Source organism: Elephantulus edwardii, unplaced genomic scaffold (assembly GCF_000299155.1).
Source record: "Elephantulus edwardii isolate Elephantulus edwardi_28Jun2011 unplaced genomic scaffold, EleEdw1.0 scaffold00113, whole genome shotgun sequence".
Taxonomy (NCBI): domain Eukaryota; kingdom Metazoa; phylum Chordata; class Mammalia; order Macroscelidea; family Macroscelididae; genus Elephantulus; species Elephantulus edwardii.
The window spans coordinates 9,451,222-9,582,247 of NW_006399863.1; the positions used below are offsets into that span (position 1 = coordinate 9,451,222).

Below are 131,026 nucleotides of genomic sequence, written 5' to 3' on the forward strand. Positions count from 1 at the left end.
AAGAATAAAGTAAATAAAAATATTTTTTTTAAATTACAGGGAGCTCTAGCAATGAATGAATGGAAATCCAAAGTCTCTGTAAGTTTTTATTAAAATCAATAATAATTTTTTAAAAAAGGCAACAAACATGATAGAGACTATTGACTTAAAAAAAATTATAGTGTCAAGACACTGCACTGCAATCCCAGAGGTACGCGGTTCAATTCCACCAGATGCTCTGCTGGAGAAGGAGGGGGCAATCTCCTCCTGTACCAGTCAGATCTGATTTGATGGTACATGTAAAAATAATACAATAAAAATAAAAATTTAAAAAAATTATAGGGAGCTCTGGTGGCCTAGTGGCAGGAAGCTGCACTCCAATCCCAGAGGTGTAGGATTCAAAGACAATCTCCTCCTGTACCAGTCAGATCCAATTTGATGGTACACACACAGAAATAATACAAAAATTTTAAAAAACTCTAATGCACATCCATGTTTATCACAGCTTTGTTCATAATAGCAAAGAGTTGGAAAAAAACCAAGTACCCATCAACAAAGGGATAGAGAAGCTGTGGTATATTCACACAATGGAATACTATGCTGCATTGAAAACCAAGGAACTCATGAAATATTACACAAAATGGGTGACCCTGGAGGACATTATGCTGAGTGAAATATCTCAGTTGCAAAAAGACAAATACTGCATAGTGCCACTGTTGTAAAACAGGACTGACATTGGGGTTGCGAGGAGACTGAGAAAGATGGGATAAATTATGTGCACTGCATTGAAATAGATGAGGGAGAGAACTGTTTAAAAGAGATATATGGTTAGGTATTATTGTCATGACAGGAGTCCAGAAGGAAGGCTGCATAGTGGAATGGACCTGGGGGGAGGGATTGTATAACAACGAAAGAATTTTTCTTTTATTTTTCAAAGAGAAGAGCAAACTGGGGGGCGGGGAGGGGGTGGATTGGGCAGGGAGAAAAGTGCAACAAAGAATGAATGGAAATCCAAAGTCTCTGTAAACTTGTATTAAAATTAATTTTTTTAAAAATCCAGTGGTTGGTTATATGCTCTGCTCTTCTATGAACTTGGAGTAATGACGATAGTTCTAGAAAGGCTTCAGGTTGCCCACAGTGGACAGTGTTTGGTGGAGCTCCCAGTTTAAGACAGGTTTGGAAGCAGGAGTGGCATCCACTTCCTAACCCACATGCCTCTGAAAACTCTATGAACTTGGAGAAATGACGATAATTATAGAAAGGCTTCAGGCTTTTGTTCATAGGGTCGCTATGAGTCATGCTCAACTTGATGGCAATAAACAACAACAACAACTAACCAAAAAGTCAACAGTTGGAAGCTGCCAGCACCTAAATGGAGAGAGCCAAGGCAGTCTGCCTCTCTAAACATTTATAGACTTCTCAAACTATTGGTCTTTCCCTGTTCAAAGCAAAAGAGTGAAGAAAATCAGAGATGAATGGAAAAAATTAGACCTTAATATCTCAACTTCTGAAGCCAGAAGCAGATGGCATTTGGCTACCACTATGAGAGGGATCAAAACAGAAAATCATGGATAGTATGGGAAATAAATGAGGAACAAAACTCAGAATCCCGAAAGTGGCCAGGGTAACTGTTCTGATGGGGACGGAAGGAATACTCATGGCGGTAGTCATTAAACATCCCTTCAGCCTGGAGCCAAACTCACCCGAGGAGTCAACTTTGACCCAATCCACTCAGTGCATGTTATCTAGTTGGCTTCAACTCACTGCAGCTAGAGGAGATTGTTCATCATTCTCCCTAGGAGTTGCTGGTAGAAATGAATGACTGGAGGGACGCAGCCCTTTGGCTATCAGCAAGACTCACCACGTACTGTACCATCAGAGGTCCCCTGCCAAACCACAGACAAGCTTATAAGGTGAACAGAGTGCTCTGTTCACAGGAACTGTGCTGTCAATCCAAAGACAAGTAGTTCAAAACCACCAGACCCTGGAAGGTTAATTATGAGTAAGTCAGGCCAACAACAACAAACATAAAGTGAACAATAAAATAAGAGAAGAAATAACTTCTTAGAATAATCACCCATAGAAGATCAAAAGGGCATAATTGCCTAGGTTAAAGTTCAGAAGGCAGGAAGGGGCCAAAAGGATTAAAAGAAACAAGAAGCACATGGAGGAAGTGGGAAGAGTGTTGTTGTTGTTATGTGCCATCGAGTTGTTTGCGACTCATAGCAACCCTATGTAAAACAGCCCTAAACAGTGCTCTATCCTGTGCCAATCTCATTGCCCCTGACAAACCCATCCCGAGTACCCCAGTCACTGAATCAATCCACCTCATAGAGGGTCTTCCCCTCCTGCGCTGTCCCTCCACTCTACCCAGCATGATGTCCCTCTCATTGTTATTATACTCAATGTAATAAACCAAAAAGGATATGAATGGTTCAAATGGAAACCAATCTGCTCTGTGAACCTCCACTCAAATCATAATAATTTTTTTAAAACAACAACAACAAAAAACGGAGGTACCGGGACAAAGGATATGTTGTGTATTTGAAAAACTCTTCTTAAATAAAATTTTTATTTTATGCTGGTTTAAAAAAAAACAACAACAACAAAAACCCCAACCCATTCACTTCCTTTATCAGTCCCTGGCCATTCTGTTCGCAGCTGTAGCTGGAAAGAGGGCCAGCTGGCACCTATAGAAAGTGGTAGCTGTGAAAAAGATGAAAAAGTCCCTGGAGTTGATCAACTCTAGGTTCCAACTTGTTATGAAAAGTGGGAAATACCTGCTGAGTGACAAGCTGACTCTGAAAATGATCAGGCAAGGAAAAGCCAAGTTGGTCATCCTCGCCAACAACTGCCCAACCTTGAAGAAATCTGAAATTGAGTACTATGCCGTGTTGGCCAAAAGTGGTGTCTGTCGCTACAGTGGCAATGATGTTGAACTGGGCACAGCATGCGGAAAATACTACAGAGTGTGCACATTGGCTATCATTGATCCAAGTGATTCTGATATCATTAGAAGCGTGCCAGAACAGACTGGAGAAAAAGAAATCACGTAATAATTTTCTTCAATAAAATTGGCCAGAGTTTGTTTTGAAATACAAAAAAAAAAAATTAAAAAAAAAATCTGTTTTTGAAAGCTTGTGAGGTAGTTCTACTCTATCTTATAAGGTTATGTCGGAACTAACTCCAAAGCAAAAGACTGAGTTTGGTTTTATAATAATAAATATGGTGAGGGTTCTGATGACTTATTAAGCCCTAATAGACTGGTGAATAGTCACTGTTTTCACCATGATAAAATAAGCTAAGTACAAGTTTCACTCAAACTCCAGAGATTATACTCTTCATCTCCTCGTTGTAGAAGCCGCAGATGTCTCCAAGGGGCTGCCATCCTTAAAATAAAAAGAGGAAAGCCGTCATAAGTGGGAGACAAATATTAGTCAGTCTAAGCAAAAATCAAACAAAAGTGTCCGACTGGACAAGACAAAAGGCTGAGCCTCTCCAAACGGTCCTGGATAAATCTGAGTCATCACCCGGATATGGAGCTATCTCCTCCCAATACATATACCTTTTTGCTTGTTGCTCCTACTTCCTTGGTGGCTTTGCCAATGGGACACTTGAATATGCTCCTCCTGCCCTCATGAAGTAGGAGTTCATGTATTCAAGTGTCTACCAGCTGGACAATGACTAGGGATGATAGAAAGAAAATGGATGCCTTTGAGCTGTGGTGCTGAAGAATTGAATATGCGATGGATTGCCAGGAGAACAAACAGGTTTATCCTAGAGAGGGTGAAACCAGGCTGCTCCTTGGAGGCAAGGATTCTGAGACTTCATCTGACATACCTTAGGCATGTTGCAAGGAGGGACCAGTCCTTGGAGGACATCATGCTTGGAAAGATGGAGGGACAGCGCAAGAGAGGAAGACCCTCGATGAGATGGATTGAGTCAGTGACTGGGGTAATAACAGTAAGTGTGCCAGAGAGAAGGTTGGCACAAGATAGAGCAGGTCTCAGGGCCATTGTACATAGGGTGGCTATGAGTCGCAAGCGCCTCAAGGGCACATAACAATACAACAACCAGTCCCTTGTCCACCAAATTCTCTGTACTGACTGACTGGCAGCCAAGCACAGTCCCAGCCTACTACCTCGATGCTTGTCCTAGATCTAGCACACTAGAGTTATGCACCAATAAGGTGCTGCGGAGTATCTAATGCACGCCTGCCATTAAACATGGCCAGGCCACCCTGCGACGCATCTCAAGGATACAAAGTCAGCCCTAGCTAACCAGCGACCAAGGTCACTGCCCAGTAATGGTGAGGGCTCAGAAAACAGATCTGAGGACAAACGGTTGGAGAGAAGTTCAGAGAAGAAAGAGAGTCATTTTGGAGGGAAATCGGACCACAGTGAGACAACAGGACGGAGCAGAGGGCGTGCGCCAAGGAGTGAGGAGTTGAACAAGTCGCCTTGGCGGTTCCCTGCGATCAGAACCCCGCGGCGGGCGCCGGGGCTCCCAGCCCCCTGCCCGGCCGCGCTAGGTCCAGCCCTGCTCGAATTAGAAGGGGTCACTTGCAAAGCGGCAAGGAGGCGGGGGTAGGGAGGTGGGAAGGGAATTGTTCAGGGGACCTCAGCCACCCTGCTAGTCCTGGAGCCTCCCTCAGCGGGACCCTGGCATCCGGGCTCGCATTGGAAGGGGTCTTTGTTAGCAAGGCGAATAAATCCGTGAAGGCTCAGGGCTGCGGATAGTCGGAGGCGGGGAGTGGGCCCTCCATAGAAAGACCCGGGGCTGGGGGGCGGGGAGGAGCAGAGGAACTGGGTCAAGAGGACTCGGAGCTCGGGAAAGGACGAGAACCGCCTGCACTCCGGCCCACTCCTCTCCACGTCTCGCCGTCCAGGGCCCCGCGGGGGCGGCCGCTCTCAGGCTCTCCGACGTCCCCCGCTGGGGATCCGAGAAGGGGCCGCCATCGGCGCCCTGCATCAGAAGGGGGCGCGCAGCCCGCCGCCGCCGCGCCACGGGCTGGGGGAGGGGGCTGGAAGCCCGCCCCGCCCCGTCCCGGGACCTCCCGCCCCCCAAGTCGAGTAGCGCACCCATTGGCAGACTGGCGTCCTCGCGCCGCGCCTATTGGTCGGCCGCTGTGAGCAGCACGCGGCCACGGTGGCGGCCACTTAGTCGGAGGGCGGCGGACTGGCCGACGGGCCGAGGGCAGCGGGGGCCGCGCGCAGCGGGCATGGTGGGCGCGGGGCTGCGGGCGGCCGCCCGGCGCTGGCTGCTGTGCGGAGGCCACGACGTGCCGCGGGCCGCCTCGTCCTCGTCCTGCCCGGGCTGCGGACCCCCGGGTCCTGGGGTCCCCTGCCCGGGCGGTCCGCGCCCCGCGCTCGCCCCCGCGCCCGCCGGCGGCGCCGACCCCAGCGCGCACCTCTGGGCGCGTTACCAGGACAGGCGAAGACTAGTGCACGGTGAGTGAGCGCGCCGGACGAGCGCGGAGAGGGGCCCTGCGCGGAGGAAGACGTGGGTGGCAGAGGGGGCGCCGGGGCTTCCGAACCGTCTGGGCTCTGTTCTTCGAAAGAAGCACCCGCGTAGGGCTACCCCTGGGGCCGGCGCCTTTTTGGGGAGCAAGTCTGGTCCCTGGTCCTGTAGCTTTCTGAGGGTCCTGAGTCTCCATACATGTCTACGCTCCAAGGCGGGCAAAAGCTCGGGGCTCCCGGAGCGTCCGTCTGAGTGCAGGGCCCTCGCCTAACTCCCTAAAACCCCCGGTCTTGCCGAGCTAGAGGCCATGGCTGCAACTCCCCCAACCCCTTGTTCTCCGCTGGACTTTGGTGCGGGCAGCAGCATTGTGGACACAGCCTACGGTGGGCGCTGACCGTAGCGGCCTCCTGGGGGCGGCTCGACCTAAGCAGGCTTGAGCCGGTAATGTCGGAACAATCTCAGCCCCGAGAACAGTCAACACCAAGGTGCCCTCGCCCCGGGAATCCAGAAGGGTGGCGGCAGCCTTGGCCAAAGCACTGGATCCCAGTGCTCTCGTGCAAAGTGGATCAATGAGGACAGAAGCTGTATCTCGACAAGATAGGCTGGGGGTGCCCTGGAGGGACGTGAGAACAGCACACATTCGTCCACTCCCTGGGCCCAGCATCCACGGCTGACAGATGCTGTGTGCGTGATGACCCGTCCCTGACCAGCTAGCTGGTTGGCCCTCAGAAAGACCCGCTCTCTGGGTCCCTCGTGAAAACACAATGCTGATCTCAGGGGTTTCCGGAGCAGCCCGGGGGCTTGCATTGTCTGATAAGACAAAGTGGCCCTGCCTAGGCTGTCTGCAGGCCCTGAGCCCTAGATCTGTCAGGCCAGGCCTGGGAGAAAGCTTCACTGCAACCCTGGGGAGACTTGTGGCACTTTTAAAGCCCTTGAGCCTTGAGGGCCTTTCCCTTCCCCCACAAGGAGGGTTGATTGTCTCAGCAGAGGGAACGGGACTGCGGGGCAGAAGCCTGCCTTACAGGTGTGGGGGAAGGGCCGTGGAGCATCTACTGCCATTGTCCTCCAGGACCCAGCCAGAGTGGCTCTGGGTAGAAACACCCCCCTCCCCAAGCTCTTCTTAGAGCCATCCTGAGGACCAGGGTGGACCAGCCTCATGGCCCCTGGCTCCAATCCTAGCATGAGGGTGGGGGCAAAGAATATGCACCCAAGAGTTTTCTGGGGCAGCCCCCAGAGGTGATACAGCTTTTACTGTCTGACTAGTCAAAGTGTTCCTCACCCCAACAACTTTGCCAGGGAACCTCTGAGTCCTGAAGGAGTGCTACTAGCACCACCTGTACTTGCACCTCTTTGCCCCCCCCCTCATTCCAGTCAGTGTGGGCACATTGGAAGGCTAGACAGAGCAGTGGGGAGGGGGGGTAAGGAAGTTCTGTTCCCTGCTGCTGGAAAGTTTGGGACCAGTGACTCTACTTCCCTGAGCCCCTAGTTTGCTCCTCTGGACAATGAAAAAGTGTGTATAACTGCCTACCTCACAGGAGCGCAGTGAAGATACTGACCGACCAGGATGAGTCTGTAAAGTTTATGCAAGACAAGTGCCAGGGATCCGCTGCTGGGAGGGTGGCGCTCACAACTGAGTCTCATAACTACCCCGGGGAAGAGCTGGGCCTGGAACCCAGTGGTACAAGCCAAGTGCCAGGGACTGAGGAGACCAGCGCAGGGCAGAGGCCACCTTGTTCCTGTACACCCACATCCCTGTGGAAAGGAGTGAGCCCTGGGACTGTGGTTTCTCAGTTTTGGGATCAAGTCAGGAAGCCAGATGGGCTGCTTTCCCCTCTCACCTCATTTGTGGGAGGTCTGTCTGCAGAACCATCCACAAAGACAGAAGCAAAGGCCTCAGCATGGCCAGGACTCTGTAGCATCGAGGGGCTGCACTGCCAGGAAGGCCTCTTCTACCCTGGAGGGCTTCTGCAGGGGAAAGTTGGTAGCCAGGAACTCAGGCCTGCGGGAAGGGTAATGTTCACGGTCCTGGTGACACCAGTGAGGATCTCGGGTCCAGGTCCCCAGAAGGCTGAAGTTGACCACTTCACGCTTGTCCATGTAAGTAGTGAGCCCTCCATAGCCACACACTTGCAGAACATTTGCTCTGCTAGGCTTGTGCTGGCCTGGGGCTGCCAAAGAAACCAGCCACACCTGTTCCCTGGTCCCCACCCAACACTTGGCTAGAAAAGAAAGCAGGGAGTGGGGGCCCTGTGCTCCAAAGGGGTGACTGCTCCCCAGCAGGGGAGCCCATTAGCGAGGCGTCTGCCTCTGAGCACAGGCACACTGTGTGGCTGGCGCTTCTGCTCAAGTCTGACTGGCAGACACAGGAATCCCGCCGTTACCCAGGCTTCTGTTTAGGTCTCAGCATGCTGGGCTCACCACAGGCTAGAAGTCTCGGGAACAGGACCTTGCGAAGCAGTGCCTTGTGCACCTAGTAGGGAGTGCTAGTGGCTTAGTGGTAAGGAGTTGCACTACCAGCCCAAAGGTACACAGTTTGAATCCATCCACTGCTCCAAGGTAGAAGATGAGTAACCTCTTCCTGTGTGATTTATAGCCTTGAAAAAACCCACTGGCAGGTTAGTTAGCTATGAGTCAGTTCCGACTCAACGGAAGATAACGTGCACCTAGGATTGCCTGCTCCCATAACCTGTTATTTGAGTGATGGCAGGAATATAAGGGGCAGGAGGACACAGGCTCAGGAAGCACGTCACCTATCCATCCCACACGTACACTGTTCGGCAGAGTGCCTCACAGAACACCTTCCATGGCCTGTGAAAAATCCCACCTGACCTCCCTTCACAAGTGGGAGGAGGACGGTCAGCAGCCGCCAAGGCTGTGTCCTCTAGGGTGAGAATCAAACATACCTCAAGCCTCCAATCTTGACCAGGTCTCCCTCCCAAGAAGCTCTGCTCTTCACTGCTGGTTTCTGTGAGTCATCTCAGTAGCCACACGACTCACAGGTAATCCTCAGACTTAAGGGGGGCTATATGAGAAGCAGCAGGTTCCTCTTCAGGAACAATCCAGGACACTGTTCTTGGATCAGCTTCTCAGCCGTGCCTGTGGACAAGCCTTTCCCAGGCCTTCGGTTCTTTGGGTTGACCTGCCCTCTACCCTGTTCAGGTAGAAGAAACTAAACTCCACCAGGAGATGCCCATAGGCACCCCACTCTGTCCTAAGCCTCGGGTACTGACCCACAGGTGCTCAGCTTTCTTGCTCCATGGGCCGGGAAGCCCACCTGCCAGTCTTGCTAGTTCTGTTCTCTCTGCTGCCACCTCTCAAGTAAGGTTCCCAATGGAGGATTTGGGTCCAAATGATAGGCTCCCCCCTGTCTCTTATTCATTGTAGTAAGTTCTTCCAGCCACACCTCTGGGTTAGCTCGTTGTTAGCCTATTGGGATGTCAAAGCTGACCAATCCCTTCGTTAGGGTTCTATTGTACTTATTTAGAGAGGAGCTCTGGTGGTCTAGTGGTAAGAAGCTGTGTTGCAATCCCAAAGACATGCAGTTTGGATCCAACAGCCATTCTGGAGAAAGATCTCCCGTGCAATTAACAGCCTTGGAAAATCCCACTGACCGGTTGCCCCAACTCAACAGCAAACAACAACGTACCTTATTTATATGGCCCCACCACCATAAAGGTGTCACAAACCTTATTTGCATTGTTAGCAAGCTGTCAGGTCTCCTTGGTGGACCATAAACTCCTTGCTTCCATAGTCCCTCCTGGTCATCTGATGGGAGTCCCAATGACTGACTTCTTATTGTGTGTCATCAAGTTGGACAGTGGCAGTTAATCTTACAAGAGGAAATTGTCCAGCTGTTTCCCTCAAAGCAGCTGGTGGATTCGAACTGCTGTCTTCAGGATTGCAGGGAAACTTCTTGCCATTAAGCTTACCAGAGCTCCATATGAGAGACTAGCAGGGTCATATTAAGTAATTTACTGCATCACATAGGCCTCTTGCTAAGTTTGTAGTTCCGTTGGAATACTGAGATTCAGAAAGTGAGGTGATTTTCTTCAGGTCTTAGTCTTGGGGGCCAGGCCTTGTCTGATCTCTCAAAGCCTATACCTGTTCCATCATGTAGCCCCTCTCCCCATCCGCTTATCCAGCTGGAGATTCATGGCCCTCAGAGCCAATGCAGGCCCTCAGGACTACGCAGCTTTTTGGGGTGACCACGTCTTCATAACAGAAGTTTAGGTAACGGCCCCAGAACCTGACCTCACATGTCCCGCTTGTTGTAATTAGCAATGTTCTCAGACCAGAGCCAGTAAATGTCATTAGGAGAGCTGGCGGGCAGCTAAAATCCGATTTAGAGGGGCCTCAATGCCCAGGCGGTGGCAGCTGTTCAGAGCTGGCAGCCCTGTGAGTTGCAGAAGTTACCAAGGAGCCCCATCTACGATCCTCAGCCCTGACTGCAGTCTGGCCTAGAGTAGGCAAGAGACCTCTCAGCTGGGGTTCTCAGTCCTCACACATGCCATCCCTCACATGGGCATCCAGCGGGGCTGGGAGAAGAGCATGGGATCTTTCTCCCACATGGAAGGAAGGAGGAGACATAATGGTACTCGGGAACAGGATATGAACAGGGGGGCAAGGATGCACATTGTAGACTGTTCTGGGACTGGACAATGAGGAACTGCGTGGCTGCCCCCTTGAAATGTGCTGCCAGCATCCCAGAGTAGCCATGGATGAGCCAGTTCTGTATCTGCCGGGGCTCTATGATGAGAACCTGGGAGCCCCATGGCCTTGGTGCTCCTGATGGACTGCAGACAGTAATCTAACCCAGGTGGTTTGTGGGAAGCCCATGGATGGAGCGCTAGCCTGCCTGACCCACATAACCTGAGCAATGACCTCCATGAGTCTCAGTTTAACCTGCATCATGAGATTAGGGTATCCAACTGAGGGGTGTTTTGTGGCCATCTGGAATGTGTTCAGTGACCATTGCTGCTGCAGCTGTTGGCATCTTCGTTTCCTTTCTCTAGACCTCCTGCCCCCTGAAGTCTGCAGTCTCCTGAACCCAGCGGCCATCTACGCCAACAATGAGATCAGCTTGCGGGATGTTGAGGTCTATGGCTTTGACTACGACTACACTCTGGCACAGTATGCAGATTCACTGCACCCTGAAATCTTCAGTGCAGCCCAGGACATCCTGATTGAACACTACAAGGTAAGGCCAGCCAGGCCAGACCCGGTAATTGCACACCCAAGGCTCAGCTCTCCTGGCCTGGTGGATGGCTGGATCAGTCCTTTGAGGTGACCACCCAGTCAGCTGCTCAGAATCACCTGCTCAGGCCCCTCTTGCCTCCTCCCAACAGTACCCAGAGGGGATTCGCAAGTATGACTACAACCCCAGCTTTGCCATCCGCGGTCTCCACTATGACATCCAGAAGGTGAGTGGTTGGACCGCTGACTCCCTCAGGCTCCTGCTCACCTCTCTGGCCTCAAAGCCATATCTTCATCTTAGTGTATACGTGTTCCCCTTGATGCTGTCCAGTTGGGGCCTCAAGTGTAGTGCCTGCTGGAGGCTGGTCCAGAGCCACCAGCCGTACTGCCCCTTACCACCCACCCTGTTCCACTGGTTCCCAGAGCCTCCTGATGAAGATTGATGCCTACCATTATGTGCAGCTGGGGACGGCCTACAGGTCAGAGTCACCTGCTCCCTGCCCCTGTCCTGTCCTGCCCTCACTCACTCCCCCAGCCGTGTGCTCAAGACCCCTTTGGGCTGATGGTGTCTGCATCCACCCAGGGGCCTCCAGCCTGTGCCAGATGAGGAAGTGATCGACCTGTATGGGGGCACTCAGCACATCCCCCTGTACCACATGAGCGGCTTCTATGGCAAGGTACGTGCTCCTCGGCTGCTGTCCCACGCAGCCTGGGTCTGTTCACCCCGCAGGCACTCGACTCCCAGCCCCAGGGGACTAGCCCTAACCCTCAAGCAGTGAGTGCCCTTCTGCGGGTGACCCAAGGTAGATTCCACGCCTCTGGTTGCCAGGACTGGGCGTGGCAGGGCTGAAAGGTGCTGAGATGGTGGCCCCTCCCCAGGGTCCCTCGATCAAGCAGTTCATGGACATCTTCTCCCTGCCGGAGATGGCTCTGCTGTCCTGCGTGGTGGACCACTTCCTGGGCCATGGTCTGGAATTCGACCAGGCACATCTCTACAAGGATGTGACGGTGAGGCTGCCGGGCCTGTCCCCAAGAATGGCCGGGAGGGGAGACTCAGGCCCTGGGCCAAGTTGCACCCTCAGTGTCCTCTGCTACCCCCAGGATGCTATTCGAGATGTGCATGTGAAGGGCCTCATGTACCAGTGGATCGAGCGGGACATGGGTAACAGTGAACGGTTGGCCCTACCTTCAGTCTGCCTGGGCTGGTGTGGGAGGCTCGGCCCTCACAGGCGCTCATCTCTCTCTCGTTAGAGAAATACATCTTGAAAGGGGACGAGACATTTGCTGTCCTCAGCCGCCTAGTAGCCAATGGAAAGCAGCTGTTCCTCATCACCAACAGCCCTTTCAGCTTCGTGTGAGTGCAACCCCTTTGTGGGAGGGCACAGGGCAGGCTGGACAGGGTGAGTAGGCTGAAGAGCCACCCTCAGACCACCTGCCACCTACCCCCTTCCGTACAGGGACAAGGGGATGAGGCACATGGTGGGCCCTGACTGGCGCCAGCTGTTTGATGTGGTCATCGTCCAGGCAGACAAGCCCAGCTTTTTCACCGACCGGCGCAAGTATGACCTGACCGTGGGCCTGCCTGACGGTGGGTGTGGGGAGGGGTAATGGAAGCCCACCGCTATTGAGGCACAAGGGTGCCGACCCTGCAGCCCTGCCAAGGCTGGAAACCAAGCCTTCACCACCACTCCCAACTAGGCCTTTCCGAAAACTCGATGAAAAGGGCTCGCTCCAGTGGGATCGCATCACCCGCCTGGAGAAGGGCAAGATCTATCGGCAGGTGAGAGCCTGGGGCTCGAGTGGTGCACAGAGCCCCCAAGGTCCAGGCTACAGAGCAGAGAACCTCAGAGGAGGCTGCACAGCCTTCTTGAATCAGCATCGCACATCTGTCCCTCAGCCATCCGTACAGGCCTGGCCCCACTAGGGAATGGCTGTTAGGACAGAAGGCTGGGCAGTGGTCAAGAGTATAGTCTCTGGGTCAGGCTGCTGAGGGCTGACTCCCCTAGCAGCAGAGAGAGCTGCCCTAGTCTCGTGCCCTCTCTATTCCCTGCTCTTCTATCTGCAAGAGAAGCATACTACCTTCTACCCTATAGCACCTAACAACAACAAGAACTCTGGTGGCCTAGTGGGTAGGAAGTTGCGCTGCCACCCTTAAGGCAGGCAGTTCAAATCCACCAGCTTTTCTGATAGAGGAAAATAGGCAGTCACCCACTGGAGGGTCATCTGTGAGTCGGTTCTGACTCCACAGCAGTGAACTACAACACGAGTTGCCGTGTGAAGCCCAGCAGTCACTCCATTCCCAGTTAAGGTACAGAGCTGTCAGCACAGGCTGCCCGGGGCTCCTGAGTGGCTCCCAGGAGTGCTCTGGGGGGACACTTGCTTTTCTGGCTCTCTGGTGCTAAGTGAGGAATTGAGTAACTGTGAGCAGATGTGATTAAGGCAGTTGGCCGTGAATGGAATGTGGAAATCCTGGCTGAGCTGGTCTTTTGGGGGGTGGGGGCTCCAGAGGCCTAGGGCAGGGAGGTGATGGAAAACCAGCAGTCAGAGAACGTTGGCCAGAGAAGCCAACCACTGGAGCAGCTTTGGGGTACCCAGTGAGGAAGCCGGGCGTGGGTGCTCCATCCACCTGGCTGCTGCTGCCCAGAAGAGCCCTCGGCAGTGCGCTCTGAGTAAAGGCCCTCTGCTTGGCTCTGAGAGTGACACTCCCCCTTGTCTTGGCTCTGGCTGAAGAGAATCCCGACCCTCTGTAGGGAAATGGCCTTTTTTCTGTCTTGGCCCCTCTTAGGATTGCCTTGTCCCTGGTGTTCGGAAGTTTCATTGTGTCCTCTCCTGCTCTGTGTGCCCTCTTGCTCACTGTCTCTGGAACCCCTGCTTGGCACACGCCTGCCCCTTAGTATCCTTTCTCCTGGTTCAGGGCAATGTCCTGGCATTTCTTCCACCTCACTGTTTTCCTTCTCAACAAGCTCACCTGCTCCTCAGCCTCTCCTGAGTTTATTTGAGCAGTTAGGTTTTTCCATCATCACCTGCTTATCACCTGCTCCCTCACCCATGGTTTTCCTTTGAGGCTTTTGGATGCTGGTCGTTGGATGAAGTTTTGCTGGGGCTGGGTTCTCCTACACTGGAGTTTGGACACCTCCTGCTCTGGACCCTCATTTTTCTGCTCCCCTGCGAACTGCCTGCCCTTCCTGTGCTTGAGCCCGTTGTGGGTGCTTACATTTTTCCTGTGGCTTTGAGGCAGGGAGAAAGGAGTCATGATGTGGTGGGAATGTGTCTGCTAACCAAAAGGTCGGTGGTTTGAACCCAGCAGCCACACTCCCTTAAAGATTTACAGCTGCATCAACCTGTGGAGGTTTGCTAGAGTCAGACTTGACCTGATACCAGGGTTAGGGTTTGGGTTTGGTGGCAGAAGGGACTCCTAGATGGCTTCACAGTAAAGTCAGCTATTTACCACTTACCAGCTCCCTCAGGATGGGGCTGGGGACTTGGGAACGACTCAGATCTAAGGGTCTCCTCCACTGCCAGGTTTCCCATCAAGTGTGCACTTGGCCTTAGCCTGAGTGGGTGTGAATCCATGGGGAGGGGAACCCTCTGGGATGGGGACTGTACCAGCCCTCCACAAACCTCCTGGGACAGTCAGAGCCCCCCTCCCCCTTCCCTGAGGGTGCGGGAAGCGTTAAGGCCCGGAGCACAGAGAAGGTCAACAGAGTCATGGGAAAGGGCAGTCCGGCATCCGGCTAGAGGGGCCTCCCCGTCTCTTGGGGTTTGGGGACAAGGCCTGGTCCCGGCAACCCCACGTGAGTCCTCCTCATCAGTGACCCCACCGTCTCTCCCCAGGGGAACCTGTTTGACTTCCTGCGCCTGACAGAATGGCGGGGCCCCCGCGTACTCTACTTTGGAGACCACCTCTACAGTGATCTGGCAGTGAGTGGAGCAGGGCCAGGCTGCCGGGGCGGGGAACACAGTGGGGAGCCCTCCCAGCGGGTGCTGAGCCCGTCCTCCCCACCTCCCAGGACCTCATGCTGCGGCACGGCTGGCGCACAGGCGCCATCATCCCCGAGCTGGAGCGGGAGATCCGCATCATCAACACGGAGCAGTACATGCACTCACTGACTTGGCAGCAGGCGCTCACGGGGCTGCTCGAGCGCATGCAGGTGTGGGAAGGGGCGGGCGGCCACCGCACCTGGGGACACGGGAGCCGCAGGTGCTCACAGGCATCTGAGCGAGCACCTGCCTTTCCCCCTCAGACCTACCAGGATGCAGAGTCGAGGCAGGTGCTGGCAGCCTGGATGAAGGAGCGGCAGGAGCTGAGGTGAGCAGGCCGGGTCGGTGGTGCTGGCCTGTGCCCTCCCACACTGGCCCCTGCAGCTCCCCAAGCCCCCTCTCCGTCTCCAGGTGCATCACCAAGGCGCTGTTCAACCCTCAGTTTGGAAGCATCTTCCGCACCTTCCACAACCCCACCTACTTCTCCCGGCGCCTCGTGCGCTTCTCCGACCTCTACATGGCCTCGCTCAGCTGCCTGCTCAACTACCGTGTGGACTTCACCTTCTACCCACGCCGCACGCCGCTGCAGCATGAGGCCCCACTCTGGATGGACCAGCTCTGCACTGGCTGCATGAAGACACCCTTCCTGGGCGACATGGCTCACATCCGCTGAGGGCAGCTTTATTGTCCCAGACAAGCTCCCAGCCCTCTTGCCCTGCCCGCTCTGGGCATCTGTCCAGACAAGCAATAAAGGCCGTCCGTCTCCTTCCTTCATGTGCCTCTGTTTTCGCCCCCACCGTGTCACTTGACTGCCAGGATCCTCTTGGTGTCTGAGAAGTCGTCCTCCAGCAGCGAATCCTGGGAAGCAAAGGCCAGTTGTGGCTGGGCAGAGACCAGGCCCTGGGTTCACATCCACGTCTCTCATGTCCCCCAGCATACTCACGTCAAAGGGCTCACAGAAGTCTTCAGGGCTACCGAAGACAGGGTTGGGGACAGAGACCAGGGTCGGGCTGGTTCCCTCCTGCCACAGGGAGAAGTCGTCATCAGCATCAGCTTCTGCCTGGAAATGGTGAGGTGAATGGTGAGGGGCCTCAACATCTGAGGACTCAGCCCTCCTCCCCAGCTCAGCCCTACCTGGAAGGTGGATAAGCGAAAGCCCTTGGTCTTGCCCCGGGCACGGAGGTAGAGGGTTCCAGCTGCCAGGCCGAGGAGTGTTCCCACAGCCACCACGGCCCCCACGCCTGCTGCCACAGGTGGGGCCTCACGTGCCAACACTGCCCCCTGCAAACAGCAGAAGGGGATGAAGGACCTGGCCAGAGTTGTCCTCGGAAGAGCTCAGTCTTGCCAACCCATGCCAACTCACAGGCTGTGGAGGTGCCAGGAGGGGGCTAGCCAGAGTGTGGATGATGCCATTCAAGGCTTCGATGTCCCACTGGATGACACTGCCAACCACTACTGCCCCTGGTACCTACAAGAAGACCAGAGTCAGCCAGCAGGGAGGGAAGGGCCAAGGCCAGCAGGGAAGGGCCAGTAGTGACTTAACCACAGGGGTGCGGGAACTGTTGCCAGAGTCACTGATGAAGAGGCTGAGGCCCGAGTGGGCCTGGAGTAAGGTCCCCTGGCTGGCATTGGCACTCAGGAAGGTGGCGTTGGAGGCGTGCAGCTCCAGGTCAGCCCCATTCAGCGTCTGTGGGCACAGCAAGGCGTGTTGGTCTGGGCCAGGTAGAGTAGACAGAGTTTGGCCTCCCACTCTACCCTCACCCTCTGCTACCATGTTGTCCACAAAGCCTTCGTTGACAGGGACAAAGAGTGTCTTGTAGGTGAGCTCGTCATCCAGGAAATCCAGGAACTCAAGACCTTGCTGGCTGGCATTGGCATAGTCCAGCAGCATCTGGGAGGGTGCGAAGGCAGGGATGAGGGCAGGCCCTCTCCTGAGGAGTCAGCTAACCCGTGGCTCTCCTCCCAAAGCCCAAGGCTAGGCCCCTGTGCACCCTGTAGAAGGTAGAGAAGTTCGCCGTAGCAGCCAAGACATCAAGCAACTTCCCATTGCACATACTGGTCCCGTCGCCCACAAAACCATTGTGACATTGGCATATCACATCTGCAGGGAAGGTGGAGGGGTTGTCAGTAGACTGACGGAAGACAGCAGGTCAGGGACTGGGCAGTGGGATAATGCACCTTCAATTCGGTAACAGTAGGCGTCCCAATGCTTTGAAAGGTTCTGACTGAGGCCCAGGCTGACTACGCCCACCCGGTTGCCGCCGCAGTCTTCCTTGGGAAAAACGACGGGGTAGCCTGTTGAGCCGTTGGCCAGCCAGCCCACAAGACACAGGTGGAAGCCCAGCTGCAAGGGTTGGAGGGAATACTGAGATGCAGGGCCTGACTCCAAGACCCCCCCCCCCAGGTCCAGCTCCAGACTCCAGGCCCCCACACACCTGCTGGGCAGCAGACAACTGAGAGACAGACGCTAAGACAGCTCCCTGGGCCTTGCACGCTGCCTCAGCCTCTGAGAAATTCAGGCCGTAAGGGCCACTGGAGGCCTGGAGATGGAAGACCCCAGCCCGTTTCTCTGCAGAGAGGAGAAGACCTGGTCATCTGGTGGTCACAGGAAAAGCAAGGGAACAGGCAACGGGAGGGGGCACACACCCTGAAAGTGCAGGTCAGTGCACGTGGCATCTATGTGACAGGGTCGGGGCTGGTCCAGGCAGCGGTCCACAGGCAACTCAAACTCCTCCACACACAGCAGCCCATCACCCGCATAGCCAGCGTGGCACTCGCAGCGCCGTGTGTTCTGTGGGTGAGGAGGGTAGATGGGTGCCCATCAGGAGCACCAGGGCCCCCACCTCCCCCTGGCCGCTGGGTTCCCTGCCTGCTCACCGGGCCGATGTTCAGGCAGTCAGCATGTTCGCTGCAGCCCCCACGGTGGCCATCTTCACAGGGGTTGCGAGGCCGGCAGATCCAGCCGTCACCCTCATAGTCAGGCCAGCAGGTGCAAGTGACCACTGTGCCCACCTGACTGCAGTTGGCATGCTCACTGCAGCCCCCGTGCCCATCCTGGCATAGGTCCACCACTGGGGGCAGGGAGGCAGTGGTTTGACCAGGTGATTGGAGGAGAATGGGGCGGGGTGGAGGACTCCCCCTTGCAGATCCCCAGCCACTGCTCACCTGTGCACACGTGCCCATCTCCTTCATAGCCAAGGCTGCACTCACAGGTGTTGTTCACCCGGCACACAGCCTGAGGGGCGCAGGGTGGGATGCACACAGGCTGCAGCTCTGTCCCCAGATACCCAAAGCCAGACAGTAAGGTCAGTCATTACCCTCCTGGCCTCTCTATGCCCCCCCCCAGCCTCAGTGCCCTTAGCCCAAAGTAAACTATGCCCTGGTGTGGGTTAAGTGTGCACAGCGGGAATGGTGGGCACAGGCGAAAGGCCACTCACTCAGCTGCACCTCACAGCGTGGTCCCATCCAGCCTTCATCACAGAAGCAGGCGCCAGATCCCCCGAGGCCTTCATCGCAATGGCCATGGGAGGTGCAGCGGCAGGCTGGGGAGAGGTATGAGGGAAGATGAACAATGAACTACCGGGGCAGGGAATCTGAGCCCAAGTGGGGCAGGACAGGACGGGGTGACCCACCTTGACAGTTGGGTCCAAAAGACCCTGGGGCACAGAGTTCACAAGCTGTCCCAGTAAAGCCTGAATGGCAATTGCACTGGCCACTGCCGTTCACGCCGTCCAAGCACGTGCCATGACCCCCGCAGGGGTTGTTGAGGCCTCCAGGACATGCTAGGGGATGGAGTAGGGCATCAGGGAGGGACCAGGGGCTCTTTCTTATCAAGATGTCCCTCCCATGCTCTCCCAGCCCAGACATAACATCCAATCTCCACACAGCAGTAGCCAAAGTTCATCCAGAAACAGCAACCACTAAAGTCCCCATCCCTTGCTCCTTTGCCCTTGAGAGCATTCATAGCCCCCACTTCATAAAACCAGCACACCCCACCAGGCTCTGCACCACATGCACACCCACCCTGCCTTTCCCAGCTCCTCCTCCCCTTCAAATCACCTGCCCTAGACCTTAACCACAAAACTTCTTTGGGTCAGTGCTCAGAGCTGTGCTTTCGCTATCCGGAGGTAGTGAGAGGATCCACCAGCAGTAATCACTCACCTCGACACTCACTGCCATAGTGGCCAGGGCAGCAGGTGGGCTTCCACTCAGTGGTGATGCACTTTTGCTTGCAGCCCTTATGCTGTTCCATGTAATAGTGTAACATGATACTACTCCGCCAAAATATTGGTATAAATGGCCTGTCGGCACTGACTCCCCAGCATTCCTCAGGTTTGTCCTGGACCAAAAAGAGGTAGGCTGCTGACAGGCAGTTTGGAGGTACCAGCTCCTGCCTGACCCTCTCCAGTCCCTTGTCCCCTCACCTTCTTCTTCCAGCCCGGAGGACAAGAGAGGTCCCTCCAACAGGGGGTGCAATCCTGGAAAGGAAAGAGGCCCACCCAAAAAGATCAGATAGACAAGACAGGTGGACTGGGTTCCTTACCCATCCACCTGCCACCTAGGGCCTCCCTTACCATCTTATATTCCTTGAATTCAAAGTGGTCACAGCGGGCACCAAGGCCTGGTGGCTCCAGTAGCTGGTCAATGCCATAGGCCAAGCCACCCTCAAAGGGTAGGTGCCTCTGCACAATGCGGGCATCACCGTCACCCACCATGAGCTCGCCCTGCAGGGGAGGATGTGGAGTACATGGGAATACAGATACACCAATGGCATCGTGAACAGAAGCCCTGTCCCCAGACTCACCGGTCGGGTGCGGCTGCAGGAGAAGGAGATAAGGTTCCCATGCATGGTGCGAAGTGCACGCAGGTTCGGCAGGTCTGCTGCCAAGGCCTGAGCAGATGAAGCCACAGTTTAAGCTGGGTAGCCAGGAGGGGCTGCAGGCAATGGGGACTAGTCTAGGGTGTACTCACCTCAACATTGTGGATCACATGGGCCCTCAGAATGGCTGCCAGCCTGTCTCGATGATACTCATGGTACAGCCAGGCCTGGCGCTCTTGGGGCAAAGCTCGCAGGGCGGAGTCTGTGGGCCACAGCATTGTAAAGGGCCCATGGTCCACATGTCGAAGCAAAGACAGGAGGCCAACGTCCTAGTGTGATGAGGCAGAGCATACAGTCACACCTCAGTCAGAGACAGTGAACAGAGGAAGGGGACTGGGCAGTACAAACCAGAAAGAGGTGCCAGGAAGGGGTCCCCACCAGTTACACTGAGCTATGGCCATCCCGGGCAGACACAGACACAAATATGGGCTAGCATACACCTTGATGGTGCATACCTGTCAGGCAAATGGGCACACATAAATACATAAGGTGCTCACATGGCAAAGCTCATGCACACAGATGTGGGCTATGCACAGATGCCGTTATGCAGATGGTGGTGTTTGCACACAGATGGTATACACACTGATGTGTACACACTGACAGACAGTGCCCACACGCTTAAATGTGCTCATATGCGCAATGACATCCACAGGGACAGTACCTTCACAAGACGGCTGAAGATCTTGTAACCGAAGCTCTCAGCAGCATCGATGACGTTTTTCTGAGGAAAGCAAGGAGAATAAGCAAGGAGAAGTCACTCCACCCACCTCCCAGCCTTCAGCTGGGACCCAAGTCACACCTTCAAGATTGGGGCAGCGGTAGGCTCCGCGTGCAGCACATCAGGAGGCAGCAGAACACGGTCAATGAAGTGGAGGATGCCATTCATCGCCTCGTGGTCGCTGCTCACAATGCGTGCGTAGTCATTGATGTATATATCGCCCTGGGGTGGAGGCACAGGTGTGTGTGGGAGAGAAGTTGTGGGAAGGCTCTGGTGTGAGGCGGGGCCTAAGTCTTGAGAGCGGTGGGATTGGAGCACAGCCAGCCAATCAGAGCTTGATATTGAGAAAGGGCGCGGCGCTGAGCTGTGGGCGTGGCCGTGTGGGGCGGGACTCATTCGCTCTGAGCCACTTAGCAGCTGCAGGTCCTACGCTCAGGGGGGCAGGGGCAAAGCCAGGGGCAGGGCCAAGATCCTGGGAGTGGACGAGATGGGACTCATTTTAGTAAAGGACCTGGGGGAGGTGGAAAGTAGGGAAAGAGGGTACACGCCTGCTCGGGGTGGGGCTTGAGAGGACTGAGACCTGTGTAGTGGGCGGATGCTATGGGAGGGTGGATCCCAGGTGGGTGAGTCTCACCTCCCTTTCACTGAAGCGCAGTGAGTGCCCAGAGAGCGTCGTGATGTACTCAGCTTCCAGAAGCTCGGGGCTCCGCAGTTTCCCACAGCCCACCACGTGGTATCGGAAGACGAGGCGGCGGTGTGCGCCAATCCGGGCCTGTTCGTCCTGGAGTGGGAAGAGGAAGACAGCTCCTCAGGTAGGGCAGCTCCTGCCCGGCACCTCTGCACACGCAATGCCCACCACCAAGGTGCCCACCACCGAGGAGCCTTCCAATGGAATGCCCAACATTCATTCCCACCCTCATCCACGTAGGTGTTACCAATGTCAGATTGGTCGTCAGATCTGAGCGCGGCACGAAGATAGTGAAAGGCCCATCACCCCAAAGTTCTTTGGACTCCTGGATGAACCAAAATCAAACCCAACCCACTCTGTTGGGACAGATTCCCACACGCAGTGACCCTGCAGGACAGAGTTGCACTGCCCTTCAGGATTCCTAATGTTGGACTCTCTATAGAGTCCCACTACCGCATCTTTCTCCCAGTAGGTGGATGCTTGGAACTGCCAACCTAGCAGTCCAGTGCTTAACCTCTGTGCCACCAGGATTCCTCACTCCTGGAAAGCGGAGAAGGAAATCGCTCAGGTGGAAGGGGTGCTTGCCTAGGACCATCTTGACCCCCCAAGAAACACCTGGACTGTGAAAGGCTGACCCAGTTGACCCCCTGACCCCGAAAGGTGCAGGCTGCACAAGCTTGGGCTGGACAGAGGGTAGTGAGATGGTCTGGACACTCACCAGGAGGTTGTGTCTGAAGAATGAGGCATGCTTGTCCCGGATGAGCTCCTGGGGGGGAGGGAGGAGGACCAACTCAGATTTTGGGTGGTCCCTAAACAGGGCCTGGTGCCTGTTCCATCACCTTCAGCCCAAGGTCTGCTCGCCGAGACAGATAAGGAGAGGAAAGCCAGGAAGGGAGAGGGGAGTCTGAGCTGGGATCAAGATTCCATTCACAGGTCACAGCTGGGGTCTGGCCCAGGTAGATTCAGAGATCAGGTTTATAGGGTCTGGCTAAAGATCTTGACCAAGATCATTGGTCAGGCTCATGGGGCAGAGACAAGGCCAGTGAGAAGTCAGACTCAGGCTTCATTACCATGCCAACTCGACCACGGCAGGTGATTCCGTCCCCCACAGCGTAGGCTGAGTTGCAGGTGCATGTCCTCTGGCCATCCCCTGTGCTTTTGCACACTGCATGGATACTGCAGCCTCCGTTGTTCTGAGGCAGACAGAAGAGGAAACATCAGTGGCTCTCAGGACCACCAGTCCTGGGGAAGAGACAAGCAAGTGTTTATGCAACGTCTCCTCCAGCCCCATTTCTTATAAATCCGCCAGACTTGAACTTGGAGGAGGGTGCTCCCATTGTTCAGAATCCTTTAGGACTGCTTTCTCCCATGGTGCTTCCCCTCCCATGAAAGGAGGCGCGACTGGGGGCCTAACCTTTGAACAGGGATTCAGAGGCTCACAGGTCCTGATACCATCCCCGCTGTAACCCTCACGGCAGCTGCAGGAGACCTGTCCCACAAACTCTGATCAGTAGGGTTACTGGGAGCCAGGGGCTTGCCAGTACCCAAAAAGAAAAGGCACCTCCCTTCCCAGGCCTGCTATGAAGGGAACCCCACCTATGGGGACTGCCACCAACTCCAGCTCTGCCCCACTGACCTGTTTGGGACCTGTAGGGATGCACTCAGCGTGAACGTGGCAGCCGCCATGGTGGATGAGACAGCTGTTAACCTCTGGGGGAAGAGACAGTGGGGTGAGGAGTGGCCCTAGGTGGCTCCTTCATTCATCTGCCTATCTGAACCTCCAACTGCTCACCTTCTACTCTCTCAGTGCCCTCAGTCCTTATCCTCTTGTGTGTCCAGAGCCCTTCCTAGTGATTTGGATGACTGAAGCCAGACCCCTAGCCCCACACATGCCAGCTTGGGGGGTTGTAGCCTCACCTTGGCACAGTTCCCCATCACCCGTGTAGCCTTCCTGGCAGGTGCATGTCCGCTGTCCAGGTGCCACCTTGGTGCAGTTGGCATGGGGAGAACACCCCCCATGGTCATGGGCACAGGGGTCCACTTCTGGAGACAGATGGATCAGAGAACCATGAGGGGCAAGAAGCATGGGAGAAAGGAACAGAGCAAAGGAGAACAGGAGCAGAGCTAGGACAGGAGCAAAGCCCGGGATTTAGAGGCGGTAATGGCAAGGTGTGGGAACAGCCCCCCAGGAGTTCACCGAGGGCTCATGGCGTCTATGACTGAACCTGAACAGTGGGTGCCGTTGCCTGAATATCCTGCAGCACAGACGCAGACAGAAGCTCCAGCTGAGTCCTGAACACAGCTAGGAGGGATGGTAAGGGCTCAATCTATGCCCGCCCATCCCTCACCCCTCCCACCCCCACCTCACCCCATCGGTCCATCTGGGCTCATGTACTTGGCATTGGAGTCACACATCTTTGGACACTGAGGGATGGTGATTTCTGAAGGTTAGGAAGATAGGTCCAGGCATTAGGACCCAGAAACAGCCTCCCCAGGGATCACTCTTACCACCACCACCCCACCCCCAGACCCACTCACTCTGGTCACAGCGGCGACCCTGCCAGCCCACATTACAGACACAGCTTCCGTCTCCGTGCAGCCCCTCCTGACACAGCCCATTGGCACAGTCACACACTGGGAGAGGGGCAAGAAGGGTCAGCAGTTATCAACCCAGTGTGCCCATCCTGCCCTTGCCAGGAAGCCCTTTTCCTACCCCCTCATGTTGCTGCCTCCTGGGCCTCACCTCCGGTACAGTTGGGCCCGTAGCGACCCAGTTCACACATCTCGCAGGCTGTCCCGTGGAAGCCCTCCTGACAGCGACACTCTCCACTGCCCAGTAATCTGTCCTGACACTGACCATGGCCCGAGCACACGCCACCCAGGCCCCCAGGACACGGCTCACACAGTGTGCCAAAGAAGCCAGGGCAGCAGTCAGGCACCTGTGGGAAACAGGAAAACTCGTGTCAGGTGGAAGAAGGCTTGAGGAGGGGAATGGCCACTTTGGGGCCGTGGAATAGAGAACAAAATGAGTTGGGAAGCCCAGACTCAAGGTCATGCAGAACTGGAAGGGCCTTCCATGACCCTCCCCGCAGCAGGGGTGAGGAAAGTGAAGCTCATGGTGGGGTAAGGCCAAGCCCAGGCCTCACAGCGGAGGGGAAAGCTAAGCCGGACCCAGTAGCCACTCCTCACGCCTGGTTGATGGCACTTTCTTTGGGCTAAGCTCCTTCTCCTACCCCCTAGCTGCTAGGGGTAGACACAAGGACAAGCACTTGCCCTCTGCTTCAAACCCCTGTCCTCTCCCCTGCCTCTGACACTGGCCTTGCTGACCTCACTCCAAGCTCAACTTTTCCTCTGCCCTTAGAATGAGCCTTCTCCCCTCGGCCCTGATTCCCACACCCTGTAGTGTGCCCAAAGGTTTGCTAGGCTGGGGTTGCTGCTGGGCAGACCTCAATCTTCTTGGCACACGTGTAAGAACAGCCTCGGGAGAAGGATAAGCCAGATCTGTAGACACAGCTCTTCTGGGGGGTGTCCTGGGGGTGGGGATAGGCAGGAGGAGGTCAGTCAGTGGTTTGGGTACAGGCAGGACAGGGCAGAGGGTGATGGACGGACTATAAACATTAGAGTGATGGGGCCCCCTAGAGAAGGATGACAGAGGATCAAGGAAAGTCCAAGAAAGGCCATTCAGGGGAGGGGTCTAGTGGCTAGGGGGTCACAGTGACTTGAGCCACAAGTCTAAGCAAGGCCTCCTCAGAGCAGATCCAGGTCCAGGCCTCTCCAAGAAGTATCTAGCCACCCAAAGGGAGCTCTGGTGACCTAGTGGCAAGACGCTGCACTTCAATCCCAGAGGTACGCGGTTCAAATCCACCAGATGCTCTGCTGGAGAAGGAGGGGGCAATCTCCTCCTGTACCAGTCAGATCTGATTTGACGGTACACGTAAAAGAATACAATAAATAATAAAATAAAAAAAAGGAAGTATCTAGCCACCCAAATCATTCCCAAGTGCAGGCACGGATGGAGACCTGGGGTTTGGACATCTGAGGAGTAAGAGAATCTGTGCCAAATCTAGTCTCACCTGCAGCTGGTAGCCCTTCAAGCAGCGAACCTTCCGGGTGCAATTGGTGCATTTTTCCTGGACACAGGAGGGCACAGTGTCAGGTGGTCAGGGAATCAGGCTCTCAAGCCCCCTTTCCCCTAACAAGCACCCTGCCTGCTCCAGCCAGGCCAGCAGCAGCTCCTGGCTCTAACTCCCAGTAGCCTTCCGCAGGGCTCACCCGCAGGGCCTCGGCATGACTGTGCAGGCAGCGGCTGGAGCCCACCGTCAGGACACCGGACAGACCGAACAAGGAGCGGCTGGGGTCTTCTAGCAGGGGGCCTTCCAGAGGCAGGTGATTCACCTCAGGCTTGGGGGGGTGACGCAGGAGGCTGAGTGCTCCCCACATCCAATGTCATCCCCCCATCCCCCACAGTCTGAGGCCAGGGGAGAGTCCTAAGGATGGGAGGACTGTCAGGGTGGGCAGATGGGACTCCGGGGTGGGAGATGGAAGGGATCTCTAGGATGGGGTCTCCTGGTAACCCCCAAACCTGGCCGCTGTGGTTGTAGAAGACCAGCCAGTGGGCGGGGCCCAGGAGAGAGTTGCGATGTCCCCCTCTCTTCAGATTCTCCGTGGAGAGTGCCTCTCCCAGGATCACGTGGTGTCGCACTGTGTCTGCGTCCTGGCAGGGGGAAGAGTTGGCTCAAGGGACTCTGTGACCACCCCTTCCTCCACTGCCCAAGGATGGAGGCCCAGCCTCCACCTATATCATCCTCCCCGCTGGCTGCCCATGACCTCACCAGGCTGCTGTTGTTGCCATGGGCCTCCAGTGATCGATTTGTGGGCACGAAGATGGTGTAGGCTGGGGCAGCCTCAATCTGGGACACTAGCCCATGGCGCTGAGAATAAAAGATGGGAGTCGGGGTCGGATACGGTTGACCCTGGGAGCCAGCCAGCTCTCTCCACAGCTGGGAGAGAGTGCCTCTGACTAGATGCCCCCAGCTGGCCTCCTGTACCTGCAGCAGCTCCCGGAAGAGACTGAAGGCTGGCACAGAGTCTAGTTGCTTTAGTAACCCCGGCTCCTGCGAGGCATTCCCCAGAGGAGGCAGCAAGACCTGGGGCAGAGCATGGCAGCTGGTCAGTGGGCTGCTGTGCTTGGCTGTCCAGTTGTCTCCTGTGCCCACGCCCTCCCATACCTGGCTGATGATGTGTAGGACACCATTGGTGGCAAGGAGGTCAGCCACGTCCACGCTTGCGTTCTGCACCCAGACCCTCTGGAAAACAGCAGATAGAGTTTAGACAGAAGTGGGTCGCTTAAGTGCAGGCACAATACCCACAGAGAGGCTGTGAGCACATGGACATCACCCAGCCTGCCCAGGACGCAGATTCGGGGCCCACCAGTTGGAAAGTCAGACCCTCAGCAGGGCCATCCGTGAGAGGATGGTATGCAAAGACAGATCCCTGCCAAGGCAGTCATCTTGGCCTCAAGACACTGTCCATCCCTGAGCTCACTCCCCTGAGCGAGACCTTGGGCAGGGGAGGGGAAGGGTGCCAGGACTGACCCCAGAGCTATAGGTCATTTCCTGCCTGGATTTCTTCTTCTGTCCAGAGTTCACCACGTACCCCACTAATGTTGCGAATCTCCCAGCGTGTGGTGGGGTTCAGGGTTGCCACCTCCTGCCCACCCAGCTGGACCAGCTCCTCCTCAGAGTGGGCTCCTTGGAGAAAATGGGCCCTGTTGGAGCAGTTTAGGGGATTAGGGAACCAGTGAGGGCAACCTACAGGATTAGAAATAGGACTGGGGGCTTCTCTAGAGAGACCCTTTCTGCTGAGGAGGAGCCAGTCCTTCTACCCCTCCGGGAGAACCCCCCTCCCCCTGACTGGTCTACCTTGCCAGCTGAGGCAGCATCCTCGGCTGGAGCCAGAAAGCCCGGTCCTTGGGGCTCAAGCTACGGATGGCAGACTCAGAGGGCACCAGGGCTGTGACGCCGCTGTCGGCAGGAAGGGTGACCCCCGAACTCTGGGGACAGAAGGTGTGATGAAGGCAGACATCAACATCACCTATCACAGCCTCCAGCCCTGCCCCCACCTCCAGTTCTTGGAGATACCTGTGGCACCGAGCATCCAGCAAGGCCACCCCCCCCACACTCTGCCCTCCTTTACCTTGATCCACTGGAAGAAGAGGGAGAAGTGGGCATTTGCCTCCAGCTCCTAAGAGAAAGGACAGAGCTGAGGTCTCAAGCTGAGAGGCAGCTCCAAGACTTGTGTCCTGCCCTGGGTCCTAGGTCCTTTGCTTCCTGAGGTGAGGAGAGGAGGCCTTCCCAAACATGGAGAACAGAAACGAGTCTGAAAGCCACTTACCTGCAAGATGTCTCCATAGCAGCTGAGGCCATCACCCCCATAGCCAGAGGGGCAGGTGCAGACCCGCTGGCCGCCCCCAGTAGCCCGGCAGGTGGCCTAGGGTGGGGCGAGGGCAAAGAGACATGGTCTGTGGTTCCCCACAGGCCAACCTTGCCCATCCACCTGTCCACCTGTCTCCCATTTCCCTGCTGTCTGCCTGTCCAGCCACCTATCCCCCACCATGGTTTGAATTTTTCAGTATCGTTGGGGGTCAACTACCCAGAGTAGGCTGTGTCTTGCAGGACTTGTAGCCAAAGGAATGGATTGTGAAGGCTTTGTCTTATGGGCACGGACATGGCATGGCCAGCTTTGGGCTTTAGAAAGATCCTCATTCTGACAGAACACACCCAGAGAGAACGGCAGCCTAGACCCACCCTGATTCGCCGCCAGAGCTGACTCACCAGGTTGTGGCAGCCTCCGTTGCCCACTCGGCAGGGGTCGATGGGGCTGCACAGGTAGCCATCCCCAGCAAAGCCCAGCTTGCAGGTGCACCGGCTCTGGACAGGTGGAGCAGCAAAGGATCTCATCTCATCTGGGAGCCTGGGGCTTCCCTGCTGCGCCCCAAGGCTCTCCTAGCCCTGTCCTTCGCAGCCTACTCAGACCCTAGAGCAGCTTCTCCCAGTCCCAACCTTGCAAAGCCATTTCCAGGAGGGGAGACAGGCCCTAAGAGGAGGCTGCCTTTCGAGATCAGTGAGTAAGTGGTGATTCCCACAAGGAGGCATCTGTGAGATTCAAGGTCCCTCTACTCAGGCCAGCAGGGCATGGCTGGCTTCCCTGCCCACACTGTCCAGGTCAGCAACTTATGGGGAGTGGGGAGCTGTCTGCCTAGGTCAGATCCTGGGCTGGCAGCTCTCGTCTCACCTTTCCCCTCTCCGTGGTGGCTGCTCTGATTCCTCCTACTTTGCCAGAGTGCCCCTGGGCATGTCCACACTGCCAGGCGAGTGACCTGGGGACCCCCCATCCCCAGCTCTCAGTTGCCCTGTTGGCAGGTTGGGCTGAGTCTAACCCTGTCCACTGGTCTCCTCATGTTCTGAATGAGGCTCACTACTCCAGTAAAGATTGACAGGTTCAGAAGCCCTTTGGGCCTGTTCTTGTCCATCCAATAAGGGTCTCTGGGAGTCAAAATCAACTCAGTGATAATGGATTTGGTTTGCATGTAATGGACTTCAGAGGCTCCAGTCCTCTTCTTTTGAGTCCTCACTGCTAAGATCTCCTAAGAGGTTTGGGGGACAAGACACCCATGGACCCCTGTGCAGCCCAGGGGCACCCAGAGGCTGGTCTTAAACCCAATCTGTTTATTAAATATTTTTAATACCTAGCAACCCGCTTTTCTCATACACTCTAGGCATGTTGCTAGGAAAGGCTATTCCTTGAAGAGGAGCATCATGCTTGGAAAGGTGAGGGGATGGTGAAGGAGAGGAAGCCCCTCAGCCAGCTGGATTGACATGGTGACTGCAGCAATGGACTCAAGTGTGTCAGAGACTGTGAGGACAGCACAGGATAGGACAGGGCTCACATCTGGTCGCTATGAGTTGAACTTAACTTGACAGCACATAACAATAACAACATCAACCTGCAGGTTCATTCACCAGGCCTGACACATTCCACATGGAAGGCTCCAGATTCTAAGAACCTGTGATGAAATTCTGAGACTGTAAAAGGCCAGAGATGAATTTCCTCGAGTCTAGACATCATGGTTTTAGAGTTATTATGAGTCAGTATCAATTTGATGGCAGAGATGTGGGGTGTTTTTTAGGTTATGGGTGTCATAACACCCTCCTCATGGGCAGAGGCTTGAGCAGGGACCAGCATGTACAGATGCCTGTTGAAACGTGGAGAGCAGTAGAGTGAATGAATGGATGAATCTCAGACTGTGACTGACTCATCTGTTTAGAACTGGATTCTCCATTGTGTCTGAGGCTCAAGATTCTGAGCTTGAGGTCTTAGAGCGGGTAGAGTCTTGACAGGGTAGGGAGAGGATCCTCAGGACTCGAATTCCCAGATGTGTTATCTCACCTGCCCAGGGCCCACGTAACTGCAGAGGGCGTCGGCGTGACATCCGCCTCGAGTGTCCAGCTCACACTCATCAATGGCCACACAGACCCGGCCATCCCCACTCCAGCCTTTGTGGCACGTGCAGTTGTGGGTACCTGAGGCACCAGGGACACACTCGGCCTGGGGGCACCATGAATATATCACTCAGGTACTCTGGGTCACTGGCAGAGGTCAGGCAATCCCACCTCCCAATCCCGCCTCCCCCTAACTGTGGGTCTAGGATGGTCTAGGGACTTCAGGGAGGGGGCAACAAGACTGACGTTTTCTGAGCAGCCACCGCGGTCTGGGCGGGAGCAAGGGTTGCTGGGGGTGCAGGTGAAGCCATCGCCCTCAAAGCCATCTTTGCAGACACACCTGGGATGGGGGAAGGCAGGAACTTCAGTGACATTCTAGGTGAGGGTAGAGAGACCGATGGGAGCAAGCTCAAGTATGGCGGCAGGGGAAGAGCAAAGGCGGCCCTCACCTGGTGCTGTCCCCCTTGCTGACGCAGCGGGCGTTCTGGTGGCAGTTCTGGGCCAGGCCTGTGGGCCCACAGTCCCCTGTGGACTCATTGCAGAAGCGGCCGTTGAAGCCAGGGGCACACGTGCCACGCTGACACACACCCCCACTGCCTGGACGGTTGTCGCATAGACCATGGACACAGCCGCAGTCTGCAGGCAGGAGATAAGCAGAGAATTTGAGGCAGGACAGAGCTGTTTGCGGAGGGCTGGGAATGGGGCACGTAATATAAACATGCTTTTCAGGCCACAAAAATGAAAGGTTATCCCAGGCAGGCAGAGGAAATGTGAGGGAGATTTCTCATCCACCCATTTCCAGCTGTCTTGCCCTCACATTCACACCAGGAAAATCTTCTGTGTGTCTGACCTAAAGCTTGCATGCTTTAGATTAAATCATAATCTTTTCTGCCATGTGTGAAGAAAATATCTATTTTGATTCCTAACTCTTCTTCAATCCCCTCAGCCTTCATGCTCCCTGCTGGGCCCTGTTCTCCTCCTCAGGAGCTCCTGCCTCTTTTCAAGTGGATTCCCTTTCTTGCTGGAGGACAGCATGGACCCAGACCACACACCTTCCTGGCACCGCTCTCCATGTTTCTTTGGGTTGGAGCAGATGTGGCAGGCAATGCCCTTGTAGTCTGGGAAGCAGAGGCAGGCTCCGTTGCCCTGGATCCCATCACTGCACTGCAGGGTGGCAGGAGGGAGAGTCAGGAAGGGAAAAGGTCCTCTCCAAGTCCTCCTTTCATAGGCTCCCTCTGAGCTGCTGCGCTCCCCAAGACCTCAGCCTGGAAGGGACTTTCATCATCACTGATGCTGCCAAAGAACCAGCCTTCTAAAAGGCACTTGGCCCCAGAGACTGTATGTGTGATTTCCTCTCAACCTAGAAACATCTAACTCAGGTGACCTTCCATAGGTAGGTGCTCGAGTGGCCCTGATATCACAAAGGAGTGGAAACAGAAGGCAAAATAAAGCTACTGACAAACAGCCTCAGTGAGAATAAATTTTAAAAAGTTTAATTCTTTATTTCCAACAGGAATGTCAGACATCCCTTGGCCTAGCTTCTATTGCCTAGATGTGGGACACTGAGTCTGGAAAGGGGCAGGTTTGGCGCTGACGCTTGGTTAGTCCTTGCCAGCTCAGGAAGGAGTCTCCATCCCCCTACGCCGCCCGTCGCCCCCAGGGGTCACCGCTCTCACGTTGCCTTTGCCGTAGCAGGGATTGGAGAAGCCGCCTGGACACTGTGCACAGTCAGGCCCAAAAAATCCTTTGCAACAGCCGGGCTTCTATAAGAGACAGCATTCCGAGGAGTAGTCACAACCTCCCTCCTTGCATGGGCTGCTTCCGCTCCCTCCTAGTTAGGGAAGGGGGCCAGGGAGGTCCCTCCATGCCCTGTGTTGGCCTGGGATTGGGTGACCCACGCCCAGAGCTCACCATGATGGTCTGGTTGCAGTGGCGAGCACAACCCTTCCTCAGGACATTGAGCCCAGCGGGGTCGTAAGTGTAGACACACTCTTTGGGGAAGATGTCCTAGGGGTGGACCATGCAGGTATTCAGTCCCTGTGGGTGCTGGACCCCCTCCTTCATCAGACAGCCTCTGTTTAGGGCCCTTTGGGTCCAGTACTGTCACCCCCAGAAGTGCTTAGAAGTACGGGCCCCACCACGTTTCTCTCCCAGCCTACTGTTCCCTCTCCCCCGTGGCAGAAACCTAACTGGGCAGTCAGTTGGGGTCCAAGGAGTCTTGAGGGATGGATCAAGGGTGCTTACCAGCTCTATGCTGTTGTCAGGGCACTTGCTAGTGTTCAGAGCATGGCAGTCCACACAGGAACCCTGGGTGGGAAGAAAAGGAGAGGTGTTTGTTAAATAAAAACTTGTCCAGCAAAGCCTGAGACAGTGACATGGAGTTGAGAGCTGGGGGATGAGAAGGAGCCAGGCCTGGGCAGGTTGAAGAGGGATGGCATTCTAGCAGAGAGTCAGGACACGTAGAGTGTCTGAGGCTGAGGCAGATGGCGTTAGGACCAGGGTCAGGGGTGACTCAGGTATATCACAGAATATGCATAGGCCTTGACAGACTCTGAAGGGCAAAGGTGTGGAAGTGAAAGTCATTTCAATGGTGAACCAGCAGGACTGATGATGGCTAGGTGTGTGTGGGGCCTGGGACCGGCCTGTGGGTCTGCGGGCAGGCCCAGAGCGAGCCACTGTGAACCCAGTGGCTGGATTGAGGGGACGTGGCTCACCGCCACTATCTTGTGCTGCTCCTCGCTGCAGTGCTTGGGCAGGATGGGTAGGATGGTCGGAGGCAGCAGGATGCCCTCCAGCAAATGGATCACGCCGTTGGCAGCCTGCACGTCCACTTGTCGCAGTGGGATCCCATGAGGTTCTAGCAGAATGCGCCCCTGCAGCAGAGAGAATGCTGGGACACCTGCCCAGACGCCCCAGCTGGCCCAGCTCCCGTCACTGCCCTGGGCTCCATCTAGGTCCCAGCGTCTCAGGTGGCGGTCAAGGCCCTGCCTATCATGCCTGTCTGCTTCCCCTCTCTCCTCTGCAGATGCCTCCTGCTCTGGCCAGCTCTGTGTCAGCTCCATGCCTTCGCTGTGCAGTTCCCACCACCACATCGAGCATGCGCCTCCTCCTCCTGGGAAGCTCTCTACCCCACTGGGCACCAGGAGAGGATATAACCTATGTCTGCCTCCCACATGGTCTAGCACAGCATCCTGCCCACACCGCATATGGAGCACAAAGACAGGGCAAAAAAGACCAGAGGCCTGGCCATCCATCCATCCATTCATTCCACACGTTCACCGAGCCTCACCTCCTCGGAGATGTTCACGGTCAGGACCTGGTTTGCCATTGTGAGGACCCGACCCTTGGAGATGAGCTTGTCAGAAGTCAGCTGAGGTTGGGGAGAGGGTGGTACTATGCTGAAGACCTTGGAGTCAGGGTCAGTCCTGCGCAGGTGACTTACAGATCCCCTGCTTGGTTCTGGGGTTCCTCTCTGAGTTATAATTGTCTCAGGAGAAGGGAGAGGAGACAGGCAGGAGAAGGGTTCCCTGGGAAGACAAGCCCCAAACAGCCCAAGTACGGGTAGCAGCCCATGGCCTCTGGTTTAAGAGCACTCACCTGGCCGTGGTTGTAGATGTGGTACCTCACCAGCTCCTGCAGTTTGGACACACCCTGGTAGGGGAGAGAAAGTTTGCTCCTGGAGACCGGAGCAGGGGGAGGGTGGAGACCTTGGTCACCCCACCAGTTCCCACAGCTCCTCCGCCCCACTTGGCTTACTGATGTAAAGAGGTAGATGAGGCGACCATCTCGCAAGCTGTCCACAGCCTCGTTGCTTGGGACGAAGACTGTGAAAGGCCCAGGTCCGTCCAGAATGGAGGGCAGCCCACAGTTCTGTGGAGATCTGGGGATGGCTCAGGGGCTTCCAAGGCCAGCTCCCACCTCTGAGTCCCACCTGGGCCCTGGGGTCTTCAGCCCATAGGGAGCTCCCACCAGGAGGAGGTGGGAAGACACCAGCAGTGGGTCCCCCCCTCCTGCAGAAGCTCGGCATTAAAGTGAAGCCCAGGCTGATGGACACGATGCCCTGGCTCGTCAGCCAAGGTGGGTGAGGACATCACCCCCTGCTTACCTCCAGGATGGTCTCAAAGCGACTGAAGGCTTCAGTGGAGGCGAGGATCCGGCCGATCGTTCTCTGCAGGAAGGGGAAAGGGTTCCTCTGCAGTCCTGCCCAGAGCTGCCCCTCTCTGGATCCTAAAGGTATCCGAGGCCACCCACGGGGGCACCAGCTCACCTCGGGGTCCCCAGGAAAGCCTGTGGGGGGGTCCAACCGCAGGGTGCTGACCAGATGGAAAATGCCATTGGCTGCTGCATAGTTGGTTCTGATGAAGTTGAGCTTTTTCTGGGGCTGGTCATCATACACGTAGACGTGTTTGCGCTGTGGCAGGAGAAGGCTGGCTCAGATCACACAGGCTTCCTTCTGCCCCTGTACCTTTGTTGGGGCTGTCTTGTCTGTGAGGCCTGGACCCCCGGGCTAAGGTCCTCTCCCTTACTGTGAACTGGTTGAAGGAGACAGTGATGAGCTGCCCAGCCAGGGTCCACCACGTCTGTTTCTGTATCTGTGTCTGTGCCTGTGTCTGTGTCTGTGTCAGTGAGAACTTCTCCTCCAGTATGTGTTGCCCTGCGATGATGTGCTGTCTGCACAATTGCTGGGCAAAGGACGTCTGCAGGGCCGGGGGAAATCGGTGAGCCCAGGGCAGGCTTCTCCCTGCTGCCCCTACCCAAGCAATGAAGGGGACAGAATTCCCCTAACATGGTCTGGGGCCTTGCTTAGGATCCTCCTGGAGGGGAGGCAAGGGCAGTGACACCTGGAGGGTGGGGAGAGCTCACGTTCATGTCCTTCAAGGAGCTGATGACTGAAGGCACGAGGACAGTGAATGGGCCAGATGTAGTGAGTAGCTCCTTGCAGCCCTGACCTGGGGGCAGGGAGAGGGTGGGTCAGAGTGAACCCGAGGGACAGCCTGGGAAGAGCCTCATTCTAGGTGTGGGGCAGGTAGGGTGGAGGCCCAGCATCTCGAGGAGGAGAAGAAGGATTATGACCTGAGTTGGGGGCAGGTCAATTAGCCCCCAACTCTTGATTGTGAAGCCTTGAGCAGAACCAGGGATCCCCAGTATGCTCCTTCTCTCCCCACCATGTGAGGACCGGGTCAGGGTAGCCAGCGGGGCTCACTCAGCATGTTGAGGGCGGCTTTCAGACGCAGTAGCACCAGGCCCGGCTGGCTGGCCTTCTGTATCTCGTGGAGCAGGTGGCTGTAGCAGGAATACTCGTTTCCCACCTCACCCTCTTTGCATATGCAGCTGGGGGCACAGAGAGAGCTGTCAGGCAGGCCCTCCACCAGGCCAAGACCCTGTACCCTGCCCTCCACCAGCCCTTCTCGCTTTGCCTCCCTAGGCCCCGAGGCCCCTGTGTGCACCTGGTCTTCCCTTCGGGGGTCACCCGGCAGGTGGCTGACCGGGCACAGGTGTGAGGGGAGCAGACAGCGAAACAACCAGCGGAGGCATTGAAGTTCCTGCTAGTCAGTCCAGGCTTACACGAACAGAAGGCCTGGGCCGCCAAGCATGGGAAGGTGACATTGTATCCGTGAGAAAAGCTGGTGTCATGCCCACGGAGCCCTGCCGGACCCACGCATCCATGGTCCAAGAATAGGGTTCTCTCCTCATTTTACAAATAGAGGAAATGAAGGGACTGTAACATGCCAGGGCCCCCGAATCCAGATTGGGGAGGGAACTGGGGGTGGGGCGGCCATGTGTGAGTGGACTGTGAGTGGTCAATCTGGTGGGAGGTGGGCAGGGATTCTTGAGAGGGACTTAGGGTGTCCATCCAGCTCCAGCTCACCTTGCCTGGCTGATGGGACATGCACAACGTGGTGTTTCTGGGGCAGCCCCCGTGGTTGACAGAGCACGGGTCATGAGGCAAACACACCTTCCCGTTGCCATTGTAACCCTCCTGGCAGTGACACTGGGCCTTCCCCGTAGGGCTCACTGAGCACTGGGCTTTCGGGGAGCAGGGTGATGATTGTGGCTGGCAGGGATCAGGGGCTGTCAAGACACAGAGCATATGTCCAGTGAGCTGGACACCAGGGCCCTGCCTCCTGCTCAGCTCTTAGCATAGAGGCCGAGAGCAGGGTGAGTGGATGGTGGATGAAGACAGGCCCTCTACCCTCCCTTGGGGACAGAGCGTGCTCCGCACTTGCTGAGTTAACAGCACTTCTTCCCAGTATCTGTCCACCAAAAGCTAGGTGTCTGGTGCCCAGGAGGTCCGAGGCTCACCTAGGCATTGATTGCCCTCCTTGGTGTAGCCGGGCAGACACTGGCAGGAGGGGACCTTCTCAGAGCACTGTGAGTTCTTGGGGCACTGCAGAAGCTGGCAGGCCGGCACCGCTGGGCAGAGAGAACAGGACACTGAATGGTCAGACCCCAGGCTGGGGAGGATCCCTGGGGTAGGTTGTGGCCTCTGCAGCATTCTGGTTCAGCCTTGACTGCTGTGTGTTTTTGGATAAGGCTTTGCCTTCTCTGAGCCTCTGGACAGTGGAGACCTTGGGTGACAACCTCAATGACCACTTCTGCATCTTTTCTTAGAAGGAAATCAGGCCTTGGGCAGAGTTCCTGCTGGGGCTCACACCCACCCCTGACGCAGTCTCCCTCCTTGTCCTGACCACTGAGGCACCCAGGCCGCCCCCGCAGCCTGGCTCACCTTGGTCACAGAGAGGCCCGGTGTAGCCAGCAAAGCACAGGCAGCTCCCGGTCCCACGAGGCCCGTTGTTGCATACGCCATGCACGCAGCCGCACACTGCAGGGGACATACAGGAACAGCAGGATCTCAGCCTTGGCCAGGACTACCCCAAGAGGCTGTGGGAGCCCGAGGGGGCACGTGGTCCAACTTGGGGGTCAGAGAGGGCTTGCTGCTGGAGAGCTCCTGACAGAGCTCCGTGTGTGCTCCTGAAGGGGCCAGTGAGGGGCTGAGAGGGAAGCTGAAAGGACAGGTAGGCTGGACCAGAGGGGCTGGCTCCCCAGATGCCCACCCTGCCCTTCTGTTCTCCCTCACTCACCAGATTGGCAGTCAGGCCCAAACCGGCCAGGATCCCGACACTCCTGACAGTCTGAGCCACTGAAGTTTTCCTAGCAAGGGGTTGTCCCGAGTCAGCTCAGCCCACCACCACTCAAAACCTGCCCCCCAGCTCCGCTCTCACCTCACACACGCAGGTCCCATTCCTGCTCAGGCCGTCCAGGCAGGTCCCATGGCCATTGCATGGGGTCTCAGCTCCCCCGGGACACTCTGTGGAGTCCCAGAACTCAGCTGTACCCTCAGAACCCCAGATTCACTTCGGATACCCCAGTTCTGGCTGGCCCTAAACTCAGGGCAGGCAGAGCCAGTGGCCAAGCCTTGGAGCTCTCAGTAAATACTCATGAAATGAACACGTGGAAGGACATACAGGCAGCGCCTGCAGATGGTGTGGGAGGAGACTCTGGGGCTGGGGCAACTCCACCCCCTCGTCCCTGTACCGTAGCACTTCGGTCCCCAGTAGCCAGGGCAGCAGGCCTCTTGTACTTCTTCCTTCCAGCATTCCTGTCTGCAGCCTTTTATGGACAGCATGGCTTCCCCCAGGTGCACCTCGTAGCTGGGGTGGTAGTGGACAGCAGGCCATGAAGGGCTCCCGCTGAAGTCCCCACCCCAGCTCCCTGCCTGGGTCCCACTGTCTTATCCCACTTTCCTTCTCTTTTCAGTCCCAGAGGGCTGCACATAGTAGGCCCGGCACATATTAGGTACTCAAGAAACACTGTCTGGCCCTCTGTCCTCCAACGCCTCCCTCCCACCTATCCCTGTCCCACTACAGGGCCCAGGCATTGTCCTAGACAAGGGCAGAAGCCCCCAAGCCTGTTAGGACTCTCCCTGTCCCCTGTCACCACTCAGAATGCTCCTGGAAGCGGATGAGGGCAGGTCTAGGAGTCTGTACCTGCAGTCCCGGGAAATCTTCTCAGGAAACTCCCGGTTCCAGCCTAGGGGACACATCCGCCTCCCGGTGGTGGTGCATGGGATGCACGCTGTGTGGGTGAAAAACTTGGTCTTCGTGTCACAGCGTTTGGAGCGCACCTGGTGGGTGGGGGTACCGGGAGTCCGTGTGAGGGGCCTGGCCCTGTCGCTGTCCTGCTGAGTCCTGTCACCCCTCCCTGGGCCCAAGTTTTCCACCCATTCAATGGGGATGATGCAGTGAGAATGCAGACAGCCTGAGGGACTGGAGGATCCTGCCTGTCATGAGCTGTTACCACTCCAGCTACGTCCCTTTGCTCATAGCCAGGGGCTTTTCTTTGTCCACAGATGTCATCTTGCTCACACTTCTAGACATGCCCCACAGTCCAAGTCTATCTCTTCCAATATGAAGGAAATTCAGCCAGGTGTTTGTTTTTGTTTTTTGGGTTTTTTTTTTGGGGTTTTTTTTTTTACACCTCTGCCCATTTCAGGTGCGGAAGCTGAGACCCAGGGCGCTTGGCCCTGCCTAACTCACCCAGTGATCAGAATTAGGGGCCTGAACTCTAGTGTTGGCCTAGTGTTGGTCTTGCCTTCATGTATAACAAGTAACTGATGTGGCTAACATTGTCCACAAGGAGACTAACTCACCCAGCTTTGATTCACAGACACACAGATAGAGGCCTACACCCATCCAGGCACCATCTCTCACAGGCACGGGGGCTGGGGGAACACGCATGCACAGGAGCGCCTGTAGGACCCCCGTGGAGACAAACTGGCTCCAGGTCTGGGCTGCTACCCTTGCACACAGACCAGGAGGAGCCAGCTGCCCAGGGAACCTCCCAGGGCAGGTGACAGCTGAGTTGGGAAGCAGTAGAGTAAAGGCCCAGAAAGGAGCTGCAGTCTCTATCATGCAGAGAGGCCAGGGGGCGAGGCACGGGCAAGTGAGTCAGAGGTGGGGGCAGTTCGAGAGGCCTTTTGGGTTTGAAGTGGGCCCTGCTGTGCGAAGAATAGAGTAAAGGTCTCCCTCGTCACTCTCATTGCTGTTGAGTTGGAACCGACTCTCAGCTGACCCTGCAGTGGGTTTCTGAGGCTGTAAATTGTGTGGGAGGAGATTGTCCCGCTTTCTCCCATGGAACACCTGGTGGATTTGAACCATTAGAGAAGTGAAGACTTTGGGTTAACAGTGCAGCTTAACTATGCCCCCAGAGCTCCCCTAGAATGAAGGTGGGACAGTGAAAGAGGTGAGGCAGGCGAGAACTGGGGATGTCCAGGGCCCAGGTATGGATAGAGAAGTGGTATCAATAGGACTTGGAAGCAATGGCATGAGTGGGCAGAGGGGTCAGCCCCTCGTTCCTGCTGATGGAAGGGAGGCCCTGTGGGTGTGATGGGAGGTGTGTGAAAGCCACCGTGACATGGCTCTACACGCTAGCAGGGTCCCCTTTACAGCAACAAAGTTCCAGCAAACTACAGTTGGCCCTTGAACAGTCAGGCCCACTTGTTGCTGCGTACCACTGAGTTGGGATGGACTCATGGCTGACCCTCCGGCAGGTTTTCAGAAGCAGTTACTTGCACAGGAGGAGATTGCCCATCTTTGTCCCATGAAGCAGCTGGCGGATTTGAACCACGTACCTTTGGGTAGACAGAGCAATTTCTCACCACTAGGCCACCAGAGTTCTCAACACAGGCCCACTTGCATGCAGATTCTGCCCACACCCCCAACCCGTTGCTATTACCGGGAACTCAAGTGTTGAGAGTATCTGCTTAAGACGCTCATGCCCCATTGAGCAATTCCTACCAGAGACACTGCTCACGTTGAGGTGACGGCATGGGACGGTGATCTAAGTGGACGCATCACTAGAACTCACAGCAACATTGTCACCACAATAGAAACAGGAAGAAAAGTCCCCCTGTAAGTGGGTTCCAGCAGCTCAAATATGTGTTGCTCAAGGGAGGTCTGGTGACTGAGTGGTAAGGAATTGCGCCACTGTCAACCCAAAGACACACAGTTTGAATGCACCAGCTGCCCCGCGGAAGAAAAATGGGCGATTTACCACTTCTGAAAACCCATTGTAGGCACAGCTATGTGTGGGTTCTGACTCGATGGTATGTAACAGCATAATAAAGGTCAGCTGCCTAGCATGTGTCCTTAAAGGCCTGCACCTAAAGCCATGGTGTAGTAAGAGAATGGGCATAGTGAAGGGGCACTTTGAGGGGGGCAGATTTAAGGGGGTTAGGGAAGAGCTTAGAGTGGGTGAGGTGGACTCATCTTGAAAAATGCTCAACACTCTGTGACCCAAAGGCCAGGAAATCACTTTCTTAGAAAAAATTTCAGACATTAAGCTTCTCAAAGGACAGCAAAGGAGAAATGCAGGCCAGACCCTTTCTTCTGGGGGGTGTGAGTCACAGCACATCCCCATTTCCACCCCCCACAGATGCTGTGATTTAGACTCTTCCATTCCTGCCTCTGCGGTCAGCAAACAGGGAAGTCGCCCAGAGCAGCTTTGCTGGGAGCCACCAGGCCACGGGCAGGGCTCTGAGGTCACCACTAACCACGGCTTCGGCTGGTTGGAAGAAGTGATAGGCTCAGCATGGCGGTGGAGGAAGTTGGGGCTCTGGGTCCCTGCGGTGGACACCCACTTAGGGGATGTCATTGTTTGTCAGGGTTTGTCTGGGAGTGTGAAATGGAGATGGACAGATAAGCCTGTAGTCAACATATGCCACTCTTGGCACCCTACCCCAGCCGCGCACTTTCCTTAGCAGCCGTGCCTCATTGTTAATGACCAGACTGAGCCACGATGCGCGCTCGCCCACCCCTCGCCCAGCTCCCAGAAGTGATGCTGTATCATCTGCTTCCCGCAAAGATGCTCCTGGGGAAGTCGAAGAGTGAAGTATGAAGCCTGGTCAGGGTGGGTCACCAATAAGCAAAATAAACACGAATTACTTGTGCTTCACATAGAAATCTGTTTGTAGTGAACAATTGCACAGAGGGTTGGTGGTGGAAGGAATATTCCTAAACAAGCTTTAGTGTTCCAAGGCTTTCTCAGAGAAGAAAGACCCTCAGCTACTCCCCACCCAGCAGAGTGGAGGGGCTGGGTCTGGGCTTCACCAGCACACATCTGGCACAAGACAGGTGCTTCATACAAGGATGCTGAGTAAACGAGTCCTAAGACCGCCTCTTCCAGGAAGCCTTCCTTGCCTCTCCTGCCTGAATCTACATGTTTCCCAGTCTCGCTCTTGCACCTTTCTGGCTGTGTGTCACAGGGGATACCCAAGCACCTTCATTTCCACAGGGGATACTCTTGAGCCTTTATTTCCCCATATTTGTAGTGGGCCTCATGCTATAAAAGGTGCCAACAGGGCTGAGTGACTGTCATGATGGGAGAAGTGAGGCCAGCATTGCTGCATTCTTGTTCACAAGGACAGTGTCCCTCTCCACCTTGTCCCATGTGTGTTCCTGTGTGTGCGCGCGTACACACACACCCCCACACACACCCAGCCCTGGCTGGCTCAGCCACAGCCCCCAGAGTGGAGGTTAGTGAGTGTCAAAGTCTCTGGTCACCAAGAAGTGAAAACCCCATCGGAGGCCCCTCACTGACCCTGTTCCCATTGTCTCAGAATAAGAGAAATGGTGAGCCCTTTGCGTTTTCCTTGCACTGCGCATACGGAGAAACTGGAGCCTGGAGAGGGCTGGCACCTTAGGTTCTTGCACCATCACTAATGTCTTCTTAGGCCCACATCTGCCTGTCCTCAAATCTGACCTGGTGAATGTCGCTCTCCCCACATAGGACACAGGGAAATAGTGACAGGAGGTCTGGGTTCCTGTCCTGGGACTGCCTGGTACTGGGAGCCTTAGGCATGCCCTTCTCCTTTGACCTCAGTCATCCTGTGCATATCCTGGGGACAGTAGCAGCTGCCCCGGGACCCTGATGATTATCTTGGCTCCTAGGGCCTTTCTGGGGGACTCTCTCTGTAAACTCAGGCGGAAGGCTCTTCCAGAGGCTCCAAGGGATGATGTCCTTACTAGTGGTCCTTGGTAAGCTGCATATAGGCTACCCGGAGGTGGCTGGCCCACAGGACCTGACAGTGACCAGACATGCCACAGCTGGACCCCAAAGGGAGCAGGGGAGAGGCAGGCAGAGTCTGGGGCACTGCTCTAGAGTTGAGGTGATCTGTGTCCACCATCCTTCGGGCTTGGCTGCTCCCAGGGCCTTGAGTTGAGTACGTTTAGGAGAAAGGGTGTTATCTATTTTCCCAAAGCATCTGGGGGTGAGTTCTCATGCCCCTCTAGGGCACTCTTGGGGTACACTCTCGCTTGTGCACACACTCCCAGCAGACGTATACCTGGTCTCTGGGGCGGGGGGTGTCTCTCAGTTTGTGATACCTGAGGGCTGGGTGTGTGATCTTATCTCTAGTCCCTGGATGAGGACCCCACAGAGGCCTGGGCCTCTCTGAGCAAGGGAGGATAGGTGCGCCTGGTTCTGATCCCGCTTCCCCTCAGGCTAGAGAGCCCTGGGATGGAGGAGCACTTCACATAGCTGGTTGGTCCAGCAGTGTTAGAAGAGGTAATCTGATACCCCTTGTTACCTCGCCTTGTCACACTGACACTCACTGACACTCCAGCCTGATATGCTTAGAGACCATCCAACAGGCACTAGGCAGGCACCCTGTATGTCCCCAGATCTGTGCCTGATCCATGTATGGTCCCTCCCACCACCAGCCAGAAGGGCCTGGATCCCACCGCCGGCTGCAACTTGACTCACTCACCTTTGGCTCGCTCATGAAGCTGGTGGAGCCTGCCAGACAGAAGGTTAAAAGGCAGAGCGGGAGGAGGCCTCCAGGCCCAGCCATGGCCGCTGGCGGCTGGCAAGGCACTGTCCCAGACAGTCGGGTGGCCCAGTGGGGAATGAGCTCTGGGAGGCAGGCACAGGGCGGGCAGTCCCCTTAAAAGCATCCCGGAAGCCCGAGGCTCACCCCCACAGGAACCCACCAGGATTTCCTCCTTCATATCAGCAACCTACAGGCGGAAGGGAAGGCGCTGCCCCTGACCCCTGCGTGGACCGCCCCGACTCTCCTCCTGGCTGCGCAGCCCCCGGCCCGCTGTTTGCCCACATGCCTGGGATTTCTCTGAGGTTCCAAAGCAAAAGTAAATCTAAACAGTTCCTCATTCCATCTCTGTGCCAAGCCCCACATTTCATTCAGAGGTTCTGTGGGGATCACCACTTGGGGGTTGGGGCAGCCCCCCAAGTTAGCTTGTCTGTGCCTATCTTCTCATGTCTTGCGGCTGCTTAGGGCATTTCAGGGCTCTGCCAGGTGTGCCGCTAAGCCCACGCTCTGGCGCATCCTCTTGCCTGCCCCGTGCTCGGATGGTCTCCTGCTCTCCAGACCCCCGTGTGCACTGTCATCCTCTCGCTGCACACAGCCTCGGCGGTGGTCTCTCAGCCGCCAAGCCTCTCCCTTCCCCATTTGTCTGTTGAGACCTGGAAGCTGCCCCCTGCATGGGCTTCTCTGGCCTTCCTTCCTCGCACTGTTCCAGCCTCTTCGCTCCTAACCTCCACATGTCCTGTGAGGTTGTCTCAGGCCGAAGGCCACCACTCCCCTGGCTCACTTGTGTTGGTCTGGCTGGAGCTCATGATAGAGGCTCAACATGGATTTGAGCAACAAGTCAAAAAAAGTAACTTTGTTGTTGTTGTTCCCTGTTACTGGTGAGAGACTGAGGTAGAGGTGCCAGGTAACTTGTCTAAGGTCATTCGGTGTCAAGTTTGTGGGGCCAGGTCCCTGATTGTCACTATGTCCACTCACAGATGGTCTTACTGCAGTAGGGGTCTCTGAGGTGGCCCTTCCTCTCTGAAGACCCTCCTCTTTCCCCTTTAAAATCTGACTCCCACCTCTCGTTTGTCTTCAGGGCTTTCCCTGTACTCCCTGCAACCCTAAAGTCTAGGCAAGACATGTCAGGCCGTTAATCAAAAGGTTGGCGGTTTAAATCCACCCACTGCTCCACAGAGGAAAGGTGAACCATTTGCTCCTGTGAAGACTTCGAGTATTAGAAACCTGACAGAGGGCTACCTAGTTAGCTGTGGGTTTTGGTCTGTCAGGGACCTCTCCAGAGTACTGAAGAGCAACAATGTCAGTCTGGAGACTAAGGTGCACCTTATCTAGGCTGGGTCTTACTACATGCTATGATCAGAGAGCTGGACAATGACTAAGAAGACAAGAAAAATGAATGTCTGAGTTGTAGCCCTGGAGAAGAGAGTATTGAACTGACTGCTAGAAGAACAAACAGATTTTGCCTAGAGAGGGTGAAACCAGGTTGCTCCTTGGAGACAAGGATTCTGAAACTCCATCTGACATACTTTGGGCATGTTGCAGAGGGACCAGTTCTTAGAGAGGGATGTCATGCATGGAAGGGTGGAGGGACAGTGCAAGAGAGGAAGACCTTGGATGAGATGGATTGACTCAGTGACTAGGGTAAATGGGGGTACTTGTGTCAGAGACAATGAGATTGGTTCAGGATAGAGCAGCGTTCAAAGTTGTATGCAGGGTCGCTGAGTCAGTCAGAAGCAACTCAATGGCATAGAACAATGACAAACACAGTAAGAAGCTGTACTACAATCCCAAAGGCACACAGTTTGAGTTTACCAGCTGCTCCAATGGGCAGTTTCCTCTCTTGCAATTTACTGCCTCTAAAAACCCACTGGAGGATCAGTTATGGGTCAGGCACCAGCTTCAGGTGGTCTTGGGCCAGGGTGATATGGTCAGTAGGTCCCATTGGAAGGGTCACCTCTGTGCAGGCTGGGCAGTGGGCTGTGCCTTGAGGACTTACTTTACTTTCATGTACCTCTCATTTGGCTTACATGTTATGGGTAGCCAGCACGGTCCAGGAAGGGGTGCCCCCCCCATCTTTCACCCTTGGCTTCAGTGTCACCTACAGTCACCCAACAGCTTTCTCTGGCCCAGCGAGGCCACTTTCATCATCTTCCACCCCACATCCCCACCTTCATTCTTTCCCCACAACCACCTTGCCCTCTTGTGCATCCAGGGCAGCTCTCTCCTTCACAACTATGAACGCAAAGACTCAAACTGTGTCAAACTCTGCTTTATTGGTATAGAGAAAATAGGCAACAGGAATCACGCCGGGAGCTGGCAGCTCTAGGTCCCCTGACCCCTTCGCTTTCAGCCCCAAAGCCTGGGGGTTCCCAGCCCCCTGTGGGGCCCTTCCACCCATCTGGACCAGGGAGGTTTCCACTCTGGCAGAGAGTGCAGGTGGGAGCTTCTCATGTGCATTTTGCTACCAGCTTCATGATTAGCAGCAAAGTGCCAACAATGACAATAGCAACAAAGGACTAGATGCGACACTTCAGAAAGGATATGTAAAAGAGAAACAGATCCACGGAGCCACTTGTTTAACACGGTCCCACGACAAAAGACACAGCACTGGTGTGCCCAGCCATGCCACGCTGCGGCTGGCAGCACGCCTGGGGAAGGCTGAAGGGCACTGGCGGCCCGACCCCAGGACTGGAAAGAATGAACTGAACCCAGGTGGTTCACCACTCTGCACACACAGTCAAATAAATGGACCAAAGGAGAGAAGAAAACACTTCTAAAAAGAACAGAGAAAGCCTGTTTCCCTGCCCCAGCAGGGGGTAAGGGCTGTGCGCCCAGCTAGCCAGTGAGCTCAACAGGCAGCTCCCGGCCGCACAGCGTCTCCCACTGGCGAGCCAACAGAGAGATGAGCTTCTCTCGGCTCTCGGCACTGGGGACGAACACCTGCCACTGGACCTCACGGCCTTGACCTGCCTCGGCCAGGCCCCCTGGCACCTCTGAGAAGTGGTCCAGGGTGACGTTGCCCATGAGGTCGTGGCCCTGCACATCATCGAAGACGAGGGTGAGGGCCTGCGGGTAGGTCTGGTAGCCCATGAGCACGCGGTCCAGGTCCCGGACACGGCGGCCGTCGTCTAACCGGTACCGGTCCCTCTGTGGCGGCTCTTTGGCAAACTCTGGCAGCGGGTAGTTGACGTAGTCCTCGTCCAGGAGGAAGATCTCGGCGCTGGTGAGCAGGAGCGTCTTGGGGCGCAGCGTGCCCTTGCTGCGCCCCGGGGGCGGAGGGCCCACCTGGAAGGCCTGCACGTACAGCAGGATGCTGAGTGCTGGCGCCTGCTCCTCTGTAGCCACCGTCTGGGCCACGATAAATGTCAGGTCTCCGATCTCCTCCTCGCTGGGGTAGGTGAACTTGATGCGGCTTGAGTGGATCAGCTCGTAGTTCTCCATCTTGCCTGCAGACAGAGAGGCCACTAGGGGTTATGGAGTTGTGACCGGCTTGCGGTGGAGCTGGGAGCATCATGACCCTATGTCATCCAGATCCCAGCATGAGCTTCTATCTGATCAGAACAGACCCTGGAGATGTGTGCACTGAAGTGAGTGGTGTTTGTTGGGATGGCGACCTGGCCATGGAAAAACCCCACAGAAAACTCTGACCAGTCAAGTGATAAAAATGACAAGAGAAAAAGCAAGAGGGAGACAGAAATAGAGCAGGTCCTGGGGTACAGGGTTTCTCTGGAGCCTGACATTGTCCAGGGTACCTGTGCTCTTGTTCCCAAACTCAGAGTAGAAGTCCTTGTCGACAGGCTCAGGGGAGGGTGTGCGCTCCAGCGAGGACAGCACGGCCATGAGGTGCTGGAGGAAGCAGTGTGTCAGGTAGCTGTCCCTTGTCAAACACGTGATCACCTGCGCGGGGGAAGAGCCTGTGCGAGAGAGGACGCTGGTCATGGGTCTGGACCTCTGACCCTCCAACCCTGTCTCTATCCCACCTGCCAAGAGCCACTCTGAGTCTCCAGCAAGTCTCAGCCTGGGTTCAAACTGATAAGACCAGGGCCAAGAGGGCTCACGTGGGCAGCAAGGCTGGGGCCTGGGGAGACGGCCACTCTCCAGCCGGAAGGGCTGTGACATTTTTCTGGAAGGGGATATGGCATTAGGGAAAGAGCTTAGCTTTCTCTCTGCAGGAAGTGTGAGTCAGAAACATCCTGCCCCGGGAACCCAGGCCCTCTCTCCTGCCTGCCTGCCTGCCTGGCACCTCACGGCTTGTCTGGGCGTGAAGCTGCCGTGTGACCTGCCTCCTTCTCCCAACTTGGGGCGAGTTCTGCACTCTCAGCAGTTCCACAGGCGGCTTCCTCCTGGCTCGGCTACTGGGCTTATGAGCAGAGAGAGAAGTCTGCCCCTGATGGTGGGCTCCTACGTGGAAGGCAGAGCCTGCTAGTGACCCCTGCCTTCACCTCAAATGGGCTGGCCACAGGGGGTCACTCACCTGTCAGCCGGAAATACTGGTCAAATAGCCCAACGTTGACGGACTGCAAGTCACTGAATTTTAAGACAAAGCACTGGGAGATGTGGAAAGGACTGTTGTTATAGTCGGTGTTTTTCTGATGCCAGAAATCTGTGATGGAGAGAAATGGGTTGAGTTGGGTGGGACCCAGGACAAGTGAGTTCAAGAGTCCCGGGCATTTGGCACTGTCCACAAGAGCAACTATCCTCTTGGCAGGCCTGGCCTGTTGAATGTACCCTGACAACAAGCCACCACTGCCTCCTGGCACCATGAGATCTGGGGTCTGAGCTGCATCCAGCTCAGTGAGTCCTGCACAGGCCAAAAGCCAAAGCTCCCAGTGAGGCCCCAGGGGCAGCGGCCGTCCAGTCCCTTGTCATCCTGGCTGGTTCCCAGGCACTAGTGCTGTCATACCCTGTTCCCTCGCAGGTGGGGGGCCTGTGCTCCCAGTGCACACCGCCCCTCCCTGACACTCCTGGTGCACACACACCCTGCAGAGGCTCGGAGAAGTAGCGGCGCAGGCCATCGTGCAGGACAAAATAAACGGCCTTGGTGGACAGCAGCACGCATGCGGTCACCTCCAGTCCCGGCGTCTGGTAGAACACCACGGACGACCACATGAGGTGCCTCAGCTCCTCGTTTTCCACCTGCAGAGAGAGGGTGGGTCAGGGGCTGTAGAAAGCAGAGAGGTGAAGGACATGCCCCTGACGTTCAGACCACACCTGGAAAGCAGCTCTGGACAGCTCATCCCCTGCCCAGCACCACCGTCAGCTCAGAGGGCTGGGTATGCATTGGGCCAAAGGGGGATGTGAGAGACGGGGGCAGCTGGATAAGGGTGGGCAGCCCAGTAACTTCTCTACCCAGAGCCTTGAACACCAAGTCATCAAGTGACTGTTCCATGTCAGGGAAGCCAAAGTACCTGAGGCTACCTGAAGACAAACCCTGCCCCAGCCCAGCGGCAGCCAGAACCAGAACCCACCCTCCCTCTACACTAGTGCAGGTCAGCATTACGTGCCCCAGCCCGGCTACCTCAGCGATGCTGCTGTGGAAGAAGTCGATGATGGTACTGCCCTGCAGGCTGGCGATGTGCCGCAGTGATGGGCAGGCGGGCAGGTGGGAGGGGATCTGGTTCTCCTCTGACGTGGACTGGATCAGCTGGTCACTTGGGTACTGGGCAGGGGCCTCCGCTGGTGCCGGGGTCTCTGCTGCGGCTTCGGCCTCCACGTGGTCTTGCACTGGGGCTTCTGCCTCCACAGGATCCTGTACTGGGGCTTCTGCCTTCATGGGAGTTGGTGCTGGACCCTCTGCTTGGGTGCCTGCTGGGGTCTTCTCCTGGCCTGGTGTCTTGGCATCCTCTGGAGCCTGTGCCTGAGCCTCCACTGGAGCTGCCTCTGGGTCCAGGGCCAGGGTTTCTGGTGGAGCTGGCGCTGGGGCTCCTGCTGGAACCGGTGCGGGGGCCTCTGCTGCCACTGCAGCTGGAGCTGGCACTGGTGCAGGAGTTTCTACTGGAACTGGGGCTTCTGCTGGACCTGGAGCCGGCACTTCCCCGGGAGCTTGTGCTGGGGCCTCTGCTGGAGCTGAGACCTCTGCTGAGGCCCCTTGGGGACACTGGTCACTGCTGTACCAACCAATCCCCCAAGAAACATCACATTAATATAAGGACTCCCAACAGACAATCACAATATGTGCACACTCTAATGTGAGGGTAGCCTGGTCACCAAGTTTCCTGAAGGAGGATAGAACCTCGAGGGGAAGCACTCCCACCTCTGGGCTGGGGGACAAGCCACTGGGGTAGGGTGGGCTTAGTCTGGCACCAAGGGCCAAGCCTGCTGGACACATGTGGTGGTCAGATTTTAGCCAAAAGAATGAACATCCATTCTGAGAAGGTGCTGTTCCCCAGTTGCCAATTTTTTTTTAACCACTGAGAAATTGTTCCTTAGTTACCATTTGGAATCTCTCTTGGTGGCCCAGGCCCCCATCCCACCCAGTCACCACAGCACATGACCACAGTGGATTCTTTTTTCGTGCACAAGATCAAACTGGTACGTATAACTCTGGAAGGCAGCTGGGGCTGAGGAAGCCCAAGCCTCACTAACCAGCCTATATATTCCATGTGGAGTCTTTCCTATGTTGTCTTCTTAATTGCACCCAGTCATATCTAGACCCGAGCTTGCACTTAATCCCCCACTGAAGGCTTAGCACAGGGGACATTCACATGGGGCATAAATTGCTCTGGTGCACCCAGGGCACTTGGGGTTCTCCATGGAGCTGGTCCTGAGAGACTAGGAGGGAGCACCAGACGGGAGTTTAGGTCACAGGGAAGACGAGGGCGGTGGTGGGCAGGACAGCCAGGGAAGGAGGATGGTGTCTGCTTCTCAGGGGCTGGAACTGACAGAGATTGCTTCCTGGGGGGTGGATGACAGCGGTGATGAACTCCTGACCCATGGCATCCCGTGTGTGTCAGAGCTGAACAGTGTCCCACAGTGTTAACAGAAGCAGATCAACAAGCCTTATTTCCAGGGATTCCCCCTGGAAGGCTTGGCCTGCCAACTTTTCACTTAGCAGCCAAGCTCCTTATTAACTGTGAGCACCACTCAGAGACTCCCAGAGTCCTTGCAAATCTGAAGCCCAGGAGGCAACAAAAGCAGGTGGAGAAGGCACCTGTGAGGGTCTAAGGTTTTAAGCCCCAGGGCCCTGAAGGAATTTGGTGAAGAAGGTTCTGAGAGACGAAGGAGGACAGGCTGCCAGGGCCACCAACGGCCCTTTCTCATATGTACCACAGAAGAAAAGACCTTACCACCTGCAGCTAGTAGGGTTCCTTTGATGATATCTAAGACAGGAACCCTCAGTAGTCCAGCTCTTCCCAGCAGGAATTCACAAACATGGTAGGGCTGGGGCACTGGGTCTCAGGGTTGGGTGGTGATCAGAGCAGCCTGCCAGCCCACTGCCACGGAACAGAGCCCTGGGCAGACCAGATGGACTGAGGGCTTCAAATGAGGGCTCTAGTGGTAGGAGCCTAGTGCCTAGCTATGTACAACTCTGCATGGCAGGGCATTGGGCCTCTTCTAGAACCCTGAGAGAAATAATAGTCCAGGGCCCAGTACAGAGTCAAGAGCACTCAGGAGCTATGAAGACATGGACAGAATGGCCTTGGGAGAGGAAGGTCAATCACGGGCCTTGCACCATCTGCAGATGCCCAGAGACCCTCTGTCTGTACGTGGTCTAAGAGTCTCACTCGCACACATGCTCCCCTCAAGCCCCTGTTCCCGAGAGCCCGTGCGTGGTCTCACCTGGCCCTGGCCTCGGCAGGCTGGCCGCCCCCGACAGAGCTGCAGGACCTGCTCATGGTGGCCGGGTTCTTGGCGATGACCACGGTCTTCAGGTCTTGCAGGGAGGCCCGCAGCTGGTTGTACACGCGCAGGAAGTGGAACTTCTCATGCGGCAGCACGAAGATGGCGGTCACGAACCGGTAGCCCACAAGCAGCTCGAGCACGTGGCCGTCGGCGAAGGCGCCCCGGGGCTGGGTGCAGCTGCGCGTGGGGTCCAGCAGCACGGTGGAGAGCGGCACGCGGCTGAGCTTGAAGCTGTTGCGGTTGCGGCAGTTGTGGGTGCCGCGGTTGGGCATGGGGTTGAAGTCGGCCTTGATGACGTTGAGGTGCTGCGGGGTGAGCAGCAGCCAGTAGGGGATGGCCGCCGACTTGACGGCCTCGGAGGGCGCGCAGCACGAGCGGCGCACGGCCGAGCAGAGCGTGCAGCTGGCCCACTCGATGTTGCCCGAGTAGTCGCCGGCGGCCGTCTGCACCATGCGCTTGTCGCTGTACACCAGGTAGACCGGGAAGCAGCCCTGGCTGCGCTCCTGGGCGCCGCCGTCCACCTTGTAGAAGGTGAGCAGCTGCCGCAGGAACTCCTGCAGGCTGGTGTGGCTGCCGTAGAGCACGGGGCTGCACAGCATGGCCATGTGCTGCGGCGCGAAGCAGGAGCGCAGGTCGGCGTGGAACTCGTGCAGGTTGGCGGCGTCCGAGATGATGAAGAGCGTGTTCTCGCTGTGCCGCACCTTCAGCACCAGGCACAGCTCAGGCATGAGGAAGCCGAACTCGGTGAGGTCGCCATGCGGGAAGCAGAAGACGAAGCGCAGCGAGGAGAGGATGTGCTGGCTGCTGCCGCGCGACTCCTGGTGCGGGATCTCGAAGACGGCGATGCCGAAGTCGGTGAGCACCAGGCAGGCCGCGAACTGGCGGATGCTGCCCTGCACGTGGATCAGGAAGCACCAGAGCACCTTGAGGATGCGGATGTGCTCCAGCAGGAAGTCCTCGTCGGCGCCCAGCGCCCACTCCAGGGCCAGCCGCTCCTCGTCATCATCGTCGTCTTCCTCCTCGTCCTCCTCGCCCCGGCCGCCCTCCTCCTCCACGTCGGGGGGCCCCATCTCGAAGTAGCGGTTCTCGGCGCCCTCCTCCTCCTCATCCTCCTCGCCCTGCTGGCCCTGGCCCTCCTCACGCTGGTTGGCAGCCTCGATCCAGGCGGGCAGCTGCCGCTCAATGGCCTGGCGGATGAGCGTGCTCAGGCGCTGGATGAAGTCCTGGTTGGTGGCCGTGTAGCCGATGCAGGTGAAGGGCAGGAAGATGATCTGGCCAGACCCAGGAACCACCTGGACCTCAGGCTCTGCGTGCTCTGGGCTGTGGAGAGAGAGAGAGGCCAGGTCAGTGACGTGTGAGTGGGGCGCCCTGGCCTCCCACAGTTAGAGCTGCCGCAGGATCCTGGTTCCAAGAAAGCCCACAGGTCCCCAGGCCTAAAGAGCTGACTGAGCGCCCTGGCAGGGAGTTTATGTGCCAATAGCCACAGTCACAGTCCACACTCCTAAAGCAGCAGTCTGGTCATCTATACTCCTCTTTCCCTGAAGACATCAGTCCCACAGAAGCTTCACAAAGGCCTCTCATCCCCTCGGGAGGGCTGGCCACAAGCCCACAACTACAGGACATACATGTCCCTTTCAATGGCCTGCGAGGGGCTGGGCTGGGGTCAGGTCTTAGGACCTTTGCATTAACACTCACACTCTTCTCACCACAGTGGCCTCTATGATGGAGCCCTGGTGGCCTAGCAGTAAGGAGTTGTGTTGCAAACCCAAAGGCATGTGTTTCAAATCCACCAACTGCTCCGTGGGAAAAAGGGAACTATCTCCCATGTGAAACCCACTGGAAGGTTAACTATGGGTTGGTTTTGACTTGATGGCACATAACAACAACAATAACAACATGACCTCTGTAAGGCCGGAGAGAGAGAGTGACATATCAGGCTTTGTGGACACTCCCACCCACATCATTTTATTACTGTTTTTTATGGTCCCTCAAAAAAGGTAAACATGAGCTCATGGCCTACACAAAACAGGCTGTGGACCCAAAGGGCCTTGACCTGCCAACTGTTGATGAGGGCATCCTGGGAGCTGAAAATGGGAAACAGACCAGGTCCCATTCCACATGTATTTATTCAAAAGGGCAAATTAATTCTGGAGGGCTTCTCAACAGATTTTATCAAGAATAACTTGCCCACAGGTAGATCTAGGCAGAGGGCAGCAAACAAGCCAGCTATCCAGGTCTAGAACGTGTCCCCACGCTTGCTCTTACCTTATCCCACCTACAGCTCCTGGCACATCCCTTAAATCATCGAAAGAGGCCTGAAAAGAAGGGAAGGGAGTTAGCTCTCCATCTGCTGTAGCCACTCCCCATGCATCTGACCCCAAGCCAGGTACCCTGTGCTCCCTCACTGCCCAGGCTCCAGGAGGCACCCCATTGTTTCCATATTGTGCCCACACTTTATTCTAGGGTGGATCTGAGCCCAGAGAGGCAAGCAGATGGTCCAATTACCCTGCAACTATGCAGCAGGACTAGACCACACATCCATGTCCAAGTGACCCCAGTCCTGGCTCCCAGACCCCAGACCAGAGCCCATACCACCCAGAGGATCCACGTGGACAGTCTATGCACTGTCTTGGCCCTTAGTGGTCAGAAGAGGATGCAATGAACTGTTGTGGCAGTACCTGGCAGGCCATCACAACTGTCACTGAGAAGCAGGGACATTTAGGACAGTCTTGGCCTTAGGTCCACCTCTGCCTCTCACTAGCTGAATGACCTTGGGATGTTGAAAAGGCAGAGTGCCCATGGGTAGTGGGCACAGAGTGAAGGCTCTGCAAACTTGGTCAGTGTGGCATGGCCTGCAAAGGGCAGTGAGGGCTCTGCAAATGGCTAGGGCAGGATGGCCATGCCCGAGGCTTTTGACGGAGGGAGGCCCAGACACCAGGCATGTGCTCCTTGCACATCCCACAGTCAAGTGAACCTCTCACACCCTACTTCCTCCTTTTTTCCAAGTATAAAGGAAGGGGTCTGGAAACCTCATCAGCAACCACAGAGGAGGTGCCAGTCACGCTGTCCTTGACCACTGGGGTGACATATAGGAACGGGGAGCCCTGCTCTAGGGGTGAGGCAGTATGGAGAAAATTCTTCTTGACAGGTTTGGAGTTCGTCCTCCCACCCCACCCCGAGTCCTGCTGGGCTGCTGTCCCCAGGAGATCCCAACTTACATGAGCTCAAGGACCACCTGGCTTACCAATCAGGGCCCAAAGAGAGAAAATTCCTGTTCCCATGGACCTCCTGGGGGAGTGGTGCTGAGCAGAGACCCTTAAATAATGGGCTTGTCATTCCAACTAAAAACACCTCAGAGTAACAGTAATGTGCGTGAGAGCCAGGGGCATGAAACACTGGGAGTAGTGCTCCCAGACTGCCTCAGATGGAATTCAGCCTGGCACAGAACGCTCAGCCCAGAACAGGAGGACAGCATTACCTGTCCTGTGGGGATGGATTCCAGGGAGTCGGAGCAGTCCCGGGTGATGGGCCGGTCGTCAGGAGTCAGACTGTCAGTGGATGAGAGGCTGCTGGCCAGGGCCTCCTCCTGCACGAACATGATTCCTGGAAAGACCAGGATGGGAGGGGGGCAGGCGGGGCAGGGAGAGCAGCCATTCAAGCACCAGGGCTGGGCCGAGGTGACCAGCACGGCCAGGGTTAGGCAGACCTGGACCCAGCCACATGGATTATAGAAGGGGCTGTTAACGTGTGAATGTACAAACACCTCAGAGAAGGAGCAAACACATCCTTAAACTTGGGGGAAGGAGAGATTCCGAGAACAAATGCAAAGGAGAAAACAGAGCAGTGTGCCTCCAAGGAACTTGGAAAAATGAAAAAGAAAACTGAAGCAGAATCAAAAGAAAATGAAATGAGGAAGAAAAGCGCTAATAACAACTGATAAAAACAAAAACAAAAAAGGGGGGGACTATCTTTAATCTCTCGAAGGTTCTTAGAGAGTACAAAAACAGTTTGGTGAGGGTTGGAACCCCTACTAGGACGCAGTGCGAAGGACATAAACAGACATTTCCACAAAGGCAGAAAGGCCAACAGACAAAGCAGAGGGGGAGGAAACATCCACCTGCATCCTAAGTTATAAAATAAATGAGAGTTAGAGCAAGAGGCTCAGCTGCCATTACCCTGGTAAAGGTGACACTCACAGGACCCCAGACCTGGCTTGATGGGGCAGAGTACGCTGGCCAGCTCACCTGCCCGCTGGGAGAGCAGTTTGGCGATATGTCCATCAAGAGCCTTTAACGTGTTCACGCCTAATGAAATACCACCCCAACTGACATTTGCACAGAGCTTCACAGATGTGCAAGGACAAGGGTCCCTCACCTGGGGCGGCTGGACCTTCCTGTGGCCTCAGTTTCCTCTGCGCTGGTGAGCATACCTGTGTGCAGCACCTCTAAGGCCTACTTCCCAGAGAACACACCCGCTGAGCCTCCCCCCCAGACAGCCGCGCTGACCCAGGCACCGGGACACACAGTGCCAACAGCACCTCTGGGACATCAAGGCCGTTCGGACGTTTTCTAAACTGGTTGAGGGTAAAGCCTTTTCCAGAGCGTTCTTAACCTCCGCGAGTTGGGGGTATACTGGGCACGGACCCCCAACTGGCTGAGGGCTTCATTCCATAGCTAGGCTTTAACCACCAGCCACCAAAGCCCAATGGAGTGACCAGAGCCCCAGGGGTCCCTTGTTCAGTTCTGTTCAGCTGTTGCCCTGAACAAGATGGCCCGTCACATAAGCATATGGACGACATCCAGACACCCACAGAGAGAAGCAGCAGGGCTGTACAGAGGGAGGAGACCAACAAGCACACAGCCATGCATGGAGCAAAGCAATGGCACCCGCCAGCAAGCCATGGCACCTACCACACCTTCCCTGGGCTCGAGCCTACACTGTTCTCTGGACCATCTTCTATTCCCACCCATCCTTCAAGTCTCTTCAGACACCTACCCCAGGAAGCCCTCTCTGCTTTAGACACACCATCTCTCCTACAAATGACCCCTATCATTTGGCCCTGCTCTCCTTTAGGGATACGACCTCATCTCCCCACAAGCTCCTAGTTCCTCTGCACACCATCCTGGTCATCTTCAAACGCTCCCCTCACCCCCTCATAAGGAAAAGGGAAGCACTACTTCTGGTCTAGAGCCATGCGAATTGCCTCCCAAGCATTCACTCACACACACACACACACACCCCTCTCATTATTTACCACATTTCATCAAATCTAAGATGCGGGGATGTGGCGCCATCTTGGTCTTAGCAGAGCTGTCCAGAAGGTTTTCATACGACTCCGTCAGGAATATCGGCTGCTTGACAGTGACTATGAGATGCCACTGACTGAAAGATGTATCACAATTTCAGAGAAGTCACAAGGCAGAAAGGTGCATCTTAGAGTCGATGAAGTAGGGTGTATCCACCTTACAACTTCAGAAAGGCTCTGAGTTGACTGAGGTTACATGGTCTGGAGTTGGATGCTGGGCTTCGAATCCTTGAAGCTCAGTTATCTACTCCCGGTCACCTCTCTACACAGCTTCCTCTTAGCTATGGACCCAACTGAGAATCAACCCTGGCATTTCATACATCAGTCCCTACAGCCACAACCTGCCAGTATTCTGAGACGCGGACCAGAGGCCTGGCAGCCACGGGACAGTGCCTTCTTCAGGCAGGCCCCTGACTGCTCAGTTTAGTCACAAGCATGTTCACGTCCCACAGAACCGGGCTGGAAGCAACAACAGGCATCTGTTAGCAAAGCTGCTCCTACATGAGAGAAATCCCTTCCCGTTCTGGCAATGATCCATGAACACAGAGCAGAACCGAAAATCTGGGGGTACCGCCACATCAGTAAAGAAAAGAATAACAGCATTTTCTTGACATTAACCACCCTCTCACCCTCCAAGCCGTTTGGAGATGAGGAAACGTGGATAGGGACAGTCTGTCAACTTCCTTCCTGGACTCTGGCCTGTATAAACAAGTGGCTGAAGAGGGCCATTCCGAGGGCAGGGCAGGGGAGACAAGGAGAATCCTCAGACAAGGGCCCGACCTTTTTTTTTGTTTTTCACAAAAAGAGATGTGCACACAAAGACATCCACTGCAGTTTTATTTATGAGAAGTGCAAAATCTGGAGACAGCGTCTCAAAGTCCAGTAACTGGGCAAGGGGAAACGGACTACAGTGACCCACTCTGTGCAATGTTCCAGGGAATGAGGGTGGGGCGGGGGGCACGGCCTGGGCTGGTGCAAAAGGCTGTGGGGCGCTGCCTGCAGCTGTGGCATCGGGGGTAGACGCCACACTCACCCTGCCCGTCTGAGGTCCACTCTCAACCAGCTTGATTTCCACACACTCATCTGTTCACTCCCTCACTCAACAAATGCTGACTGAGAAGCGGCCGTGTCCCTGGCCCGAGAACCAGATGCTTCCTGTCCTAGAAGCCCACGGTCGAGTGGAGAACTGAGGCAGACAAGCTGTCCCCCCTCAGCCTCCAGAAAAGTATGGGGATGATAGGGCCCCAAGGAGGAGGGGACCCCGTGGCAAGCCTTCTCTGCAGTGGTACACAAACCACCCATGGTCATGTAAAAAAACAAATGGCAAAAACCAACTTCTTCGTTCTCAGTCAAGAGTGCAATAAAGACAAATGGGCCGTCTCAGGCCCCTAACACCTCCTCTCTGTTCCCGTGAACTCCCCTTGGCACCTTATGGTCAGATCCCTGGCTCTGTGCCATGCTCTTTGGCTCATGTCAAGCACTTGGCCCGTCCCTACCCAGCCTGCCTCTGAAGCTGGGATCGCAGAGGAGAACCAGGAACCACGGCTTAATCTCCCTCTTATCCACCACTGGCTATCATGTGTCATGCTTTGCTAGCAAAAATAACGCTGCCATGACCGTTTCCCCCCGCCCCATCTCCCTCGAAGATAAAGCTCCCACCAGCAGGGTTACCAGGTCAAGGGGGTAGGAACGTTTTTCTGGCTCTTGAAACATAGGGTCAAACTGTTTTCCCAAGACCTCACACCAAGAGCTGCGTCTCCAGGAGCCTGGGCGGGCGGCGTTCTTTCCTGTGTGTCCCGAGCCTCCTCTGCTCGGGACGGCACACCCTCCCCTCTTCCGTGGGGCCGGGCCGGCAGACACTCCCATGGGACCTGCTGCACTCACTCATCTCCGAGGATGCCTGGTTCAGAGGTGAAAGCTCTTTGAAAACGCTAAGACAGTGGGCAGATGGAAGGGATCGGTCTTCCATGGGTCCACAGGGACAGACACCCCATGCTGGTTCTACACACAGCATTCTGGGGCTGGGTTATACCAAGAGCTACCACAGAGTGCAACAGAAGGCTCCCCAGGAGAGAGCAGGGCTCCAGGCTCGGTGGAGGCACAGTGAAGTCAACCTGTTCACACTGTCTGAGAGGGGTGGGGGTCTATACTGCCTGTGAGAGATAAGGTCTACAATGCCTGTTAGGCATAAGGTCCACACTGCCCGTCAGGCATGAGGTCCTATAAACCAGCAGCCCAGGCCTATTCAAAAGGCAGCCTCAGGACCCCATTAATACTCAGTGGTATCCCAGAGGAACTGGGTGTGGGCATTAATCAGAGGTCCTCACCAGCACTGCCACTATGTCCACTCCTCAAAGAGTCTGGCCTGTAGGGGGCACCCTGCCTTCCCTGTTTCTGAACCCCACAGGGCAGGTACAAGCACCTCTCCTCCGAGCCTAATCCAGTGAGGAGGTCCAGGCAGGGTCTGGGTGAACCTGGGAGGCAAGTACACACAGTTACCTTGGCTGGAGAGGATGGGTTGAGGCAGGGAGGCAGAAGTGGGCACCACAGTGGGAGGGGAGCTGCCAGGTCTGATGCAGGGGCTGGCAGGGAGCCGGGAGTCCTCGCCGACCTGAGGGGGGTTAGCCCAAGAGAGGAGAGAAAGCTCAGTGGTTCTCAGAAGCACAGGAGGAGAATGAAAATGACCCTCATCCTCATAGCACCCACACACAACAGGGACTAAAGTCACCCCACACCTTACAGATAAGAACACACAGGGCACCAAGCTAAGGTCACAAGCCAGGGTTCAGTGGCCTCGAGCAAGGCCATGTGCCAGTTCTGTGGAGCCTCAGCTCCTTCCTAGGCAGGTTCTCACTCCACAGTCCGACCCTCGTGTAAACCCACCTTCCTCTCAGAGCTGCTCAGTTTGGACTTGACCTCCTTGGCTTTCTGAATGGCTTTCAGTACTTCCACAGTGTCCAGCTCCTTCTCTGTGGTCGCTGTGTTGTCCAGACATACCTAAGGAGAACCCAGGTAATGGCTATAATTGTAGGGATCAGGAGCATAGGATGGCAGGGGACTTTGTTGAGGTGGGTGTGATCACTGGCTTGAAAGCAGGTCCCATGAAAACCCAGGAGGCTGAAGGCAAGCTGGGTGCCCCGGGTAGTGGTTGTGTAGGACAAGGAGATGAAAAGGGCCTCATCACCTACAAGAAGGGACCTCAGAGCGGCTGGAACAGCTCAGGGGGTGTAACATAGCACAGCCTGTCTTCAGGCGTCCCCCAGCAGGGGCAGATATTGGGGGCAGGGTCCTGTGGAAGACTGGGACTGGGGAAGAGGGGTTCCTGAACTAAGCCCCCAAATCAATGCACAGCTTAGATTATCACAGAGCAAGGGGAGGGCCTTCTGGGCGGGGAAACCAGGAGGTCAGAGATTCAGACACAGACAGTGGAGGAGTGAGCCGTGGGCATTGGGGGAGGGGAATTGTGTGTTCTACAGCTTCCTGAGGTCTGAAGCCTGGGAGGAAAGGAGAGGATGGATTAAGACTGCCTTCGGGACAGCAAATCACTTGTTATGCATCAAAGAATTGGACAATGACTAGGGAGGATAGAAGAAGAATTGACGCCTTTGAGCTATGGTGCTGGAGAAGAGTACTGAATGTACCATGGACTGCCAAGAAAACAAACAGATTCATCCTGGAGAGGGTTAAACCAGGCTGCTCCTTGGAGGCAAGGATTCTGGGGCTTCATCTGACATACTTTAGACATGTTGTAAGGAGAGACAAGTACTTGGAGAGGGACATCATGCTTGGGAGGGTGGAGGGATGGTGCAGGAGGGGAAGACCCTCTATGAGGTGGATTGATTCAGTGACTGGGGTAATCGGGATGGGTGTGTCAGAGGCAGTGTAATTGGCACAGGATAGAGCAGGGTTTAGGGCTGTTGTGCATAGGGTTGCTATGAGTCGCAAGCGACTCGACGGCACATAACAACAACAACGGGGGATAGCAGAGTAGAAGAAGGGGCAACTAGGGCAGAAAAAGATGGAGCGGTGGGAGGGATGCAAATGGTACACCTCCCCTGGGTGTACCTTCTGGTCTGGGATGTGGAAAGAACGGGACAGGGGCCTGCTTGAGGGCGAAGAGACAAGGTGCAACCGCTGAAGCACCTCTTTAGGTTTCCTGAAGGCAGGTGGTTGGACATACCCCACAGGACGACACATCTCAATGGTTCACGTTGTCAAAGGGGGACAAAGCTTCTCACTGCACTTTCTGACCAGAAGTCAATAGGATTATTCTACACATTTTATTTCTGGTCCTCATCCAGAATAAGCCTAGTTTCTTTTTTTAAAAGCTGAAGCTAGTTTCTTGACAGTTTCTTGTCTGCAGCTGTCTGCTCAGGGAGCCCTCCCAGGCTGAGAGACACCCTTTCTGCAGCCAAAGGGTGATCACTGGATGTCACTCCAGGTCTGACACCAGAAGCCAGGTAATGACATAAGCCAAGGATAGGACACTTCTAGAATGCAGACACGGGCTTGGTCTAGACATCTCCAGGGGTGCAAGCCCCTCTTGGCTCCTCAGGAGCCACCTCCCCAGGCCCAGTACCATGACGAGCAGCTTACCTCTGAGGCCCGGTCCCCAAACTGGGCGAGCACCTTGGTGCGGTAGTCGGGGATGATGCTCAGGGGGTTATTCAGCAGGGCCACGTGCTCCAGACACGGGAGGCTGCCTATGCTCCTCACCTCTTCCATCTGCAAGGCACGAGGACAATCCCTCGGTCTCTCCTCTTATCACTTCAACAACACGACAACACATTTGGGGGCCTCTTTTAAACGAATGGGGAACTTAAAAATGATCGCACCAAGGCACAGAAGCCTCAGGGTGCTCCTGGGGTGCAGCTCACCTGTTCGATCCTGTTGTAGCTGAGGTCCAGGTTGACCAGAGAGTAGAGTTTGTGGAGGCCACTCAGACTCTCCAGGAGGTTGCCGGCCAAGTTCAGGGTCTTGATGTTGCCGAGTTTGGTGTGAACGCCCTCCAAGGAGGACAGTTTGTTGTAGGACAGGTCCAGGTGGACGAGGTTGTACAGGTGCTGCAGCAGCATGGTGACCGGGGTGGGGGGAAAGGACTCGGGTCAAGTCTCCAAAGACAGGGATGTGACTAACAGGAGGATGGGCCTCCTAGACTAAAAGACCCACCTGCGCACTTCAGCTCTATTAACCTACGTGGGCACATGGAAGGGAAGCCCCTCTTTCACACAGCTGCAGCAAAGAGCCTTCTCCTATTGCAGGGGTGATAAAGCCCGTAGCTATGGGTGAGCCGTGAAAGCCTGTTCTAGAAGAGAGGCACCACCTTGGTCATGCCTAGTTTGTATTTACTCATCTTCATTCTTTGGAACTGGAACAATGGTCACGAGGACCCTATAAAGGGAATGTGGCACCACCTGCACCTATAAACCCCTGGCATCTAATCGGCATCACAAGGCTGTGTACCAGCCCCCTGCACTCATGTCACGGGCCTGGTGAGAGGCTGCAGGAAGGCTGTCTCCTGGGTCATTACCTGCAGATTGTTCACGACCAGCACTCCATTGTGACTCAGGTCCAGGAACTCAATCTTTGGAATCAGTTTCTTGTGAAAGAGAAAGCCACACAGGATGTTACTCTAGGAAGCTCAGCCCCTCGAGATCCTCACAGGGTGACAGAGCCCTGTTGCTTTTCCCCTCCCTAACTAAGCCTGGGCTGGCTGGTAGGTCGCTGATCTGACGACTCCTGTGGGCCCACCCAACAGCGTGTCTGAGATGCTAATGTGGGCACCAGCTTCTGTTTCTGCTGAATATATATTCTGCAAAGAGGCCGAAAGCATAGTCCCACAGAGATGGAATTCTATCCATCTTCAACCATACCACCCCCTAGAAGAAGCACAGATAGTCACACGCCTACACCCCAAACACCATCTGGATGCCACTGGTAGGCAAGCATTTCTGTAATCTAACGGGTGATGTTTCCACTTCTACTATTTGGGAGTAAATTCCACCACCTACTATGTCTCTATGCCAAATGTACACGCAATTGATAAGCTTGATTTGGTTCAAGGTACTGCCTCGCCTATTTTAAACAATCCCATTTTAAAACTAACGTGAAAAATTGAAGGGGCACAGTATTGGAGTTACACTTTTTGTGGTTGTTAGGGGGAAAGCCACGTTAACTCTGAAACCTCAGGGCTAAGGAAGGCCCGGCAGCCCCCGGCAACTGCGGAGCGCCTACCACAGACTCGTCGACCTCAGAGATGCTGTTGTGACTCAGGTCCAGGGTGGTCAAGGCCTGCCATGTGGGGATGATGGCGGTCACAGGGCCCTCCAACGCTGTGCCTTCTGGTTCCCACTCATCAAATTCTGAGGCTTCGGGAACAAGGACTTCCTGTGTAAGAACATCTGGTGAGCACCACACGCTGAGGCCTGCACGCGACGCTCCCGTCGGGAATACAACCGTTGCAAAATTTAAGGAAGGGCTTCAGTATATTTAGCATGTGGAAGTAAACTTGCATTAGGACGGGGATTTTGGTTTTTACATCTTTAAATGATTGTGAAATAACTGAAAAGCTCAGCAACATAACAGCCGCATGCAATATATCCTGGCTTGACTTCAGGAGCAAATCTTTTCAAGCCCACAGGAGCTGGTAGCTATGGAGTGGTGCTTTTTCCAATTAAAATCTCAAGGCAAAGGTCAGAAATCACGGTGTTTCCAGGCAACTGTGCTTTCTGGGCCGGCAGTGTTGATTCTTGCTGTGGACAGCAAACACTTTTAACCATTACTTCCCAGGGCTAGGGTTCTGTGGGTGAAGCAAATGGTAAATGCATTCGGCTGCTGACTGCTGGTCAGCAAAAGGTTGGCCAACTGTAAGGTGGCCAACTGAAAGGTGGCCAACAGAAAGGTTGATCGTTTGAGTCCATCTACAGGGTACTGGCAACCTACTTCTCAAACACTAAAAACCCCTGGGGTGATGACAGCAACTTGAAAGATCAGACCGGAACCTTAGGGGGCAGTGAGTGTACCTTAACAGAAGAGAGACAAACCAGAACAGGAGGTTGGGGGGGGGGGGGGAAAGGAAAAGGAATGTGAGAATGGCTGCACAATGCAACTAATGTAATCAGTGTCACTGGGCTGCAAATGGAGAAACTGGTTTTGCTGTGTATATTCCTCATAAAAACAAAATTTAAGGAGCTCTGGTGGCCTAGTGGCAAGCTACCCTGCATGTGGTTCGAGGCCACCAGCTGCTCCACAGGAGAAGGACAAGCAGTCTCCTGTGCCATTAACTGCTTCTGAAAACCCACTGGAGAGTCAGCTATGTGTCAGTTCAGACTCTACGGTGCACATCAACAACAACAAGCCAGAATGGTTGCAGATCTTGAAGAATATAATCAATGTTTCTGATTTGTACTTGTAGGTAAGAGGCATATGTTTTCTTATGTATTATTTTCACCACACACACAGACATACTCCCCCCCCCAATCTATTCCCTTTTCTTCCACACAATGGCAAGGAAGTCCAGAGAGGGGATGTGACCTGTCCAAAGCCATCACAGCAGGTCTGTGGCTGGGACCACTGGGCTGGTGAAAGAAGAATAAAATAAAAAGAAAACTTTATGAAACACACAGTGACTGTGACACACACTGGGTGACTTTCCATGAGCGAGGCTGGTCTGATGCAACTGCTCTAGTTTCACAGGGTTAAAGTTAAACAGACAGCATAAGGGGCACAGTAGGGAGAGAGGACAGGGACACTGTGGGGAAGGGGAGAGAGGAGTCCCCTTGTTGTGACTTCACGTGCCCACAAGACTACTTCTCTCATGCCCTGTCAGCCCAGAGGGGAGGTACACTTGGGAGGGGCATGAGGTCCGACTCCCTCTACAGTTAGGACAAAACCTCCTTCTCTCAGCCAGCAGCCTCAAGGGGAAGTTTTCATATGAACCCAGATCCCATAAAAAGTCCCTATGTTTCTCTTATGCTCTTTAAAAGGCTTTTAACATTTCCAAGATGCAATCCATAAAAAGGAGGGAAAACAAAATTAACAAACGCCCTTAAAAATGCAATTAAAAACTCCCTAACAAAGCCAAGCAAACTTCTCACATTTCCCATCCACACATTTCTGTTGCTCGCATACAGACAATGTTCTGCAGCCTCATCTGTTTTACTTCAAATTCACAATGAACAAGATAGATATCAGTGCTGAGTCTGGGTTTTCAAACATGGAGAACCATCTCTAGCAATCTAAACAATAAATGCCCTACCACTTACCACTGTTGAATAAATGCTCCACAGGAAAAAGAAACAAAAAGCAACCACTGGGTGGGTTTTATTTTTTGGGTTTTTTTAAACTCTAAAGTAAAAGAAAATGCAATTCCTTAAGATGTCTAGTTTAACCAGTGGATTGCGGGTGAAGGCATGGACCAGGGCGTCCCAGGGGAGCCTGCGACTGTGAGAGACAGCAGCGCCTTCTCCCACCCTTGGACCCTGACCCTCAGACGGTGCCTCAGAGAGAAGCAGCTGTTGCTCACCTTCATTGACGTGGCTGAGAAACGGACGCTCATTGTGGCTAATGTGGGCTTCGATGCAACCAGCCCTTGGATGTGCTTAGCATCACAGTGACTGATCTGGAACAAAGAACGGTTGCATGTCAGCAATGGCACCTTGCCCCACTGGGAATCTCAGGGGGCGACCCAAAACCCATGTTTCCTTTCTTCTCAATTTTACTGCTGATCAGATATTCTCTGAAGTGTCTAGTGAGAAAAGTGTCTGGCTTTCTTGACTCACGATGAACAGTGAACCTATGTCTCTGTAGGGGCTTCTCAGGTGGATAAGAAGGTGATGCCAGGAAAACCAGAGCTGGGGAGCAAGGGGCCACTGCAAAACAGCGAGCATGGTGGGCCTGCCACTCACTCAGCCTCCGTCTCACTGCGTGAGCTGTCCTGTGGTGGGGAGGGGAGGGAGAGAGGCCACAGCACCTCCCAAGAGCCACCTGTCCGAGTGCTACACACCTGATTCAGGCCCACAGAGCCTCTGCTGGTCATGCCAGGCCGGGTTTTCCTCAAACTGCCTAGCCTTTACTTGGCCAGCAGTGATCAGGGTAACATACTACAAGTGTTCATTAATGGAGGCAGGCCTCAAGAGCTCTAGGACTAGCCCGGGATGCTGCAGGCAGAATCGTCCTGGGCTCAGGAGTCAGACTCAGCTGGATTCAAACCCAGCTGTCCCTTCACTAACTGTGTACTATCCTAGCCACACTTCCTTGTCTCTAAGCCTCATTTTCTCAACGGTAAAATGAGAACAGTTAAATTAGTGTCCACTGGAGAGGGCTACTGGTTAGATTCCAACTAAAGAACATACATTGGACACGGGAAACAGGGCTTAGGGCAGAAGTCATGCTAAAAAAAAAAGGACACTTGTAAACATTTTACATTATTCATTATGGAGTCAGTCACCTTTCATTTTTTTTTTTTTAAACTTAGGTTGTTTATTTTTCATTTCAATGAACATCTACAGAGATTTTGGAATTCCATTCATTCATTGTTGCACCCTTCTCCCCGCACAAACCCCTCCCCCTCCCCCCACCTTTCATTTTTAAAGAGGTCAACATGTTAGCAAGAAGTTCAGCAGTCAGCAATGGCAAGGACTTCTTACTAGTTGTAAGCACTCCAGGAGGACAGTAAACCTCCGAAAGCCTTTCCTGGTCTAATTCAGAAACAACAGACTTGGGTTTGGTTTTGCCTGGCCCCCTGGTCAACTTGTTGAGACTTCAATGCAAACAACAGCTCGTCGCCCCATAGGAAACCCCAGGAAGAGCAACGGCCCCTGCTGCCCAGCAGAGCCAGTCAGGACAAGCAGAGGCCCCATTCCTCTGCCTCTGGCCAGGTCTGACTTACAAGGCCAGAGGGTGGCACATGATGTTGGTGTGAACGCACTAGTGTCTATGATTAAAGCTGATTCTGACGTCCAAAAAACAGCCCCGAGCCAGACGGTCACTGAGCAGGGCTCCATCCTGTCTGCCTTCCAAGGGCTCAGGCCTTACCTCCACCTGATGAAGAGACTTGAATATCGACAGGTCGAAAGGCAAGAGCTGCTCCTGGATGTTGCTGGTCCCATAAGGCCCTTCTGTGCCGGAAACCTGTGGCCGCAGACCGGGTCTGAGTTAGCATCCTCGCTCCTGGGACAGTGCTGCAGCAGCTACCAAACTGACTCACTGACGTGATGTGAGGCTCGGGGGCACACGCTCCTCCATCATCATCATATCATCACAAGTGGACACAGCTGACCCATGGTGAGGTTTAAAGCAAAGATCGCCCTCTGGTGCTCAGAGCCAGAAGTACAACTCCAAGAACACCAAAGGTAGCCTGCCCTGTCCCCTGAGGGCCTATCGACTGTCCCCTTCACACACACAGCTGGGCCCTTGGCAGGTTGCACGCCCATCTGCTGCAGCTTTACCTTAAGGTACTTAAGGCGACAAGTGAAGTCCAGGATGTGTCCCAGGTCGGTCTTGGCGTCCCCACTGGCGCATGTGGGCTTTCCCTGCCGCAGTTGCTCTGTGACCGCGTAGAGCTGCAGGGGACCGATGGCAAAGACCTGGCCGGCCCCCAGAAGCTGTTCTCCTGAAAGGCCATGCCCCAATGTCACTGTGTGGCTGGACCCACCACCAACCAGGACTTAGCTCCAAGCACCCATTAAGGCCACTGCACCATCCAGCAAAGCTGTGGCCACATGGGGCAGACCCTGTGCGTGTGCTTGTAGAGGAAGAGAGGGCTATGGGTACATAGCTAGGGGTTCCCCAAGGAGGTCAGCGAGAGACAGCATCCTGGGGGATAGACTACACAGCAACCTCTAAAATATGTTGTTTTTCTTTTCTTCTTGTTGTGTACCATCAAATCGGATCCGAGTGGCACAGGAGGAGATTGTCCCTCCTTCTTCAGGGGAGCATCTGGTGGATTCGAATTATGTGCCTTTGGGATTGCAGCACAGATTCTTGCCACTAGGTCACCAGAGCTCCCTTTAAAATGTTTTCATTGGGTTTTTTTTCTTCCCCCCTGTTGTGTACCATCGAATCAGATCCGACAGGCACAGGAGGAGATTTCCCCTCCTTCTCCAGCGGAGCATCTGGTGGATTCAAACCGTGTGCCTTCGCGATTGCAGCACAGCTTTTTGCCACTAGGCCACCAGAGCTCCCTTTAAAATACAATGTTTTCAGGTTAGGTGCCAGTCACATGTGCCACCCGAGTAGAGTGTAGGTGGCTGAGAGCAGGTGGTTCTAACTCTGCTCCTTCGAGCCATGTGCCCTCAAGCAGGTAAAGGAGTCTCTGATACTCAGTGGCCACAAATGTGACTACGGCTCCTGGGGAAAAAGAAATAAAAAGTGCTGCGTATAAGGCTGGACCGCAGGAAGGGACCAATACACGTGAGTGACAGCTAGCGTGATCTCAGTCAGGGCCATCACCCAATGTTGCCTTCGACTGGCTACCTAACCTTTACAGGAGAAGACTGTCCCTATTTCTCTCACAGAGCAGCTGGTGGATTTGAACCAGTGGACATGTGCAGCCTTTGAGTTACCAGCAAGACTGTCTATAAACTAGGCCACCAGAGCGCCATCTAACTCTTTTAGGTAGGGACAAAAGAGTGATTGTCCAGAATGCCACTATGGGCTTTGGGATGCACCCCTGACCCTTGTCCTAAGATGAAGGACCACAATTTCTTGACCTGCCTTCCAGCATGGCAGGTAGGCTTGGCCATGGACCACAGATGGGGGGCATCCCCAGGGAGGTGGGCCCTGATTAGGACTCACTTGGCACATCCTGAAGGATAGAATTGGGTGCCCCTTCTGGCCACGCTGCGGGGCTGGGCAAGCTGTACTATTTGAGGGTGCCACATACCTTTTTCAAAGAGCTCCTCAGCCAGGGCTGCAGTGATGCCATTGACCTCCTGCCAAGAAAACCAAGCCTGCAGTTAGAACAGTCCCTGGGGTTAGCACACTTCCTGCTAATGACCCCCTCTGCTCTTACAACAGTTGGCTCTCCATAAAGTTAAACAGAACAGAGGAGCAAACCTATAATGAAGCTTACAATGGGAAACACAGTAATTTCTACTTCTACAGATGGTTCCTGAAAAGCAGCAGAATCTCTCTAGAGTAATGCCAGACAAGGGAGTTCAGGGGGCCTAGTGATAAGAAACTGCGCTGCAATGCCAAAGTCACGCAGTTCAAATCCACCAGCTGTTCCACGGGCAAAGAAGGATGGGTAATCTCCTCCTGTGTGATTCACTGACTTTAAAAACTCAACAGAATGGGTGGGGAGGAGGGAGAGGAGGAGAGAGAAAAAAATGTGCAACAATGAATGAATGAAAATCCAAATTTTTGGTGAACTTTCATTAAAATCACAATTTAAAAAAAACAAAAAACCCAACATAAAACCTGATACATTCAATTAACCATCACAAACAAACAGAAACCTGCTGGAGGACAGGCTATGGCTTGGTTTCATCTCCACAGCACACGTCAGACACGTACACAAGAGCCACAAGAGCATTGGCTGGGGGGAGGGGGTCTGTGCACAGGAGGTTGGCAGCGAACCCAGGAGCCCCAAGACTCGCCCTCGGACTGGAAGCAGCGGAGAGGAAGTGCTGACTCTTCTAGAAAGAGTGCTGACTCTTCTTATCATCCTGGTGGGACAGTGAAGGGCCTCCCAGGGGCAACCCTCACTGATAGTGTGGCCACTTTGACTTTCTCTCAAGTTCCAAAAGCGTCTCGGGAAAGAACAAATGCTTGTTCTCAAACAGCTCCAGCTTTAGAACAGTAAAGGCTCAGCCCCTGGGTCACCAGAAAGGTAGACAATGAAGATGTCCCCTTTAAAAGAGCCGATGAAGGAGGTATATGACAGGAATGAGTCTACAGGTGTATGAACTGCTGACCTGCTGCTCGTGCTGCGCTGGGTTGGCCCAAGTGCTCCGCCTGTACTGGGACATTCAACCCTCCTTTCACCCACACGAAGAAGATAGACTGTCTCCTAAACCTGGCTTCAGAGATGAGCAAATCAATGTGAAGAGATGCGGTGACTCCCCAGTATCACATTACTGAAAGACAGCCAGGGGTCCCTGGGTGATATGAATGGACAGCATGCTTGGTTACTGACTGAAATTGGGGAAGGCTTAAGTCTACCCAGAGACATCTCGGAAAAATGGCCTGGAAACCAGTTTCTGAAACTGCAATACAGAAGATTCTCCTCGGACTCACTTCAGGAGTCGGAGTTGACTCAAAGGCAGTTGGTTTAAAAAAATAGCAGCCATGCTCTCAACCCCGAGGCGCCTCTCTGCAGAGTCAACCACCTCAGAACCGCAGTGGCGTTAACTGTGGGGTGGGCAGGGCCCCGGAGGCCCTCAGCCTCACACGCCGCAGGTAAGAATTCTAACTAACTGGCAGATGGTGGCTAACTGGCCTTTTCGTAAACAGGTCCAGATGGCGGAGATGCAAAACTCAAGAGGACACCAACACTCGCATCTCCCACGTTTGTGTGAGGCTCAGAGTGGCAGGAGTGCCAGTCCCTCCCTTGTTTTTCTCTTTGGGTGTTTGTTCTGATTACCTTTTATACAGAATGAATAATGTGACGGCTGCTCATCGGCTGCAAAGGCATCAGGTCTGAGACAGCCTTTCGGCTTTGTTCACAGTGATTTCCTGGACATGGGCAGATTGCAAAAGGCCAGGCTGTTGCATCTGTACTTCTTTTCCTTTGTGAGTTCTGTGTGTGGTCTCTTCTCCTATTCCAAGACTATAAAAATGTGCTCATTTTCTTGTGGCACTTTATAGTACTTTTTTTTTTTAAAAAAAAACCACCCAAAACCCAAAACCATGAGGTTTCTTTCTTGATCTGCTAGAGATTGCATTTTTATGGGGTGAGGGATAGCTCTGTTTTCTTTCACAAACAGACAGAAAGCCAAAGGGAGCAAAATGAGTAAACACAGCCCCTGAGTTAAGGGCTCAGAGCCTGGCAGGGATGTGGACGCAAGGGGTAAAGGGAGCCAGAGGGACAAAGTAGGCTCTGAACACGGAAGGGCTCCAGCCAGAGGAGACAGGAGGCCTAGGCTCGCTCTCAAGTTCAGCTTCAGTTTCTCTGCAGCAACTTAATGCAATGCTGTTTTCCTTGGCAGCTGTGAGGGACTGAAGCTTAGGAAGAATTTGGAATGAAGCAATGGCTTGCTTCTTTATAGAGAACTTTGAGAATCAAGTCTTGTCCACAAATCTGTTTCAGGCCTCCTTGTAGTCAGACGTGCCCAGAGGGCCCTTCAGATAAAATTCCCCAGTTCCACTCCCCATTCCCCCCAACGAGCAGCTCCTGACTCCAGAGGCACCCTTACTTACACTGGGGCTCCTGTGAGGGCAAAGGCCCCCTCCATCCACTCACTAGTCCCCACAGTCTTGCCCCCTCCACAATCCTCATCATTCAACACAGCCCTTTTTTTGCCAGTCAGCTGGCCTTAAATCACAAAGAATATGGAGAAAACCCACCCTTGCTTGATAGCAGCTCTCCTAAGGGATGGGCTGGGATTCCCTGAAAACACATGGAGGAAAAGGCTTGCGATTAAGCAAGAGAACAAGTTTTTCACTTCTGAGGAATTTAAAAATGACAAACTCTGTAACAATTTCCCTTCCCTAGCTCTTCAGGGCACAGACAATGTGCTGGGCACCACACTGCCACAGCCTGCTCTGGCAACACTTCCTGCTGCTCTCCAGACAGTATCTTCATCACGGAGACTCTTAGCCAGAGTGAAACAAAGGGCTGCTTCAGCCCCAAGATCTGAGCAGCAGACTCCTCAGTGAGCTGTCTTGTTTGCTCCCTTAGAGGATTCTGGTTAAAGTGGATGCTGGTCCCCCATCCTGTCCCAGACCGGACAATGAGGCCTCTGAAGCTCCCAGCTCCAGCCTATGCTCCCAGCTCACCTCCCCACATGCCCTACCTGTGCTGAAGGGGCTTGGATCCTCACAGAAAATAAGGCTGGGGTCCCTACACTGAGTTCTGGGGGTATCACAAGGCTCTGAATTGAAATGCATTTTATAACATTTCAATAATTTTTTAAAAAGACATTATTAGTTTGGTTCAAAAACTGTAATGTAACATGCTCCTCAAAATATGCTACAGACCAGATGGATAGCACCCTCGATGCCAAAGTCAAGCGTGTGGTTAGAGAGGAGGATGAACTTGCAAAGTGGTGGCACACAACTGCCATTCAAATTGAGCTCCTCGATGTAAATGCCCAAGGACGCCCCACCGCACAGACACCTGCACCTAATTAAAGGCCCCACGTCAGTCCTCATGGTTTCTGCTTGGACAGGCTTGAGGCCAGTGTGCTCTTCAGTGGGGTATTAACAAGGGTCACTCACTGATACCACCAGGTGTGGTTTAGAAATATCTGCGAAGTGCCCTTTTATTTCACCACTGAGGTGAGGCATTCAGCAGGAGTTAGATACACTGCATTTTGACTTAATTCCTGTATTCATGTGTCGCTTCAGTCCTTGGTAACAAAAGCAAAAGAAGAGTGTTACATTTGGAAAATCTGCTGTCAAGGACCTTTCAAAAGGCTGAAATGCAACAATGATGTTTAAAAACTAGGGTGGCACTTGTTCCAAGTCATGGTATTTTCGATTATTTCTTTTGCATCTGAAAGTTGGACTAAAGGATAACAGAAGTGGTGTTGGAGAAGAGTAGCGAATATACCAAGGACTGTCAAAAAAAACCAAGTCTGTTCTGGAGAAAGTGAAAGCAGGGCGCTCTGTGGAGGCAAGTCTTTGGAAAAAAGACAAATGCTTGGTAAGGTGGAAGGTTGTTTTAAGAGAGGAAGACCTTCAACAAGATGGATCGCCATGGTGACTGTTAACAGTAGGCTCAAGGATCAGCTATGGTGAAACGGTCAGGATAGGGCAGGGTTCAGATTGGTGGTTCACAGGGTCGCTGAGTCATCCTCTGCTCGACGGAACCTAACACCGAGGCTGCCGTGGGATGGCAGCTGTTCAATCCCTGCTCCAAATGTAAAAGTTTAAAAGGTATTCTTAAAAAAAAAAAAAAAGGCATTCTTGTCTTGGCTAATTGCCTTTAAAGTAAGAAAAACAATTCTCAAGAGTGCTCAGTGTGTTTCTTCATGAGGACAGCACAGAACTGGCAGGCGCTGGTGAGCCCCACCACCTGTCCGGTACTTTTCCGAGCCACCGTCTCCACCATCATCACAAGGCCTTTCGAGCTCACAGGGAACTGAGGTCCAGAGGGGGTTAAATGACTGAGCTGGAATCAGCTTCTGGGAAGCAGAAGGGCTGGGAAGAGAAACTCAGCTCTAGCCGTCTCTATGATGTCAACTATTATGTCTTATTCTAAAAAGGTTGGCTGATGTTCTCTGCGGGATGCCATGTCATGAGAAACATCTGCTCGCAAGGCTCTGGCCCGGGTCTGCTGTGGAGGGTCCAGGAGCCCCAGGCCACAGTTCTGAGACAGCACAGCATGTCTGATGACAGTGTGTCCCCTTACCTATGGTGAGAAATCACCATGAAAGGATCCCTACCTTACACACTGATCACAAAAATCAACTCAAAATGGATCCAAGGCTTATGCTGGGAAACTAAAATGACAAAACTCCAAGGGGAATATAAAGGTGTAAATGTTTGTGACCTTGAATTAGGCAATGACTGCTCAGATACACAACACCAGCAGCATGAGTGACTGTATGAAAAATAAAGTTGAACTTCATCAAAAGAAAAAAAACCCTTTTGTGCTTCCAAGGACACTATCAAAATGTGAAAAGATAACTTACGGGGGGTGGGGGGGTGGTGATCTTTACAGGTTATGTATTTGAGAAAAGATTAAAATCTACACTGTTGTTGCTGCTGTCATGTGTCATCAAGTTACCTGTTACTCACTGCAACCCTATGTATTATATAAGAAATGAACATAAGTCTTAAAAAAGAAACACTTCAATTAAAACGTTAAGCAGAAGACCTTAACAGACATTTCTCCAAAGACACAGGAACTATCAACAGGCATGTGAAAAGATGGTCAACATTATTAGTTAATAAAGAAGAGTAAATCAAACCTACAATGACCCTTGGGCCTATGGCCCTTAGACACCTCTCAAACCTACAGCTGACCTCACCCTAGGTGACCAACTTTCACTCAAGTGTAGGGGGACCTATAGAGAGAATAATGACTTCCAGAGAACCTACTCCTCAGAATAATAAAATATGCGAGACCAGGAAGGCAATGTTTGCCCAAAAGCAAAGTTGATAGTGTAAAGACAGACAAACGGAAAGAAGGAACCCAGGGAGGAAGTGGAAAGAACTCTGTTACATTGAGGGGATGGCAATTAATGTCATGAAACATAGTATATATAAATTGTTGAATATGAATCCAGTATCACACAAATTGCAGTAAGATGTTTTTAAAAAACTAAAACCCCACAAAGAGGTATCACTTCACTCCTACTAGTAACATGAGCTCTGAAGGCCTTGTTGTTATGTGCCGTCAAGTCGCCTGCAACTCATAGCAACACTATGTACAACAGCCCTACACCCTGCTCTATCCTGTGCCAATCTTATTGTCTCTGACAGAACTACCCCCATTACCCCAGTCACTGAATCAATCTACCTCATCGAGGGTCTTCCTTTCCTGCGCTGTCCCTCTACCCTCCCAGGCATGACGTCCCTCTCCAAGGACTGGTCCCTCCTTGCAACATGTCCAAAGTATGTCAGACGAAGCTTCAGAATCCTCGCCTCCAAGAAGCAGCCTGGTCTCACCCTCTCTAGGATGAACCTGTTCGTTCTCCTAGCCGTCCATGGTATATTCAATGCTTTTCTTTTGAACCACAGCTCAAAGGCACCAATTCTCCTTTGATCATGGTAAGGAATTGTGTTGCTAACACAAAGACACAGTTTTCCACCAGCTGCTCCAAGGCAGAAACATGGGAAATCTCCTCTCGTGCGATTTACTGCCTCTGAAAACTGGCAGGAGGATCAGCTGTGGGTTGGTTTTAAATCGATGGAGTTAGGATCCAAAAGACAGATAACAAGTGTTGGCTGGGCTGGAAAAAATGAGGAAGTCTCACATAATGTTGATGGAAACAGAAGAGAATACAGTTGCTTTGGAAAAACAGCTTGATGTTATGTGCCACCGAGTCGCTTGCGACTCATAGCGACCCTATGTACAACAGCCCTAAACCCTGCTCTATCCTGTGCCAATCGCACTGCCTCTGACACACCCATCCCGATTACCCCAGTCACTGAATCAATAATCCACCTCATAGAGGATCTTCCCCTCTTGTGCCGTCCTTCCACCCTCCCAAGCATGATGTCCCTCTCCAAGGACCTGTCCCTCCTTACAACATGTCCAAAGTATGTCAGATGAAGCCCCAGAATCCTTGCCTCCAAGGAGCAGCCTGGTTTAACCCTCTCCAGGATGAATCTGTTTGTTTTCCTAGCAGTCCATGGTACCCTCAATACTCTTCTCCAGCACCACAGCTCAAAGGCATCAATTCTCCTTCTATTCTTCCTAGTCATTGTCCAACTCTCTGATGCATAACAAGTGATTGCAAAGACCATAGCCTATATCAGACGCACCTTAGTCTCCAGAGTGACACCACAGCTCTTCAGTACCCTGGAGAGGTCCCTAATAGCAGGCTTTCCCATCACAATATGTCTTTTGATTTCCTGGCTACTGGTGCCAAGAGTGTTAACAATCTCAATCTCTTCACCATCCATCCTGATGCTGCCAATTGGTCCAGTAGTGAGAATCTTTGTCTTCTTGACATTGAATCTCAACCCATACTGAAGGCTGCAGTCTTTGACCCTCTGCAAGCAGGGTTGTGTCACCTGCATAACGTAGACTGTTAATAGATCTTCCACCAATCCTGACACCACACTTTTCCTCATAGAGCCCAGCCTCTCAGATAATCTGTTCTGCATACAGGTTGAAAAGGTATGGAGATAGGACACATCCCTGGCGTACACCTTTCCCAATTCTGAACTATGCAGTGCTTCCTTGCTCTGTTTTGACGACTGCCTCTTGGTCCAAGTATCTTCAAGTTTCTACACAATCCAGCAATTTCACTGTCAGGTAGAGACCCAAAGGAGAGAAAAACCGAAATCCTGCACATTCATGTTCATTGCAGCACTATGGAAAGAACCTCAATGTCTCCATATTGATGACTGGATAAACAAATTGTGATCTGTGCATAAATGGAAGATTATTTGGTCCACAGGGAGGGAGTTGAAAAACTCAAACTCATTGCTGTTGAGTTGGAACCAGCTCACCACAGACCCTCTAGCGGGTTTCCAAGGCTGGAAATCACACAGGAGGGGACTGTCCGTCTTTCTCCCTCACAGTCGCTGGTGGATTCGAACCACCAGATGAGTGGCCTTTGGGTATGGACTATGTCGCCAGAATTCTCTAAATAGATAATACACACCTATTAACAAGGGTGATAGGAAAGGCAATATACAATATAGGAATGATTAACAAAATATCACTAAAGAAAGGCAAAATGGGGGGCGGTTAGAAAAAGTACAATTATATAGTGATTGTCGTTATGTGCTGTCCAGTCACCTGTGACTTAGTGACCCTATGTACACCACCTCTAAATCCTGCCCTATCCTAAGCCAGTCTCACTGACTCTGACACACCTAATCCCATCGCCACAGCTGTTGTGTCAATCCACCTCATCCAGGATCTTCCTCTCCTACATGGTCCCTCTACCTTTCCAAGCATGGATGTCCTTCTCCAAGGATTGGCCCCTTCTGGCCATGTGCCCAAAGTGTATGAGACAGAGTTTAAAAAGTCCTAGCCTCTACACCAAGGAGAAACTTGGTTTCATCTTCTCTAAGAACTATTTGTTTTCTTGGAGGTCATGGTATGTATGTTCAATGCTCTTCTCCAGCACAACTCAAGGGTATCAATTCTTCTGTCATCCCTAGTCATTGCCCAGCTCTCTGATCCATACCATATAATTGCGAAGACCATGGCCTGAATCAGGCGCACCCTAGTCTCTAGACTGACATCATTGCTCTCCAGTACTCTGGAGAAGTTCTTGACAGATTTTCCCTAGTGTAATTTGTCTTTTGATTTTCTGATTGCTGGTGCCAAGTTGATTGTAGAGCACAGCAAGGTGAAATTGTTAACAACCTCAATCTCTTCTTCCATCTATCTATCATAGTGCTGCCAATTAGCCCAGTGGTAAGAATCCTTTGGTAACATAGAAATTAATGCTATAGAATAACGTGATGAATAGTTGAATGAAAAATCAATTTGTTTTGTAATCTTTCACCCAAATTTCATTTTTTTAAAAAACCTAACAAAAAAAGAACTAAAATATTAAGTCTTAGAGACATGTAAGTGAAAGAATCTACTCATAAAAGGCCACGTATTACAGGACTCCATTTATGTACAAAGTGTTCTGTACAGAGAGAGGCTATTAGAGTTTTCTACAAAAGTAGATTAGCAGTTGCCAGAGGTGGATAGATTTCTTTCTAGGGTGATGAAAATGTTCTGGAATTAGATAGTTGGTGATGCTTCCAGAGCTCTGTGAACATGTGAAAAACCTCTGAATTGTACATGTAAAGTAGGCTAACAAAGCACACCCCACAGGCAGAGTTCCCTGTGTCCATCCTGTCCAATGTCAGCCTCATAAGAAGTGAAGCGTATCTGGAAACTTCTTAGAGAGAACACAGATGGGACAAAGGTTAAGAGAAGTGTTTCCAAGAGAACTTCCAGCCTGTACAAAAGGCTGACAAAACCCTTTCATTTGCTGTTACGAGCCATCCAGTTGGAACTGACTCAGAGCTGACCCTCCATGAATTTTCAGAGGCTGTAAATCCCACAGGAGATTTCCCATCTTTTTCCCCATGGAGCTGGCTGGTTGAGTCAAAGAGCATGCCTCTGGGTTGGTACCACTAGGCCATCAGAGCTCCCTGACACGTCTTCTGGGTCTTGTTCATTCAAATCCAGTTGAAGATCTAAGCTAGTAGTTTTCAATGGGGACAAATAGCAGCTAGTAGTTTTCAACAGGGACAACTACGTCTCCCAAGGGGACATCTGATAATATCTGGAGGTATTTTTTGATTGCCATTACGGGCAGGAGGAGAGCTTTAGTGGGTGAGGCCAGGGATGCTGCTGTATGACAGGTCCCTACATCAGCCCAAAATGTCTACAGTGCTGAGGTTGAGAACCCCTGAACTAATGTAATGACGGGTAATTTACTTTAAAATTCATGCTTTTATCACAAACCAAGCCCTCTTTGGTAGTTGTTGTTACATAATGTGGAGTCGGAACTGACTCATAGCTGACTCTCCAGTAGGTTCAAGAGGCAGTAAATAGTATGAGAGGAGTTTGCCCCATCTTTCTTCTGCAGAGCAGCTGGTGGATTCAAACTGTGGGCCTGTCAGGTTGGCAGTGGAACCCCTTACCATTAGGTCACTAGAGTTTCCTATCTGATAGTATGAACAAATTATGTCCTAACTGCTCCAAACAGTCGAGTGTACCCAAGCCTGCATCCCCAGCACAGCCCAGCCCCAGGCGCACAGAGGCAAACCTATCACAGACAAGCACCCCAGGCTTCTTTGGGCTCCGAGCTGTGCAAACCTAAGAGAGTCAGGGATAACATTCCTTTTAACCTCTCTTCACAAACCAGGTCTGAATTAACGAATGACACTTTCAAAGGGACACTTACTGAGTTTCATCCTTAGACTGCTAAAAGCTTTCTTGAAATGCATTCTTCCTTAAAATACTTACCAGTAAAGGACACGAGATGTGTATTAAGAAGTGGACATTTTTTCCTCACATAAGGAAACACAATATAATTTTAAATAGTAAAAGGCTGTTGACTATGTGCAGTGCTGATACATGCTCTGATCCAAAGCACAGATATATATCCATGAGTAAATCCCACCTTTCCCCACATGGCTCCTGCAAGCGCAGTGGGCCAATGCGACAAATATCATTCCAACTCCAGGACCTATTTAGTACTTCAAGTAAACTAGCTGTCTTCTTTCGAAAATACTTCAAGAAGATTACAGACTTAGAAACTCTCTGGAACATTCTACTTTGTCCTCCAGGGTCACTGTGAGATAAGATCAATTTTGATGGCAATAGGTCATATCACTTTGGTGTAGAATTGTCTATAATTCTCAAAGCTAAACAGATCCATGTAAATGTTATCTTTTTTTTCTGGAAAAATGAGACCATACTCTGTTTACCATATTACTACTTCCTTTTTCCATTTGCTGTTAAGTACCGTCAAGATGAAACTGACTCAGAGCTGACCCTCCGCCGGGTTTTCAGAGGGGCAGTAAATTGCACAGGAGGCAAATTGTGCATCTTTCTCCTGCAGAGCAGCTGGGAGATTCGAACCACATGCGTCTGGGTTGACAGAGCAACCCCTGGCCACCAGAACTCCTTTTACCCATTTAGTAATATACATATTCTCTATTTCCCCCACAGCTCCACTGTCCTTCTGCAGGCAGCATGCCATTCAATTGTATGGCTCTACTCTTCTTTTTCAAATCTTCTCCTGTTGGGCATCTGAACTGCCTTCAGTGTTTTGCTACTGTACACAATTCTTTATACCCCGCGCCTTTCTGCAGGTGCTTGATTTTATTCACTGCTAATCTACCCTCCTTGAAGTCTCATGATTACTCACCTGCCACCAGTTAGTTGTCCATCAAAGTTGTCTCTCCACCCTGGGTGACTGCAGAATTGCTCTATGAGTCACTGCTCCAGGAAGGGGGCTCCACCTCAGTACCCTTGCAGCATGGAGCCAGACCATGGGCCCCAAGATGGAAATATTCTCCACTGAAGACTGATCCCATGCACTAATTAAGCCTGAGTTGTAAACCAACAACTGAGTAATACTCTATACCCAGTGTTAGCTCTATTTCAAATCTACCTCTAATCCAACCCCATCCATTTGGATAGAAACCTGGCTTAAAACACCTGGCAGGCCATTTTTTGCTAAAATGCCATGTGGTGAAGGAAAACTTCGGCCTGGCCACCTAATTTAGGGCAAATCTACTGATGAACATGGCTGTGCCCACACCTTATTCCTAGCTGGAATGGTGTTCCTCCCCCTTCCAATCTCAGGGATAAACTCCAGCCCACCTCTCTCCAAAGCTGAGGTTGCACTGTGCGCCTGGGTGCTTGTGGGTTTGCCAACAAAGAAGAAAACCCCTGAGAGGAACTTACATAGAAATGAAAATGCAAGAAGTGTGCTAACGCTCTGGGGGCCACGCTGGGGAAGGTGGCCAGGAGCGTCTGCAGGTAGACCTCCAGATCCTTCTCCCTCTTCTCCACCAAGGTCTTCGAGTTCTTCCCAATTATCTTCTTGGGTGGTAACAGGTTTTTATCAATCTTCTTCTCTGCAACAAGCTGTATGGAAACGCAAGCTTGTCAACTACAGGCCAAGAGATGCTGGCTGGGGTGTGAGGCAGGCAGGCTGAGGATGGGGGTTTGTCACAGCTTCCACCTTCCCTCCCAAAAACATTATCGAGCTGTGCAATCTGGGAAATGAACTCTTCAAATCCAACTGCTATTGAAATACCAACAAAATGAGGAACTCCATCTAGACTTTCTGGAGACATCCAGAAAAGGAGCACTTTTGGGTCTTAAAGCTGTCACCTTTAAACCCCGAGTAAAAACCAAGCAATGTGGTGGCCTCGCTCTCTTTAAAAGGCTTCCACTGCACAGGACCCAGAAGAAGGCAACTCTCTCTCTAAAAGCAAAGAAAGAAATGAAACCATGGCCAAATATTAATGTATGGGCTTTGGAACAGCTAGAGTTAGATGGAACAAGTTCAAACCTGTCCCCTCTTTGGGAAACTGCCCCATCATCTCACATTAAGTGAGGTCTGCCAATCTCAAAAAATAAAGTTCACATTTGCTCTGCACAGCCTGGAGTTGAATTCCTTGGGTCTGCCAGCTCTTTTGCCATTTACATCAACAAACTGGTTTATTCAAGAAAGGAACAACAGGCATGGGGCCTGTTTTATCATAAAACTACTACGTGGCACGATGGAAACCTGGTGTAAGAGCCCCAGCGTCCTGGAGATACAGGTGCCCAGCTCTTCAGGGTTACCTTTTCATGCAGGTCATGGAAGTTGCTGTAGCGGTGCTTGACTGTCCACTCATGGTTGCCATCAGTGACTTGTATTATATAAACCTGAAAGGGAAAACCAACAGTTCTTGTGGCAAGGGGAGGCAGCCAGCTAGAAGGACCTTCCGCTCCCCTGCATAACAGCTACAGGGCACAGGGACCTTGCAGCCAGAGTCAGGTTGCTCCTACCTACCAGCCTCTGCACCCGAGCCTTGGTGAGCCGCAGGGCCTGCTCTCAGCCCTAGCACCAGGGCTAGCAGACACATGGGACAAGCCTGTGGCTCCATCCACAATGGGATGTGAGGGATAGCTCTAATCTGTCAAGCCACCTCTTTTATCTCTTGCCTCCTCCAGCTAGTTCAAAGCCCAGTTTAACTTGAGCTTCAGGCAAGGGTACCCTTTCCCAAGGAAGCAGAACAGGGCCAGGCCTGGCAGAGCCACCTTTTCCATTGTACTTCTTCCCAGGTGCCCTGACTACATCCTGGAAGTGAGTCTTCTTTCCAGCCTTTTTAACTGTTTCATGGCTGTGTTTACTGCTGCTGAGCCAGGAGTCAAGGCTATATAAAGCCAAGGGGGAAGACACAGGACAACAAGCCCTCACAAGAAGCAATATAGCTTAGTGAGGAAGGATATGGGCTGTGCAGAGAAGAAGACCCAGGTTCAAAACCGGATTCCGCCATTCACTGGCGGTGGGACAATATGCAAGTGACTACCTCTTTGAGCTTCAGTTCCTCTATCTTTGTGTGTGTGTGTGTGTGTGTACCCTCAAATTGGATCTCACTGATACAGGAGGAGATTGTCCCTCCTTCTCCAGCACATCATCTGGTGGATTCGAACCGCGTACCTCTAGGATTGCAGTGCAGCTTCTTGCCGCTAAGTTCCCCTATCTCAAATCTGATAGGTTTAAGGATTAAATGGAGTCTCTGGTTAGTGCAACTTGTCAGCATGCATAGCTGATAACTGCAAGGCTAAGAGGGTGGGAGTCCAACTCTACCCGGAGGTGCCCCAGAAAAAAGGGCTTAAGATCTACTGCTGAAAAACCAGTCACTGTAGATTTCTACCCTGATGGTCACAGGGTCACCAGGGGTCAGAGTCAAACAAGATAATGCATGTGAAGTACGTAGTGCAGTGTTCACATGTAACGTAGTGCAGTGTTCACACGTAACAAGTGTTTTTTAAAAAACGGAGGAGTTAGTAATATTCAGATCTGCACACCCAGAGACAAATGAAGGTGGGATTAGCCCGGAATGGCTTCTATCTGAAAGAGGGGCTCAATCCTGAAGAAACAAGGGCTGACGGGGCTAAGAGTTTTTTATCTGCGTGGACTGTCCTGAATGCAGCCCATGAGTGATGGCCAGTCGTCACAGCTTGCAGAGCTCACCATTCACCTGGAGCTGGCCTCCAGGTCCTCTTTCCCGCCCCTCTGCAGCACACACGGAAGGGGGAGGAGAAAATCACCAGCTCCACCAAAGCCCAGAGAAGCAGCCATTTCTCCAGGGCTGGAGCCTGTTGCTCAAGGACCCGCCCCCAGCCCCTCTTCCCATTCGGGCAGCTTCTCTTCTCCTCCCCCCAAGAAAACCCGAAAGATCTAGAAGAATAGCCCCCAGGAGGGGGTTAGGATAGGGGCCAAGGGGGTGGAGCAACGAGGAAAGGGTAGGGCCACCCCTTTCTACTTTCCATCCTTTGGGAACAAAGAACAGGAGCCCGGGAGGTGCTCGGTGCACCCCCACCCCAGGACCAGTCCCTGCCAGGCAATCTGCCAGGTGTTCATACTCCAAAAGGAACACCATCCAAGCCTACACCCCCCATTTTCTGCCTTCACCTCCCCCATAGTCTACAGGGTGCGTGCGTGCGTGCGCAATTCACTGCTTCCTTCTCATCGCAGCTTAAAGAGATGAAGCCCTTTAAGATTCCAGGGGTTCTGGACTTCAGCTCTTAGCCCTGATTCCCCTATTTCTGCACCCCATTTTTATCTCACGAGACCCCCCCAGAGCCTGGAACCCCAGATCCTCCCCACTTACCTATCATCACACATCTTCCCCTCTGCCCCACCTCTTTCTTTCCAAAGGATGCCCTGATCGATCTTCTTCCCAAGATTCCACTCATCAGTCTCCCCCTCCCCAGTCCTTCTCCTCCAGGACCCTGTGGATCCGCCATCACGCCAGCGAAGTCCGTGCTCCCCTCCAGGCCTGAAAGCTCTAGAAGGGCCTCCGCCCCATCCTGGGGCCCCTCCCCAAACCCCCCTTATTCCCTGATTGCTCCCAACGCGAACCTCCATTTCCAATCGCGCATCTTTTTCTCAAACCCTCTCTGCAGGCCCTGCCCCCGTACCTCTCTCCCTCAGGACCCTCTGGATCTGGGGAGTCTGCACCATCTCCCCAGATCTGCTCATCCCAGGCCCCCTCCTCTCAATCGCAGATCCCTCTACCCCCGCCTCTTCGCCCTGCGGAGCGCAGACCACTTCCCCAGTCCCCGCGGGGAGGTCTCCGGGCTGCAGACACCACCCACGGTTCGGGCGCTCGCGTCCCCCCAAGCACACCGTGTACGTGTCCACAAGCTCGGAACCCACGACGCGCGCCTCCTTGGCCGGCTCGGCCTCCCGATCGGATCCGAAGCTGCGCGCCGCCGCCATCTCTCGGTCTCCACCGCCGCCGCCGCCCGGCGCAGACTGGCAGCAGCAGGAGGCGGGGTCAGCGTCCCACCGCCCCTCGGGCTCCGCCGCCCCCCGCCCCTACCAGGCGCCGCGCCGCCATCTTAGCCTGGCTGCCTGCTAAAGTCTAGGTCCCGCCCCGGCTCCGCCCACATCCCGCCCCGGCTCCTCCCTCAAGCGTGATTGCCAGCAGCCCTGAAGCTCCGCGCGTGCGCATGATGCTCGAGCTGGTTCGATTGCGTAATCGGTATCTGCTTTCTACCGCCTGCTTCGCTCTGCACGGCTCCAGCGATTCGGGGAAACTGAGGCTCCGGGCGGGAGTATCTCTGAGCTTTGCCCTTCAGTCCCTGGGAAAGAAAGACTGAAGGCTCCGCGCCTTCTGTGCTACCCGAAGCAAATAATTGTTCCATCCAGCTTCAATTTCCGCTTCTGGGAAAAGGGGTGCAAGATCCCTTCTCACCTGGCCTTTGGGCTCATTCTTACTAGGATTGGAGCGGAAGCTGGTTAAAGGGGAAGGTGCGCACTTAGCAGGGCCGAGCTGACTCCAGGTCTCCTCCCTGAGCTAGGCGATCTCTTTGTTCTCTGGGGAGACTCGAGTGGGTTAATCAAGCCGTTTCAGCCATGCTGGAGGCAGAGAGCCTCTGAATGAAGGCAGGGAGTAGAGTAGGGATAAGGAAAGGTATATATTGGCCACTATATCCAAGACCTCCAGGTGGTGTCCTGACAGTTCTAGAGAGAATTGACTGACCCAGAACGGGGCTACAGTACTGGAATGAGAGAGCCCAGGTCCAGAGAGGCAGCCCTGGAAGGAAGACAGACCTTGAAGAGAGGCTAGCTGGAGCCTAGAAGGAGGGTAGAGAGGGAACCAGCCTGGCAAAGGCATCTCTGTTTGTTAATTGACTATGTAGCTTACCCAAGCCCAAAGCTCCCACTGTTTTCCTTGGACAGAGAAGTCTGAGGCAGGTCTCCTCAGGCCCCCATGTATGAAGGACTCCAGACTACCACTCTAGAACGGATTAGCACTTACCCCCCTCCTTGCTTACTCCCTCTGTCCCAGGGATACTTGGTCTAAGGCCGGTGCTGTCTAGTCACTCAGACCTTGGGCAATTTGCCACCCTTCTGGAACCCTCAGTTTTCTTATCTGAAAAGTGAGAATAATAATGACCCCTTCACTAATTGGATAGGAAGTCCAGCTGTCTGTGTGGCCTCCTGGCCTGGTCTCACGTTTTCATTCATTTAAGAAACCTTTCTAAAGAGTCCCTGGGGACTGTAGGGTGGGGGTGGGGGTGCAGAGGAGGAGAACTGTGATTCTTGCAACCTTTCCTCTGCTCCTTGCCCAGAGCAAAGGACGCAGGGACTGACCAGCCTGAGATCACTAAGGCTAGGGGAGGGACTGCTGCACACAGGGGTGGGCTTTGCCCCTCCTGGTGGGAATGCGGTGAGGCAGGGCTATATAAGCCGAGGCTGAGGCAGCTGACAACCCCAGTAGCCTGTCTGCTAGCAGCCAGCATGGATGACATCTACAAGGCCGCGGTGAGGCACGGGGCTGGGGAGCTGGACCTACTGGGAGCTCACTTAGCTCTCAGTTAGGGATGGAGGATAAGGTTGCCTCAGGGAGGTGGTGGGGACTCAGGAGAAGCCCTGAGTGCTATCCCTACATGCCTCTTCCCTCAAGGGGACAGTGGGTCTGGTGTCTGAGGCAGACAAAGGGATGAAGGGGTTCAGGGTGTGGGAGAGAGTTGTCAGGTGAGGAAGTTGCCACTTTAGTGTCATATTTTCCCTTCTGTCACCAAGTGTCTTTTCTGTGTCACTGTCTTTCATCTGTGTGTGTGTGTATATATATTGTTTCCTCTCTTGGTCTCTGTCCCTTTCCCCCCTATCTCTCTCTAGCCTCTGCCAGTGTCTTCTCATCTCATCATTTCTGTTCCTCATCTCTGTTTCTTATACACTCTCAGTCCCCCAGCATCTCAGCCCCTGTAACCCTATGACTGACTGAAGATAGTTTGAACAGTGATGGGGTACTGGGGAAAATGGTTGTGAGGAAGGGGCTACAAAATCCAGATCCCGGGCTGGGAGGTGCTTTAGAGTTTGAAGCAGGGAAGGACAGGGCATGAGGGAGATTTAAGGAAGAGGGAAGGCACACAGAACCAAGGGCCCAGGCACCATCTGACCTGGCAGGTTCAGTGCTCAGTGGCTTAGCTGGGGGTGAGGATGAGAGAGGACTGCAGAGTGGTCACTGCAAGTCCCTGTGGCTTTCTTGGAGGGCTGGGAGCTTCAGATGCTATTCCACCTAGGGGATGGTGACCCCCTTACCTTACAGTTAAGGACATGCTGGTATAAGCAGCTGTCCTCAAGGGAACCCCTCCCTAGTCCCCAGAGCGGGGCCCAGTCCTGGGCAGGGAGGGGCTGCAGCTGGCTCAGGGTGCTTCTGCCTGTCCTGAGGACTCTGTGAGGCTGGGGGAGCCGGCCCTCCGCCCTGTGTCCATACAAGGCCTGGCGGGGCTAAGGACTAATTTTGGCTTCTGAGGCGGCACCAGCCGGCCAGGGGGCCAGATAACGCTGCTCCACCCCCCTGCGTGCCAGAGTCGCAGAACAATCACCAGGTTTAACTTTGTCACCAGTTAAAAATAGCACCATGGCCAGCCACCCTGGTCAGGTTACAGCGGGTGGGCAAAGCCACGTTGGTTTTATTGTCCCAACCTGAGAGACAGCTGTCCCTCAGGGCCATCCAGCTTGGGTTTCATCAGCAGAGCAGAGAGAGCAATGAGTGGTCACTAGCTATTGTTACTCAGGGTCACCTTGACCGTGGAGAGGGTGCCCTGGCCCTTGACACCCTGAGTGACATCAGCTGAGTGACCTCAGGACTTGGGGGGTGGGTCAGGGAAGGAGTACTGGGACCTCTGTTCTATGACCCAGGATAAGCCTGCCTGCTCTCAGCCTCAGTCTCCCACCTGCGGATGGTGGCCGAGGCCTGAGTCTGAGTGCTGGAATCCTCTTTTCTAGGTAGAACAGCTGACAGAAGAACAGAAAAATGGTGAGTTTTGCACAAGGAAGGATCAACAAGGCTGAGCAAAGGAAATATGGGGACCCTTTATCGGGAGAGGTCCAAGGCTGGAGGCCACAGGCTGGGCCACTCTCAGTGTGACTTCTAGGCCTTAGAGGGAGGTGGGCAGGTTGGCATGTGGCCCTGGGCATCTGCCCTTCCACATCCTGGCAGCTGAGCCCTAGCTGCTCTGTCCTGTTTCCCCACCCCACCCTGCCACCGGACACAGAGTTCAAGGCAGCCTTTGACATCTTCGTGCTGGGCGCTGAGGATGGCTGCATCAGCACCAAGGAGCTGGGCAAGGTGATGAGGATGCTGGGCCAGAACCCCACGCCCGAGGAGCTGCAGGAAATGATTGACGAGGTGGATGAAGATGGTGAGCCCCCCATCCTTCCAGACCTCCTTTCCAGCATCCCTCATGCATACCCCCAGCTTGTTGGGCCCTTGAGCCTTGCCTCTGCCCATTCTGCATTGGTGCCACTGAAGGGGCTACTTGTTCTGTTCGACCCTCGGTCATCCCATCCAAAAAGTGAGCATAATGTACCCACTTCTCCCTCAGAGCTGATGTGCAATGAGCACACCAGGGTCTGTTGTCAAGGATGGTGCCCGTAGTTTAGGCTGTCCTCCTCTCATGGCTGTCTTGCCACCCACCCCCAGGCAGCGGCACAGTGGACTTCGATGAGTTCTTGGTGATGATGGTTCGGTGCATGAAGGATGACAGCAAAGGGAAGTCTGAGGAGGAGCTGTCTGATCTCTTCCGCATGTTTGACAAGTGAGTTTACTTACCCTTGACCCCTGATCCTGACCTCAGCAGAGCTGGGAAAAGGCTCAGAGAGCCTTCTGGTTCCAGGACCTTGGAGTCTCTTGTCTCTGAGTCTGTGTGATGAGAGCGTGGGATGCACCATCTCCCAGTATCTCCTGCTATGTCTCCGGGGTCATGGGTGGAGATGCCCAAGGTCCTCTGTGACCCTGATGGGGACTCTTGAGACCCTCCTGACCCTTCCTGCAGGAATGCGGATGGCTACATTGACCTGGAGGAGCTGAAGATGATGCTGCAGGCCACAGGTGAGACCATCACAGAGGATGACATTGAGGAGCTCATGAAGGACGGGGACAAAAACAATGATGGCCGCATTGACTACGACGGTGAGCGAACCAGTGGGCTGGACCCCTTACCGCCCAGGCCTACACAGCCCCTGCCTCTGACCCACACCTGCCCCTCTCTCCACAGAGTTCCTGGAGTTCATGAAGGGCGTGGAGTAGGAGCTGACCCTCTCAGAGCTTCTGTGTCCATACCGAGTCCAGCGGGGCCTAGGGACGGGGCAGGGGCCAGGCTTCTAAGACCTGACGCTGTCCTCGACCCCTGGCCCTCCCTGTCCTCTCCTCCCCAATCCTATCCTGGGCAATGCAAATAAAGCCTTGCTTCTGGAGGCTGGTATCTGGACTTTTAGGGGGCTGTGGACTCCTGCCAGGGCCCATTCTTGCCCTAGTGACTATCCTGGGCATGCCTACCCTGAGCCTGCAGGCCTCTGCTAAGGATGCTTAGGTAGATAGACTCTGTTCTGTGCCTCCCTGGCTGATGCCCAGGCCCTGTCACCCATGAGTCAGCATCAGGGGTCTCTCATGGCCCAGGAATCTGTATTTCAGCAGGCCTTTGGGGGTCATTACACTGGTCAGGGTCCTCTATTAGTTGTAATACCTGGCTAGGCCATGGATGCCACTTGGCACAGCGGCAGCTCCAGCTCAATGCTGACAGGGGCAAACCTGTCGAGCCACTGGGGAGACCCAGCTGGCCCAGGGCTCCATCTGCTTGCTTCTCCTTCGGATTTTCTACCAGCAATATCAACCCCCAGAGGCTGAAGCTACTTAGCAGGACTTTGGGGCCAGAGAGGTGGGGTCAAGCTGTGTCCTCCCAGCCAAGGGCTCTGCTTGGTGGGCCATCTGAAGGAGTGTGATTTCCAGTCTCTGTGAGCCCAGAAAACAACGTTGGGGGTGCAATAGTTAAAATGCATGGTTGCTAACCTTAAGGTCAGTGATTCAAACCAACCAGCTGCTATTTTGGAAAAAGAAATGGCAAGTAGCTTCTGTAAAGACTTGTTGCCATGGAAACCCTGTAGGGCACTTCTATTCAGTTGTGGCATTACAGATAGTGTCACTATCAGTCAGAATTGACTTGACGGAGATGGTTTTGGTTTTGTGGGTGAGCGCAGAGGGGGTGTCCCTCCAGATGGCCCAGTTTTCCTCCCTGACATGGAGTCAAAGCCCTGGAGCCTGGTGGTTCTCAGCTCAGTGAGGGCGCCCAGCCCAGAGCTACAACAGAACAGTGATGCTGGTCTGGGGGAGCACGAGGCTGCGAGGAAGTGGAGGTGTCAACAGGGCCACTTGCAAGAGGGACAGCTGCCACCGGCACCCAGGCTCCAGCAGAATGCCAACAGCTGTCCTTTCCCCACCCAGCCACCCCTGGGCCTCCCCACCTGTGCTCCCGCCTTGGCATTCCCCAGACAGGCCCGGCGTTCCAGAGAGAGTCTTAGAATTCTAGAGATGCCTCAGGAAGAGGTCGGAGTTACCAGGAGCTGCCTGGTGCCTAGGGAGGCCTGGGGTGGGGGGGTGGGGAGAGGCGTGAGGAGAGGGGTCACCTTAGGCCTGTCCTCTGAGCACTCACAGACACCGAGGGCCATCCCAGGACAGAGACAGCTCAGGGGAGAAGGAAGGGCCATGATGGATGATAGCATTCACACAGTGCACCATTCAGTGGCAAATTCACACAGCCGCTGTGTGCCCAAGGGCCCTGTACTTGACTATTTTGCAGGTCAAATGGTCTGTACTTGACTGTTTTGGAGGTTTGTACTCAGGGGTACAGCAAGAGAAAGGCCTGCTTCTTTAGGGGTCACGACCAAGAAAATCCCACGGGGCTGCTCTCCTCATGAGTCAGCACCAATGGGTTTAGGTTTGGGTTTACATTGTGAAGACCAGGCGCTAATCTTGTGGGATATAGTCAGCTGATGGAGGCAGAGATAGAGGCAAAGGCCAGAGAGGAAGCCTGCACAGTGCTACAGAGGGTGGAGCAGTCTGGGAAGGCCTCCTGGAGGAGGTGACACTGAGCTGAGGTCTGAAGATCCACAGGGAACCAGCTGTGTGAACTGGAGAAACAAGAGTATCCCAGGGAGAAAGGACACCGGGGCCTCTCAGGAGCGGAAAGGCAGCCCCTGAGAGAAGTCGGTAGAGCCTGGTCCTTGGGGAGTTTGGTCAGCATCAGTGGTGAGGGTCTTTCAGGACAAGAGGTGACCTGAGGTGGGGCGGGTGTTGAGGGAGACACCTACCCCTAGGCACAAGTCCAAAGACACCCCAGAAGAGGTACAACATGATGCCATAGGTGCCACAGATAGGTGCCTGGCAGAGGCAGCTGGCAAGCAGTTGAGGTGTCTTGGCTTTGAGCAGTTACTTATCTTGCAATTAAGCACCAGCATCATTTAGAGAGTATCTCTGGCTGCTCAATACCCTCCTCAAGCCATTAGGGAGTTGTGCTGCTCATCCGAAGACCACTCCTCTCTGGCGGTTCAAATCCACCAAAAGGCTCCAAGGGAGAAAGATGGGCAATTTCCTCTTGTACAATGTACAGCACTGGAAACCCAATGGAGAGACAGCTCTGAGTAAGTTCCTACTGCACAGCAATGTGTTTGAGTTTATTTTTTAAGCTCCGGTCTCTGGGTTTTAGAGGAGGGAGGGAGGGATTGGGGTGTGAGAGAGCTCAGAGGCTGATATGAAGTTGGGGTTGCTTCTAGGAGAGAGGCCCTGGGGGTGAGAAGGGTGGAGACAGCTACATGGTTCAGGGCATGTCTGGAACGAGAGCCAACAGGACTTGCTAGAAGATTGGACTTGAGGAATGTGAAAGCAGGGAGCCTGTGACGACTCAGATTTTTGGCCAAGCAACTGCCATTTCCTGTAGTGTGGAAGACAAGGAGAGGGTGTGGGAGTCAGTAGGATCAGCCTTGAGGTATTAAGGAGGGGAAATTCCTTTTTGTTATTTATTATTTGTTTTTATACTTTTGAGATTTTCTTCTGAAATCATTCTAGACTTGCAAAGATAGTGCAAACATGTTGTTGTTGTTATGTGCCATCGAGTTGTTTGCGACTCATAGCGACCCTATGTACAACAGCCCTAAACCCTGCTCTATCCTGTGCCAATCACACTGTCTCTGACACACCCATCCCGATTACCCCAGTCACTGAATCAATCCATCTCATAGAGGGTCTTCCCCTCTTGCGCCATCCTTCCACCTCCCAAGCATGATGTCCCTCTCCAAGGACCTGTCCCTCCTTGCAACATGTCCAAAGTATGTTAGACGAAGCCCCAGAATCCTTGCCTCCAAGGAGTAGCTTGGTTTAACCCTCTCCAGGATGAATCTGCTTGTTTTCTTGGTAGTCCAGGGTGCATTCAATACTCTTCTCCAGCACCACAGCTCAAAGGCATCAATTCTCCTTCTGTCTTCCCTAGTCATTGTCCAACTCTCTGATGCATAACAAGTGATTGCAAAGACCATGGCCTGTATCAGGCACACCTTAGTCTCCAGAGAGACACCGTTGCTCTTGAGTACTTTAGAGAGGTCCCTAACCGCAGACTTTCCCATTGCAATACGTTTTTTATTTCCTGGCTGCTGGTACCAGTACAGAGAATTCCCATTTACACTTAACCCAGTTTCCTCAAGTGTTAATACTGAGTGATCCCAATGTTTTGCTGGCAGAAGGGTGAATGATCAAGAAGGGGAACACCCTGGGGCTCCCTTCACTGGCTGAAGAAGAAGGGGTACCACATGGATCCCTGCTCAGAGGTGGAGACTCCATAGGAGCTGGAAAGGAAGTTCAACCTCAAGGCTTATCCTCCGGAAGCAGCTGGGGGTTCACAGGATGGAACCCAAGGGGTTTTCCTAACGTCTCTGCTCTGGTAATGAGAATCTGGAAGCATCTGTTCTTCCTCCCAGGATCCCACCTGGGATAGGCTGAGAGAATCTTCACATTCACACCTGGCGGCACTTTAAGCACAAGCTTGCACATCGTAGGTGTGCATGGCCATGGGCTCACAAGGCATCTCACTCCCTTTTATATGTCACCTAGTTCTTACTGTTTTGTTGGACCCAGTTCTCTGCATTTCTGGGCTCTGCCAACTTTTGCCTCTTATGTGAAGCCTCCCTAGATTTCTTCCATCAGAGACAATCACCGGAGTATCTCCCATTACCCTTGCTTTTCTGTATTATGGTTTGCTGCCCTGTTGTTGTTGTGTACTATAGAGTTGGAACCAACCCAAAACTGACTCTCCGGCGGGTTTTCAGGGGCAGTTAATTGCAGAGGAGATTACCCATCCTTCTCCCGCAGAGCAACCTGTAACCTCGAACCGCGTGCCTTTGGGATTGCCGTGCAGCTTCTTGCCACTAGGCCACCAGAGTTGTCATCAAATCAACTATGACTCACAGCGACCCTATGAACAACATATCTGAACTCTGTTTTATCTTGGACCATTTTCATAATTTCTGATTGGAACCCATTGCTGCAGTCACTGTTGTCAGTCCGTCTCATTGAAGATCTTTCTCTCTTTCCCTGACCCTCTGACTTTCCAAGCATTAAGTCCCACTCCAGGGAATAGTCTCTGCCTATTTTGGGTCTTGCATACCCAAAGTATGTGAGACCAAGCTTCGCCATCCTTGCCTCCAAGGAGCCCTGGTTTCACTTTCTCCAAGACATACCTCTTTGTTCTTTTAGTAGTCCACGGGATATCCAGGACTTGGCTCTGGAAACCCTTATGAACCTGGAGAAAGGACAAAAGTTATGCAAATATCCACGTCTTTTGTTCATAGGGTTGCCTACGACTTGACAGCACTTAACAACAACAACTACTCAAAGACAGCAATTCTTCTTCTGTCTCCTTAGTCATTGTCCAACTCTCTGATAAATAACAAGTAATTGAAAAGACCGTGGCTTGAATCAGATACACCTTAGTGTTTAAAGTAACATCATTGCTCCTTAACACCATGGAAACTGTTGTTGCCAAAGGTGTTGATTGTGGATCTATGTAAAACAAAATCATTGACAATTTACCCTGTTGTTGCTGTTGTTTGGTGCCATCAGGTTAAGTACAACTCTAGTGACTCTGTGAACAACAGGCTTGAATCCTGAACTATCCATTGCCATCTGTTGTTGCTATGTGCCCTCAAGGCGATTACAATTCACAGCAAGCCTGTGAACAATGAAGCCTGTGAACAATGACTCTGAACTTTGCCCTATCTGGTGCCAACCTCACTGTCTGACACACCTCACTTTCCACTGACTGGCTCTTTTGATCAGCGAGGGGTCAGACACAGACCAACTTCTTTGGAGTCTCCTGCAATTCCTTCTTTGTACACTAGATGGCAGAAAACATCTATGGCTTTTCAAGCTCTGGGACTTTAGGTACTGTCACAGGTTTTCTCCACCTGCTGCTTGCAAACAGGGGTCCTTAAAAATAATCCTAATCCTCAAACTGAGAAATTGAGGTACACAGAGAATGAGGACCTTCCCCCGGCTCTACAACAAACTGACAATAGAGTACAGCTGCTGCCTGTCAGAGGCTGTCTCCATGCTGTGGCCCACCACACCCTGCCCCAGAGGACCCAGGCGTTCCTTGCAGCACTTGTTGGGGGCCAAGCTGAGCCGAGTCCCCCACGGTGGGTTGGCGGGCTAAGGAGTGAGTGGGTCTTGTGCCCACAGCTGGTGGCCACGTGCTGGCCAGAAAATGGCCCCCAGCCCAGGCTCTGTGTTGTTAGGTGCTATCGAGTCGAGTACAACTCATAGTGATCCTATGAACCGCAGGTCTGAACCCCTTCCTATCCTGTGCCATCCTCACACTTCCTACACACTAGAGCCCACTATGTCAGTTACTATGTCAATCCATCTGGTTGAGGGTTTCCTCTCCCTCGCTGACCCTCCACCCTTCCCAACATCATGTCCCTCTCCAAGGAATAATCCCTCCAAACAAGTCCAAAGTATGTGAAGTGAAGCCTCAACATCCTTGCCTCCAAAGAGCAATCCTACTGTACCATGTCCAAGACATGTTTATTTGTTCTTTTGACAGCCCATGGGATGTTCAGTGCTCTCTCCAACATCACAGCTCAAGGGCTTCAATTCTTCTGTCATCCCCATTCATTGTACAATTCTCAGATGCATAGCAAGTGATTGGAAAAAACATGGCCTGAATCAGATGCACCTTAGTCCTCAAACAGACATCATTACTCCTCAATAATTTGGAGAAGTCCCTGACAGCAGACTTTCTAAATGTAACACATCTCCTGATTTCCTGACTGCTTGAACCAAGGGTGTTAACTGTGGATCCAAGTAAGATGAAGTTGTTGATAGTTTCAATCTCTTCTCCATCCATCATGATGCTCCTGTCGGTCTAGTGGTAAGAATATTTGTTTTCTTGACATTGAGATGCATTCCATATTGAAGGCTGCATTCCTCGATGTTCTGTAACAAGTGCTTCAAGTTATCTTCACTTTTAGCAAGATTGTGTCATCTTTATAATGGAGGTTATTATTTATGAGTCTCCCTCTGATCCTGATGCCATGTTCCTCTTCACAGAGTCCAGCTTCTCTAATAATTTGCTCAGCATATAGATTGAACAGGTATGGAGAGAGACTATGAGCCAAAACATGTCCTGAGGGAAACTGAAACAGAGGGATTTCACCTCACCCACTGTGGGCCCAGGATATAATCCCAATCATAACAGTCCCTGAGCAAGCACTGACCACTAATTTGTAATGTCCTGCCACACTCAGGGTAGATGGTTGGCGGCTGGAAGGAGAAGGCTGGAGAAGGGCTTGGTCGGGGTCCAACTGCAGAGCCATAGTCAGGGTGGGCTGCATCCAGCTCCTTACAATCCTGGTCAGAGCTTTCCTGAGGGCTGTGTACATGTATAAGCGAGATGCAGACAGGGCTACGGGGCTCCAAATCTCAGAGCCCTTCTCTGGTTGCCCCCAGAGTGGACCTGCTTCCCTTCTAGAGATGAGAAGAGGAGGAGAGATGGGGCTCCAGTGCCTCTAAAAGCCCCAGAGGCCAGAGGACTTCAGGATACAGCAAGCCTGAGCTGGGCATTTACTCTGTCCACTGAGTAGCCTAGTCCAGGCCCTTCCCTCTCTGTCCACCTCCCTTCCTCCATTTCCTGACCACTCTTTCAAGGCTCAGGCAAGCCCATCTAACAAATACAACCTGCAAAAACTTCTAGATCCTGGGAGCTCCAACTCCAGCAGCTCAAGTTGGAATTTTCTCAACACTAAGGACCTTCGATTCAGAGTGTGCGGTCTAGAACTGGGGCGTGGGGGTGGTTGCTGGGGTGGAGGGAGGGCTGAAGGGCTGTTGGTGGAAGCTATAGGCTGAGAGTGAAAGGGGAGAATCTCCCCACTTGGTAGCAGCTGCGACACTCAACACCTGCTTGGTCCTCTTCTGTGACTCTCCTGGCCTCCTATGCAGGCTCAAGACACAGGGGGTATGGAGATAGATAGAGAGAGAGACAGAGAGAGAGTTTGTTTGTGTGTGTGTGTGTGTATGTGTAAATCACAGGTGTGAGGCCTCTAAGCGAACCCCAATGCTCATGCTGAATTTCTAGGAGGCCTGGATGGCTGAGGAAGGTGGGGCAGTGTTGGGGAGTGGAGGTGGGTAAAGGGAGGAGTCCCTCTTGGTGTGGGGTGAGCCCAGTCGAGTGTCCCTAAGCTGGCTGAGCAAGCTGGGATAGGGCCTGCTTGGTGCTGGGGATGGGGGGTCTGCGGAGCCTGGCGACCAGACAGGGACAGGCCTGGGCGGGGAGGGCTAAGCATTCATCTCTTGCCAATTCCACATCTGTGAAGTGTGTCCAGACCTCAAGCTCCCACCCAGGACTTGGGGTCCCTTGGGTTGGGCGTGTCTTCCCCCAGGCAGTGTGGACCCTGCCAGGATTGCTGGGGGCCTGGCCAAGGCTTCAGGAGGCTAGACCACCTTGGTGTGGGGGATCTGGGCCCTGGGCCAGTTTGAGAGGGTCTCTGGCACTGGAAGGATAGAGCTGCAGAACCAGCAAAACAGAGCCCAGCTAGGCTCCACCCAGCCCCTCAACCTCTGACCTCTGACCTCCTCCCCGTGATCTTCCCTTTGTCACTGTGCCGGAGCTGGAAACCTGAGTCTGGGGACATCCGGGCTGTGCAAACCTCACCTCCATCCCAGCTGGGAAAGTCTCCCCCAGTGGGCAAAAGGTCAGTCAGTTAAAAGACACCGGCAAGGCCAGCGAGGTGGAGGGAGCAGCTGCAGGTGGACAGGGGCCGCTCCCCTCCTTCCACCTCCTCCCGCCTTCCTGGCCCGGGATGGGGTGGAGCCGCTGTCTTATAAATGGCAGGCCTGGTGGCGACAGAGCAAACTGCAACCAGCGACGGGACCAGAGGGCAGCTCCTCAGGCAGCGGGCGGTGGTGCCCTTGGTCTTCCAGCATGGCCCCCTCGGCCTGGGCCATCTGCTGCCTCCTGGGACATCTCTTGCTCTGTGGGGGCAGCCCTGGCCCCAGCCTGCCCCGCCTACGGCTCTCCTACCGAGGTATGGGCCAGCACTCCCTGTTCCTGTAGCCCTGTGCATGATCTTCCCTTCCACTTATGGACACCTGGGCCATCGCCAGCTGGGAGTCCCAAGCAGTCCCTGACCTCCCTGTGCTTCCAGTGGAGGGACTGAGGTCATTCCCTGGACAGCTCTCAGGAAGGAGTTCATGGTCAGAGCTGGGGTGCTCCGGTGGCCAGAGGGAGAAATTTTAGGGTGGAGGGTTGGGGAGGGTCAGTATAGGACCAGTCCTGGGAGACACCACCAGAGTGGGAAGTGGGGAACAGAGACAGGCAAGTGGAAAATCTGAGAGTGGCTGCAGAGAAAGGAACGGAGACAGTTGGAGACCCTGAGAGACCCTGAAGAGAGGCAGGCAGAGAGTGATGACTGAGAGGGTGGTTCTGCAGGACAGTGGGACCACAGCAACATCCTGTCCCTCAGGTCCCCAAGCCCAGGGGAGGGGAGAAACCTTCAACTCCAGAAGTGACCCTAGAGGGGTTCGTCGCCCTGACCCCCCAGAACTGCTGGGTAGATGTCACTATCATCATACCCACATCATACCACGTCCCTTCCAGTGTTAACTTTCCAACCCTCTCTCCAAACTGGAGGCTCATCACAGCCCCGGGAGGATTCTTCTTCTCCTTGTTAGATGTAGTCGAGTTTCAGTATCTGAGAGCTGGACAGTGACTAAGGAATAAGGGAGAATCTAGACTCCCTTTCCCATCCTGGTCTGGGACGTTCCTCCGCCTGTCTATCCTTGCTGAGTTGTGCTGCGCCCATACGGGACCCCTCTGAGTCTGTGGAGGTGGATCTGTTGGAACAGATCCTTGAGACAGAGGCTCCCAAAAGGCTCTCCTTTCATTTTGTAAAACCAGAGAGGTGATTGTCTTGCCCCAGGACCTCAGTTAGAGAAGGCACATAAGCTCGCCCTGGGCAGTCTGAAGGGGAACTGATCCTCGAGAATCTGAGGGGTTGTCTGGACAAAACATTGCTCTGCCCTGGGAGCAGTGATTTCTTTTCGTGGGGAGTGGGAGGATAGTCAGGCTATGACAAGAAAGTCTTAACTAGAGAAAGGTTTTCTCAGGGTGCTGTCAGTCATGGAAGGCTTCCTGGAAGAGGCCTGTTGACAAGCTTTGGGCTTGGAATGGACACTGGGCTCAAGGGTGCTCCCATGAAGTGTGGATATGATATACTAGGGCCGTTCACAGGCCAGCCAGCACCCCATCACCTGCATCACCCTAGCTGAACCCCAAGACCCTTTATTCCTGGTGCCAACATCCTCAGACATCCCTGCCTCCCCTCCTGGGACCTGCAAGAACAGCATCCTTTTCAGCCACAACCCTGAACCTCAGTCTGGAGTTCTCTTGGTCTCTCCTCTACCAGTGTCTTTACTGGTGTCCCTGCTGCTGGGAAATCTCCCCCAGCCTGCTGCCCTGTCCAGCCGAGTCCTCTCAGCTCTCCTGCCCTTTGCCCAGCTTGCTACTGTGATTTCTGCCTGCGGGGCCAGCTCCCCTGTAATGGGTAGGACACAGGTGCAGTGGAAGGGGGCACTGACGGGGATGGAGAGATGAGGCAGGTCTCTTGCTCCCCAGCCCTCAGAAGCTATTTCCTCGGTGCCCTGGAGCTTTTCTGCAGATGAAAACATTTTCCAAATGTGTGTGTTTGGGGCAGGAGTCGGGGGAATGAATACACAACTGGAGCCGCCACCACCCCCTGGCTGAGGAAGTCTCCTGAGCACTGGCCCTGACCTCCCACCCTCTGCTTCCTCCCAGACCTCCTGTCTACCAACCGCTCTGTCCCCTTCTTGGGTCCTGGGGGCCTCCTGGACTTTCAGGCCCTGTTCCTGGATGAGGACCGAGATGGCCTCTTCGTGGGGGGCCGCGACGCTGTCTACTCTGTGGGGCTGAGTCAAGCATGGCCGAAATACTGGGAGGTGAGCTGGGCTGACCGGAATGGGGGCTGGGGAGAGAGAGTCTGTCTGAGACTCTTCCAGTGACTAGGGCACCTCACAACAGGAGGTGGCATGGGGAAACTGAGGCTGTGAGGTCAGGGAAGATCCCTGAGGTCAGCTGGGTTGTGTTTCAGGTTCGGTGGCCACCGCAGGCAGGACAGAGAGAGGAGTGTGTCCGCAAGGGAAGGGACCCTTTGGTGAGTGCTGACCTCTGACACCCCCAGGCCTTGGGGTCCCTTCTCCACATGCCTCTGCTGGGGTGTTTGGACCCACTCTTGGGGGCTTTGGATGCTCTGTGAAGAATGACATGCCCCCAAAGCCATCAGCTAGGCAAGATTGAGCCTGGGCACTGAAGAGATGATGGGCACCCCACTTGCTTAGCCTCACCCCCTTTCCCCCACTAGACCGAGTGTGCCAATTTCGTGCGAGTACTGAAGCCACATAATCGAACCCACCTGCTGGCCTGTGGAACAGGAGCCTTTCAGCCAATCTGTGCCCTCATTGCAGTGGGGCACCGTGGGGAGGTGAGCCTGGGGCTTCTGTGAGGAGCTGGGGGCAATGACATTTCCTCTGGTTGCCTGAACGCTTCCCATTGAGTCTTAAGGTCAAAGGCTTTTTGTAGGAGCACGGGGTGGGAGTAGGGGCTGAGGGGGTCCTGAAAGGCGCCTTTGTGCTGGGGGCACTGACCTTGCAGTGGGGGCTGGAATGAGGGCGCTGTCTGCTCCCCCACTCTGCAGCTGCACGTCATGGCTGAGACCCCGGAGGGTATGTGTTGGGGGTGGTGTGTCTTCCCAGGTGACATTTCTCCCTCCCTTCCCATCCCCAGCACGTGCTGCACCTAGAGGCTGGCACGGTGCAGAGCGGGCGAGGCCGGTGCCCGCACGAGCCCAGTCGGCCCTTTGCCAGCACCTTTGTAGGTGGGTGATACCCAGACCAGACTGGGGGGAGGGTGGGCGCTGGCATGTGTCCTCCTGACTGCTTCCCACCCCCGCTGCAGGAGAGGAGTTGTACACAGGCCTCATCGCTGACTTCCTGGGGCGCGAACCTATGATCTTCCGGAATGGTGGACCCCGGCCAGCCCTGCGTTCTGACTCTGACCAGAACGTCCTGCACGGTGAGCCCATGGGCCCACATTCACCCTCTGCTCTGGGATTCCAGCCCTTAAGCCCTTTTCTCCCTCTGCATTGTATTTAACCCCTGCCCTCCCCCCACAAAGCATCTCCCCAAGCTCATCTTGTCACTCTCCCAGACCCTCAGTTTGTGTCAGCCGTGCGGATCCCTGACAACTCCGACCACGACAATGACAAGGTGTACTTCTTCTTCTCGGAGACTATTCCTTCACCCGATGGTGGCCCAGGCCACGTCACCGTCAGCCGCGTGGGCCGAATCTGTGTGGTGAGAACTCAGGGGGCCACTGCACCCCTACCCCAGCCTGTCCACCTCCATGGCAGTAGGGAAGCTGAGAGTGGAGTGTGGAGCTCTGTCCCCACTTCTCTCCCATGGATGGGGGAGCGGGAGAGCACTGTGGTGCCCACAGCTGACTTTGTCCCCCACCCCCAGAATGATGCTGGCGGTCAGCGGGTGCTGGTGAACAAATGGAGCACTTTTCTAAAAGCCAGGCTGGTCTGCTCTGTGCCAGGCCCCGGTGGTGCTGAGACCCACTTCAACCAGCTGGGTAAGGGGAGGGCTGGCGTCTGGCTGGGTGCTGGATGCTCAGGACTGTGAGGGGCAATGACGGTGGCCGTGATATCCTCGCCTGTGTCTCCCAGAGGATGTGTTCCTCCTGTGGCCCAAGACGGGGAAGAATCCGGAGGTGTATGCGCTGTTCAGCACAGTCAGGTGGGCAGCCCTGTCACCCCTTTTGCTCCGCCACCCTGGTCCTGCTGTCGGACCTCAGTGACTATGTCCCAGTCTAGAGATGGACTTTGCCCTAACTTAGTGATTCTCTGACTATGTATTCTCTATGCCCTGTTCTTTGCCTGGGTATCCCCACTGACTGTGGCGTTGTCACCTCTGAGGTGACCACAGAACCAGGCCACTTCTTCCTGCCTCTGACTTATGTCTGTCTGTCCCTGGCAGCACTGTGTTCCAGGGCTTCGCCGTCTGCATGTACCACATGGCTGATATCTGGGAGGTCTTCAACGGACCCTTTGCCCACCGGGATGGTCCCCAGCACCAGTGGGGTCCCTACGGAGGCAAGGTGCCTTTTCCTCGCCCAGGCGTGGTGAGTATCTGCCAGGAGCCTGACCAGGGAATCAGAGGCTGAGCAGATGCTGGACAGACAGACACCTTGTTGGATCTACCCAGTATCCACACGAGCCAGGATCTGGATGCCCAGAGGTGGAGGGTAGAGGGCTCTGTGCCCCATTAAGGAGCCTCCCCTACCATGAGGGCATCTCCCTGGAGGTTGGAATTGGTGGACACAGGCCGGAGTGAAGACCTGTGACCCAAGATGCTTAGATGCGCCCTTGCCATGTCCTCAGTGCCCCAGCAAGCTGACGGCACCCCCAGGACGGCCCTTTGGCGGCACCAAGGACTATCCCGATGAGGTGCTGCAGTTTGTCCGGGCACATCCACTCATGTTCCAGCCTGTGAGGCCTCACCACGGCCGCCCCATCCTCGTCAAGACCCACCTGGCACAGCAGCTGCGGCAGATCGTGGTGGACCGTGTGGAGGCCGAGGACGGGGTCTATGACGTCATCTTCCTGGGCACCGGTGGGTGGGCTGGGCAGGGGTGGTCAGGGTGGTGAGGTGTGCAGCCAGGGTGCCCCTTCCTCTCTCTCTGACCCCTCTCCCCTGTGCAGACTCAGGTTCTGTTCTCAAAGTCATGGCCCTCCAGACAGTGGGCTCTGCCGAGCCTGAGGAGGTGGTGCTGGAGGAGCTGCAGGTGTTTAAGGTGAGCAGAGCCTCGAGAGAGGAGCCCCCTTACTCTGTCCCTAGATCCAGGCCTGGCTACAGGTATGTAGGCACGATGCTCAAGAGTGGTGAAGCCCTGTCTCTGATACACTTCTAGCTGGTGAGGTAAAAAGGCCAGCATTCACTGCTGCCGGCAGAGGCCTCAGGTGCTTCTCAATGACCCTCGAGCCTGAGCCAGAAGCCTGGGTGCTTAAAGTTGGGGTGCTGTAAAATGAGTGGGGGCAGCATGGGAACAACGTATCTGATCTCTCAATAGTCCCCCTCAGCAACAGTAAACCAATTCTCATGAGATCAGATGTGGCCTCTGCGCTCCTACACCTTTGTTGTTGTTGTGGACCATCGAGTGGGACTGACTCAGAGCTGACCCTCCAGCAGGTTGTCAGAGGCAGTTAATCACATGGGAGCAGATTGCTCATCTTTCCCCCGTGGAACAGCTGGTGGCCTTGAACCACAGATGCCTTCAGCATTGCTGTGTAGCCTCTTGCCACTAGGCCACCAGAGCTCCATGCTCTTGCACCTACTTCGAATTCCAACACCAGTTGTACTGCTCTCGTTGTTGTGTACTGTGGAGTTGTAACTGACCCATAGCTGACCCTCCAGCAGGTTTTCAGAGGCAGTGAATTGTACTGGAGAAGATTGCCCATCTTTTTCCCATGGAGCAGCTGGTGGCCTCGAACTTCAGAATTGCAACACAGCTTCTTGCCTCTAGGCCACCAGAGCTCAGTTTCATTGCTCTGCTACTGGGTCTGAACTCAGCTGCAATGACCACACAGATCTCACAGAACCATATTGATGACTAATGGGGTTTATTAGGGAAGTTAACAGGTTACATACAGTTCAGGTAGGCAACAGGATACAATTCCTCAGTCAGGACAACTTCTCCAATATGCCTCCAAGTCCTTTCGCCTTCACCCTATGACATAGGTCAGTGTTACAAAGTTCCCTTGTTCTTGCCAATTATGGCGTTTTCCCTTAGTCTTCCAGCAAGCTTGGGTGAAGCTTTCTGGCTGTGACTCCATGGGACAGCAGTCCCAAGTCAGCCCCATCTCATGTCAGCCTCTGATTCTCCATGGAGGCTTCTGCTCCTCTTGATAAGTTCAAGTCTCATCTGCTGCTAAACCTGCTAATTTAAACTCAGTGGGGTGAGAAAAAGAAACCAACCCTGTAATGATTTAGCTTATACACACCTTGCTTCAGGTTCCCATGCAGTCATGTGAAAGTCATGGCTTTTTGAGCACTAACTGATGTCCAGGGAGGAATGGCCAGGGCAAACTCGCTCAAGTCTCAGTGATTGGTGACTGAGTCACCCAGTCAATAAGGGTCCTGCTGCCTCTTATGCAGACATCAGGGGGAGAGGAATCTGCATTTGGGAGAGTATTGCCACCCAGTGCACAAGTGGGTGACTTGGAATGACTGTTCCATTGCTGGAGGATAGGGCTGAACCAGGGAACACCAGGGCTTTGCACTTTTAGCCAGATTGCCGGGATGAAGGATCTTTCTAGTAAACCCTATGCTTGGGATGACAGTTTGGCTCTAGTCACCGACTCATGACTGACCTAGGCCGAGAGATGGGGTAACTCACTAAAAGGGGTGGCAGAGACCCAGAGGTCGTGATGTGAGGTGTGGGGGCTGCACCCTCGCTGAGACCCTGTTACTTCTCCAGGTGCCAACACCCATCACTGAGATGGAGATCTCCGTGAAAAGGGTAAGAGAAGCAGCTGCCCCCTCCTCACCTTAGCCCCTTGCCTGCCACGCATATACCTTCCCAGGCTTGCCCTCTCCACATCCACATCCCTGACCCCTCCCCCTCCCTTTCCCCCTCCTCACCCACACTCCACTTCCCCGCCCCCTCCACCCTATCCCCTCCACACCCCTATCCCCTCTGCAACCTCACACACCTAGGCCCTGGGATGCCCCTCTTGGGCTCTGCAGTCAGGGTCCAGAGCCTGTGACGGAGCCAGAGGGCCATGGAGATAGGGTAGGTGAGGCAGGGGTGAGGCTGGGTTGGATGAGGGGAGCAGACCAGGCCAATCCCTCAGGAGGGGGGCAACCACGTGCTTGAAACAAAATCCACTTTTAAATCAAACTGGGAGGCTGGCTGTTTAGAGGTCTGCTTTGTGTTCTTTTATAGAGACAAGTACTACTTCCCCAAGTTCATCTTTAAGAAGTTCTAAACTTTTGCATAATAATTGCTTAGAGCAGCCTGCACTTATGAAACCAGAGGCAGGCCAGGAGAGAGGTCATGGGGCAGGGGACAAAGGTCACCTCTCTGTTGAGGCAAGGATGGTCGTGGGGAGGACCTGGGGAAGCCCCTTAGGGGACATCCTCTCAAAACATGGCAGTTAGGTGACAAACGTTTGTTGGCTCTATGAATGCTGCGAGCAGCAGGGTCCCCAGAGACTGGAGGGGATGGACACCTGCTGCCTGTGGGTGAGCTGCGCCGTGTCTCCACCAGCAAATGCTCTACGTGGGCTCCAAGCTGGGTGTGGCCCAGCTGCGGCTGCACCAGTGTGAGACCTACGGCAGTGCCTGCGCCGAGTGCTGCCTGGCCCGAGACCCCTACTGCGCCTGGGACGGCGGCTCCTGCACCCGCTACCGGCCTGGCACCAGCAAGCGTCGGTTCCGCCGGCAGGACATTCGGCACGGTAACCCTGCCCTGCAGTGCCCGGGCCAGGGCCTGGAAGGTGAGTGGGGGGGCCTCACTCACTGGTAGGGGGTCTCAAGGAAGAGGAAGATGGGCACTGGCATCTGGGACTCATCAACTATGAAGTGTGATCTTGTGACAAGTGGTGCTCACGTGTCCCTCTCTGTGCTGCTGCTGTCAGTGCACGAGTGATGGGTCTTGTGAGAGTGGTGAGCTTAGTGGATGGACGCCAATGTCTCCATCGTGCTAGTGGGGCTTCCTGAGCTGTGAGAGATGTTGTTTGTGGCCCCCAGGACCTGTGTCCTGTGGGTCCCCAGCTGAGCCAGCCAATCCCCCTTTCTCCAGAAGATACTGCGAGGCACATGGTGGCCACCAGGGTCTACGGCACAGAGAACAACAGCACCTTCTTGGAGTGCCAACCCAAGTCTCCCCAGGCTACCATGCGCTGGTTCCTGCAGAAGCTGGGGGACCAGAGCCCGGACCAGGTAAGCAAGGGCCCTGCCTCTAGCCCACATGTCTCTGGGGGGCTCACTCCTGAGACCCCCACACCCTGAGCCGAACCAGAGGACTCTTGAGAGGACCTGCTGAACTCAGCCAAAGGAAGGATACATTAGGTCTCTGCGGTGCCTTGAAGGAGATGTCCTTGTTCCTACCATCTGAGAGTTCCCAGGCCAGATGTTTGCCTCCATGACATGGAGCTCACTACTTCCCCAAGGTGCAGAGCTGAGCTCTGAGGAATGAGTTGTCTTAGCACCAGTGGAGGAGACCTAAGTGGGTCTGAGCTGGTCGGGGAACCCACCTCGCATGCATATTATATACATGGCTCATTAATAAAGGGGTCTTGATCCTCCTCTGTCCCAGGATTGAGCCACTGGCCATTAGCCCTAGTCCCTTTGCCACTTCCCTAATGCACGCACACACACACGCTCACTTGATCTCTCTGTCTCTGTCTCTCTCTCTCTCACACACACACACACACACCCTCCAGTGCCTGGTTGCACATTTCCTCCCTGGAGTCCAGCTGTCTGCCCAGACTCCCTCCTCCCCCATCCGGAAAGATCTGTCAACTCCAGAGATGGCTTCAGCCTGGGGCTTGAGGACCAGAATGCGGGGGGGGGGGGGGGGGGGGGCTGGGTGTGTGTGTTTGAGGAGCCATTCTAGAGCCGCTCCCATGAGCAGGGTGGAGAGGGAGTGGGCTGGCTGGGGGGGCTCCTCTTCCAGCTTGGGAACTGGGGGAGGCCAGCCTTGGGCCAGCTGTTGGGCTGGGCAAAGAGGTCCCCCAGGGAAGCAGCAGTGAGATGGAGTTACACCACACGCACCGCCCAGGCAGCGCAGCCCGAAGCTCACGGGTGCCAGGACTAAAGTCCACGGAGGCTCCTTGCCGGAGACAGGCCCATGACAACCCCATTCCCACCTCCCACACTGTGATGGGCTCTCAGCCCATCCCTGGGGCAGCGCCAAAGTCCTACAGCACCAGGGGGTGAACTGTGCAGACAAAGACATGAGCAGGCTGTGTGGTGTTGGAGGGACGTTGTAAGGAAGGCCTGCCCCTCAGGGTAAAGTCCACAGATACTCCTTTTGCTCCAGAAGTGTGGGCCAGGTCTTAAGACAAAGATAGAAGCCCCCAGAGCTGTGATTAAGTTGTGGTTAACTTGTCAGTTAAACCTTTGAAATGCGTCTATTTCTGATCTCTGTCCTGGGTTATGGAAGAAGGCATCCCTGTGTACAGTTAGCTCACTGTCGAGAGGGGCCACAGGAAACAGTCTCTCTTTTTTCTTTTCCATTGCTTTGCTCACAAAGTTCATATACGTTGTATCTCACACCATTCCTCATTCATATTGTGCTTCATACAATCATTTTCATGCATTATGTTTGTTTGTTTTTAGTTTTAATGGACTTTTAAAATTTTTTTTATTTTATTCATTTTGATGAACATTTACAGAGATTTTGGATTTCCATTCATTAATTTTTGCACTTTTCTCCCTGCCCAGCCCTCCCCCCTCCCCAATTCACTCCTCTCTGAAAAGTAAAAGAAAAATTCTTTCTTTGATATACAATCCCCCCCTGCACCCCTCCCAACGCCCCGAGTACACTCTACTCTGCAACCTTAATTCTGGACTCTTGTGATAACCATAATACCCTGTCATAAGTCGCTTTTATTCTCTCTCTCATCTGTTTCAATGCTGTATACATAATTTATCCAGTTTTTCTCAGTCTTACCCCAACCCTGATGTCAATCCCATTCTACAAAGTGGCACCATGCAGTATTTGTCCTTTTGTGACTGATATATTTCACTCAGCATAATGTCCTCTGGGGTCACCCATTTTGAATAATATTGCATTAGTTCCTTGTTTTTCAGTGCAGCGTAGTATTCCATTGTGTGAATATACCACAGCTTCTCTATCCATTCGTTTGTTGTTGGGCACCTGGGTTGTTTCCAGATCCTTGCTATTGTGAACAAAGCTGCAATAAACATGGGTGTGCATATATCTGCTTGGATGTCAGTTATGGTCTCTTTAGGGTGTATTCCCAGTATTGGAATTGCTGGGTCAAATGGTATCTCTATTTGCAACTTTTTGAGAAAGCGCCACACCACTTTACACAGTGGTTGCACCATTTTACACTCCCACCAACAGCATTATGTTTTATAAACTTAATCACAATTGGACCTGGCCCACCACTGTTGTTGTTATGTGCCGTCGAGTTGCCTGCGACTCATAGCGACTATATGTACAACAGCCTTAAAACCTGCCTTAAAACCTGTGCCAACTGCACTGTCTCTAACACACTCACCCCCCCCATTATCCCAGTCATCGAAGGTCTTCTTCTCCTGCGCTGTCCCTCCACCTTCCCAAGTATGACGTCCCTCTCCAAGGACTGGCCTCTCCTTACAACATGTCCAAAGACAAAGCTTCAGAATCCTTGCCTCCAAGGAGCAGCCTGGTTTCACCCTCTCTAAGACAAACCTGTTCATTCTCTTAGCACTACCCCTGTCTTCATCTGGATTCTTCCCATTTCCTTCCCCCCTCCCCCACACCAAACTGTGAAACCCTGTGGTTTTCCCCCTACCCATCCTCACCTCTTCACTCCCACTTCTTACCCCCTTGGGTTCCTGTACATATTTTACTAGTTACCATCTTGTTTTCAATCATAGTCTTGTGCAGTATTTGTCCTTATGAGACTGAGTTAGGTCACTCAGCATAATGCTCTCCAGTCTCTTTCAAGTTATGTAGTATTTTTCGAAGTCATTGCTCCTGAGTGCTGTATTCCACTGTGTGAATGTACCACAATTTCTCAATCCATTCAGGTGCGGTTGGACATTTGGGATGGGAAACAGAGTCTTAGGAGGGGAGAGTGGGTGAGGGGACAGACTCAAGGCCCTAAGGTTGGAAAACTTGGAAAGGCCGGGGGCAGAGAGGGATGTGGGCGCCCACTCTCACTCCCTCACGCCCTCTGCCCTGCAGGTGAAGACAGATGAGAGAGTTGTGCAGACGGAACAGGGGCTGCTCTTCCGCCGGCTCAGCCGCCATGACGCGGGCACCTACTCCTGCACCACGCTGGAGCATGGCTTCTCCCAGACAGTCGTCCGCCTGGCCCTGGAAGTGATCTCAGCCGCGCAGCTGGACAACCTGTTTCCACGGGAGCCCCCAACTCGGGCTGGCCTGGCCTCCACCCCACCCAAGGCCTGGTACAAGGATTTTCTGCAGCTCATTGGCTTTGCCAACTTGCCCCGGGTGGATGAGTACTGTGAGCGTGTGTGGTGCCGGGGTGCTGGGGAGCGCTCGGGGACCTCCCGCCGGGGCAAGTCAAGCAAGGGCAAGAGCTGGGCAGGGCTGGAGCTGGGCAAGAAGGTCAAGAGCTGGGCACAGGCCGAGCGCAACAGGACACCCCGGGAAGTGGAGGCCACGTAGAGGAGGGCAGGGGGGTGGCCGGGGGCAGGGACAGAAGCAGCTCCCAGCATCTCTCACCCATCCAGTTGGGGCAGGAGGGCCAGGAACCCTGACTGCCTCTTAACAATCAGAGTCTCTGCCTCATACCCCTATCAGCTGCAGACAGAAAAATTGAGGGTGAGGGTGGGCCCAGTGTTGAAGGTTTATTCCCTGTGGTCTCCATCCCAGGCCGAGCCAGCACCCCCTGGCCGCTGGCAGTTTTGAAGTGCCTGCCATTTGTTCTCGGAGGTGGCCTGGCTTCCGGAGCACATTTCCGGTTGTGCCCAGAAGAGGGAGGGCTGGGTGGTTCTTTCCCAGCTTGGAGAACAATGGCCATTCTGAGTGACCCTTGGAGTGGGTGAGGAGGCATGTCTGAGGAGGGGTCTGGGCAAGGGCCCGCAGGCAGCTGGAAGAGGCTAGAAGTGGTCTTCCAGCCAGTACCTGTTAAGAAGGGTCTGACTGAGGAGAAGGGCGACTAGGGAGATAAAGTTGACAGAGGAGGAGAAGTGAATCCCTTCCTTTTAGGCCTGATACCTCGGAGGCCCCCTGCTACTGCCGACCACCATTTTCTGTCTCAGAATCACAGAAATATTGACTTCCTAGGACCTGTGGGTATTTGTTCTGGACCTCAGACTCTACCTCCTAAACCAGTGGAGTGGTCTTAGAGCCTGCCTGCCTTCCGCAGGCCCACACCTTCCTGGCCAGGTTCCTGAGAGGCCTCCACCTCTTTTGACCCAGCAGCGTCTCCCCTGGTCCCCTACATACGATGCGCAAGGGAATATTGGTTCTGAGACACTGTGATCCCCACCTCCCGGAACTAGACTGCAGCTAGACGATGGGAGCACCTGGGGAAGGTGTGCACCTGAAGGCAGGCGCGATGCAGCCCATCTTAGTGCTGGGGGGCAAGGACTTTGTCCATTGCCACAGAGGACTGGGAGGCCCTTGAGGTGGGGACAAGGTGAAGAACCTCAGGAGGGGCTAGAGGCCCCAAGAGGTGGTTTCCTTGGCACCCAAGATCACCCCCGTTAGCTCCAGAGTCTCTGGGAGGTCAGACGTTTGCTGCCCCCAAAATTCCTAAATAAGGGTCCATCACGAATGATTCATTTGTGAAGACTTTTCCCTTTTAAACAAAAGGGGGGGAAATGCAGGGAAAAAGCTGCTAAGGACGCCACGTCCTGCTGGCCACTGGTGGCTGGAGGCGGTTGGAGGTGTGTGGGGTCACATCTGGGCAAGGAGGGAGGTGTTGTTGCCAACAATTTGTCCTGAAACTGCAGGGCTGGGAGCAACGGAGGAGAAGGACAAAATGAAATGTTGTCCCTGTCTGTGTGAACGAGTTAGTGACACAAATTCACAAGAGGGATACCAGGGCAGGGCGTTTAAGATTCCCTCTGTGGGGGAGAAACACCAAGGTGAAGAGAGGAAGGGAAAGGATTTTTAAAAAACAAGACAGGGCTTCCTGCCTCACTGGAATGCAAACCCAGACTGCTTGTGCCTTGGGTTTTACCGCCCCCAACACACCCCCTCAGGGTCTGAAATAGCCCCCTTCTGTATCTTTAACTATGTTGCTCTTTCAGGGTGTAACTCAGCGACCCCATGTGACAGAGTCAAACTGCCTCGCAGGATTTTCCAGGCTTAATTCTTACGGAAGGAGCTCAGGTGGTATAGTGTGTAGCGTGTTGTGTTGCTAGTCAAAAGGTCAGCGGTTTGAATCCACCTTCCACTCTGCAGGAGAAAGATAGACACTCTGCTGTGAAGAGTTATAATCTCAGAAATATGGGGCTTTTATGAGTCAGGACAGATGACGGCAGTGAATTTGGCTTTGGGTCCCACCCCTTCACCATCCCCCAGTCTTTATGGAAATAGATCTCCAGGTCTTTCTCCTATAGTCTTTGATGGGTTAGAACCGCTGACCTCTTGCTTCACCAGAGCTCCTCCTTTTTAATCAAAGGTGATCAGAAGCACTGAGGATAACCTGGCAACCCTTTAGATTCCTTCCTACCTGGGCTGCTATCATCTGCTGGGAAAAGGTGAAAGCAGACAAGAAAAATGAGTGAGCTGGAAAAAAAGGACAGAGGGGATAGTCAGAGAAGGGGGAAGACGTGGCTGGAAGAGCCAGTTCTGTCCCGTGACCTTGAGGAAGAGAGAAAGACATGCCCAGATTTTCATGAGCTTTAGACTCGGGCCTGGCAGGCTCCAAGCAGGGTCCTCTGGGAGAATTATCCTGGAAAATTGAGGGGGAAGGGAAACAGGACCCTCAAAGATGACCATCTGCACTTGGAAACATCCCATCTTTCCATGGTACTGCGGGCGAGAGAATGAATCCTGGAGATGCTCCGTATGTGAAGATATGTGAATTCTATTTTTGTATTTCTGTGCTGAGATGAACCTTGTGGTTTCTCTGTCTTTAGACAAACACATGTAATTACTATTGTTATTTTTGTTCTGTCTTCAGCAAACACATGTGATTACTATTGTTCTTTTTATTGTCATGACCACACCCGTTTTCCCCTGGTGAAGGAAACACACAAGTCTCCCATGCAGAACCTACGTGGAAAGGGACCCAGTTAATATTACACAAACATAATTATATTGTTACCGTATATCTGTGTATTTTGTGCTAAATTGACCATTGCGATTTTCATGAGCTGAAAAGACCCCTCACAGCCGTCCAGCCTGGGAGGGAGTAGGCCACCTGCATAGTATTTTCTAGGGAAGGAAGTGGGTATCAGGGAAGGGGGGGAGTCAGGGGGCTTTGTCTGTGAAGCTGAGATCGCTCATAAGGAAAAACTCTGCCCTGTGGGCCTATGAAACTGACATTCTTGGAAATTGAAGGGGATCTTGAACCAGGAAAAAAAAAATTAAATACTGGCAAAGGGCAGCCGAGCACGTAGGCAGCTCTGCTCCTTTTTCTCAGTAACAACACTCATCATTTGTAATAGCAACACTTGGCCTGGCGCCTGCAGTCCTCCCAAACTACATACCAACATATATTAAAGTCATTGTGCTCATACCGGGGGGGGGGGGGGCCTTGCCTGCTGTGGAGGCTGCAGCTTCTGAGGAGGAGGGGAGGCCTCAGAGTCTAGCCTGTGGGCACGCTGCTTCACCATCCCTCACCCCCATCACACTGAGTCGAATCCTGGCAGCACTCACTAGGGTCGAAAGGGCCAAGTGCATGTGGCTGGCCTCCTACTCATCCTCCTTCTGGCCTTAGTGCACCCCTCACCCTCATCAAATCTACACAGCCTCTTCCCTAGTGCCCTGCCTCCAACCCACCCTCTTCTCTGGGCGCCTCCTCTTGTCTTGAGCCTTATTTCCAGCCTCAGAGCTTTAACCCTCCTCTTATCTTCTCTTAGGCTTTCCCTCCCTAGTCCTTATTTCCCCCTCTGCTCCTCTGTGTGATTTACCACCTCAGAAACCCAAGACAGTGAGGTGAGGTGAAACTTCTGGACTTGGGATTTACCAGACCCTTTCAGAGTTTGCGAAAGGGGCCAGCAGAGAGAGCATTTCCTGAAATGGCCTCCTTTGGAATAAATATCCATTTATTTGAGCTCATTCAGTACAGTGGTCAAGGACATTTGAGGCTTTTTGCTCCTGTGGCCCCATGGATCTGGATACTGCCTGTCTGTCTGTCTGTCCCCTGGAAGCCAAAGATGGCCTCCTGTGTCACTACTACATGCTCCACACGTCCCCTGGAACATTTGGTCCCCAGGCCCTTTTCCTCCCACAGAACAGCTACTAACATCATATGTCTTGAGGATACTCTGGAAAGATACTGATCAGGATAATCCCCTCCCTTTGAACGTGTAATTAATTGAATTTATTAGTCTCTGCTGTCTAAGCCTGCAGACTCTGGCAGTCCTTCCTCCCAGATGGAGCAGCCCATATTGGTTCCCCATTGCCATGCCAGAGCAGGACCTGACCCTCCAGTGCCAGCATTGCTAGGGTGACCCATGAGCCTGGACTCTGACCCTGCCCTTGATTGCTGTCTTCCCATGCCCAGCCTGTCTGCCTACGTCTTTTGACCCTTCTTTCATCTGGCTTGATCGTTCATGAATGGCTGGGTCTCCCCTGAGCCAAACCAAACACACACACACACACACACACACACACACACACCCCTAAACCCACTGCCATTAAATTTATTCCAACCACTAATAAACCTCTATTGGATTTCAGAGGCTATAATTCTTTATGGGAGAAGTTGGTATAGCTTTCTTCCAAGGAGCACGTGGTAGATAAGAACTTCCAACTTTCTGGTTAAAAGCCCAACACATTATGCATTGAAAAATACCACCAGTTGCCCCTGCAAACCCTTGGTTTGAAGAATGGGTAGGAGCAGCCATCAGAAGCCTGGCCTGCCACAGTCAGGCCTCCCCTCCAGGGCCTGGAAGGGGCTCTAACTGTAGCTCCTGCTGGGGAAACCCTGGAGGACCCACACCCACGCCTCTGCCAGTCACGTGAGCCTCTTCTGGCTGGCCACATCTTCCCAGAAGTTAGGAGCAGTTTGCTCAAAAATAATCCAATTTCCATCCAAGTTGACAGTCTGCCCCAGCTCCACCTAAAAATCCTGGGCCACCAGGACTTGCAGAGGAGGAAGTTCAACCCCAGATCCCCAGGGTGTTCCACCATTTGGCCCTGCTGGGGAGGGTGGACGGTGGAGGGTGTGTGCAGCTTGCTTGGATCCTGTGCCCGATAAGGAGCTCTAGGATTTGGGGCCTCCACCCTGGTTCCTCTTCCGGACTTGCCCGCCCTTCTGGTGCCCAGGCGATGGGGTGAGGCCATGTAGACCTGGTGCCCACATCCCCCTGCCCGGCCTCTGCTGCCCTGACCACAGCCACCATGGTTGGACCTTAGAGGCTGCATGTATCTTAATGAAGACTTTCACTTTCTCTGCTGGACTTTAATGAAGGAAACTTCTGGTTCCTTGATGCAGCCTTTTACAAATAATTTTCCACTGAGGATGGGAGGTGCAGCAAAGTCTCTAAGGAGGCCTCTTAAGAGTAAGGGACACCGCCCTCCTCCTGTGCTGGCTGCCAGTGGACTCTCAGAACCTCTGTTGGAGATGGACATGCAGCTAACCACTCTTGATCTCATTCTCCGGGCAAGAAGATGACTGAAAAGCCCTCTAGTTGACCTCAACATTGCACCCCATTGTCATGAGCATCCCATTGGTCAGAGAGAGAAGACCAAGGTGAGGGGACAGTTGTGGGTCAGGGAGAACCAGAGGTCTGGGTTAGAGTCTGCCGTCCCATGCAGGGAACCAGACCAGGGCCTGCGGAAGCCTAGATAAGGACAAAGCAGGCGGTCACACAGATAAAGGTGCAGAAGCATGACGCAGCCGACCAGCAACTTGGTTTACGGGCATGATCTCATCTCCTCACTCCCTCTCTGGCCTCCCCATACCCAGCTGATAAGAATCTGGCTCTGTTTCCTGTAGGTCGAGGGTCTCAGACAATGGTGTGAACGGCTGGCCCTACTGGAGAGAACATTGTTCAAAGAAGAAAAAAAACAACGGAGCAACACAAAGCCAGGACAGGGTCTGTCTAAATGTAAGGGCCTGTTTACAAATCTCTCATTTCCAAGGGCGGAACACACAATAGGGAATTGTTTGGCCCAGGCTGCTGTCCCCCCAGGTTGTCTGCTGCTGGGGGCTGGAGATGGCTTTGATGGCCTGGACAGGTCTCGGATGCTCCTGTGGTACAGATGACTTCCTGTTTATCAGGGTTACTTGCAGAGCAGGGTCAGAAAGCCACTACACCAAAGACAAGTGGAGGGGCCGCCAGGGACATACTCCTTTCATCCCTGCCTCACACAGCGGAGCTGCTCTGGGACCCCCTTGGGGCTAGAGGAAGTCCACCAGGAAGAAAAGAGGGAAGGTTTCCAGGTTTGATTTTGTTTATTTTCTGAAAAACACAACTCTTCACTTGTAGCAGTCTTGCTGTGTTGCTTTTTAAGAACAACATACCAGGTGTGAGATTTTCGCTGCTAGACACCCCTCTGGAGTGGGGCTCCCATTAGGCACCAGGAAGCCTTCTACCACCTGGGGGACACACAGGATGCTGCTCATGTCATTTTTTTTTTAATTTATTGAGATTTTAATGAAAGTTTACAAAGAACTTAGGTTTCCAGTCGTTCATTGTTGCACATTTTCCTTCCTGCCTTCACTCCCCTCCCCAGATCACTTTTTCTTTGGGGGAAAAAAGTTCTTTCATTGTTAAACAGTTCCCCACCCCCACCCCAGACCACTTTACTATGCAGCTTTTATTCTGGACTCTTGTCATGTCAATAACACCTAATCATGTACTCCTTTTATACAGTTCTCTCCTTCGTCTGTTTCAGTGCCGTGTAGATTATTTATCCCCTCTTTTCTTAGTTTCCACCCAGCCCCCATGTCAGTCCTGTTTTATAATAGTGGCACTATGCAGTGTTTGTCTTTTTGTGATGGAGATATTTCACTCAGCATAATGTCCTCCAGCATCACCCATTTTGTATAATATTTCATGAGTTCCCTGTTTTTCAGTGCAGCATAGTATTCCATTGTAGGAATTTACCACAGCTTCTCTCTCCATTCGTTTGTTGATGGGCACTTGGGTTGTTTCCAACTCTTTACTATTGTGAACAAAGCCATGATAAACATGGGTGTGCATATATCTGCTCAGGTGGCAATTACCATAGATGCTCACTTCTTACCAGCGCACGTGCACCTTGGAGCTGACCTGGGGCCTCCTTGGAGCCTGGACAGTGAAGGTGCTGCTCCTATTCTGCTTTTTTTTTTTTTAGTTTTTTAAAATTTTAGTATTTTTTTAATAATTTTAATGAACATTTACAGAGATTTTGGATTTCCATTCATTCATTGCTGCACTTCTCTCCCTGCTCAGCCCTCTTCCCCCGCCCCAGTTCGCTCTTCTCTTTCAAAAGCAAAAGAAACACTCCCTCCCTGATACAGAATCCCCCCACCCCCACCCCTCCCACCACTTCAAGTTCATTCCACTATGCAACCTTAATTGTGGACTCTTGTGACAACCATAATACCCTATCATACATCGCTTTTAAATTATTCTCTCCCTCATCTGTTTCAGTGCAGTATACACAATTTATCCAGTTTTTCTCAGTCTTTTTTTAAAAAATAATTTTAATGAACATTTACAGAGAATTTGGATTTCTATTCATTCATTGCTGCATTTTTTTTTTAGTTTTATAGGTGGTCAGCAGATTTTTTTAAAGTGGTGACAGGTACATAGGTAACCAGCATATATAGCTTGTTTGGGGAATCTTCATGGTCATTATGTTTTCTGGACGACCATACATGGCTGAGGTCTGGGGCATTTCTTATTCCTTTGGCCCAGAAGGTTTTGTTAAGCCTGGTGTCAGTGTGAACATCTGGTGTTCCCATCTCCTTCATGGCAGATTTCCAGATCTCCTTGAGTGCACGAGGGACATGTTCCTTAAACCCCACTCCATGGATGCCCTTGTGAATGTTGACGGTGTCCTCTCTGGTCACCACTTCGTTGATAACAGAAAGGTCCTTCTCATCCCATTTCTTTGCAGAGGACATAGGGTCGGGGCAGGGTTGAAAAGGACAAGGTGCTGCTTCTTATAGGGTCCTTTGCCCTGGGCACTAATGGTGACAGCCCTGGATGCTGACTTCATTGTGTGCTGTGTGTATGTGTGTGTGTGCTGGGAAGGAGTTGTAGAAGAGGAACAGAACCACGTCACCTATCTCGCTTGCCCCTCATAGTCTCTGTTTTCTGGAAGTTTACCTGATTTGAACATCATTTTGGATCTGGAGAGACTGAAGGTAATCAGTCCTACCTGAGAATTTGACCTGACACATTAGTAGTTTTACGATAATCTCCAAACCCACTAAAATGTACCTTTTGAATAAACTAGGTTGGTGAAAGAGAGGAAGACCCTCAATGAGATGTATTCACACACTGACTACCACAATTGTCTGGAGCATGACAGAGACTGTGAGAATGATGGGGCAGGGTTCAGTCTGCTCCTGGGGACGGGGGTGGCTCTGACGACCTAGACAGGTCTCCGATGCTCTGAGTGGTTCAGATGACTTAGGGCAGGGTTCAGATCTGTTGTTCACAGGGTCACTATGAGTCATCATCAACGTAATGGAACCTAGAGAGCTCTGGTGGCCTAGTGGTAATGAACTGTGCTGGCAACCCAAAGGCACGTGGTGTGAATCTATCAGCCACTCTAGGGGGGAAAGATGGGCAATCTTTTCCTGTGTAATTTATTGCATCTGAGAACCCACTAGCTATGTGGGTTCCGACTTGGCAGTACAAAATGACACCACCAATAAACTTGGACAAATATGTTTAGAACATTTAAAGAGCAGTTGCGTTAGTCACATGTGATCCTAAAAGAAGCCATTCTTAACAGTCTAAGTAAGCCTAAAGGTCCCTGTCAATCAATAATAGTCCTTGTCAACCCACTGACAGTGCCCTCTGGTGTTTGGCAGCTAAACAACAGGTGTATAAACACCAGATGTGAGCTTAGCCTTCAAATCAGCAGATAACTAACTGAACTGCCTCTTACTGTGTGGCTCCATGCCAGGCGTCATGAAGGGGAAACTGGTGAATAACACAGATGGGTCCTTGCTCTCAAGAAGATTCCAAGTTAGTGGCAGAGAGAGCACCACAAGTGTAGGATAGATGGAGAGAGGCTGCTGAGAGAGTGAATAGGGATGAAGAAGAGGCCCTCCTGCTGGTCCAAGAGGGTGAGGGTGGAGATTTGGGCTCTCCAAGCCAGGACATCACACCTGGAGCTCAGTATTCCAAAGGCCCATGGGTGGGATCCAGGGAGATGCAGCTGTATTTATGGAAGGCCTCGGATGCCAGTCTCAGCAACATCCTGAGATGCCTCAGATTCCTAAGCAAAGAGCTAGCAGATGTTTTATGGTAATTGACAAAAGGGTAGACGAAACCAATGGACCCAGGAAACCACACAGAGAGGCCTTTTGTTGCAGGTCCGGGAGGCCCCAGGGTCTGCACTGTGTTGAAAACAGCCAAATAGACCAGAAGGAGGCTGGGGGAGCAGGGCAGGAAACACAAGGAAGTTGTGACGTTTCTGATCCTAACTTATGGTTCCTACAAAGGTAAGTAAGATTATAGGAAAGAAAGGAAGTTCTTTTTCTTTCTTTTTTTAAATTTTTTATTATTTTTGTGCGAGTGTACCGTCAAATCAGATCTGACTGGTACAGGAGGAGATTGTCCCTCCTTCCCCGGCAGAGCATCTGGTGGATTTGAACTGTACGCCTCTGGGATTGTAGTTGCAGATCCTTGCCACTAGGCCACCAGACCTCCCCAGGAAAGAAAGGAAGTTCTGAGGAAATTTTTATTCAACATCTATCTCTACCCTTCTCCAGGTCAACTATTTGTTCTAGGTCTCAAGTTTTGAAAAAACGGTTAATTCTAACAGATTCATCAGTTGTGAAACAGTCACTTCAAACAAACAAGATGAGCCTGGGGGATACTGTAGTGCCAGAAAGCAAAAAAGAGCTGAGAAAACAAAATAAAATGCACAATGATAGGGGTAGAAGCCAGGGACACAGGAGCCCCCAGTGGCAGATGCTGAAACATTTGAACAATAAAATAACAGAGTTTAATGATAGTACAGAGTATTTTTAGAAATCCATGAATCTATACTGATTCAGTAATCTTGATCACTTGCTATGCATCTGAGAGCTGGACAATGAATAAGGATGTTAGAAGAATTGATTTGATCTGTGGTGTTGGAGAAGAGTATTGAGTATCCTGAAAGTACTGAATGCTAAAAGAACAAATACAGATGTCTTAGAAAAGGTGTAACCAGAGTGCTCCTTAGAGGACAAGGTGATAAAGTTTTGTCTTCCATGCTTTGTGGACGTTGCTAGGAAAGGCTATTTGTTAGAGAGGGGTATCATGCTTGGAGGGTCGGTGAAAGAGAAAAACACGTTCAACCAGACAGATCGGCACAGTGACTGCAGCAACGGGCTCAAGTATGTCAGAGATTGTTAAGATGGCTATGAGTCATACTCAACTTGAAAGCACCAAACAACAACACAGTGATAAAAATAAATGTTGTTGTTGTTGTTATGTGCCGTCGAGTCCTTTGCGACTCATAGCGACCCTATGTACAACAGCCCTAAACCCTGCTCTATCCTGTGCCAATCGCACTGCCTCTGACACACCCGTCCCGAGTACCCCAGTCACTGAATCAATCCACCTCATAGAGGGTCTTCCCCTCCTGCGCTGTCCCTCTACCCTCCCAAGCACGATGTCCCTCTCCAAGGACCTGTCTCTCCTTACAACATGTCAAAAATATGTCAGATGGAGCCCCAGAATCCTTGCCTCCAAGGAGTAGCCTGGTTTAACCCTCTCCAGGATGGATCTGTTTGTTTTCTTGGCAGTCCAGGGTACATTCAATACTCTTCTCCAGCCTCAAAGGCATCAATTCTCCTTCTATCCTCCCTAGTCATTGTCCAACTCTCTGATGCATAACAAGTGATTGCAAAGACCATGGCCTGTATCAGGCACACCTTAGTCTCCAGAGGGACACCATTGCTCTTGAGTACTTTAGAGAGGTCCCTAACCAAATGATTGAATACATAAAAATAAATGGCTGAGGGAGGAGATAGAGAAATCTCTCATGCAGAATTTTAAGTCATTTATGTTGATGCTTTGTCTTCGAGGAGGACGAACTGAATTTCCTTATGAAACTGGATTGCCTACATTGACCCTCCCAAAGAGTACAAAATGGAAAGGGAATAAACAAAACCTATGACTGTAGTCTATTTATGAGTAAATAAAGGAAGACAAATTTCAACTGAGGGATGTTCTACGTGATCTTTGACCAAGACTGCTCAGAACTATCAAGCGCAACAAAATTAATGCAAGTCTGAGAATTAAGCAGAGCTGAGGGAGCCCAAGAGGACTTGTGCTGGTTGTAAAGTGGTTCCTGGACGGGATCTTGGCAGGGGATGTGGAGAAGGATGTGAGGCAAGAACTAAGGAAATGTGAGTGGAGGCTTTTGTTAATGGTGTCGTGTCATTGTTGGTTCGTTAATGTGACAAATGTATCACGTTGAAGGAAGATGTTAATAACGGTTGTAACTGGCTGTGGAACAAAGGGGATTCTTTACCATCTTTGCAGTGTTACTGTAAATCTAAAGCTTTTCTTTTTTTCCCCTTTTTTAAAAAATATAAAACTTTTCTAAAATAAAGAATTGCTTAAAGAAAGAAAAGAACTCCTCTAGCTACTCAGTGGGGAATGAGTGTGTCCAGAAAGAATCATAGAAAAGTTCAAAGCTGCATTTTCCAGTCTACATGGATGGGAATAGCTATTAGTATCAACAGGAATAAAGTCAGAAAGAGTGAAAAATTATTGCTGATGGGAGTGAGGAGCATGTCGAGGTAGCTAAGCAGATACTTATGAGGGCAACTTGACACGAACGTGGGGTCACTGATGGTCTAGGTGGCCAACATTCTCCGCTCTCCAGCAGCAAACGCCACCGCCCATCACTACAGCTAGAGCTGAGAAGGCATTCTTAGGGAGTCATTCCTTTTAGCCAAGGTGGCATTTCTTACACTTTAGTGCACAAGTGGATTTCTTTTAAAGGGGAAAACATCACTATAAATCTTAGAGAGTGTCCAAGATGACTCGGGTTACAGAAATGCTAGGTTAAAGGCTTATTCTAGGAAATGCCATTCAGTTTTGAACTATCATCACAGGAATTGGGTCTTTGTTGTTAGATGCTGTCAGGTTGAGTATGACTCCTACAGATCCTATGAACAACGGATCTGAACCCTGTCTGAACCCTGTGCCATCCTCATCATCTCTGACACACTTGAGCTCACTGTTACAGGAACTATGTCAATCCATCTCATTGAGAATCTTTCTTTTCCCCCTGATACTCTATCTTGCCAAATATTAAGTCTGACCTCTCCAGAGTACTGAAGAGCAACAATTTCAGTTTGGAGACTAAGGTGCACCTGATCCAGGCCATGGTCTTCGCATTTACAAAAGGCAGAACAAAGTACAAAAGGATGATAGGGGGAGAATTGATGCCTTTGAGAAGAGTGTTGAATATACTACGGACTGCTAGGAGAACAAACAGATTCAGCCTGGAGGGCAAAATCAGGCTGCTTCTTGGAGGCAAGGATTTTGAAGCTCCATCTGACATAGTATATAGTTTAAACATGTTGCAAGGAGGGACCAGTCCTCAGAGATGGAAATTATGCTTGCATGAGTGGAGAGACAGCACAGGAGAAGAAGTGCCTGGATGAAATACGCTGACTTAATGACTGGGGTAATAGGGGTAGGTGTGTCAGAGACAATGAAGTTAGCTCCAAATAGATCAGGATTCAGAGCTGTTGTACATAGGGTCACTATGAGTCCCAAGCACTCAAAGATATATAACAACAATAATAGCAACTTTCCCAAAGTATGTGAGACAGTTTCACCATCCTTGCCTCCAAGGAGCACTCTGGCTGCACTTTCTCTAAGACATAACTGCTCATTTTTTTGCAGTCCATGGAATATCAGTACTTTTCTTTAGGATTTCTGAAATATTTTTAAATTTTTTTCCCCCAATAAAAGCAACTTACAAACTCTCTTGCCATTTTCGGAGCTCTGGTAAAATGTTCCTGGATGCCTAGATTAAGACATACAAAAATGAGTCATCAAATCCAGGAGAGGATTTGGGAATGAAAGATTCATGCTGGGGAGCCTCTGAGCTTGCAGAGAGTCAATGGGAAGCTCAGGAAGGAGCAGGCTCCAGGGGGCAGGTCTTCCGGTAGAGAAATGCACTCAACGTCATCTGATGCCTAGCTTTTGAGGAATTTCATTGCTTATTTGGAACACTACAGAAGAATTGCTAGTAAGATGATCAATTATCAATTTCATAGAAAAGAAACAACATAGAGGAAAGATAATCATTCCACAGATCAGCAGTAAACAATGTTACATATTCTTAATAATGTCAATGCTGAAGGCTTGTTTATCAACATTTGTGATGTGATTATGTAATAAAAATAAGAAGGAGGAAAATGGAAAGATTTTATAAAGCAATTGAGATGGTTTGAAAAGTATCAAATCCTTGTTGTTGTTGTTATGTGCTATTGAGTCTCTTGTGACATAGCGAACCTATGTACAACAGCCCTAAACTCTGCTCTGTCCTGTGCCAATCACACTGTCTCTGACACTCCCATCCCAATTACCCCAGTCACTGAATCAATCCTCCTCATAGAGGGTCTTCCCCTCCTGTGCTGTCCCTCCACCCTACCAAGCATGTTGTCCCTCTCCAAGGACTGGTCCATCCTTAGAACATGTCCAAAGTGTGTTAGACGGAGCCTCAGAATCCTTGCCTCCAGGGAGCCGCCTGGTTTAACCCTTTCCAGGATGAATCTGTTTGTTTTCCTAGCAGTCCATGGTACCCTCAATACTTTTCTCCAGCACCACAGCTCAAAGGCATCAATTCTCCTTCTATCTTCCCTAGTCATTGTCCAACTCTCTGATGCACAACAAATGATAGCAAAGACCATGGCCTGTAACAGACACACCTTAGTCTCCAGAGAGACACCATTGCTCTTCAGTACTTTGGAGAGGTCCCTAACAGCGGACTTTTCCATCGCAATATGTCTTTTAATTTCCTGGTTACTGGTGCTGAGAGTGTTGACTGTGGAGCCAAGCAAACTAAAGCTGTGATCAATCTCAATCTCTTCACCATCCATCCTGATGCTGCCAATTGGTCCAGTGGTGAGAATCTTGACATTGGTTGTCTTGACACTGAGCCTCAATACATATTGGAGGCTGCAGTCCTTGACCCTCTGCAGCAAGTGCTTCACGTCCTCCTCAGTTTCAGCAAGCAGGGTTCTGTCAGCTGCATAACACAGATTGTTGATGAATCTTCCACCAATCCTGATACCACACTTCTCCTCATTGAGCCCAGCCTCCCAGATAATCTGTTCTGCATACATGTTGAAAAGGTATGGAGACAGGACACATCCCTGGTGTACGCCCTTCCCAATTTTGAACCATGCAGTGTTTCCGTTTCCTTGCTTTGTTCTGACGACTGCCTCTTGGTCCAAATTACTGAATCCTTAGATGATAATAATAGATTCATTAATAATGTCTGTTGGGAGCATTGGTAGCCTAACGGTAAGAAGCAGCACTCCAATCCTGAAGGCACGTGATTCTTCTAAATCCACCAGCTGCTCCATGGGAGAAGGGTGGACAATCTCCTCCTATTCAGCTAATTGCCTCTGAAAACTTGCTGGAGGGTCAGCTATGAGTCCTTCTGACTTCACGGTATACAACAACAACAACAATGATGAATAAATCATGAAATACCTGGGGGGTAAAAAAAAAAGCAATTTTCTTTCAAAAGTAGTATTAAAAGTGGAGAAAGCTGGGTCAAGAGATTGTTTCTAAAGACAGATATTGTTTACTAGTTGTTATGTGCCATTGAGTCACAATCACTTTATTGTTGACCCTTAAGTGGGTTTTCAGAGACTGTAAATCTCACAGGAGATTACTCATCTTTCTCCAGCAGAACAGCTGGTGGATTTGAACCACCTGCCTTTGGATTGGCAGCACAACTCCTTATTACTTGGCCATCAGAGATTCCTTTTTCTTAGTTAGGTAAACTATTGTTTAGTTTTAAGACTACTTCAGGAGATATTTTGGGTTTAAGGTTTAAAGCTTACCTCAGACAGTCATTTTGGAAGTTTATTTAGTCTCTAAGGTTGTAGAAAATTAAATGAGAACTTAGTTATTCTGTATTTCCCTCCTTTTAATCAGGGCACTTCTACAGAGTCTTTGATTGATAGGTTTGGTAGTGATAGCTGGACACCATACACGTCTTCTGGTCTAATGGCAAAGGAGGTAGGTGTTCACGGGGCAATTAGATTTTTTAAGGACTGTGTTTCATTGACTATGCAAAGGCAATCGACTGTGTGAATCAAAACAAATTGGTTAAACTTGAGAATGGGAATCCTAGAACACTTGATTGTGCTTATTTTGCAAAACGTATACTTGAACAAGGAAGCGATGCTCAGAACAGAGCAAGATTCAAAATCCATGGTTCAAAATCAGGAAAGGAGTGTGTCAGGGATGCATCCTGTCTCCATACCTTTTCAATGTGCATGCAGAACAGATGATTCGGGAGGCTGGGCTTTATGAGGAGGAATATGGCATCAGGATTGGAGGAAGACTCATCAATAACCTACGTATGCAGATGACACACCCTTGTTTGCTGAAACTGAGGCAGACCTGAAGCACTTGCTGCAGAAGGTCAAGAACTATAGTCTTCAATACGAATTGAAATGCAATATCAGGAATACAGATTCTCACCACTGAGCTAAATGGCAGCACCATGATGGATGGAGAAGAAATTGAGGTTGTTAATATAGCTTGCTTGGCTCCACAATCAGCACTCTTCGCACCAGCAGTCAGGAAATCAAAAGACAAATTTCATTGAAATCAAAAGACAAATTTCATTAAGTAAATCTGCTGTCAGGGACCTTTCCAGAATCCTGAAGAGCAATGATGTCAGTCTAGAGACTTAGGTGCACCTAATACAGGCCATGGTCTTTGCAATTATTTGCTATGCATCAGAGAGTTGGACAATGACTCGTGATGACAGAAGAATTGATGCCTTTGAGTTGCGGTGCTGGAGAAGAGTTTTGAACATACCATGGACCACCATGAAAACAAATAGGTCTGTCTTGGAGAGGGTGAAACCAATTTTCTCCTCTGAGGCTAGGATTTTGAAGCTCCATCTCATATACTTTGGGCATATGATCAGTAGGGACCAATCCTCGGAGAAGGACATCATGCTTGGAAGGGAGGAGGGATAGTGCAGGAGAGGAAGACCCCAGATGAGATGGATTGATACAGTAACTAGGGCAATGGGAGTAGGTGTGTTGGAGTCAGTGAGACTGGCTCAGGGCAAGGCAGGCTTCAGAGCTGCTGTACATAGGGTCGCTATGAGTCACAGACCACTCAGCAGCACATAACATCTAAATGAGAACAAATTTATAGCAGCAATTTAAGAGATGGAAAAATCTAAGGGTTAGTATATTTATGTTAATAAGGTAAGAACAATTTAAAAAAGAGATTAAGAGTAGTTGTGTAATTTGAAGATTGTAATCAATGTCACTGAACATGTAGAAATTATTGCTATGTTCTACTGTGTATGTTCTCAATAACAAAGCTCCAGTTTTGCGCGCGCGCATGCGCACACACACACACACACACACACACACACACACACACACACACAAATGTGAAACAGGCTAGTGTTTCCCTCGGCCTTCAGCCAGATTCCCTGCTAAAATTCCCTGACTAATGTGAATGCCTTGGCACACAAAATTGTTGTTGCATTCTGGGCACTCTCCCATATCCCACATGAGAATACCCTAGCCCCTGGACAGTGAGGGTCTGGTGGCACACTCAAGCTTGTTGAGATGAGCTAAAGAACACATCAGCTGGCAGCCGATGGAGTCCATCGCATCCCATAAGAGCCAGGCAGCCCCAGGCTTTGAGTGGTCCAGGGCTACAAGCTCTGTAGTCACAGCCTCGGCTCAGTCCTGAACAGATTCCTTTGTTGGCTTGTCTTGCTGGTGGAATCCCCCATTGGTTTGCACAGGGATCAAAATTGCTGCCCCTGTAAAGTCCTCTAATCTGCTTTCCTCTAAAGAAATATTCTTTAGAAGCAGAAGGTTCTGAGTTCACTCAATTTTATGGATTATTGTTAGGCGTCTAGTATGACTCATTAAGAACCATGTGAATAACAGATCTGAACCCTGTCTTGTCCTGTGCTATCCTCACTCTCTTACATTCTTGAGCCCACTGCTGCAGTAACTTTGTCAATCTATCTCATCAAGAGTCTTCCTCTCTTTCACTGACCCTCCACCTTTCCAAGCATGATGTCCCTCTTCAAGGAATAGCCTCTCTAAGCAACATGCCCAAAGTATGGTGAGATGAAATTTGTCATCTGGCTGCACTTTCTACAAGACAAATCTGTTTGTTCCTTTGGCAGTCCATGGGTGATTTTTCTATTCCCTCACTCTACCCCCAAAATTCTCTTGATATGCTAGACATATTCTAGAAGGAATGTATAAAGAAGATACTAGTGGAGAGAAAACCTTTATTTGCACAACAACAAACATGGGTGAAGAAGGAAGAGGTGCATGAGAACCAGATTAAGGTGGAAGATCTGGGTGGAGGAAGAGAAGGACAATCTGGACATGGGGACAGTGTGGAAGTGCTCTTGCAGCCACGAACTCCACTGCAGAGGTGTGGCCTCACCGCTCCCCTTGGCCCCAGACTTCTCTTCCCTTGCTTCAAGGTCTTCCTGTTGTCCCCTTGCCTTGACTCATGGCCCCAACACGCTTCTTCTCATAACCACAAAGAAGGAAGCTTCACACTCCAGTTGTGCTTTGCAGTGACAACTCTGAAGCTGCTACTTCTTGGGGCGGCAATAAGCAATTCTGATACCCCGGGACCTCAAGGAGCTGCGCCTCGTGTTGCTGGAGGGCTCCGTGGGCCCAGGTGGGTCAGTGCACAAAGGGCCTGGGTGCTCCAGGCCAGCGTTCTCAGGACGCAGGGAACGGCTGCAGGACAAAATGTTGCTCCCTTTTCCCTGCCTGTAATCTGAGGGAAGAGCAGCAGCGGCACATTGCGTTTCTGCCTGTCCTGCATGCAGGCCCCCTTAGCCCTGTCTCTTTAGGAAGTGGTAGTGCAACTAAACGTCCCCTCTGGCGGCATGATTTCCTCCTTTCCCAGGCATCACAAGATCCCGCACCCCAGGCCCCATTCTCCAGATCAGTCCTTCCCTCCAGGCCCACCTATGACTGGAGGGGAAGGTGCACACTCTCCACACTCCCATGTCGTATTGTTGGATTGAAGTGAGGAGCAATCCCTGTGGGTTCCATGGGATCCACACGTATCACACAGAATGAGGCTCCAGCTCCTGCAGGAAGAACCCAGGAGGAGTTGTGTGGGCAGACACCCCCTTCTTCATCACCAGGGAGGTTTGCTGCGGGTATTTCTACTGCACAGTCTACTAGATGGTTCAGAACATCTGAGGGTCAGCCCTGTGGCCTGTTGTGGGGGCAGCCATTCATGAGGTGGGTCTGGAGGGAGATTGGCCCTGAGTATCTTTGCCTGGGCCATAGAGAGAAGCCGCCTTTGCAGATTCAATGTTCCTCTGAATAGGTGTGTTAGGGGCTGGGCAAGCCTGGGCTTTGGCATCTGTGTTCAACAGGAAATCTACAGGCCAAGGTGTATTTCTCACTCCTGCAAACTGTGCTGAGGTCTAACTCTAAGGTGAAGATGCTCCTTCTCTGCCGGGAGCCCTTCCCTACCCTTCCTCCTCAAAGCTGTCTCTGCCTTGTTCAGACAGACAGACAGGGGCATCGCAGTGCTGATGGCGCTGATACAGGTCTGAAAAAGCCCCTGGCTCCAGCTCCCAGGCAGCGTCTCTGTGTTGGGAGGAGAAACAGCAAATGAGTGCCCTGTGGCTGGCTGGTGACTCTTCAGCCCCCGGGGGAGAATGAGGAAGGGAGCTGAGGAAGGGAGCTGAGGAAGCGCAGGGCAGGAGCTCTGCACAGCCTGCCAGCCTGCTTTCAATGAAGGTCCTAGAGGGGCCGGGGAGAGAGCTGGAGCAAATGAGTGGAACATGGGGGTTCCAGAGTTCTACCCTCCATCGAAGAGCCCATCCCTCAGAGGATTCTGAATCCCCTCAGAATACTTTCCAGAATCTTCTGGTCCCTTTCTCTTTCTTTTGATAATTGGAAAGCTCCCCTTCCACCTCTTTTCTCTCTCTCTTCTGCAAGGAGCGCTGGCGGGCCAGTCGTTAAGCCCTTACTGTTAACCCAAAGGTCTGCAGTCTGGACCCACCAGCTGTTCCACAGGAGAAAGGCATGGCCGTCTGCTTCTGTAAAGTTTACAGCCGTGAGAAGCCCATGGGACAGTTCTACTCTGCCCTGCAGGGTCTGTGAGTGAGAACCAACTGGGTGACTCCCCACCAGCAGCTGCTGCTTCATTCTCAGTACACTCACCTCCTCTCTAGAGACCTAGGCAACCCCGCTCACACCCTGAGCTGCAGGTTCTACTACCTGTCTGGAATGTGAATCCCCATTCGCAGCATTTCTTGATGAAACTCTTCTCGATTGTTACACTGTGGACATTTGAAGAAATGTTTGGCTGATGTGTGGGCATATTTCTGCAAGAGAGGTGAGCAATGTCTTTGTAAAACACTGTCTTTGACCACCTTCATCTCACCCTCACCCACATCCCACTAGGAGTGTACCGCTAACTGGTAATAGAGAAAAAAGAAAAGCTTGCCTGGGTGGGCCAGGCACAAGGGCTTCAAATTCAGTTGTCAAATCTGGAACTAAAATGTATTCAAGAGAGTTCCCAGGTGAGTCTCTGCTGTCATCTCTAGCCATGGGGCTGGGCAGTTCTGACTCGAAAAGGGTCAGATATCCGGACAGGTTTCCTTTCTCTTCCATCACAAGAGGCAACGCTGACTTTGAGACAACTGACTGACATGAACCTTGTTAGCAACCCTGAGGCTTTGGCTCGGTCTAAATCTCCCCATGGATGGAGTCCGCCAGGCCAGCAATGACCAGAGCCCTGGCTGAGCTTCCTCTGATTGCCAGGAGCCAGCTTGCCTTCAGGCCTCCAGCGGGGAGTGCTGAGGCTGAGCTGTGCCTGGGCATTGCCTGGATGGTGGGGTTTCCGAGAACTGTGGACACGCAGGAGGGCAGAGAAAGTCCCACCTGTATGCACTTGCGGTGGTAGATGGTTTGACTACAGCATGGGCTCTGAATGTTTTCCACGCTCTTTTGGGACAAGTCTTCACAACACAAGACACAGCTCTCCTCCTCGCCGTTCTTTTGCAGTTGGATGACCTGCGTGGGGCGATGTTTCCCACAAAATGATCTGTGACAGAGGAAACAGACTTGGTTTCTGATTGGCCACCGACAGAGTGTTCCAGGGGACCTAGCCTAGAAAGGGCAAGGCCCCCACCTGGCCAGAGTCCTGTGAACTCAGTCTCATGACGAGAAAGCCCAGGTGCAGGGCAGCCATGTGTCTTCTCCCTCCGCTCTCCCAGGGGACAGAGCTGCGGGGCTGTCCCCATATTCCCACAGCCCCTGTTCCTGAAAGCCCCACTTAGTGCTGAGCAGCTGTCTAAGAACCCCAGCTGTTTGTAATTGAAGAAGGGGCTGGGAAAGCAAGGAGTAACCCTGTGCAACGGCCAAGTGCAGACGCTGTTTCCCATCATGAAGTGGAGGGACAGACCCACTGGTAAATGGAAACCGCCCGTGAGAACTGAACTCTGATTTCGTAAACAGCTAAACAGCGAGTTGCGACTTTCCCCTTTGTCACTCACTTGTACTCTCCAAAAAACTGTGAAAGGCAACCCTTTTCTTGGCCACAAGGCAGATGGAAGTTTCTGAGGCAATGGTCTTTCTGGCAGGTGATGGCAGCTCCTTTTTTCTTGCACACAAAGCAGATCTGCAAATGAGACCCCAGACAGTGCTCACAGCACCAGGACAGAAAGACAGACAGACAGCCTGGAGTGCATATTTCTGTTGTTGTTAGTGCCATAGAATGGCTTTCCTTAGAGGTCCTGAGAGTGCCAGGACTCCCACAGCCGAGATCCCTGGCACAGAATTCACATTCACTTGGAATGTTGCTCCCTTCTCCTCACTTGGGCGACCAGACCACAGGGGAGTAGGGAATTGGAAGAAATACTTGGGAAATCCCTAAGTCCTTTAACTTCTAACAATCAGAGAAAAGTAAGGAAGCAGCTTGCTCAGAAAGGCTTAAGGAGAGGCAGAGAAAACCCAGCCTATCCCAAGGTCCCCATTTCAGGGGATTCTGACCTTTCTAGAAGCCCGAGTCGCCTCTTTTTTGATGTCTTCAGGCAGGAATCCATGAAAACCTCTGTTGGGCTGGCCCCTCTGAGGCAGCTTGCTAGATAGGATCTGGAGCAGCAGAACCAGGCTGTCAGCATTGACGATCCATGGGTGACAAAGTGCAGTGAGGGGCGGAGGTAGGGTGAGGTGGAGGACACCAGCGTGAATAGAGCTTGGTGGGCTACATACTGAGTTTAGAGGGCCATTTCTTTAACAAAGGCATACACAGCATCATGTATTGGATAGTCTTAAAAGGACTTTTCAAATTATAGCTCATCTAACCGTAGGAGTTAAGTTCTACAGCAAGTCGTAGGTGTTGTGTACCATCAAGTTGCAACTGACCCATAGCAGATCCTCCAGCGAATTTTCAGAGGCAGTTAATTGCGTGAGAAGAGATTGCCCATCCTCCTGCTGGCTGTCTTTGGAATTGTAGGGCAGCTTCTTGCCTCTAGGCCACCAGTGCTCCCTAAAACTGACTCATAGTTGACCCTCCAGTGGGTTTTCAGAAGCAATCAATCACACACCCGTCTTTCTCCCATGGAGTAGTGGGTGAATTTGAGCCGCTTTACAACAGTAGAACATGCAAAAGTCAAAGCCTGGGTAAGGCAGAAACCCTTCCAAGAAGGAAAACTCAAATATTTTCTACTGATAGAGCAGTAGAAAAGTGTTTAAGGTGGCAAACCTGTCAGAGGTGGAAAACGTGCAAGACTTGGAAGAAGGCATCTCTGTAGAGTGCTGGTTCTCATCAGTTTCACTAAAGCATCATCCCCTTTTTATAGAAGTGAGTGACACAGAGCTTCCCAAGGCTACAGAGCTTCATCCTGGGTAGGCTCTGACCCCTTTATGTTGTGTGTCTCTCATTTCCTGAGGACTACCTTCATGTAGTGATGGAAAGAAAGGCTCCCTGCATATTGACTCATTTTATGCACCCTATAATCCTCTCACACAGATGCTATCAAGCCTCCTGCTGTAGGAACCTCAGATCCTGCACTGAGGTGCTGCATGGTAAGTTACTTAACTGGGGTCACAAAAAAGAGGCAGCAGGGCTGGCACTGACATCGGGGCCCGTGGAATCGCTCTCACTCCTGCTGTACCATCCTCAATAGAAAAGAAATACTCTTTTCTGATCATATTCTCCACAGGAAGAAAAACACCATCTCTACTGCAGTGATTTTGCATTCTAGAAAAAGAGGAGGGGCTGTACTTTTCCTTAAAGACTACCTTAAAGGACCTTTGTTCCTAAAATGTTCCCAAAGCAGCGTCTGAAATGAGCAATCAAGGACAAGAGGCTGACCTGGTCTGTTACACAACGGTAGAAGGTAGAACGTTAGTCCCTCATTCTCCAAGAATGTTCTGAATATCAAGGAGGATTTCCAGCAGTGATCAATGAAGTGAAAATAGGGCTTTGGGTTTTTGTTTTAGATTTTGAAGAGTGTAGAAGAGGTGATTCCAAAGGCTGACTTCAAGGTTACTGAATTATAGATAGCTATATGCTCTCAAATAGGTTTTGTTGTTGTTGTGAGGTGCTGTTGAGTCAAGTATACAACCCACAGTGATCCTTTCAACAACAAATCTGAACTCTGTCCCATCCTGTGTCATCTTGTGTCATATCTGTCATAGCCTGTGAACACTTGCTGATACACTCAAGCCCATTGCAGCAGTCACTGTGTGAGTTCATATGGTTGAGGATCTTCCTCTCCTTTGTTGTCCCTTCACCTTTCCAAGCATGACGTCCCTTCTCCAAGGAATAGCCTCTCCTAGCAACATGCCCACAGTATGAGAGACAAAGCTTTATAGCCTTTGCCTCCAAGAAGCACTCTGGCTGCACTTTCTCCAAGACTTAACTGTTTATTCTTTTGGCAGTTCCATAATATGGAATATTATACTTCAAACATATAAAATACATACTTTAACACTGAATGTCTCAATGTTTTAAAATTGTGTGTGTGACTTCTGCTTTCTTTATATTCTTATTCATGTTTTCTATAGGCAGCCTGTATTATTTCTGTGAATCATTGCACTGATTAATAGATAATTTAGAAAAAAATGACAATAGAAGCTCAACATCAAGAAGAAAAAGATTCTTACCATGGAGCGAATTGGCAGCACCATGTTAGTTGGAGAAGAGATTGAGGTTGTTAACAATTACAACTTGCTCAGCTCCACATTCAACATTCTTTTTTTAAAAACAAATTTTTATTTTTATTGTATTATTTTTTATGTGTACCGTCAAATCAGATCTGACTAACACAGGAGGAGATTGCCCCCTCCTTCTCCAGCAGAGCATCTGGTGGATTTGAACCGTGTATTTCTGGGATTGCAGTGTAGCGTCTTGCCTCTAGACCACCAGAGCTCCGACATTCAACATTCTTAACACCAGCAGTCAGGAAATCAAAAGACAAATCACATTGGGAAAATCTGCTGTCAGGGACATCTCCAGAGTACTAAACAGCAACGATGTCAGTTTTGAGACTAAAGTGTGCTTGATTCAGGCCATGGTCTTCCTAATTACTTGCTATGCATCAGAGAGCTGCACATTGACTAAGGATGACAGAAGAAGAATCGATGTCTTTGAGTTGTGGTGCTGGAGAAGAGTTCAAACATACCACAGGCCACAAAAAAAACCCCAAATAGGTCTGTCTTAGGTTGAAACCAAGTTTTTCCTTGGAGGCTTGGAAGGATGGAGGGACAGTGCAGGAGAGGAGGACCCTGGATGAGATGGATTGATACAGTAACTGGGGTAATGAGGGTAGGTGTGTGTGAGTCAGTAAGATCAGCTCAGAATATGACAGGCTTCAGAGCTGTTGTACATAGGGTCACTATGAGTCACAGCACATAACAACAACAATCATCTGCAGACATAGTATATGTCTTTATTTAAGACTAAAAAAAATATCCTCAGGAAAGTTTTATAGTTTTGATGAGGGGGCACTTCCATATCTTTTGTGAAATATGTTTTAAAATATTTTAGGGTTCTTATACTACAGTCAGGACATCAGGAGATGTATTTCACTGGGAAAGTCTGTAGTCAGGGAGAGATCTCTCACCTATCTATTAAATATACCATGGGCTGCTAAGAGAACAAACACGTTAGTCCTGGAGAGAGTGAAACCTTGCTGCTCCTTGTGCCAGGATGAACGTGTTTGTTCTCTTAGCAGATCATGGTATATTAAATACTCTTATCCATCACTGCAACTCAAAGGCATCGATTCTCCTATCATCCCTAATCTTTATGATGTACAGCATGTAATTACAAAGACCATGGCCTGGATCAGGCACACAGTCTCTAGACTGACATCGTTGCTCTACAGTACTCTGGCAGCAGACTTTCCCAATGCAATTTTTCTTTTTATTTCCTGGCTGCTAGTACCAAGAGTGTTGATTGTGGGGCCAAGCAAAATAAGCTGTGAACAATCTCAGTCTCTTGACAGCCGATCATGACGCAGCTCGTAGACCCAGTGGTGAGAATCTTTTTCTTCTTGATACTGAGCCTCAATTCATATTGAAGGCTGCAGTCCTTCACCTTCTGCAGCAAATGCTTCAGATCCTCCTAATTTTCGGCCAGCAAGGCTGTATCACCTGCATAATGCAGGTTGTTGAGTCTTCCTCCAATCCTGATGCCATATTCCTCCTCATAGAGCTCAGTCTTCTGGATGATATGTTCTGCATATAGATTGAAAAGCTATAGAGATAGGACACATCTAAGGCATACACCCTTCCTGATTTTAAACCATGCAGATGACAAAGCAAAATATTACAATGAAATGTGCAAGGAGCTAGAGTCGGAAAATCAAAAGGGCTGAACTCGTTCAGCATTTCTTAAGCTCAAGGAACTGAAGAACAAATTCAAACCTCGAGTTGCTATAATCAAGGATGCTTTAGGCAGAATATTAAATGATCC

The 131,026-nt window shown here is 52.5% G+C and overlaps 7 protein-coding genes across 8 annotated transcripts in view; 4 read left to right on the top strand and 3 right to left on the bottom strand.

The window, feature by feature from the left end:
• Nucleotides 1-1,636: 1,636 nt before the first annotated feature.
• LOC102854030 lies at nt 1,637-5,055 on the top strand. The gene is made up of 4 exons (XM_006892295.1): nt 1,637-1,642; nt 2,676-3,031; nt 4,461-4,551; nt 4,747-5,055. Exons 1-4 carry the CDS (start codon nt 1,637-1,639, stop codon nt 5,053-5,055), a joined length of 762 nt encoding a protein of 253 aa, XP_006892357.1.
• Nucleotides 5,056-5,173: 118 nt separating this feature from the next.
• Nucleotides 5,174-15,402, top strand: NT5DC2 (5'-nucleotidase domain containing 2). 2 transcript variants are annotated; one of them, XM_006892248.1, is made up of 14 exons: nt 5,174-5,429; nt 10,452-10,636; nt 10,785-10,859; nt 11,056-11,111; nt 11,216-11,309; nt 11,512-11,640; nt 11,734-11,794; nt 11,884-11,986; nt 12,090-12,191; nt 12,331-12,412; nt 14,467-14,553; nt 14,643-14,783; nt 14,877-14,941; nt 15,025-15,402. In XM_006892248.1, exons 1-14 carry the CDS (start codon nt 5,201-5,203, stop codon nt 15,284-15,286), a joined length of 1,671 nt encoding a protein of 556 aa, XP_006892310.1. In that variant the 5' UTR covers nt 5,174-5,200; the 3' UTR covers nt 15,287-15,402. The 2 variants fall into 2 exon arrangements, with proteins under 2 accessions (XP_006892310.1, XP_006892311.1); XM_006892249.1 differs by lacking the exon at nt 10,785-10,859 and having other exon boundaries at nt 5,420-5,429; nt 15,025-15,392.
• A 12-nt stretch (nt 15,403-15,414) lies between these two features.
• Nucleotides 15,415-42,306, bottom strand: STAB1 (stabilin 1). The gene is made up of 69 exons (XM_006892296.1): nt 42,166-42,306; nt 37,388-37,524; nt 36,936-37,051; nt 36,623-36,708; nt 36,482-36,551; nt 36,127-36,222; nt 35,703-35,813; nt 35,269-35,471; nt 34,847-34,977; nt 34,603-34,730; nt 34,263-34,348; nt 33,926-34,096; nt 33,667-33,810; nt 33,505-33,567; nt 33,156-33,269; nt 32,997-33,050; nt 32,689-32,769; nt 32,114-32,272; nt 31,644-31,706; nt 31,311-31,406; nt 31,076-31,162; nt 30,452-30,563; nt 29,849-30,035; nt 29,646-29,739; nt 29,347-29,505; nt 27,732-27,827; nt 27,292-27,387; nt 27,094-27,141; nt 26,820-26,950; nt 26,554-26,665; nt 26,127-26,204; nt 25,947-26,045; nt 25,731-25,829; nt 25,481-25,612; nt 25,171-25,299; nt 24,972-25,028; nt 24,345-24,428; nt 23,642-23,837; nt 23,437-23,532; nt 23,294-23,339; nt 23,124-23,200; nt 22,816-22,941; nt 22,535-22,608; nt 22,313-22,387; nt 21,969-22,091; nt 21,617-21,664; nt 21,146-21,223; nt 20,845-20,991; nt 20,292-20,432; nt 20,154-20,213; nt 19,585-19,761; nt 19,418-19,504; nt 19,188-19,337; nt 19,038-19,091; nt 18,775-18,952; nt 18,246-18,395; nt 18,051-18,155; nt 17,779-17,886; nt 17,491-17,684; nt 17,260-17,404; nt 17,049-17,182; nt 16,792-16,957; nt 16,605-16,714; nt 16,385-16,504; nt 16,157-16,300; nt 15,977-16,081; nt 15,748-15,894; nt 15,557-15,673; nt 15,415-15,471 (listed from the first exon to the last, which is right to left on the bottom strand). Exons 1-69 carry the CDS (start codon nt 42,247-42,249, stop codon nt 15,415-15,417), a joined length of 7,728 nt encoding a protein of 2,575 aa, XP_006892358.1. The 5' UTR covers nt 42,250-42,306.
• A 2,754-nt stretch (nt 42,307-45,060) lies between these two features.
• Nucleotides 45,061-82,256, bottom strand: NISCH (nischarin). Its single transcript, XM_006892297.1, has 21 exons — nt 82,030-82,256; nt 79,473-79,556; nt 78,585-78,767; nt 67,257-67,305; nt 65,821-65,984; nt 65,408-65,503; nt 63,897-63,992; nt 61,607-61,759; nt 60,903-60,971; nt 60,250-60,435; nt 59,969-60,097; nt 58,256-58,369; nt 57,872-57,983; nt 53,546-53,670; nt 52,333-52,382; nt 50,005-51,387; nt 47,744-48,332; nt 47,205-47,361; nt 46,700-46,828; nt 45,978-46,139; nt 45,061-45,671 (listed from the first exon to the last, which is right to left on the bottom strand). Exons 1-21 carry the CDS (start codon nt 82,120-82,122, stop codon nt 45,061-45,063), a joined length of 4,734 nt encoding a protein of 1,577 aa, XP_006892359.1. The 5' UTR covers nt 82,123-82,256.
• A 1,393-nt stretch (nt 82,257-83,649) lies between these two features.
• Nucleotides 83,650-86,446, top strand: TNNC1 (troponin C type 1 (slow)). The gene is made up of 6 exons (XM_006892250.1): nt 83,650-83,673; nt 85,144-85,174; nt 85,413-85,559; nt 85,841-85,955; nt 86,193-86,329; nt 86,415-86,446. The coding sequence occupies exons 1-6, from the start codon at nt 83,650-83,652 to the stop codon at nt 86,444-86,446; spliced, it is 486 nt and encodes a 161-aa protein (XP_006892312.1).
• Nucleotides 86,447-94,661: 8,215 nt separating this feature from the next.
• On the top strand, nt 94,662-106,184 carry SEMA3G (sema domain, immunoglobulin domain (Ig), short basic domain, secreted, (semaphorin) 3G). The gene is made up of 16 exons (XM_006892251.1): nt 94,662-94,764; nt 96,534-96,694; nt 96,847-96,909; nt 97,117-97,236; nt 97,539-97,629; nt 97,710-97,826; nt 97,962-98,107; nt 98,273-98,387; nt 98,482-98,551; nt 98,792-98,936; nt 99,196-99,427; nt 99,517-99,608; nt 101,292-101,333; nt 102,084-102,312; nt 102,618-102,757; nt 105,738-106,184. Exons 1-16 carry the CDS (start codon nt 94,662-94,664, stop codon nt 106,182-106,184), a joined length of 2,313 nt encoding a protein of 770 aa, XP_006892313.1.
• Nucleotides 106,185-123,659: 17,475 nt separating this feature from the next.
• Nucleotides 123,660-131,026, bottom strand: part of PHF7 (PHD finger protein 7) — a 17,720-nt gene continuing 10,353 nt past the window's right edge. Inside the window, exons 4-10 of the mRNA XM_006892298.1 lie at nt 127,093-127,194; nt 126,597-126,721; nt 125,983-126,145; nt 125,317-125,423; nt 124,564-124,680; nt 124,045-124,169; nt 123,660-123,850 (exon numbers count right to left, since the gene is read on the bottom strand). Of these exons, the coding sequence (XP_006892360.1) occupies nt 123,660-123,850; nt 124,045-124,169; nt 124,564-124,680; nt 125,317-125,423; nt 125,983-126,145; nt 126,597-126,721; nt 127,093-127,194 (930 nt within the window). The remainder of the gene's footprint in view (nt 123,851-124,044; nt 124,170-124,563; nt 124,681-125,316; nt 125,424-125,982; nt 126,146-126,596; nt 126,722-127,092; nt 127,195-131,026) is intronic.

Bases quoted from the DNA above. Each gene is read 5' to 3' on its own strand.
- LOC102854030 (XM_006892295.1), top strand. The intron at 3,032-4,460 runs GTAATAATTTTC...CCCTGCGATCAG, and splicing joins ACTGGAGAAAAAGAAATCAC to AACCCCGCGGCGGGCGCCGG. The intron at 4,552-4,746 runs GCAAGGAGGCGG...GGCCCTCCATAG, and splicing joins AAGGGGTCACTTGCAAAGCG to AAAGACCCGGGGCTGGGGGG.
- NT5DC2 (XM_006892248.1), top strand. From the start codon at position 5,201: ATGGTGGGCGCGGGGCTGCGGGCGGCCGCCCGGCGCTGGCTGCTGTGC. The intron at 10,860-11,055 runs GTGAGTGGTTGG...ACTGGTTCCCAG, and splicing joins TCCACTATGACATCCAGAAG to AGCCTCCTGATGAAGATTGA. The intron at 12,192-12,330 runs GTATGACCTGAC...ACTCCCAACTAG, and splicing joins TTTTTCACCGACCGGCGCAA to GCCTTTCCGAAAACTCGATG.
- STAB1 (XM_006892296.1), bottom strand. From the start codon at position 42,249: ATGGCTGGGCCTGGAGGCCTCCTCCCGCTCTGCCTTTTAACCTTCTGT. The intron at 31,163-31,310 runs GTGAGCTCTGGG...TGTCTCTTATAG, and splicing joins ACTGCAACCAGACCATCATG to AAGCCCGGCTGTTGCAAAGG. The intron at 23,201-23,293 runs GTACATGAGCCC...CATCCCTCCTAG, and splicing joins ATGTGTGACTCCAATGCCAA to CTGTGTTCAGGACTCAGCTG.
- NISCH (XM_006892297.1), bottom strand. From the start codon at position 82,122: ATGGCGGCGGCGCGCAGCTTCGGATCCGATCGGGAGGCCGAGCCGGCC. The intron at 67,306-78,584 runs GTAAGTTCCTCT...TTTTCTTGGCAG, and splicing joins TCTTGCATTTTCATTTCTAT to GAGGTCAATGGCATCACTGC. The intron at 46,140-46,699 runs GTGAGTGACCCC...TCTCTCGCACAG, and splicing joins CCAGTATTTCCGGCTGACAG to GCTCTTCCCCCGCGCAGGTG.
- TNNC1 (XM_006892250.1), top strand. From the start codon at position 83,650: ATGGATGACATCTACAAGGCCGCG. The intron at 83,674-85,143 runs GTGAGGCACGGG...CCTCTTTTCTAG, and splicing joins ATGACATCTACAAGGCCGCG to GTAGAACAGCTGACAGAAGA. The intron at 86,330-86,414 runs GTGAGCGAACCA...CTCTCTCCACAG, and splicing joins TGGCCGCATTGACTACGACG to AGTTCCTGGAGTTCATGAAG.
- SEMA3G (XM_006892251.1), top strand. From the start codon at position 94,662: ATGGCCCCCTCGGCCTGGGCCATCTGCTGCCTCCTGGGACATCTCTTG. The intron at 102,313-102,617 runs GTGAGTGGGGGG...CCCTTTCTCCAG, and splicing joins CCCGGGCCAGGGCCTGGAAG to AAGATACTGCGAGGCACATG. The intron at 102,758-105,737 runs GTAAGCAAGGGC...TCTGCCCTGCAG, and splicing joins GGGACCAGAGCCCGGACCAG to GTGAAGACAGATGAGAGAGT.